This window comes from Primulina tabacum, chromosome 7, assembly GCF_025594145.1.
Source record: "Primulina tabacum isolate GXHZ01 chromosome 7, ASM2559414v2, whole genome shotgun sequence".
In the NCBI taxonomy this organism is placed as follows: domain Eukaryota; kingdom Viridiplantae; phylum Streptophyta; class Magnoliopsida; order Lamiales; family Gesneriaceae; genus Primulina; species Primulina tabacum.
In genome coordinates, this window is record NC_134556.1 from 9,345,385 (window position 1) to 9,489,563 (window position 144,179).

At 36.3% G+C, this 144,179-nt stretch overlaps 3 protein-coding genes, 4 long non-coding RNA genes and 1 pseudogene across 17 annotated transcripts; 6 read left to right on the top strand and 2 right to left on the bottom strand.

Annotated features, from left to right (window-relative positions):
* LOC142551111 (nuclear transcription factor Y subunit C-9-like) overlaps window positions 1-1,243 on the top strand; it is a 6,166-nt pseudogene extending 4,923 nt beyond the window's left edge.
* Window positions 1,244-20,288: 19,045 nt separating this feature from the next.
* Window positions 20,289-108,037, bottom strand: LOC142551112 (uncharacterized). Of its 7 annotated transcripts, XM_075660163.1 has the most exons (5): window positions 107,817-108,037; window positions 107,666-107,735; window positions 107,284-107,357; window positions 105,809-105,878; window positions 105,655-105,723 (listed from the first exon to the last, which is right to left on the bottom strand). In XM_075660163.1, coding segments are annotated over exons 1-5 (279 nt in total). In that variant the 5' UTR covers window positions 107,819-108,037; the 3' UTR covers window positions 105,655-105,660. The 7 variants fall into 7 exon arrangements, 2 of the variants coding, with proteins under 2 accessions (XP_075516276.1, XP_075516278.1); XM_075660161.1 differs by lacking the exons at window positions 105,655-105,723; window positions 105,809-105,878 and adding an exon at window positions 94,530-94,774 and having other exon boundaries at window positions 107,817-107,998; XR_012821490.1 differs by lacking the exons at window positions 105,655-105,723; window positions 105,809-105,878; window positions 107,284-107,357 and adding exons at window positions 20,289-20,519; window positions 21,406-21,706 and having other exon boundaries at window positions 107,666-108,037.
* Window positions 23,451-33,293, bottom strand: LOC142550492 (uncharacterized). The gene is made up of 3 exons (XR_012821394.1): window positions 33,129-33,293; window positions 23,713-23,829; window positions 23,451-23,628 (listed from the first exon to the last, which is right to left on the bottom strand). It is a non-coding gene; the product is annotated as an uncharacterized LOC142550492 (long non-coding RNA).
* LOC142550491 (uncharacterized) lies at window positions 31,545-33,051 on the top strand. The gene is made up of 3 exons (XR_012821393.1): window positions 31,545-31,719; window positions 32,283-32,458; window positions 32,713-33,051. It is a non-coding gene; the product is annotated as an uncharacterized LOC142550491 (long non-coding RNA).
* LOC142551109 (uncharacterized) lies at window positions 76,885-79,166 on the top strand. 2 transcript variants are annotated; one of them, XM_075660160.1, is made up of 3 exons: window positions 76,885-76,911; window positions 77,163-77,236; window positions 78,595-79,166. In XM_075660160.1, exons 1-3 carry the CDS (start codon window positions 76,890-76,892, stop codon window positions 78,910-78,912), a joined length of 414 nt encoding a protein of 137 aa, XP_075516275.1. In that variant the 5' UTR covers window positions 76,885-76,889; the 3' UTR covers window positions 78,913-79,166. The 2 variants fall into 2 exon arrangements, with proteins under 2 accessions (XP_075516275.1, XP_075516274.1); XM_075660159.1 differs by lacking the exons at window positions 76,885-76,911; window positions 77,163-77,236 and adding exons at window positions 77,573-78,275; window positions 78,367-78,510.
* On the top strand, window positions 84,296-86,332 carry LOC142551113 (uncharacterized). Of its 3 annotated transcripts, XR_012821495.1 has the most exons (3): window positions 84,296-84,357; window positions 84,667-85,405; window positions 86,161-86,332. It is a non-coding gene; the product is annotated as an uncharacterized LOC142551113 (long non-coding RNA). The 3 variants fall into 3 exon arrangements; XR_012821494.1 differs by lacking the exon at window positions 84,296-84,357 and having other exon boundaries at window positions 84,364-85,405; window positions 85,932-86,332; XR_012821493.1 differs by lacking the exon at window positions 84,296-84,357 and having other exon boundaries at window positions 84,364-85,405.
* Window positions 88,757-89,890, top strand: LOC142550493 (uncharacterized). The gene is made up of 2 exons (XR_012821395.1): window positions 88,757-89,348; window positions 89,590-89,890. It is a non-coding gene; the product is annotated as an uncharacterized LOC142550493 (long non-coding RNA).
* Window positions 108,038-129,739: 21,702 nt separating the features above from the next.
* Window positions 129,740-134,808, top strand: LOC142551114 (uncharacterized). 2 transcript variants are annotated; one of them, XM_075660164.1, is made up of 3 exons: window positions 129,740-130,787; window positions 130,977-131,143; window positions 134,443-134,808. In XM_075660164.1, exons 1-3 carry the CDS (start codon window positions 130,687-130,689, stop codon window positions 134,496-134,498), a joined length of 324 nt encoding a protein of 107 aa, XP_075516279.1. In that variant the 5' UTR covers window positions 129,740-130,686; the 3' UTR covers window positions 134,499-134,808. The 2 variants fall into 2 exon arrangements, 1 of the variants encoding a protein (XP_075516279.1); XR_012821496.1 differs by lacking the exon at window positions 134,443-134,808 and having other exon boundaries at window positions 129,740-130,722; window positions 130,977-131,108.
* The last annotated feature ends 9,371 nt before the right edge of the window (window positions 134,809-144,179 follow it).

Consider the following 144,179-nt stretch of genomic DNA (forward strand, 5'->3'; position numbering starts at 1 on the left):
TGTTTGGATTCCATCACAAGCAAATTTTTCGTTTTAGTCGTTTGGTTTAAAAGTTATGCAGCACGGAAGTACACTGTTTATCCATGTCTTGCAGCTTTATAATGTTTTATCATGTTGAGGGTTCATGTTAGTTTTTATCGTATTTCTGTGCTTCAGGGGCATTGTCTTTGTTTCAAGCACTTTTCATGCTTTGTCTCTTGATAGCATTAAAACTTTATAGTTTTTTTTTATCATGTGGAGGGTTCATGTTGGTTTTTATCGTATTTATCTGCTTCAGGGGCATTGTCTTTGTTTTAAGCACTTTTCATGTTTTGTCTCTTGATAGCATTATAAAATTATTCTGTGGCTAATCTTGATTATTCAATAATGGAGACACTCGTGTCCTGTGTTGCTGAAGGCACTTTGATGCTGAACCTTGATTATAAAGGCCATTAATCAGAAATTCATTTCTTAAATTTTTAAAAATTTGGAGTGTCGTGCTTATCATGTGTTACTGTTGATTTTAGGGAGTTTGAAGAGTAAAGGATTTTTGAAGATTATAATTTGTAATGGAGCAGAAAGGAAATGGACAGTCGCCGGGTATTGGGGTGGTGGATAGCTCCGCTCAGATGCCATATTGCATGATGTCATATCTGGCCAACCAAATGGCTGGAACCTCTTCTCCAGCACCGGTTGGATCGATTCAATCGTCCCAAGCTGGTGGTCTTTCTGCTCTCCAGCTCATATGGCACATCATCATCTTGCCTACCAGCACATACATCATTAGCAGCAGCAACTCCAAAATTTTTGGGCTAGCCAATATGAAGACATTGATCAGGTAACCGACTTTAAGAACCATAGCCTGCCGCTGGCTAGAATCAAGAAGATAATGAAAGCTGATGAAGATGTTAGAATGATCTCAGCTGAAGCACCTGTTATCTTTGCACGAGCCTGTGAGATGTTCATCCTTGAGTTGCATGGAACCACACTGAAGAGAACAAAAGGAGGACGCTTCAGAAAAATGATATTGCTGCAGCAATTACAAGTACCATAAGAATGCTCGTCGCTATTTTATGTAGTTAGGTCTTCCGCTAGCCACATTCTCACAAACAATAATGGCCGGTGCTTGTATTGTAAACCATATTCTTGCGTGTGTAATCTTGGTTCAGAGACGATGTTGTAATGTAAAAAAGTTGCATTTGTTAGCTTTGAATGTTGTAATGATTAATCTCATCATTTCGATAATAATAATAATCTTTGCAAGATCATGATAATTTTATTCTAAGTATCTACTTGTTCCTTTCCTTCTTTAGTCTTGACGTTGACAACATGTGCAAATAAGTAACAACCGCAAGGAGTAAGATTAAGTGAAGTTGATACCACTCATTCTTCTTTTAAAGTTCAAATGAAATCGAAATTCTACACTCAGGTGGAAATTTGGAGACTTCTGACCCGGGTCTTCCAGAATCTGTGCTCCAGGCAGGTAATCTCGTGCTTGAAAACCCTGGTGAAAATGTGGAGACTTCTCTCCCGGTTATTCAAGAATCTGGACTCGAGGTGCCTAATCACGAAAATTCTTATGTAGTCCAGGATATTAGGATCGGTAATATCGAAAATGAAGATTCTGGCCTCATGGGTAATCGCGAGAATTCTCGCCCCGTCAATTTGGTGGTCGAGAATCTTCATATCCGCGGAGGAAATAATATACCTATATCCAGGGCTGGTGGTCTCGGAAACGCAACAGTGAAGATCTTATGTGGAATTTCTGCAATTGTTCACTGATGTGCCGTTGTTTTCGTGGCGCTGAAGATTGGGCAGGGGGTCGATGGTTGGAAGAAATCTGGTTTTGCCATAAAGTTCAAACCAAAAATAACTATTTTCGGTTCGAGGTAAATAGATATCTGTGCTAAATGGGATTTTTTGTAGTTTCGGTTTCTAGTTGTAAAAAGATTTGGAAATTGACTTTTCGAGATATATTTGTTCCTAGCAATCACTCGTTCAAATTTTTATCACTCCCCTGTTTAGTTCGTTGGGAAAATTAAAAAAGAAGCAGGAAAAAGAAAGTTGGAATATTATAATGCATGTGAATGGTTGTTGTGGTCGGACCTGTCAAGGTGGCCAACGCCGTCGCATTCTCAAAACTCATTTTATTGCCATGTGTTCTAACTTCTCTTGGGAAAAAATCATATTAAATGTAAAAAAAGAAAAATCTCTTGTGAAAAAGTAAAAATTTATGGTAAAAAGTAAAAATCTTAAACTCTCAAAATTTATCAAACTACACACTTTATAATATTTTTCTCTCTACTCAATTGTGATTTTCTTCACAAATGAGAGATCTATTTATAGGAAATCTTTACAAATAATCCAAAACTAAAATACATCATTACCTACATCATCACACACTAATTTTCAATATTTACAACTCTTATTTTCAACATTCAAATATTCAACATTCAAATATTCAATACACACATTTTAAATATATTTTTCAACACTCCCCCTTGTGATGATGATCATAATGATTGTCTTCATTACGTGTTTTTATACTGCCTCGTTAAAAACCTTACTAGGAAAAACTCATTGGGATAAAAACCATAGCAAGGGAAAAAGAGTGCAGTCACGTAAACTCCCCCTCATGTTGACACGAACAATTCTTCACAAATTTCATAGATTGCGCATCCCAATATTATATATGTGCTTTCTGAATATTGACGTAGGAAGTGCCTTTGTGAAGAGATTTGATGAGTTTTCACTTGATTGAATGTGACGAACATCAATACATTTATTCTTCTCTAGCTCCTTGGTGAATGCGAAGAACATAGGAGGAACATGTTTAGTTCTGTCGCTTTTTATGTATCCCTCTTTCATTTGAGCAACACATGCAGCATTATCTTCATATAGTATCACAGGCTTCTCGTCGAATGATAATCCGCATGAGATTTGGATATGTTGGGTCATTGATTTTAACCACACACATTCACGACTTGCTTCATGTAGTGCAATAATCTCGGCATGATTTGATGAAGTTGTTACGAGCGTTTGTTTCTGTGAACGCCAAGAAATTGCAGTGCCTCCACGAGTAAAAACATATCCAGTTTGGGAACGTGCCTTGTGTGGATCAGATAAGTATCCAGCATCGGCATAACCAATTATACTTGGATTAGCATCTTTTGAATACAAAAGTCCCAAGTCTGGCGTTCCTCGTAGATAACGGAATATATGTTTAATTCCGTTCCAGTGTCTCTTTGTTGGATATGTGCTAAATCTTACCAATAAATTTACGGCAAAAGATATATCAGGCCTTGTACAATTTGTAAGATACATAAGGGCACCGATAGCACTTAGATATGGTACTTCTGGACCAAGAATATCTTCATCTTCTTCACATGGTCGGAATGGATCCTTTTCTATGTTTAATGATCTAATAACCATTGGAGTACTTAAAGGATTTGATTTATCCATATTAAAATGTTTAAGGATCTTTCTGTATAATTTGTCTGGTGAAAAAACATTCCACATTCTTTTTGTTCAATTTGTAAACCCAGACAATACTTGGTTTTTCCAAGATCCTTCATTTCAAATTCTTCCTTCAAATATGACACAACTTCTTGAATTTCCTTATTCGTTCCAATGATGTTTAAATCATCAACATATACAGCAATAATTACGCATCCGGATGTTGTTTTCTTAATGAAAACACAAGGGCATATTGAATTATTTACATATCCCTTTTTCATCAAGTGATCACTTAGTCGATTATACCACATTCGACCGGATTAATTTAACCCATATAATGATCTTTGAAATTTCACAGAATAACATTCTCTGGGTTTTGAACTTTGTGCTTCAGGCATCTTAAATCCTTCAGGGATTTTCATATATATATTACTATCAAGTGATCCATATAAGTAAGCTGTAACAACATCCATAAGACGCATTTCTAAATTTTCAGATACCGCCAAGCTAATCAAATACCGAAACGTAATTGCATCCATCACGGGAGAATACGTTTCTTCATAATCAATTCCAGGCCTTTGAGAAAAACCTTGTGCAACAAGTCGAGCTTTATATCTTACTATTTCATTTTTCTCATTTCGCTTTCGAATAAAAACCCATTTGTATCCAACAGGTTTTACACCTTCAGGTGTAAGGACTATAGGTCCAAAAACATTACGTTTATTTAGCGAGTCCAATTCAACCTGGATGGCTTCTTTCCATTTTATCAAATCCTGCCGATTTTTACATTCACCAAAAGATTTTGGTTCATGATCTTCATTATCATTTATGATGTCGATTGCCACATTATAAGAAAATATATCATCAATTTCTTCTATATCTTTTCGGTTCCATATTTTTCCAGTATTAATGTAATTGATAGAGATTTCACGATTCTTGTCAGTTTGTGGTTCTGACAGAACATTTTCATCATCATGTGTTTTTTCAGAAACATTATTCTCTATTTTGTGATCATCATGTGTTTCTTCAGGAACATCATTCTTTATTTTGTGATCATCGTGTTTCTCTATAAATTTTCTTTTTCTAGGATTTTTATCCTTGGAACCGACTGGCCTTCCACGCTTCAGGCGTTTAATGACATCATGAGTATCTTCAATTTGTTTCTTCGGAATTTCAATTCGAGCGGGGGAATTTGCAGCATGTATATATGATTTAATCACCCTTTTTGTGTCTGCAAATGCATCTGGTATTTTATTTGCTATTCTTTGCAAGTGCACAATTTGCTGTACATCTTTTTCACATTGTTTTGTTCTTGGATCCAAATGTAACAATGATGATACATGCCATGTAATTTTTTTTTCGGTATGTTTCTGTTCTCCCCCTAACATTGGGAAGATTTCCTCATTAAAATGACAATCAACAAAACGTGCTGTGAACACGTCGCCTGTCTGAGGTTCAAGGTATCGAATGATTGATGGACTATCATAACCGATATAAATTTCAACCTTTCTTTGAGGTCTCATTTTCTTTCGTTGCGGTGGTGCAATAAGCACATACACCATACATCCAAAAATTCTCAGATGAGAAATGTTTGGTTCTTTACCAAATGCAAGCTGTAATTGGAGTATTTATGATATGCACTTGGTCTGATGCGAATTAATGAAGCAGTATGTAAAATTGTATGTCCCCATATAAAAATAGGGAGCTTTGTTTTCATAATCATTGGTCTAGCAATCATTTGCAGACGTTTAATCAATGATTCAGCCAATCCATTCTGTGTATGTACATGAGCAATAGGATGCTCAACAATGATTCCCATAGACATACAATAATCATTGAAAGTCTGGGAAGTAAATTCTCCAGCATTATCAAGTCTAATTTTCTTGATTGTATAATCGGGAAATTGATTCCTCAATTTTATTATTTGAGCAAGTAATCTTGCAAATGCAACATTTCGAGTTGACAATAAACATACATGTGACCATCTGCTGGAGGCATCAATCAATACCATAAAGTATCTGAATGGTCCACATGGTGGATGGATTGGTCCACAAATTATCACCCTGAATACGTTCAAAAACATTGGTGATTCAGTTTGGATTTTGGCTGGTGATGGTCTTATAATAAGTTTTCCAAGAGAACATGCTTTACATTGAAACTTATTATTCTGAAAGATCTTCTGGTCTTTCAGCAGATAACCATGTGTATTTTCTATAATTCTTCGCATCATTGTTGAACCAAGATGTCCCAATCGATCATGCCAATTGGTTAATATTGAAGAATTATCAACTACCATGTTTGATTCAATCGAACTTATATGTGTATAATGCAATCCAGTAGGGAGCATTGGTAGTTTTTCAATCACATATTTCTTTCCTGATTTATATGTGATAAGACACATACATTTCTCATTTCCTTCATTCATTGTTTGAGTATCATACTCATGGGAATATATATCATTAAAACTCAACAAATTTCTTTTCGATTGTGGTGAATATAAAGCATCATTGATAAAAAATTTTGTACCATTAGGTAACAAAAATTGTGCTTTACCACATCCTTTAATCAAGTCTACAGGACCTGATATTGTATTCACCGTTGTTTTTGTTGGTTTTAGTTCCAAGAAATATCTTTTATCTCGGAGGATAGTGTGCGTTGTACCAGTATCGGGTATGCAAACTTCAGCTTTGCTCATAACATTTTCCATTTTTGAACTTCAAAAAAATATGCAATGAAATAAAATTACTGGCAATATATATTTAAATATAACACATATCATAATTATACAATAAAATATTATTATATGAATACATGAAAAATAAATTATTGTACATTTATATTCTACCACTATATTGTTCATTTTCAGAGAAATCGTTGAGAAAATCTGCAACATCAATATTGTTTATTTCTATCCCACCAACATATTGATCATTTCCAGAGAAATCATTCATAAAATCACCAGCATCAAAATGAGTTGAATCACTCAAACGGTCACTGCGTTCAGTTAAGTTGGTCACCTTTTCTTTCCCCTTTAATGATTCTTTATAAAGTTTACAAAGGTGTTCAGGGGCTCGACAAATTTTGGACCAATGTCCTGGAGTACCACATCTGAAACAAGAACTTTCATATCTTTTTGAGTGATTCTCATTAACACTTGTATTCTCATGATGCCTTTTCTGTGGATGGTTTGGTACGCTCTTTTGAGATGAGTTATAAAAATAACTATCTCTATTGTTTTCAAAACCATGGCCTCGACCACGACCACGGCCAATTCCACGTCCACGTCCACGACATCGACCTCGACCAAAACCTTGTCTTTGAATTTGATTTTGGTTTCCAGGTTTAAATTCATTTTTACTTACAGCATTTACTTCTGGAAATGGTGTTGATCCAGAGGGTCGGGACTGATGATTTCTCATTAATAGCCCGTTGTTCTTTTCCGCCACAAGAAGACAGGCGATGAGTTCAGAATATCTCGCAAATCCACGTACTCTATATTGTTGATGTAGAGTAATATTTGATGCATGAAACGCGGAAAATGTTTTTTCAAGCATTTCCGATTCTGTACCTCATGTCCACAAAATTTTAGCTGCGAGATTATTCGATGCATCTCTGAATTATAATCACTGACTTTCTTAAAATCTTGGAATCTTAACATATTCCATTCATCACGGGCGGTCGGAAGTATAACTTCCCTTATATGTTCAAATCTTTCTTTCAATCCTTTCCACAAAGCCATGTGATCTTTTTCAATTAAATATTCACATTTCAATCCCTTGTCGAGATGTCGACGCAAAAATATAATGGCTTTTGCCTTTTCTTGTGACGTCGATATGCCATTTTCTTTTATTGTCTCACTTAGACCCAATGACTCAAGATGCATTTCTACATCGAGAGTCCATGGCATATAATTTTTTCCCGTGATGTCGAGCGCAACAAATTCGAGCTTTGTGAAATTTGACATGGTGGTACTAAAAAAATTACGATGCATTTTATTAGTTAATGAATATTGCAATACAAAGTAGTGAATAAACAAGTACAAGCATTTGTAAAAATAAAGAAAACACACGAGGAGGATATTCTCCGATAAATAAAAGACTCGTGAGTATGATAACCAAAATAATTAAAAATAACCTTGAGAAAGCCATCTTCTTTTTTCTTCGAAAAATTTAATGAAGAATGATTTTTAGAGAAGAAGAGAAAGTTGGAGTGATTGAATGTGTTTATGAGATCATATTTATAGGGCAAAAACTAGCCGTTTTGTTACCGTTTATGACCGTTGGTGTACAAAAAATAAAGGTATGTATTTGTATAATTTTATGGTAATAATATGATGTATATAATATTAGACATGTTTAAATAATTATATATATCATATCATATTATTATAATGATGTGTCATAAGTTATTTTATTTAAAAATCTTGTAGGCTTTTATACTTGTCGTATCCCTTACCGGGAGTGTGGGATGTCGTCTTAACATCCTCCCAGGATTTATAACAAGTTTTTGAAAAAATTATTTGTATTATTTCTAATAATAACATTATATTATATATTAAATATATACACAATAAATAAATAACAGTAAAATAAATATTATTACTTTTGTTACTTTTTTCTTCTGTTTGGAGCTTGGAAAAGTATGAAGGACTTTTAGAGCTTCGTGCTGATAACGTGTTGTGAAAAAGTAAAAATTTATGGTGAAAAGCAAAAATCTTAAACTCTCAAAATTTACCAAACTACACACTTTATAATATTTTTTTCTCTACTCAATTGTGATTTTCTTCACAAATGAGATATCTATTTATAGGAAATCTTTACAAATAATCCAAAAATAAAATACATCATCACACACTAATTTTCAATATTTACAACTCTTATTTTCAACATTTAAATATTCAATACACACATTTTAAATATATTTTTCAACAAAATCAGATTAAATTTGCACTTTAATGTATGTATATCTTAAAAATAGATTGTTTAAAAAATTTGATAGCAGACGTCTCGGTTATTGCATGTGTTATTCCATTAAAAATCTTTTTTTTTTTTATAATTTTAAGGCAAACATCGTATCAAATTTATCCTTTAATCTTGATATCATAATAACATATTTGGAATTAAATTGCTTCAATATACACAGTTCCTCATTGAATAATTCAAAAGATAAAAAAAATCCATAACATATTATAATAACAAAAGATAATAATAATAATAAAATTGTTATTTTAAATTTTGTTGGAGTTCTTTTTATTATAATAATATTATTAATTTTATTCTATTATTTATATTTGTTAAGAAAAGCTAAAATACATGACATAAAACATTTAATTACCATCTGCATAAAGTGTAATAATTTATTTGAGGTGGATACGTGGAGAGAGAAACGAAATGTTATTAAGAATATATATTTAAGTTATAAAAATATTCAAGATCATATAAGATTTAATAATTAACGATATGAATTTAAAATAGGCTAGGACAAATGCTAATAAAATGTGTCCATTTTTTTCTGTAATTTCTAATTTTAATCTTTTAGTAAATCGTTAATTTATGAGCTTACAAAATATTTTCTGTCGTGATTGCTAAACAAAAAATTCAAATATTTTGTCCAAAATAGTGTATACGATACTGACAGGAGCACACTTTTACTGACGAAATAATCTCGTTCAAGTGATTATATAACAAACAATATGATTTAATTGATAACACAATCGACACATCTTAAATTATGCATACACTAATATTTATTATTTGATGTATACTCTCTCTAATGTTTATTTGATATTTAATCTTTCGTCGTTTTCCCGAGTTACAAATCTTAAAGGTCTCAAAATTTAAACATGTGATTTAGACGATAATCAAGGAAACTCAATAAATATTGTTGTACTTAATGAAGTTTTTCATACTTTGAAAAATATTTTTCTCACATTACATATATTATTTACGGTCAATTTAGTTTCTATTTACGTTTTAATTACACATTTAAAATTATCATAATATCCAATTTTATCAAAATTCATTCATCTAATATGAAACGTCTGCTATTCAATTTTAGTATCTTTATCCATATGTTGAAATAATTCTTTGAGCAACGTGGCATGAGTTGGATTGTCTTTGGTCATATTTTTCATAGCTTCTTTAGTTGGTCCAATAGTTATTACTCCTTGTCTTTCATAAGCCTTTCCATCAGCAAAGAATTCTTCTTTACCCCACCATTTTATTAAAAGTTTTCTTATTAAGATAGTAAGAGTATATTTTATTTCTAATTTTCTTTATTCTGGTCTTGTATCCCATATTCTCATCTTATGATCAAGGGAACATTGTAGTTGATGGCGAAATGGAGCATGGCTGTTAATCCATCTAGTATACCGAATTTTCGGTATCGGTATTGGTATGGAAAAATTCCATACCGATATTTTCGGTACGGTATACGGTACCGTAGTTAGGTACGGTGTACCCACCCCTACTTATTCCATATGTTTTTAATATTTCTAGGAAGAATAGATAGCATTACCCCATATGAAAATAAGAAGTTTTTAAACCATGTTGGTAAAAACTGATTATTATCATTGTAACCTACCGTACTTTTTACTACTTAAAATTTGCGGAAAAATTTAAAATTTTCTTAAATAAATGGCGAACCTTCAAAATTCGATAAAATAAAATGTTCATCCCCAAATATTGTTGCAACAAAAGGTCTCAAATGAAGTTTACTAAAAGTACTTGTTTAAAACTCATAATCAATAACATGAATCAGAGTACTTTTAAACATTTCAAAAAAACTTGAAACTTGCCGGTCCTCGGGTTTAGCCTCCAGCTCAGTCCAAACCTGCTCCTTGGTCCCCACCCCGAGTCTCCTCGACATCATCCTCACCTGCATCGATCAAGCCTAATGGGTCTAAAGACTCAACACGTATAAACTGGAAGTAGCAAGTAATACGTAATAAAATCACACGCAACTTCAAAATAGAACATACATACTTGAACTTGAAAGTGCGTATAAAAGCTTGAACTTACATACATACATAGACGTGCCATAACATTAAACTTTTCTTAAACATGCTTGTATACTTGAACATACATAACTTCATCATTTTGCGTAGAGGCATGTTTCAAAACAAGTGACCCATACATAAATACGCCTGATCAGACTAAACCACAGTACTGGGCTGACAGGAAAGATCCACTGCCACATACATGAGATCCCCGTTCATGCTTTAACGGGTGGATTGGTCCTCATTCATGCTTTAATGCTTTCCAATCCTGATCTAAACCCGTTCATGCTTTAACGGGGTGGATTGGTCCCTGGTAATGCTTTATCGCTTTCCAATCCCATATATAATGGGTCACAAGACATTTAGCATACCTCAAAAATATGAAATATTTTCTTTTGCACGTCATCATACTTAGCGTTGAGGGATTCGTTGGATTTCGCTTGGGCCACTGCTGCAACATGCTAACATGAATTCGAATACTTAACTGGTGTAACTTAGACACAATAATCATGCTTACACCCAAGCTCATTCATTTCCTTAGGACGTTCTAAAATTCCCGTGACTCGACCTTGTTAAACATTGCATTAAACTAAGATATCGAACCTCAAAGCATTCAACATAAATTTTCCCAAAAATGAAGTACACGCACCCCGTGCCCAGGTCCGTGTAGGTACTGAAAAATGTGTCGTGCAGAAAAGGGAAGGCACGGACCCCGTGCCTGGGTCCGTATAGGAGTCCGTGTAGATACTGTAAAAACACACCGAAAAGAAAGAAGGGCACGAACCCCATGTCAGGGTCCGTCGAAGGGTCCGTGTAGGCTCGGTTTGCTGACACTAAGAAGAAAACAAGGGCACGGACCCCATGCCAAGGGTGTACGGGTCTGTGCAGGCTCTGTACACGTGAACCAACAAAAATTCATATACTCAAGGCTTATTTCTCATAACTCGATCATCCCGACCATGAATCGACACCTCAAGACCCCTCCTAAGATACTATAACCTTGAATCCAAACCCGCACAACCACCCCAAAACACGACATCCACCCTACGACACAATACAACTCAAAAACACGGAAATTAACCCCAAATCGTGTCCTACGGATTCTAATGAATTCAAGTGCCTATCGACACTAACCGGCATACCAAATACCAACCCAACATCATTACTGATATACCTAAACGCAGCAGCGATCACCCGTCGATCCCCAACGAAGCTTGAAACCATAAAACTTCAAGAAGGCATCAATAACATATTTTTCAGAAAACGCAGTTTGAGCAGTCCCACGAAAAACACCATTACTCACTCAATTTTATCCAAATATTTCAAATTTTATATCAAATCGAAGTATCAAAAAGTTCTACGATTTCCATGTTGAAAGTTTTCTCAAAATCGCGACCGAAAAATCGCAGCTTATAAAAGAACAGCAAAAACGAGATTTTCAGATCCAGAAACGTTCAAAACGCGATCTAAACTATTTCTACCCAAACTTTATACATCACACATGCATTTTTACGCAAAAAACAACGCAACACATACTATGAAAAGATCGACGCAGGAAAAAATTAGAATATACGTTCTTTTTGATAATTAAAAATACCGAAACGAATATACCGACGTGGGAAGGATGCAAGAGACGATCCGGAACGAACGTGGCGTGATTATCTTGCAATAACATGAACGAAAATTTGCTGGAAAAGAGAAGGGCATGGGGCGGCTGCTTCTAAGACTTAGAACCCTAATTTTCTCTCAAAATATGAAGTGGAACAAACATAATGAAGTGTGTGTGTGTGTGTAAGTCGTGTATAGGTGTGTGTAAAAGTGTGTGTGAATTTTGTGTTTTATTAGGGAATTAAATGGCTTAATTACACCATTAACAATATTAATTAAAAACGCTAATTAAAAAGCTAATTAAAATGTTAATTCTTTCTACAAGCCAAGTCCCCTAATTTAAAATAAAATGCACACTTGCTAAACTTTAAAAGTTTGCAATCATATAATTACCTAATAATTTAATTAGGCTACTAAAATGATTAAAACTAATAAATCATTTAAATTCCCCTTTCCAATTTAAAATGAAACCCCACGTTTTAAAATTGCCAAACTCGTCGCCGGTCTTTTTTCCTCCATCCCGCATCGAGTAATCGCCTGAAACATGAAACTAAAGAAAACATGTAATGTGCATCATATAAGCATAATTAATTTAAAATAATGCATTCGCATAGATCATGCATCGCTAAGAAATCAATTTAAACTTAAATAAATGAATTAACAATTTAAATAATGCATGGGTTTTGCGTATATTGATTTTGGGCTCTACAGTCATCAAGTTAGAATTTTATCCACCATGAATGTTTTCTTTGAGAATTCTCATATATAAGAATAGTATCTCATGCAGTGATATAATCATGATAATTAAACATATTTGGCAATGCCTGAAATGTGTTTAATCGTCTTGCTTGTCCAAGGGGTAATCTTCAATTAGCAGCTATGATAATTTTCTTAATAATCATTTTAGAACATGCAACATCACGATTACTATCCATATGTTGAATTTCAACGGATCCAGTATCAACCAGAATGATTTCAAAATAATCTCCGGTTTTTCTTCCCAAAATTGGTTTTAAATCTTTAAGTAAATAGCTTTGAACTAAATGGATTGGAGATAGACCTTTTAGATCTTTATCTACAGGACAATAATTAAGGTATCCTGAGATTAAATATGGATATTTGAGTTCTTCTTTAGAACCCTTTAATTCAAAGATTGCATTATATAATATTGAATATCATATGTTGTAATATCCTCAGCAAATTCTTTAATCAGGTCAAAATTTTCTTCTGGAGAGATATTATCTTGGGCAAAGTTTGTGTGAGACGGTCTCATAGGTCGTATTTGTGAGACTGATCTCTTATTTGGGTCATCCATAAAAAAATATTACTTTTTATGCTAAGAGTATTACTTTTTGTTCTGAATATGGGTAGGGTTAACCCGTCTTACGACCGTCTCATAGATTAAGATCCGTGAGACGGTCTCACATGAGACCCACTCATTATCTTGAGTAGTAGTTGTGCTCTTTTTGAAAGGTGATTTATTCATTGGTTTCTTTCCCATAGCTGGCCGTTTGAGAACTGTTTCCAATGTTGATCCCTGCAAAAATTCTCTGGTTAGAAACTCTGGTAAAAAATTATATTTTCCAGAGACATGTTCAATATTAAAATCAAAACATACTAATATGGCTTGTCATCTAGCAAAAATTTGTTTAGATGCTATAATTTTAACATTTTTTAAAAGAATATCTTTTGCAGATTTGCAATCAACTCTTAATAAAAGTTTCTTATTTAGAAGATCACTTTCAAATTTTGTAATACATTTAATAATAGAAAAAATTTCTTTCTTTATTTTCGAATAATTCTTTTGTGTATTATTCCAATTTACAGATGTATATCTAACAAGAATCTCTTTAGATTCATTATTTAATTTTTTTTTTAAGTATGCCTTCATATCCGATATCAGAGGCGTCTGTTTTGACTATTTTAAATGCTTCAGGATGAGCAATAGCTAAACAAGGGAGTTCTTTAACTCTTTCTTTTATTTTTTGGATTGCTAAAGTATGACTATGAGTCCATGGTTGAATCTTTTTTTCTCAATCCTTGAAATAATAATTTACAATCTTGTGCGAGATCTTTATAAACATCTCCTATATAATTAAGAGTACCAAGAAATCTTTTTAATTGATTTAAATCAGTAATTTTATCAGGAAATTTATCAGCAAAAATAATATATCTTTCAATACGAATTATTATTTCATTTTCAGTATAATGACCTAAAAATTTTATCTTAATTTGAAATATTTTTACCTTTTTATGATTAACTGCTATACATGCTCTTTTAGTAGCTTGGATAAATATATTAAAATATTTAAAATGTAGATCAATATTATCAGAGTAAATAAGAACATCATCTATATAAACTATAATATAATCTATGTATGGATTATAAATTTCATTCATAATATTTTGAAATTCCATTGGAGCATTTTTTAATCCAAATCACATAACATTCCATCTATAATGTCCAAATGGAACAGTAAACACCGTTTTGTATTTATCTTCTTTTTTAGAAGTATTTGATAAAAACTTGATTTTAAATCAAAGGAGGAAAATATTTTTCCTTTAAATAGTATATTTAATAAATCTCTTTTATTTGGTAATGGATTCCTTATTCATTTTAATGCTTTATTAAGCGGTTTATAATTAATAACAAGTCTAGGAGCTTCTCTTTCTAGTTCTGCTGCATTTTCTACATAAAATGCTGGGCAGCTCCAAGAACTATTACTTGGTCTAATTAATTCATTTTTAAGAAGATTATCTATTTCTTCTTTAAAATATTTTAAGAATCTAGGCCCCATAGCAATTGGCCTAGCTTTTGTGAGAATTTTATCTTCAGTAAAATCATCTGTATAAGGAAGACTTACTTGATGTTTTTTACTATTTCAAAAGGCATTAGGAACTTCTGCATATATCTCTTTAGATATGTTTTCTGAAATAGTTTTTATTTTTTCTTGAATTTTTTCAGAATTAGTTTTTCTTTAATGTTTTTAAAAAGAATTTCATCTTTTAACGAAGTAACAAAATTTTCTTTATTATTTACTATTTTTTCAAAATATTATTAGATTTTGCTACTGGTATATTAGTAAATGGAAAAAAACAATTCATTTCCATTAATATTGGTATATAATCCTTTTTCATTAATTTTATTAATAGGAAACAACATTTGGAAGAAAGGTGTTCCTAAAATAACTGGAGTATAAATATTTTTAATAGAAATAAAAGTAGTGTTTAAACAAACCTCTGAATTACATATTGCCACCTCAGACAATTTGTAATTAACTATAAGAGGTTGCTTATTAGCAACTGTTATAAATTGAGTAGTTTTTTTTTATAATATTTAGAAGGAACAATTCCTTCACTGATGCTATTTTATTAGCATTTGTCCTAGCCTATTTTAAATTCATATCTTTAATTATTAAATATTATAATAATATTATTAATTTTATTCTATTATTTATATTTATTAAGAAAAGCTAAAATACATAACATAAAACATTTAATTACCATCTGCATAAAGTGTAATAATTTATTTGAGGTGGATACGTGGAGAGAGAAACGAAATGTTATTAAGAATATTTAAGTTATAAAAATATTTAAGATCATATAAGATTTAATAATTAACGATATGAATTTAAAATAGGCTAGGCCAAATGATTTGTCTAATCAAATAAAATGTGTTCGATTTTTTTTTCCTGTAATTTCTAATTTTAATCGTTTAGTGTATTGTTAATTTATGAGCTTACAAAATATATTTTTGTCGTGATTGCTAAACAAAAAATTCAAATATTTTGTCCAAAATTTCTCAACTAAATATGATACTGACATGAGCACACTTTTACTGATGAAATAATCTCCTTCAAGTGATATAACAAACAATATGAGTTAATTGATAACACAATTGACATATCTTAAATTATGCATACACTAATATTTATTATTTGACGTATATTCTCTCTAATGTTTATTTGTGATTTAATCGTTCGTCGTTGTTTTCCGAGTTACAAATCTTAAAAGTCTCAAAATTTTAACATGTGATTTAGACGATAATCAAGGAAACTCAATAAAAATTGTTGTACTTAATGAAGTTTTTCATACTTTGAAAAATATTTTTCTCACATTACATATATTATTCACGGTCAATTTAGTTTCTATTTACGTTTTAATTACACATTTAAAATTATCATAATATCCAATTTTTCAAAATTCATTCATCTAATATGAAACGTCTGCTATTCGTTTTAGTATCTTTATTCATATGTTGAAATAATTTTTTGAGCAACGTGGCATGAGTTGGAGTATCTTTGGTCATATTTTTCATAGCTTCTTTAGCTGGTCCAATAGCTATTACTCCGTGTCTGTCATAAGCCTTTCCATCCGCAAAGAAGTCCTCTTTACCCTACCATTTTATTAAAAAATTTCTTATTAAGATAGTAAGAGTATATTTTATTTCTAATTTTCTTTATTCTAGTCTTGTATCACATATTCTCATCTTATGATCCAGGGAACATTGTAGTTGATGGTGAAATGGAGCATGACAGTTAATCCATCTAGTTGGCTATTAGCCTGTTGAAACTTATTTCATATGTTTTTAACATTTCTAGGAAGAATAGATGGCATTACCCCCATGAAAAGAAGAATTTTTAAAGCATGTTGGTAAAAACTAATTATTATCATCAAGTTGAAATTTTATCCATCATGAATGTTTTCTTTGAGAATTCTCATATCTAATAATAGTATCTCATGCAGTGATATAATCGTGATAATTAAACATATTTGTAATTGCCTGAAATGTGTTTAATTGTCTTGCTTGTCCAAGGGGTAATCCTCAATTAGCAGCTATGATAATTTTCTTAATAATCATTTTATAGAAAGCAAAATCACGATTTTTATCCATATGTTGAATTTCAACGGATGGGAGATTAAAGAAATAAGATTTCATGAAAATCGTTCGCAGGGAATAGTACAAGATTTATTTCCGCCAATCCCAGAATATTTGGTGTTAAGTGATGTATTTACTCAAGGTATATTCATAAATGCCTTATGAATGTTTATTTTTTTTCAAACCATACGAATGTCCTAAAACATTATTTGAATGTCAAAATAAAAATTTTAAAACTTACGCTGCGTTTTAGACACGATAAAACCGATTTCCAACAATCCATATTTCTTATTAAGAATATATATTTAAGTTATAAAAATATTCAAGATCATATAAGATTTAATAATTAACGATATGAATTTCAAATAGGCTAGAACAAATGCTAATAAAATGTGTTCATTTTTTTCTGTAATTTCTAATTTTCATCTTTTAGTAAATCGTTAATTTATGAGATTACAAAATATTTTATGTCATGATTGCTAAACAAAAAATTCAAATATTTTGTCCAAAATTTCCCAACAAAATAGTGTATATGATACTGACAGGAGCACACTTTTACTTACGAAATAATCTCCTTCAAGTGATATAACAAACAATATGATTTAATTGATAACACAATCGACACATCTTAAATTATGCATACACTAATATTTATTATTTGATGTATACTCTCTCTAATGTTTATTTGATATTTAATCGTTCGTCGTTGTTTCCCGAGTTACAAATCTTAAAATTCTCAAAATTTTAATATGTAATTTAGACGATAATCAAGGAAACTTAATAAAAATTGTTGTACTTAATGAAGTTTTTCTTAATTTGAATAATAATTTTCTTAAATTACATATATTATTCACGATCAATTTAGTTTTTATTTACGTTTTAATTACACATTTCAAATTATCATAATATCCAATTTTATCAAAATTCATTCATCTAATAAATGACGAGAATTTTGATATTTTGAAAAATATTATTTATTTTTTAAAATTTTGACAGAAAAAATAATATATAATTTTCTAAATTTTTTATATTTTTTTATTAATAGTAGTTCCACTCATGTAAGATCTCGAATGCAATGATAAAAAAACAACGTGACAGTAGAAGATTATTATTCTCATTTGAGCATTTTATTATGCAACTTAATTATCAGAAATTTAGTATACTTTTTTTTTTTAACATATTCTAAAAAATATTGCAATTTTTAATCGAAAGTAATTCATCTAATAAATGAAGAAAATTTTGAATTTTTTAAAAAATATTTATTTATTCTATAAATTTTGATAAACAAAATAATATATGATTTTATAAATATTTTTTCTATTATTTTTATTATTAGCGGTTCAAATGATCCAAGATATTGAATTCAATGGTAAAAATTCAAGATTTTTATCTTCTTTTGAGTGTTATATCAAATGGTATAAACATTTTTTATATAATATTTAAATTTTAAATACATTCATTACTGTTAGGATCGATTTAGAGTTTGGAAGGGGTGAATAAAATCTTTAAAGATTATTGGAACTTTAAACTGTTCTTAAAAGTTTTTAATCTGTAAAAACAATTCTTGGAACGGATAGCTTTACTATACCACTTTAAAATAGAATTCGTGCAGCCAGAAACATACTGGTTTGGCTAGTGATAAATAAACCCTTGGCAGCTTAACAGAGAGAATGACTGGATCCTGAAACAGCTCAATGTTGTTTATTTTGTCAATCACCAAAATTTAATGGTAATATAAATATTCTAACAATTTCTCCATTTTTGATGATGATAAATTCAAGTCGCAAAACTATAAAATTAGTTAAGAAAAAATATCGTAACTGAGATTTAAGCAAAAACTAGTTATATTTCATTGAGATAATAAAATTAAAATGTTACATACGTGCGTAAAATTTGAAAGCCTATTACATCTATTAAGTAAAAACAAAATCTTCTAATGCTCGAATCGCCTCTGCCTCTACCTCTTCTTCTCCTATCTTCTTCAGATCGCCTCTTGTCTTCTTTAAATTTAGCTATGTCATCTTGTCTTTTCTGCTCTTCTAGCTTTTTTTAATCCACTACTTCCCCATTTTTTATATCACCAGGTTACATATGATCAATAATTTCTTGCCACTGACTACCAATCGGGGGTTGGAGATGATCAAACCGGGGGTTCATGTGCTGTTGGGATCGAGTTATTTGACTTGATAGAGTTATACCCAAATTTTAGTTTGACACTTGGCTATGGCTAGATCAGTGGCAAGAAGAATGAAGTTCTTGTTCATAGAGTCAAAATCACGGAGAACACCTCTCCAAAAATTGTCAAAATCAACAGTATGAGAAAACTATTTGATCTCGACATTGTTGATGGCTGTGGAGAGATCCTTGATTTGCATGTGAACTTGATCAAGTATAAACTTAGAAGAATTATCATCGAAATCAGAAAATACATTTAAGTTGATACTAGATGGAAAATATTCTTCACGAATAGGATATTTTGATTGGAGCTATGGATGTTGGAGAAGAGAAATAGAAGAGATTACTTCTTGAGGATCAAAGGCTGACAGAGCGGCATGAATTGTGTATCTTCAGGCCATTGTTTAGCCAACATCTACTTCTGTGCCTGCTCTGCACCGTAAAACACTATCTCCGAGCCAGTCAACTTCTCAGGAGAGAGTAGGATCTGCTTCATTTCTATGCCAGCCGGGGAAGTTGGAATTGATCCAATGGTATCCCACTACAGCAAAAACGCAAAATATCCGTTGTCGTAGCTGCCAGAAAACCATTGTAACTGACAGTGTTGTTAAAAGTGCGTTCAACGACAACGGTTTTAAACCGTTGTCTTTTAGTATCAAAGACAACAGTTTCGCAACGGTTTTAAACCATTGTCTTTTAGTGCCAACGACAACAGTTTTGCAACGAGTTTAAACCGTTGTCCTTTAATACCAACCACAACAGTTTCACAACGATTTTAAGCCGTTGTCATTTAATACCAACGACAAGAGTTTCGCAACGTTTAAAGACCGTTGTCTTTTAGCACGATTGACAACAGTTTTTCAACGGTTTTAACCCGTTGTCATTATTTATCAACGACAATAGTTTCGCCACGTTTGGGACCGTTGTTTTTTAACACAATCGACAACAGTTTTGTAACGCCTAAAAACCGTAGTGTTTTGTTGAATCTACAACAATTCAAAACCGTTGTCTTTAAATTTTCTTCACTAGAATTCAAAATTGTTGTCTTTAATAATTTTTTTTCATTAGTTAAAAATTATTGTATTAAAATGTTTTTTATTTACGATATATATAATAATTAAACCAAAAATAACAATCGAAAATAAAATATTTACCAAATTCAATCTGTGGCTATGTTATGTTCATAATCCATCATCCAAAATATGCCAACGATTAACAAAAATTTTACAAATTTGAATTTAATACTGTAATTGACCTTGATACATGTTCGTCATCAATGTGGGAATATGGCAGTAGAGTCCCACAATATCAAAATTTTCCAAACAGAAAATACGGATATACTGCAATCTTTTGTCATCATCGGCCTCGATCTCCCCAAACCTCACCAACATTTCTGCATCAAAACCTTCCCATGCCATTTCATCCCTGGCATATAATCCACACATAGAAAGCCCATTAAAACCCCATGTAAGAGATGAGATTGCAAGCAAAGACATGCACTGGAAATGCAGCTAACACAAATGGTACATAGAGACGATAATACATTGTTTTCCCATAATAAATATATACCACACATTGGAATTTGAAAGCTAAGTGAATTTTGACATTGTATACAACATATCAAATTAGTTAATGATATCAAACTGAACCCAGATTTTGCAGCCTTGCTTTGACAGTATCCAATTGCACTGCTCAAATAATCAACAAAGACAATCACAAAACTAGACTACATACAAAGAAAAAGAATATTGACATGATTAAGAGTACACTTTCTTTGTGATGATGTTGTTGCTTTTTGAATGATTGTTCAAAAAAATATATTCCCATTTTTCTGATATACAGCCTGTATGAAGAAACAAAATAGTTGTATAAAACTAATGTTTCTGATGTACAATAACATTTATGTTCTAGGAAGCTAGAACTAATGTGAAACTGAAGTCTAACTTCTAAAGTTATCAATGAAAAGAGTCATGGTTGTCATAATGGTACTATAAAAAAACAAAGTTTTAAATACTGACATATTACACTACAACTGCATATGGAACCACAAGTCTGACTGTTTAGAACAAATAAACCTCAAAAACAGAGAAAATAAAAACGGGACCAATATTCACAAGCTCTGTTTCGTCAACCATCCTGGGATTGTTACCAAATATACAGTTCAAGATCATGAGCAGAATGTTCATATGATTTAGACTATTTACTGTCATGACCAGAATATGTGCTCAGGGGCATCATTTACTGAAGAAAATAGAAAAATGATTGATTTGGGTCATTCTAACACAAATCACTTCATCAATACTTTGCATACCTATTCGTAAATATAATCTAGTATGCATTCCGCCCACTCGGATTGCACTTCATCAATTTCTTCCTTAGAGTACTATGTTTTCATGAACTGTGAACAAAAACATTGATAATATTAATAAAAAAAATCAATAAAGACATTGAAAAATGAGAAATACACAATTATTTGTGAATATTGAGAATATGTCGAATATTACAATTGAAGATAGTGAGTCCTTCTCCCTAGTAGCATTTTTTTCAATCATTTCTCTCATAAATCTCATAACATAAAAACCATATTGTTTTGCATCTGGTTGTCGAGGACCCTATGTTAAAAAAAATATGTTAGTGATTGATACACAAATGGAAATAAACGTTAATTAATGACAAGTACACATGCATACCTTTACTACTTCCCATATAGCTTGTTTTTTCCCTTTCATTTCCTTGTTTGAATTAAACAATCTCACCCTCCTTCATACATCAGTAACAGTCAACATATGAGTGTTTTATTCACTAAATTAAATTTGACATAAAAACAAAATATTAACTTACATATCCACCACATATTTCCAGTCATCGTAACAGTTTCGATGACTAAATGAATCCAACAAATAAACCATCTCCTTGTAAGGAACGATGATAGTGATAATCCAATGGTAACTACGCACAAAACACATAATTAGTGCTTATAATTCAATAAACTGTCGAGAAAATAAATTAAATATGATATTGTAATTTTTACTCACCCAACATTATGTGGCACCAAAACTAGTTGATTTCTTAATGCACCGCTCAGTTTGTCAGCCAAAACACTTGCTCTTTCATTCAAATGTTCGATTTTACCGTTTTTGTCAAGTTTGGTCACATATGGCATGTATGGGATCGTGTGTGGATTCACAAATCTAAACTTGTCGGTCTTGTTATCTTTTTTCATCTTTTTATAAAGATGCCTGTAATTTCAAACAGAATCATGTGAATATGCTAAATTAATGAAGTTTATACAGCTTAAGTGGTAACAAACAAAAGAAGAAGACTTACAACATGTACACAACTATACAATTGGAAGATATTGGATCCAAATTATAGAAATAAGTGATGTCTTCAAGGTGCACAAGTAGTTCGTAATCCTCATCAAAGAAATCATGATAAAAAACCAGTGATAGATTTTGTTCATCGTCTAGAGCATGTTAACAATAACAATACAATAGATGTAAAGATCTTGGCACACTTGAAGACAAACCAAGGTTATTTATGTGGTCGACATTTTTCTTCCTTTGAAGCTTCTAAACATCGCAAATGACACATGTTAGCTGCAATATTGAATTCTTTATGATAATTTAAATTTAAATATAATATGACGTTTACCTAATCTTGCATTACTACCAAGTGTGCTGGTCAAGCTACATGTGTTCCTAAAGCATCACCAACAATATCACATTCATTTGGAATTGAAAATGGAAAATGTGATAATTTGTTCACAGCATTATCAATGGATACATGGTAATGGAACACCATGAAGTAATTTATCAGCCGCATTGACATGGACAATTGTACTGTAGGCAACAATATTGGTCCTAGATTCCAATGCCAATGCAACCGGCTTACCCTAGAAGACAAATAATCATGTTATAAATTGATACAAATCATAGTCATTGACAATTGCAATAATCAGCTATCTTTTTCATTGCTCAAAGCTAATACAACCATAATTTAGCTAGATTCAATCCGAATAAAATACTGCAAAGTAATATAACCACAATTAAATATTTACCTGCAAAAAATCAGCATTGCTCAAAGCTTTCACGTCATCATCATTCAAAGTTGCATAGTTCGAGACACTCTTTTGATTTTATCGTCACTCGTGGGATGCAACTTTACTGAGCAACTACCTTTTTGTTCAATCTCAAAGTTGCTTGCACCCTTTTTGAACATTTATTCAAGTCTCTGTATGCGTGCATCTTGATCTGATATGCGGGCATTTTTTTTCTGCGATGTGTGCATCTTGTTTTGAGATTAATATCTTCGCCTACATCAACTCTTTCTTTTGATTAAGGATTATATGGTCATCAACAAGAGGACTCTTCCATATTATACTAATATTAAAGTAGAAGCTTTGAGTGATATGACCTCCAACACCTCTCACACAACCAGCATGTTCATGTGAATCCAGTGCTTTCGTAAGGATATCATTTTTTCCCTCTTCAAATTGCAACGTACCCTCGATTTTTTGTTGCACATAATCATCCTGTCATGCACAAAAGAACAAGATAATTAATAAAAACAGTTATAATGAATAAAAATTATTCATTTTCATGTATTGTTTGCTTACAATCTTTTCTATTGCCGATTTCAACTCATCGCCTTCATATTGACCCTTCTTATTGACCCGTCCTTTCTTCCACATAATTGCTCGATTTATCTCATCATCGTCACATAACTCACTTGCCTACAAACAATATGTATGATATCAACAAATTTATAAATCACATAGCATGGATTTAATAAACTTTCCGAATTAACTCCCTTTCTCTGCCTTATTTGTTCTGCAAACTTTCTCAATAATTTCCAAGTAAAACATTAAGAGTTTCTGAACAGTGTGGTCATTAAAAAGGCAGAAAATATCGAAACGTGCATATCCTTTGCGAGGTAGGGATTCACCGTTAAGTAACAACATTATAGCTTTTTTCATTGCATCAATTTTCGCATACACGTCAGTACTCATCTGCCTACAAACAATATGTATGTAGGCAGATTTATTAAAATCATACTTACTATTTCGTCGGCAAAACGTGCATATCCTTTGCGAGACATACAATGGGTTATATGTTTTGCTTTCTTCTCTTCTTTTGTTCATCACTTACTTTCTAGTTAATTGAACATTGCCGCCATATATCAGATTTCAATAGAAATAATTTGTTATGTTCTACTTATTTGAAAATATCTTTGGAGCCATATAGAAGATAATGGATCAAGCATGAACTTTCGGCCAATAGATCACCTCAACAAAATGGTGTGCTGAGAGAATAAACATAACACTCAAAGAGGCTTCTTGAACCATGCTAGCAGAATCTGGTATGTCTCAAAGGTTTAAGGCAGAAGTTGTCAACATCGCATGATATTCACGAAATAGACCAATTATTAACAAAAATCATGGAAAGAATCCTTATGAGATCTGGAAAGGCAAACAACCAAAATATCATACTTTCGGATCTTTTGTTATAAAAAGGGCAAAACACATCTAACCGATTTTGATGCTAAATCTGTCAATGGTGTCTTTTTAAGCTATTCAATAGTCAGTAAAGCTTATAGATTCTATAACTGTAGAACTCTGGTCATTAAAGAATTTTTGCATGTAGTATTTGATAAATCATTTATCTGACATGATAACAATATTAGGAATGTGAATAATTTAAGTAAAATATTTGATGATACTAGCAGTGATCGTGAGATAGATTTAAGAAGAATTACTAGAATCAATTTTGATGAAAATCAAGTTGTCCATAAAGAAATTGTACAAAATCAAGCCGTCCTAGAAACTGAGTCAGTGGACAATCACCAGCCCAAAATTCATCAAGAAGAAGATTATGTTGAAAGCAATGAATATTCAATTTTTCAACAGCCAGATCCAATCTATTTGGACCAAGATTCCAATGAAATAAGAATTATCCACTCGAGCTAGTCATCGATAACACAACCGCTAGACTTGAGACTATTAGGATATTTCATGAATTTGTTGCATTTAAAGATTTCAAAGTATATCAAAAGGATGTTAAATCAATATTTCTAAAACGGTTTTCTTAATGAGGAAGTTTATGTTGAACAACCTCTTGGCTTTGTTAATCATATTAATCTTGGCTATGTGTATAAACTTGATAAAAATTTATGTGGTCTAAAACAAGCCTCTCGTGCATGGTATGGTACTTTGACTAAATTCTTGATTGAGCATGAATTTGCAATTGGAATGGTCAATAAAACATTATTTAAATTTGTTAAAGGTGTTAATGTTTTACTTGTACAAATATATGTTGATGACATCATGTTTTGCTCAACTAATCCCAAATTGTGTGAGAAATTTTCCAAGCTAATCAGGAAAAATATGAAATGAGTATGATGAGAGAACTCATGTTCCTTCTCGAGATACAAGTCAAACAACTAGAAAATGGTATTTTCATCAACCAAGCTAAGTATACAAAGATCTACTCAAAAAGTTTGGTATAGAGAATTGAGATGTTTCCACAACCACTATGAGCTCTTCAATCAATCTAGCAAATATGAAATGGGGGGGGAGGGGGTGGTTATCAGTAGACATCTCAACAGACAATCAAGCCGCTGACATCTTCACAGCCTTTACCAGACTCTAAGTGTTCTTACTTTCATAATACTCTCGGTTTAGTTGATTTAAATTAATGCATGAATTTAGGGAAACAAATTTCGAACTGATAACAGTGTATTTAGTAAGTGCACAACTTCAACCTGTCTGGCTGAAATTTGTGGAAACTTAATATTATCATATGTTCTGACAGTTTCCTCTTGATACATATCAATCAATTATCGAACGGTCCAATTTTTAGATTTCAAAAAGTTCAATTTTTGAATTATTTAATATTGCACATTTAATTGTCTGATATTTACTTTTCAATTTTTAAAATTATTTATTTTTAATCGAAAAATATCAACAACCTAAAATTTGCTTTTCAAAATCTTAAAATCATCTAACGATATTCAGACATGTGGACTGACATGTCTTTCACATCAGACTTTATATATGATTCAAGTTTAACAACTTTATTTATTTCCGATCAATCACATAATCAAACTTTTGGCATTCTTTCATTTTTATTCTCTTGTTTTTAATCGCTTCTGTAGAAAAAATTTCAAGTCGTTTTCATTAAATCTATCAAAAGAAAAACTTCTCACAAAACACTATAGCAGTGAATTTTGTTTCTATACTGGCCATGAAGTATGAGCCCATGGTTTTCATCTTCAAGATGCTCAAGGCTTCAGGCCTCGGGAAATTTCTAGGATGCAGTGAAAGATGCTCAGATACAATGCTGAATGAACTTTTCTCTGTAACCACGATGGTACATGGATCTATTATCTACTCAATTCAGGGAACTTCAATCTATATTACCCAGAAGTTGTTTGCGGAAATGTTTGATCTGCCAACGATTGACATTACATCCTTCTCGACTCTTCCAGAAGGTAACTTTGCTAATTGGAGGGAGGAATTCTCACCCTCCAGCTCTTCTGTAATGGCCCAAAAATTTAAAGGTCCACGTGAACCACATGCATGCAAAAGTATCAAATTGCTTACGTATTTTAATTAAATTGTTTTAATTGCATGTTGTAATTATTGTAGGAATGTTTACATGTTTAAAATATGGTTTTCAACTAGAATGCATAAAACTGTGTTTTAAAGGCTATTCGAGATGCAATCAAGGAACGGAGATCGAGGGCTGAAAAAGATAAAATATTTTTATTAAATAATTGTTTTTAATTATTTAAAATATGGTACATGCTATATGGTAATTTTCGAAAATGATGTGTTTGGTGGTGTTTTTATATGCCGAGACGTATTTTTAAACGGTATTCAATTTTCGACCAAAATATGAATTTTTCGAGAGCTCGGCTAATATTTTCACGAACTTTCCTTAACGAAATATTTTAAATATTTACTAATAGGCTTAATGGGCCTATTAAACCATGCTAATGGGCCTAGGCTTATACTAAGATTTTTAAAGCAAATAAATAAGTCACAAACCCTCCCCATAACCCCAAAACTCACGTCCCCTTCCCCTCAAAATTTACAAGGACTCTCCCCATCAGAATTCAGCACACACCACACGTGAGTTAAGGAGGAAACGCACGCCTTTGAGAGAAAAGCAAGCATGGGTTCCGTTGGTCGCAGTTCTTCGCGTATCAACTTAATTGTCGTGCGTAAAATACGCAAAGGCACGCCATAATCTTATTTCAAACATTTTTCACACCATAATACATGATTGAAGCATGTTTGCATGAAAAATATGTTAGACTTTTAATTATTTTCGTTTTTATGCCATAACATGTATATAATTCAAGTTTTTTGTGATCCAAACCATGTTGTTTGTTGCTTGAAGGCCTGCCACCTTAGGGACACTAAAAAGGGATGAGTTTAGGAGGGTTTGAGGGCCTAGATACGTCGACATAAGGGATGGAGATGGGAGGCACCTAGGCTGCACGTATATAAGAGTCCTAGTGGCTAAGGGGTCTTCGCTTGGGGAGTCCTGGTGGGTTATGGATTTCAGCTACTGTGGGGCGTAACTAGGAGACCCAAGGGAGGCTGTACAAGGGCCCTAAGTTGCCTGCACCATGGTTGGCTCGAGGGGCAAGGCCGATCGCGGGTCATGGGGGTGCCGCGCACATGCTAGTTCACTGGTTGAAGGGCCAAGGAATCTAGGGCTTCTAGGGTCGGTCCAGTAGGGTCCTTAGGGATTGAAGCAAGGTCCTAGGTGGTTCAGCTAGGGTCTGGTCGGGGTGGACATGGGCTGGAGCCGTGGATTGCATGGCTAGGGAACTAGGTTTTCTCGAAACTAGAGGGCAGAAAGTTCAGTAGGTGTTCTAGCATGTTCAAGGGACTTATTGGGTTTGAATTGGGTCATGTATGGTTTAGTTAGGTGTTATGAAGCTTTGGTTCAAGTTTGGTGAGATTTGGTTAAGTTTGGAGTTCATACAAGTCAAAACCGAGATGTACGTCTAAGTTGTCGAAATGAATTGGGAAATTAGCCGAGAGGCATAAGTTTACGTCTAAAAAATATTTACGAGTGTATTTTAAGGTGATATGTTAAGCTTGGAATGATTTGGGGTCGTCGATTCGAGGTCTAAGGATAAATACGAAAAATTATGCTTCTAGGGGTAAAACAGTCATTTTACACCTAAAAATAGTAGATGTCATGTAGTGCCGTGAAGGCTGAAAAATATGTTAATATGTTTATTTCAAATGTTTATGAAATTTATGATAAAACGTTAATGCTAAAAGATATGTTGCATACTTGATTTTAAAAGAAAAATGATTTATATATGCTTGAATTTTTATAAGTGATGAAAATATGAAACGTTGGAGGAGTTGACGTAATTATGACTAATATGATGATTATGATGATACAATGATTATGATGATATGTAAGGCCAATGCTCAGTTGACGGGTGAGAATGTCGCTGATGTCCCCGCCGCCCAGTACTTTGTTTACACGTAGTTGGATCCATCGACCTTCAACTGATACAAAAGTTACAATTAACGATCCGAATTAAATAAAAAGAAAAACGTATATGTATATGATGAAAATGAAAATGATTATGATGAAAAGAAAATGTTTAAGTTTATGAATGTTCATGAAAGCTATTTTAAGTAAAAGTATTTTCACTGTTGCATGTGATTATATATGTATTACTTGTTATCATGGTTATGGTTTGCTGAGTCAATAGACTCAGTAAGTGTGGTAGATGCATGTGAGCATGATTTGAATGGAGGATTTGCTGGTTGATCTATTTGGACTGAAGTTGCACACAACCGGAGGACAGTCGCTAGCTTTCCGCACTTACGATTATGATTTATGATTTACGATTATTTAAAGATTTTACGACTTTTATATACTTTTGAGAGATTTAAGAGTTTATGATTTATTTTACAAAATGCTAAGTTAGGTTTGGTAAAATGATTTGCGTTCTTATGTTTTGGATGCTATCTTTTGGATTTTCAAATAATTAATTGGTGAGTTTATTTTAAAGGATATCAAAAATATTTATATATTTATGCATGGTGTTTTCGGCCAAGTGGTTTGGAAAAAAAATTAGTATATTTTAAAAAAAAAACGAGTAGTGGACGTTTCATCTTCACTCATTGCTCCCACTAGCCAATGAATTGAGATATGAAGGTCGATTATAGGCTACTTGCAGATATTGTTGTTCTTGTTTGCTATCTATTGGAAGGAATTCCAATCATCGGGATTAGTTGTTCTTGTCTGCTATCTATTGGAACAATCAAAGGCAAAAGTGGTGGATGTGAAACTTCACAAGATAATTTGTTGGACTGGAACATTGTAGAGCCATACCGAGTAAAGAATACGCCAACAGGTTCCATGCTATTAGTAGTCAAGATTGAGATAGGTGAGGAAGAAAAGAAGAAGAAAGTCTCGAAGCCAGCCAGGACACCGGCTAAGGAAATTGAATGAAAACTGATTCACTCTTCAGATTCTAAAGATGATCGAGATAAGTTTCTTCTCAATCAAGTACTCTCCGACAGATAAAAGAGGACGGAGAGGCCCAAAATCTAGATGATAAAATTGATTAAGCACATTAACACTCTTTTGGTTCCTGGCCCAGTCCCAGCCGTTTTCATCTTTTCTCTATCAAAAGGATTCACAATTCCTGAGCGTGATATCTCTTATACTCTTTTTGGACTACATCTGATCGATAGCAAGGCTAAAAGAAAGGATATCCTTGTTCCAGCTAAAACATTGTTCAATGTGCAAGTTGACATCAACCTAACTATAGATTAGGTTAATAAAAATTCCAAAGAGAAAATGGCAGAGCTCGACCATTGTGTAGAATTCCGAACCTTTGTACATTTTTTATGATCCGGAAGGAAAAAAGGGTCAAGAAAGTTATTGCCCTTGATAAGAAGATGTCACAATTTGACTTTGACCAATCTAAGATGGATCCCTCCTCTCCCATGCTTCAAGACCAAATTGTTGGAATAGAAGGAGTTCACAAGGAAGCAGTGGACACTACAACAAATTTGTTATTCAACAACTGTCAAACAACAACGGTTTTATTTGAAAACCGTTGTAATTTATATTTTAACAACGATTTTAACAAAAATCGTTGTGTATTAGCGCTTTTTTCAAAGCTACGACAACGGTATATGAGAAACTATTGTAGTTTTGCGTGTTTTTTCGTAGTTACAACAACGGATTTTCAGAAACCGTTGTCTTATTGTTTAAAAACAACGGTTTTATAAACCGATGTCTATTAGCATATTTTTTCGGACAAACGACAACAGTTTTAGAAAATCGTTGTTGATTAGAGTGTTTTTTGGACAAATAACTAAGGTTTTAGCTAACCGTTGTTGATTAGCGTGTTTTTTTTTTAAAACAACGGTTAGCTATAACCGTTGTTGATTAGTGTTTTATTGGAGAAACGAAAATGTTTTTAGCGAACCGTTGTTAATTAGCATGTTTTTTTGGAAAAAGACAACGGTGTTATATAACCGTTGTTGATTAGCGATTTAAAATTTTGTTAAAATATATATTATTAAATACATATTTAGTTAGAGCCGTCAATTTAGATTGTTCTCGTCGAGTTAGCCCATCCCGCCACATAATTTAAGTGAGTTGGGTTGAAAAAATTTCAACCCAAAAAAAGGCGGGCCTAGGCTGGTCAACCGCGCGGGACTAGGTGAGCCAACCCAAGCAGTCCATGGACCTGGGAAAAATAAATTTTTTTGTATTTTTTATATATGATAATATAAGTATTTTTTAATGAAATTTTTGAATATTTTTGTATTAATTAATTTGTATAAAATATACAAGTATGAAATCAATAATTAAAAATTTTATTGATATTTTTTTCCATAAATGTTTATTTATGAAATGAAAATTTAGATATATTATAATGGTTTATTATTTTATTTTTTTGTTTTATTTTTTTAGTCTGATCTGCGGGTTGTCTCGTCTGACCCACAATTCACCTTCGGTTGGGTTGAGTTGAAGATTTCCATCCGGTCGGGATTGTGGGCCGGCCCACCCTACTCGCCAAATGACTGGTTTTTTGCGAGCTGACCCGCCTCGTCTTGGATTGGCCCGTCTGATAGCTCTATATATAATTGTAATTAATTATCTTTTAATATTGCAATTTTAAAATTATTATTGATATGTTAAATTAAAATAATTATTTATATCTAAAAAATTTAAAAATATATTATAGTGTGTATTTTATATATCAAATATTAAAATGGTATCAAATACATTTGAAGTTTAAATATTATTATGTTTTTAAATTATCAAGATCGGATTAAAAGAGAGACTTAATTAAACTCAATTATTAGTGTGAATATAAAACTACAGCTGATGTGTTCAACGAAGAAAAATAAAAACCTAATTGCTTCATTCCCTCGTCGTTCATCTCCCTCGCCATCTCGTCTTCGCGCCTCCTATAATCATAGCTCCGAACACCGCCTCAGCTAGACGAAGACGTCACCAGCCCAAAGCAACTTTAACAGAAGGAAAACAAGCCCGAATCTAGCAAGCGCGAGCCTTCTTTGCTCGGTTGTTCCAGTGCGCGCGATTCCAACATATTTTACGTGAGTTTGTGCTTCGATTTCTTGGGTGTTTTGTGTTTAGCTGAGGTTGTGCTTCGATTTTTTTGGGTTTTCATTGTATTAAACCTCTATATATTTCATGAGATCGCGGCTAACTATATTGCAGAAGCTCATATCATTTTCCCATGTCTCTAAACCTTCACTGCTAGGAACATATATAACTACTGTGTTGGTTCATATTGTGAAGAAATAGAGATCGAAATTCGAAATTGGGGGTTGGCTCTATGAAGGGTTCGTATGGTTCCAGAAGAGGAGGAACCGTTGGAAGACTAAGCAATTGGAGAAGGACTATGATGTCTTGAAGAGCCAATTCGAAGCACTGAAATCGGATAACAATGCCTTCTAGTTTCAAAACAAGATACTTCAATCACAAGCCATTTCATTTAATCATTTACTTTTCACTTCTTCTTTAAATGTTCTTTAACTTGTCAATGTTGAATTTGGTAAATAACCCCATAATATAATCAGCCATAGGATCTTTAATTGTTGAGCAAGTTGATTAAACCAAGTTGGTAATTTGACTAGTTTTTGCTGTTTGATTGCAGTTATTTTACTAGTATTTACTGCGACAGACCAATTTCAAAGGTGGCAAGCTATCAGGAGCAAGCTTCTTTGATGCGGATTTGAGTTATGGTTGTTTTTCAAGTGTAGTTGTGTCACGTGATGGGCCTGATATGAATTTTTCATGCTTTATGTTCACAAAATTGAAGGTGATAGTGGGGTAGGAAATTTACTTACTTTCAAGTTTACAGTCGGTAAAAAAGTTGCGGCGGAGATTTCTTGTAAGTATGTTTCTGCATATTTACGAATTATATTAATTTCATTGTTGATAAAGCCATCGCCACGAAAATACAGCAAATGAAGCTATGTAACACAACCATTGTTGACAGATTCATCACAACATTGACGTCTAATTTTGTTGTTTACAACTATTTTGAACACGAACCTAACAGTATTTTTACAACTGTTTTGAAGGATTTGACTCATTGTTGGTTGGTTAGCTGTACGTATAATGGACAAAGATTGGATGTCAAAGAATAGGTTGTCACATGAATATGAGGCAGGGGTGGAGTATTTCTTGCAGTTTGCATCACGAAACGCTAACAATCCGAATGCAATGCCTTGCCCATGTGCAAAATGTGGTAATCTAAAGACGAAAGATATTTACACTATAAGGGCTCATTTGTGTTGTAATGGTATAGATTTAACATATCAAACATGGATTTGGCATGGCGAAACATCTATGTTCGGGAACTCAATGAATGATAGTGATCGAGTAGGGCAAGATGAACGCAAATATTTTACCGAGGAACCTATAAGTATGATACATGGTGCATATGATAGTTATGTTGAGAATCCAAACCAATTCCATAATCTACTTAGAATCTTACCATGAAGTCATCAGACAAGCGACTGATTACAAATGAACTCCAATCATCTCATGTAATACCAAACCCAGTAGGTGGTTCTTTCAAATCCTTAGTTTTATCCCGCTTGCTAAAAATGAACTTTTGAGTGAGAAAAGCTTTATACTATCGCCACTTGTTATTTGCACAGTTCAGACATCCCTTCTTCTAGCTTTGATCAATATTGTACATCAGCTGTAGAAGTCATATTAACCCATAACATTAAACATATCATAACCATATGAAAACTAATTAAAATAGTCAAAACATTATAACTTACATTAACTGATTCCCATATTAATTCTTTGAGTCTGATAACTTAACTTTACCTTTTCTCGAACAAGAACTCCAATATAACTTTGCATCTCACCTACAAATTCTTCTACTGGCTGTCTCAATTTATTGAACCTTACATCCTTTTTAATTCCATGATCCCTTTGCCTAACATGCCTATCCAAACGTGTACGACCTCTAGATTATCTTGTTGTTTCGGTCTCTTTAGATTCCAAAACTAATTTTCCCCCACAACTATTGTCAGTGGCAGAATATGCAGTATTCTGTTTAGGCTTTTCATTCTTTGACATCCTGCAAGCATTTACAATTTGCTAGGAAATCACAAAAATGCACTATGCAATGCATGTCATAAAAAAGTTAGTATTCACTTCTTTATTTTTCTTTCTACATGAAACTATAATGTGCAGAACAGTAAGGGAATGTAACCTATTATGCTGGTTCAAGTCATTTAGGATTGCACTTAATTATTGTCAACCCAATACCCATCACAGTCTTCACGAATGCATGGCGGTTCATTTTCATCTATTCCATCAACATCCATTGATATAAACTCTCGTGTAAAACATTGATAGTGGGTTACAACATTTTCCAATTCATCACCATTCATGTATTCAATGTACTCTCTGGTGGGACTTGCAAGTACAACATGCATGCAGGATCTTGAGGATCTTCAATGTAAAACACCTGCTTTGCTTGACTGCCCAAGATAAAAGAGTCAGGCTTGAATCCAATTATCTTCAGGTTTACCAACGTGAAACCAAGATCATCAGCTTTAATACCGTTAATATTCTCAACTCAATTACATTTAAACATTGAAATTTGAAACATTTGGTAATCAAGTTCTCATATTTCTTGAATAACTCCATAAAAAATCATGTCTGACGCAACTGGATTTTTATCCTTTGCACTAGCAACTTGCATTGTCGTTGCGACTAAGCATACTCCGGAATTTTGCACAACTCGTATATCATCTTTCTTTTTTGTATGATAAGTGACCCCATCAATCAAATAAATAGAGTACTTTAACACTTGTTTGCTAGGTCCGCGCGCTATCCACTTCAATCTTTCTGAAATTTCACGATTGGAATTGCCAACTGCACTTGCAACCTACATTTCACAAAGTACTAAATTTATCCTTAAGTTTTAAAAAACCCCATAATACTGATATTTAGATAGCTTACACTATCACGTAACCAGTTAATAAAGGTTCGATTATGCTCATCTTGTAACCACCTTTTGGACGTGTCCTTATGAGGAAATTTTGCATCCAAAAATGTCATGTGTTCCCTGATGAAATGATTAAGGATAAGTTAACCAATTGAATGTAAAAAAAATATCAAGAAAGTAACCAACCATAAACCTTCCCCAGCTTACCGAAACCATAAAATAGCCCCCACGTTCGATGATGCAGCAGCTTGTGCTCCGACTATTCTATGCGCAACCAGACAACTTCAGACCTTTCAAGGGCTGATAAATAACATCTAAACACATCCTAATACAATCCCATAAACAACAGCAATAGCCTGGACGATCTACATGAAGCCTACCTATCAAAAACTCATGAAAACTTGAAGGATCATGCGCAGAAAAAATTCAGCATGCAAATACATGTTTTGATTCAAATCTGTCATGTATAAAAAAATTTTAATGTATATTCATCATCAGATAATAGTATATAACAAAATTGATGCGTCAAGAAGGGTTTAGAACATGTCTTTGCGTATAAACGTTCGAATAAACAAATACCAGCACGAGGGAACGTTGAAGATGAATGAGGAACGATTGCTAAACATTTTTCTTAGAAAACTTGCGAAAAATCACCAAAATATTGTAGGCAGGAGTGGAGAATGGGTAGTGGCTGCTTGGGAGCCAAGAACCCTATGTTTTCTTTTGTTTGTGTGCACGCGTTTTTATCTTTTTTAAAAAAAAAACATACCAAATTTAATTAAATGCTGACTAAAAAATTTAATTAAGACATAAAAGAATTAATAATTTTATTAAGACATAAAATAATTAATAAAATACTAAAAATCATGCTCAATAATTAAATATCCTAATTTTGGAAATTTGCTAATAAGATGTTTAAAATCTTTAGATTCAACTAAAATTTTAAATTTGACTTTAAAATTCTAAAATTCATAAATCATTTAAATTAACTAATTTCTTGGCTAAGAATAAAAATATAACATTTAATTTTAGCACCTTAATCGTCTCCGATCTCCTATTCCCGGCCAAGCATCGAATATTTGCCTAAAAAACTCAACTCGAGAAATAACATTAAATCCCATAACATAACCACATAAATATTTAAAATAAATTAAACATGTTGAATGCATCATTTAATCCATTTAAATCATTTAAATTAAATAATTTATTAAATTATGCATGCGACTTACATATATTGGTTTTCTACAATTCCTCCTCGCATTAACAAAATTTCGTTCTCAAAATTAAGGCTTATCAAACAAGTCTGGATAGTGACTCCTCATCTTTGCTTCGGTTTCTCAAGTAGCTTACTCATCGGAATGATTCAGCCAATTAACCTTTACCGACTTGATGTCTTTGTTCTGTAACCTCCTCTCTTGTCTCTCTAAAATCTAAATAAGTCTCTCCTTGTATGAAAGGTTCGGTGAAAGCTGTAACGGTTCAAAGTTCAATACATGTGAAGGACTCGCCATGTACTTTCTCAACACAGACACGTGGAACACATTGTGCATTCCTGGCAGATTCGGCGGTAGAGCTACATGATAAGCTAGTGTTCCCACTCTGTTAAGGATTTCGAACTTACCTACGAATCTCGGACTCAATTTGCCTCTCTTCCCAAATCTCATAACACCTTTGCAGGGCCCAAACTCAGTACACGTAAAACCCATGTAATTATTTAATTGTTAAATCATCTATTTAAATTTAAAAGTTATTTTAGCGATGCCTGACTTATTTAAATGCATTATTTTAAATTATTTATGTTTATGGGATGCACGTTACAATGTTTTTCAAGTTTCATGTTTCAGGCGATTATTCGATGCGGAATCGAGGAAAAGAGACCGGTGACGATTTAGGCAATTTTAAAACATGATATTTTATTTTAAGTTGAGGATGGGGCATTCTAAATGATTTATTTAATTTTTAGTATTTTAAAGCCTAATTTGATTATTAGGAGATTTTGAGACTTTAAAGTTTTAAGGAATTGTCACTTGTACATTTTATTTTAAATAAAGAATTTTATTTTAAAGTAAGTGGTAAGTTAGTATTTTAAATTAGTTGTTAATTAACAATTTAACACATAATTACCCCTAATTACCTACACTAACTCACGCACACACACATGCTTTTCACACACCTAAAACCCTTCCATACACACAATTTCATTCACCTTCATTTCATTTTTGAGAGCAAATATCACGGTTCTTAGAAAAGAAGAGCAGCCGCCCCTTTCCATTCATTTTTCCAGCCAGTTTTTGTTGATTTTGTTGCAAGAAAATCAAGCCACAATCGTCCCGGATCAACCTCGCATCTTTCCCCGCTTCGGTATCGCCGTATCGTGAGTTTTTCACATCAAAGGCATGTATATTCTTCGTTTTATGCATCGATCTCATCATAGTAGATATTTTGATGTATGTTATGCGTTAAAGTGTGATTATCATGTGGAAAGTTTGAACGATTTTGCAACTAATCGATTTCTGAAACATTTTGAGTCCCAAGAAAACATTTTTGTTGGTGTTTCGGTTCCTGTGAAATTTCGGTTCGTTTTTGATAATATTTTCAACATACAAATCGTAGAAATTTTTGATACCTTCCATTTGATATAAAACTCGAAAGTTTTGGACGAAAATTGAGTGAGTTATGATCGTTTTCTTGGGATTGCTCAAGCTGCGTTATTCGGAAATTATGTTATTGATGTATTCTTGGAGTTTTTTGAGTTGCAGGATTCGTTGGGCATTGCCGGGCCGCTACCACTGCGTTTAGTCACCATGTGGGATGTGTTTAGGCACCATTTTTTATTTCGTTTCGAGTCGGGATTGACTTGGGAGGTAATAGAAGTCGTAGGAAGATAATGGCGTCAAAGTGCGGGATGTGTCTCTTGTTGTTGCTTGTCGTCGCTGGGATCGTCTTGATGGTTTGTTCGGGTTGGATTCAATACCATAGCGTCCTAGGATGGGCCTTGGAGCATTGATTATTGGCTCAGTTGGCTATGTAGGGAGAAGTAGATATCGTGTAAATTTTTCCCCGCAGGTTCGTTCATTCTGAGGCTACACGGACCCGTACACGGACCCTGACACGGGGTCCGTGCCTTTGTTTCACTCGAGGTGTAGATTCACAGTAGGTACACAGACCTTCACCCGGACCTCTACACGGGGTCCGTGCCTTCGTTTCCTTCGGAGTGCCATTTTACAGTATCTACACGGACCTAGGCACGGGGTCCGTGCCTTCCCTTTTCTTCACAACATAAGTTACAGAACCTACACGGACATAGAGCCGGACCTGGGCATGGGGTCCGTGTTCTCCAGTTTTGGGTGAAATTATATTAATTGCTTTGGGGTTTGATGTCATGGTTTAGTACGACGATTAAATGAGGTCAAGTCCCGAGTGAACTAGAATGTCATAAGCTATTTATTCACTTTGGTGGTGAACTCGAGTACCTACGTATAAGATATGCAAGTAAGTATTTAAACTCATGATAGTATGTTGCAGTAGTGGCCCAAGCGAGATCCAACGAATCCCTCAGCGGCAAGTAAGTATGTTCGACATGCAAAAGAAAATATTTCAAGTTTTTGAGGTATGCTAATTGTCTTTTGACCAAATGTATGTATGGGTTTGGAAGTTGGCGAACGTGGCCGAGGACTTCTCCGTCCCGTTAAACTTATGAACGGGTTCATATCTGGATTGGGAAGCGGTAAAATTATGACCAGAGACCAATCCACCCGTTAAACTTATGAACGGGGATCTTATGTATGTGGCAGTGGATTTTCCCTGTCGGCCCAGTACTGTTGTTTAGTCTGATCAGGCACATTCATGTATGGGTCACTTGCTTTGAAACATGCCTCTACGCAAAATTATGTTATGTACGCTCAAGTTTTAGATACAAGAATGTTTATGAAAAGTTTTCGTTGATGGCACGTCTATGTATGTATGTATGTATGTATGTTCGAGCTTACGTTTGCATGTTCAAGTTCCAAGAATGATATGCTCAAGTTTTAGTATGTATGCTCAATTTTGAAGTTGCATGTGGTTTTATTATGTATTACCTGTTACTTCCAATTTATACATGTCGAGTCTTTAGACTCACTAGACTCGATCGATGCAGGTGAGGGTGATGTCGAGGAGACTATGGGTGGGGACCAAGGAGCTGACTTGGACTGTGCAGGAGGCTAGACACGAGGACCGCCCAATGTTATTTTAAGAATTTATGAAAGTTTCAAATACTCCGATTTCACATTTTGTTTAAGATGTTTAAACAAGTATTTCCGTTGGCAGAATCTCCATGGTGAACTTTTATGGTAAATACTTTTGATTGAACGATGAATTGACGACCGAATTGATTGTTATTTTTTGTATTTAAGAAAAATTTTAATTCTTCCGCAAATTTTAAATAGTTAAAAGTACGGTACGTTACACCTTTCATAGGTGCTATCTCTGAAGAACCGTGACTTAAAATACTACTACTTTAATATTTGCAGGAAAATTTAAAATTTTCTTATTAAATAATTTATTATAAATATCGTAAAATAAAATAACGGTCACCACTCATAATAAAATAAAATTAATATTAAAATTGTATCGTTTAAATACCACAACCATAAAATCCAAGTTAAAACATCCACCATAATTTTGAAAATCCCACATAATATAAAAAGTCTCAACTTACTAGTCACCAATACTAAGGCATTAAAATTTAAGAAAATAGTTTTAAACGTGCATAATTAAAACTCTCGTGAACTACAAGGTCCTCGAGTTTGCACTGCCCTTAGTCCGAGCCCGCTCACTGATCACTGCCTCCCATCTCCTCAACTACATCATCTGCATCGATAAAGTCTAGTGAGCCTAATAACTCAGCATGCATAAACTCTAAATAACAAGTAATAAGTAATAAAATTCATGCAATTTAGACATAGCTCGTACATAGCATAATATAAGCATACATATGCATAATGCCACTTTCCTCCATAAACATTTTCATAAAAATCATATTTCCATACTCGTCATATTAATCGTAATCGTAATCGTAAATCATTTTGCGTAGAGTTCTGTTCAATGAAAGTAACTCATAACATAAATTGTTTGATAAAAATAAATCACAGTACTGGGCTGGCAGGTATCACCATAGTCCTTGGACTGGATGTCCACTCCCTAACATAACATAAATCCTCCGAAGAGGTTCGAGAGGTCCCCGAACACGTTCTCGGGCTTCCAAACTTATAACATAATTTGGTCACAAGAAAATTGCATACCTCAAAATAATTATTTTGCACGTCATATATTGTTGGAACTTTTCAAGTTCGCAATCTTGATTTTGATGTTAACAAAACTTGTTATTGTGTTTCGAACATATTTACTCAAGTGTGAAGTTATTAACACAAGAAGCAATCTGAAACTGAATTCTGCACAAACTGAATTTCTGGCGAGCTTCGGTGATGATATCTCCCAGCTGGATAATCCAAATGACAATCCGCTAGTTGGACTGATCAGAAAACTCAATTTGGAACAAGTCATATTTCACGTCGGTTTATCAAATTCGGATGTTATCATGGTTTAACTGATCGCTGAAGTACCGAACGGATTGCACGAAAACAACAATCAGTTGGGTATGAGCAGTTGCGGTATTTTGGTCATATCTCTCAGCTCGGTTATCGAAATAAAGCGATTCAGTATGCGTTGGAAAGATAAGACGATGATCTACAAATCATCTTCAGAAGTAAAAGTCTGAATCGAAGCTTAAGATGCTGATAAATGACGATGAAGTTACTGGTTCTGCACAAACTGAAATCAGCTAGGCTGATTTCAGCACACCAACTGAAAACTGAACTGAACCGAACCAGACCAGCTGAAGACTAGTTGAACCAGATCAGTTGAACTGAACCAGACCAGCTGAAGACCAGTTGAACCAGACCAGCTGAACTGAACCGAACCAGTTGAACTGAACAAAACCAACTGAACCAGACCAACTGAACCGAATCAGCAGCTGACCAACTGAACTGAACTGAACCAGCTGCTGACCAGTTGAACTGAACGACCAGTTGAGTTGACCAGTCGGGAAAATGCCCAGCAAGCTGAATTTGACCGTTGCAATTTCTGAAACAGTACAGAAACTTTTCAAACGGTCATATTCTTGTGTCTAACGTATATATCATTGTTGGGGCTTATAAATACAAGATATTGAAGATCAAACAAGAGCTTTTGAAGTGGATTCAAAGCATGGGCAGTTAGCATGAAGAAATCAGCTAGTTGAGAGCACAAGCCCTTGTGTGAGGATACATTTGAGATGTAAACTATAAAAGATAAATTCCTCACACACAATCACTCACACATATACAAGAGAGTTGAACTTCAAAGTTTAGTTGAGTGAGTCTTGCACAAAGACGTAAAACTTGTGTATGTAGTCTTTGCATATGAGACATTAAACAATATGCTGATTGTGAGGTGATGCCTACAATCTTGAGTGCTAGGAGTTCAGTTTAGGCAGTGGGTAAGTCCTAGCTGAATGGGTTTGTACAAGGTGTTATATAAATCAAAGTCTTATAGTGGATCCTTCCCAAGGGGAAGAAAGAGTGACGTAGGAGCATTTGAAGTCTCCGAACATCCATAAACAAATTTGTATCTATTTGTTTATTGCATTTACTTATCATTTTCATAGTTTTAAAGAAGCATTGTTGAAGCATTTTATGTGTTCTTCAAATACCAAGTGTTTGATAAAATGCTTCAACTAAAATATTTTTACTCATTCAACTTGCATATATTTTAAATGGTTTACAAAATATTTAATCGGTTTCTACGAAAGATTATTTCGAGTATTTTCCGCTTGGTTTGAACATCAAACTCGATTTAATTCATCAGTGTTCAATATTTCAAGAACCGAGCTATTGTAGCTCAACGGTGATCCCCCTAACCGATCCCATCATGCATACTTACGAACATCATGAACCTCGTTAGATCGTCCTCGGACATCCTACCACCACGACAAAAATTAAATACCCAAAACAGCCCCTAAAGTGAATTCGGATACACACGACTCCCAAATTAAATAGAACCACTTAGGACGTACCAATCAACTCGGGACTCGACCCATACATACAATACATCCTAACCTACTGTCCCAAGGCCCGAAACCAGCCACGAACCATAACCAAACCCCGAACCATGCACAACAAACTTTATACACACAAGCTGCCCAAAGAGTGACTCTATGGCAGTACTTGTGCATTCCATACGACTTTCTACGATTCTAACTCGAACCAAGCCCGAACCAAGCTCTAGACTCGACCCTTAGACATAACTTAAACCTCTGGTCCAGCCTGTTCCAGCCCATAATGTGCCACAGCCCCTTAAACAACACCAACCCGCAAGAATCTAGGTCGCGCCTCTCCTTCCTATGCGCAAGGGATAATTCATGGCTCCATCCCATACTGCCCACCGAACCCTAACCCACATATATCAGGCCTACCCCAGGACCCTAAAACCCCGCATAGACCCTAGCCATGAGCCTTGGTTCAGCCTACAACCAACCCGACGTGAAACCCACGGCTCTCCCCTATTGTGTGTGGATGCGCTTGTTTCATTCCTTGTTACACCAGCTGCCTATCGGCACATTCCGGCCCACATAAAGACATCTAAACATACCCAAAAACATAACCATATGTAGTAGCAAGCCATAGGATCGGTCCAGCGAATAAGACGATCAAAACTCGAAGAAAACGTAGAAGTTAATACATATTTCGCATCGAAACGAGTTTTAATAATGTTTCAGCATACATATAATTAAACCAACTAGTTTTCATGTATATTTTATATCAAAATACAGTATATAAGATGATCAATAAATAAAAAAAAAATTTTGGGCATGTCTTTGCATTAAAACGCACGATATATCAACAAACAAACATGGGGAAGAACGAAGGCCAAATGGAAACGGTTCGCTGCGTTTAATGGCTTGAAAAGTGGCTAAATTTACAAGGAATGTTATGTGATAAACGACCTAAGCTTGCTGATATAAGAAAATAAAAAACAAGCCTAGCACTTACCTTGAAAATTCGGCCGAGAATTTGAGAATTCAGTGTGTGTTTTTGGTGTTTGTGTGTGTTCCGTGGGTTTGATATGGTATAGGGTAGGACTCCTCCTAGTATTTAAATAGGACAATGACTCTTCTCAATTTAAATTACTAACTAAGCCCTCCAACTTTTGAAATTAAGAGATACAAATTTTAAAGTCTACCCATAATTAAATACTACCTAATTTAATTAATTAAGTCATAAAAATAATAATTAAAATATTTATTTCAAGTGGACGTATTTAAATCTCTTATTTTTGAATTTTTCTAATTGAAATTCTTAACATACTTTTATTTCACTCGATAAATTAAATTTAGCCATAAATGCTAAAATTCATAATTCTATTGAAATGCCTAGTTTTTCGGTTTAAATAAAAAATACAACATTAAATTTTTTGTAGAGCCCATATTCAGTACACGTAAAACCCATGCGATTATTTAATTGATTTATTTTAATTCAAATGAATTTAGCCATGTATGATTTATGTAAATGCATTATTTTAAATTAATTATGTTTATGTGATGCACGTTAAAATGTTTTTCGAGTTCATGTTTCAGACGATTATTCGAGACGGGATCGAGGAAAAGACCGGCGACGATTTTTGGCAATTTTAATACGGTATTTTATTTTTAGCTAAGCATGGGGCATTTTAAATAATTTATTAAATTTTTAGCACCTCTAAAGCCTAATTTAATTACTAGGTGAGTATGATTTTAAACTCTTAAGGATTTAGTACTTGTGTGTTTTTATTTTTAATTAGGAGAGTTTGCCTAGTAATGGGAATTTAACATCTTAATTAGCATGTTATTAGCATTTTTAATTGAGTGATTAAACAATTTAATTCCCCCTATTTACTATCATAACACACGCACACACACTTATACACACACGCCTACACGTATCACACACACACAAAACCGTTTTTCACACAACACACAGACACATCCATTTATTTTCATATTTTGGAGAGCAAACTTAGGGTTCTTGAGAGAAGAGCAGCCGCCCCCTCCCCTTAATTATTCCAGCATAATTTCGTTGGTTTTCTTCAAAGAAAATCGAGCCACAATCGTTCAGGATCAATCCTCGCGCCATCTCCGCTCGGTGTCGTCATTTCGGTAACGTTAAAGATTCAAAGGCACGTATATTCTGCTTTTCCTGCGTTGATCTTGTCATAGTATTAAGTTTGATGTGTTTTGTATGAAAACATGTGTAAGATATGCAGTAGTTTGAGCAGAAATTATTTGGATGCGTTTTGAAGAAGGTTTCAATCTAAAAATCACATTTTTGCTATTATTTAAAATACTGCGATTTTTCGGTAACGATTTTGAGAAAACTTTAAACACAAAAACCGTAGAACTTTTCGATACCTTCGATTTTATATATAATTCGAATTATTTGGATTAAAATTGAGTGAGTTATGACGTTTTTCATGGGACTGCTAAAACTGCGACTTTTATGTAAATTGTGTTCTTGAAGTTATTTGTTGCAGGCTTCGTTGAGAATCGACGGGCGATCACTGCTGCGTTTAGGTAATTCAAGAAAGATGTTGGTATTATTATTGGTGTCACTTTTCGCGTCGTTAGTGTTGCGTGTTTTCACTACCGCAAGTGTACGGTGTCAAGTTTTAGTACTGGTTAGAGTACAGATATCGATCCCACGAGGAGTGTGTATATAAATGTATATCAGTGCTTGTAATTAAAATAGTCCAAACTTTATCTAGACAATTCGATAGAATGGTTGATTTACTTAAACAAAGAGATTGAAAACAAATAATTAATCTAATACCGGATTGAGGAAAATATCAAGGAGAGAAAGTATCTAGAGAAATGACTTCACTAAGTTTCCACGACAATTTATATTCCTGAATTCCAATTATTTAATGGCCAAAAACACTTAATTATTTTATTCTCCTTTCCCAAGTGACGAATAAATTGTATCTATCAAACTTCGATTCAATTATTCCTAATAAAAATCTAAGTTTAATTGATAAATGCGGACAATGTTCTTACCTAAGCCTCGCTAAAGTTATACGTCTTCCGAACGCTATAAACTTCTAACGATGTGTCTCTAATGATCTATAATCCTAGTCCCTCTCCCGAGTTGTAGAACTAATCAGATAACATACAATTTATGGCCAGTAAATTGCAGTCAACTCAATACAAAGAAACACAATTAAACAAAAAGGAATTCAATCATATAAATAACCGAGTCAAATTATCGTTTCCACAAAGCTACGTCATTCTCTAGACTAGAAAATTAGTTCATGACGAAATTGAAATAAAAACAACGCATGTTCAAAGTTTTAGACATTGAAATATGAGAAATGATAAACACGAAAGACAGTTATCAAATCCGAAGTGTCGTCTCTGTCCCTAGATTCGTCGCTCTTCGTCTTTGTAATCGATCTTTGCGTGTCTTGCCTTCGTCTCGCCTTTGCTCTGACTCTTCTCCCTGTATTTTCGTCCAAAACGGCGTCTCCTCTTCTGAACCCTCCGTTTTTTTCTTATTCTCCTGAACGGGCCGTAAGTCGAAGCCCATTTAGTCTTGTCTCGCCGCCATTAGCGCCGCGGCGCTGAGCATCCGCGCCTAGGCGCCCGTCATTCATAAGCATTAGCGCCGCGGTGCCTCGGCAGTCGTTCTTCGGCAATGAAGCGCCGCGGCGCCTCTTGGGCAGAGCCTAGGCGCTCATCTCTCGGCATTATGGCGCTGCGGCTCTGATCTTGTAGCGCTGCGGCGCTTCTCTTTCGCACACTGCGGCGCTTGTTGTGGCACTGCGGCGCATCTTTCATCACTGTTTCACACTCGAAAATATCCCTGATTGCTCTAAAACCTCCCATAGTTGTATATCCCCTGCACAACACAAAAACAACAAAAACCAAGCATAAATCTGCTCGAAACCAGCATAGATCAAATGGATTAACATATAAATTAAGTGCAATTCATGCACTTATCAAACCCCCCAAACTTGAACTTTTGCTAGTCCCGAGCAAAATAAAAGTAAAAATAGGAATGCAGACTCAAGCAAGAAATTAAAGCTAACAAATATAATCATGGATATGCAACACATGACAGTGGCATCAGATTTATTTATTTTCATGTGATTCGTAATTCCTCGAGAGTCACGTGCGTGTGTGATATGTCAATGTTTATTTACCTCATCGAGTGCGCAAATAGATTTTCAATGCCTAATCACCTTATAAACTTAAGAAGTCTTCAGCTCGGTGCAACTCACACTTCATTAAAATACACAATTACATACGCAGATCACAAAGGACTTTATTGGTGATCATTTGGCTCAAAGGATATTCAACACAAGTATAGTCAAGATAAAGCCACACAACGAGATGCTTGCATGCAAATGATTAAAGTCTATACTCGTTAACCATGTTTATCAGGTATCCATAAGCTTGACTTGAACAACTTTTCTCCACTAGTATATTGGATAAATGTGACAAGGTTAATAGGTCTTGTAGGCTTGTAACGTTAGGCTACGGCTCATGGCTACAATAAAGGCATGGAGATCAAAATTTGAGAGAAATATTTGAACTTCATCAATTTCACTCATTTTAATTTTCTTTTCACTCACCGCCCACTTATTGTTTTCTTTTCATTCATATCCTTCATTTCCCAAATGCTTTCTTTTTCACCACTTTTGATTCATTCTTTTCATTGTTTTTCTTCTTTTTGAACTCCTTTTTGTATATTAATTTTTTCTCTTTTTCTTTTCAAGGAGTGTTTGAATCATTCCAACACCAATGAACTTATTTCTCTCAAAATTTAGGTAGGACAATAAGTGTATAAGCTTCATTAGGTAATTGTTGTGGGATGTAGAATAGATACAAGTGGGGGCTAATTGTGTGTCATTGACACACAGCACTTGATTTTTAGTAGGCTCAAAATGGGACACTAGGGATATTTCATGTTCATTTGGTAGGCTCGAAGGCTTGAACGGTTCCAAAGATTGCCTAAATCATTCCTATGTCACATATTATCCGTATTTCGCCTCGAAAAATGTTCAAACAAGTTCTAGATTTCCGTCAATCCATTAGTCAACTAATACAAACCAATCACATGCAATTTTCAATCAAAATGATATATGATATAGGTGCACAAAGAAAAGTTAAGCATCTCAATCTATTCGAAGCTCGATGGGCTAACAATTGATAATGAGCGAAGAAGATAGGCCCAAAGATATTGCGCAAGAATGCCGAGATCATTTCTGTGTTCGCAAAAGTGTCGGATAATGTCATGCAAGGGTTACTAAAAATCAGACTTCTCTCGTTTAATTAGCATCACAGGCACGCAAATAGTCTCTGAGCACCAATAATATCAACAAACATGACAGTGAAATAAAATGTGACTCCCAAGTAATCACGAATACATTCATGCTTTAGACTCATTGTTTTATTTTCATCATCGGCCTCATGATAGCTTATCCATGACTAGTCCTAACAATCTAACATGCAATAAATAAACGAGTTTTTTTTTTTTAGTTGAAGTGCAGGGAATTGCTGATCACACACCTAAAAATACGAACTGAGAACTGAAACCCACAAGTAACACAGAGTAAAGCAGAGTAAAAAGCAGAGTAAAAAGCAGAGTAAAGGTGCAGAGTAAACGGCAGCAAATGACAAGTGCAGTAAATGACAAGTCAGAGTAAAATAGAGTGACCGGGCAGAGAATGACAAGTAATGACAATGACAAGTGATGACAGACGACCCCCCCCCCCAAACTTAAATACGTGCATTGTCCCCAATGTACAGTAATAAAGCACGAAAAACAGGGGGCCACGTACCTCACACAGTGAGCGTCAGGACTCGCTGTCCTCGCCTGATGGCTCAGGCTCCTCCTCCCCAGGTTCATGTCCGAATGTAGGCTGTGGTGGGTATGGCTCACCAGATGGATTGGTAGGAGGGTAATGCTGCGAAAACACGCGATGATAATCATAAACGTACGCCTGGTGCTCGCGCGTCATCCTCAACAATCTCTCCAGCTTTCGGTCGACTTAATCCATACGGGGGTCGCTGGTCTGTGCATGTGACGGCTGTGGGGCGGGCTGTGTCGGTGCACCACTTCCTGAGGCCTCTCCTGAATCATGAATAACTCTTTGTCTTCTCCTATCCCTCGGGAGGGCTCCAGACAGTGATATATCGCCTTTTGTATGTAGTAACGTCTCACTGTCATCCCAAGTAACACCCGCTACACGGCAGAGGTCGGTGATAGTCGATGAGTGGGGCATGCTAATAGTGGATGTACCCCTAGCAGCCTGTAGAATAGATGTCATAATAACTCGGCCTGCGTCCACAGTCCTACCGGTGAGGATGCAAAAGACCAATTCCGCCTTCTTCTTCGTCACATCCGACACGTGCCCAGATGGCATCATCCGCGAGGCCAAGAAATGATACCAGTTGTAGGCCTCCCTTTTCAGTGACGTCGCTGGGAATGTGACCGAGGCTCGTTGATTGTTGAGTTTCCAAACTGTACCTGGTGCACAAAGTGTGTTGATGACAGTGTCATAGGGATACGGGTCTCTCATAAACAATGTGTACTCGTCTGTCTCAGAATCTGGCATCCCATACAGTGAATTGATCGTCGTGCTGTCGAAGGCAACCATCCGCCCTCGAATTCTCACATGAAACTCCTCATGCTTAACCTTCAGATTTGCATAAAATTCCCTCACAAGGGACATCACAGCATCAGCCGGGGGCTTACCAAATTCACCCCAATTTATTTCTCGAGCACGAACCAACGTAATAATATCTGGGTGGCACTGCTCCATACCCCTCTCTCTCTGCATGCTTTTCTCTAACAATTTCATATAATTCTCGGCGGCCTTTGCATCCCAGAATCGTCGTCTATCAAAACTGACAGTAGACGACTCGCCCTCTCCAGACGCACAACGCTTGCTCTTTTTCTTAGGCGGCATATTTCAATTCAATATCAACCTCGCTCACAACCACTTGCAATGTCTCACACACAAATAGGAAAATAATGCAGCACACACAATATCAACAAGATCAATCAATCAACAATTCCTTCAAACATGCAATATTCCCAATCCAACAATATCCATAACAACCTCACTGAGACAATTCATCGAACACGTTGTGTACGTAACTCAAAACTCAATCCTTTCAAATTTCAAGCATTAAAATCAAGAATTCCTATCCCAAAGGCTGTTACCTGATGATGTGTTGCTTCAAAATATGCTTCAATCCGCCTGGGTTTCGGCTCGTTGAAGAATTGCCTTGGAGATTGTTGAGCCAAACAGATGCTAGGAGGGAGAAATTGAAGATGGAATACCTTGGGAGTGAATCGTATGGTGTCTTGCAGTGTTTAGAAGGCTAGTTTGTGGTGTTGGGCGATTTTTCGGTGGAAGAGGGGAGTGAGGGCTGCGGCGCTTGCTTCTTAGGTTTCTGAAAAATGAGTTTCGGTCCTCTTTTTTTTCATATAAGACGAACTAGCGCCGCGGCGCTGAGTAAGTGGCGCTGCGGCGCTCAACTCTCGGCATCTTCAGCGCCGTGGCGCTGAATGTATAGCACCTAGGCGCTAATATATTCGAACGTATGGCGCCGCGGCGCTTTATCCATAGCGCCTAGGCGCTTCCTCTTCGCATGCCTTACCGCTGCGGCTCTGTTCTTGTGGCGCTGCGGCACTGACTTTTTCGGATTTTTGTCCAATTAAGCTCCTTTCATTGCCCAGCTAAACTTTTTTACCTGCAAAAGAGAACACATATCACTGTCTAATCGTCACATGCAGAATCAACAACAAAGAAAACGTAAAAACAATAATACTACTGAAAATAAAATAAAATGAAAGCAATAAAGAGATACTGGTTGGGTTGCCTCCCAACAAGCGCTTGGTTTAACGTCGTCAGCCCGACTGTTACTAGACTGCTCAAGGTGGTTCGTGTGATCTCTTTAATGCTTTGATTTCCATCCTTTGACCATCAACCTCCATGGTCAATTTTCCTTGTTTCAAGTCTATGACAGCTCCAGCAGTAGCCAAAAATGGTCGTCCTAAAATGGTACAAACATTCTGACTGTTTCCCATGTCAAGTACCACAAAATCTGCTAGAATCCTCAATTTAACGATCTGAAGCTCAACATATTCCACAATCCCCAACGGTGTCCTGATCGATCTATCTGCCATCTGTAAGCTTAGTCCTATGGGCTTCATCCTGCTCAGTCCAAGTTTCTCGTAGAGAGAGCTTGGAATTATATTTATGCTCGCTCCTGAGTCACAGATAGCTTTTTCCACTGATTGACTCCCTATTTCACATGGTACGATAAATTCTCCGGGATCTTGCAGCTTCTGGGGAAGGTTTCTTCGTGTTCCTCCTGGAAATTCCACTTCCTCCTGATCTGCAGATTCAATATTAGTGTGTAGGTTCTTGAGATCTTCAAGACCTTTTTTTCTTTTGAAATTCAGCCTTTAATTGTAAAAATCTTTGGGGATAGGGAAGTAAAGAAATGTCGATGCATTGATCAAAATCAGAACTCGTACCTTTCTTACCTCGGTTTCCTTTGCTTGGAGTCGACTTATCTTCCCGGCTGGGTGTGCAATCAACTTTTTTCTTTTCTCCTTCTATCATCCCAATCTCCTCATGATGTATAAAAATGGCGTTCACCTCTCTCAGATTTGAGTCTACAGTCTTCTGTACTACGCCTGATTGTTGAGACGCGAGTTGCTTCGTTATTTGCCCAACTTACGACTCCAGGATTTTCAAAGTAGCACCAATACTTGCCATGTGGGTTTCTAGGTTGTCGAGCCTAGACTCGGTCCTAGCCATTCTCTTGCCAGATTCAGCAACAAAAGTTCCAACCAAATCCTCAAATGATGGCTTCCCTTCCCCATTTGATGTGTTGAACCCCGGTGGAGGATTCAATACATTCTTATTGTTTGCATAAGAAAAATTTTCATGATTTCTTAATCCTGGATGATAAGTATTAGGGGGAGGGTTACCTCGATATCCTCCATAGCCTCCAAAATTCTTGTTGTTGATGTATTGAACTTCTTCAGGAAATTGTGATTCTTCAACAACAACCGATGGGCTCTCAGTGTTTGATGTGCTCACCTTATTCATCGCTGCTATTTGAGTGGTCAATGCAGATACCTGTCCAGTGAGTGATGTGATAGGATCCATGGCATAAACTCCAGCAGTCCTCTTATTCCTGACCTCTCAGACGGCCATTGGTAGCTATTAATAGTCATCTGCTCAAGCAAGTCATAGGCTTGAGCAGGGGACTTGGCAAAGATCGTGCCACCTGCCGCTGCATCCACTGTTGTCCGTGTCTGACCATTCAATCCATTATAAAACAACTCAATCTGCACCCAGTCTTCGAAACCATGATTCGGGCACCTCCGCAACAACTCTTTATACCTTTCCCAAGCTTCATACAACTGCTCGAAGTCTGTCTGTCTAAAAGTGCTTATCTCAATCTTTAATTGTGCAGACTTCGCAGGTGAAAAATATTTAGACAGAAATTTCGTTGCCAATCTTGCCACGTCGTGATACTTTCCAAGGGTAGCGATTGGAGCCATCCTCTAGCTTGATCCCTGAGAGAAAATGGGAACAAACGCAGTCTAATAATATCATCAGGAACATTATTAATTTTTACCGTGTCTGTGATCTCCAGGAAAGCCCTTAAATGAACGTGAGGATCGGTAGTGGCAGTTCCTGCAAATTGGTTCTGTTGAACCATATTTATCAGTGCAGGCTTCAACTCGAAATTGTTGGCATTTATGGTCCCCCGAGCAATGCCAGAATAATGTGTGTTGATCACTGGTCTGAAGTGATCTCTGATAGGTATAACGTCTGGCGGGTTATATCTCGCGTCTTCTCTGTTTTCAACCATTGCTTGGATTTCTTCCCTTCTTGCTTTTCTTAGTCTTCTCGCAATTCTTTCGATCTCCGAATCAAAAATAAGCAAATCAGGGCTGTGCAATCTTAGCATGCACTGTCAACCAGAGAAGGTGAATAGATAAAAAATGAAAATAAAATAAAAAGCTCTAAATTAAAATCTAGACTAATTGGTAACAATACTGACATAAATTCAAATTTTGACACTCCCCGGCAACGGCGCCAAAAACTTGTTGCGTGTTTTCACTACCGCAAGTGTACGGTGTCAAATTTTAGTACTGGTTAGATTACAGATATCGATCCCACGAGGAATGTGTATATAAATGTATATCATTGCTTGTAATTAAAATAGTCCAAACTTTATCTAGACAATTCGATAGAATGGTTGATTTACTTAAACGAATAGATTGAAAACAAATAATTAATCTAATACAGGATTGAGGAAAATATCAAGGAGAGAAAGTATCTAGAGAAATGACTTCACTAAGTTTCCACGACAATTATTCCAAGTTAAATTTATATTCCTAAATTCCAATTATTTAATGGCCAAGAACACTTAACTATTTTATTCCCCTTTCCCAAGTGACGAATAAATTGTAACTATCAAACTTCAATTCAATTATTCCTAATAAAAATCTAAGTTTAATTGATAAATGCGGACAATGTTCTTACCTAAGCCTCGCTAAAGTTATACGTCTTCCGAACGCTATAAACTTTTAACGATGTGTCTCTAATGATCTATAATCCTAGTCCCTCTCCCGAGTTGTAGAACTAATCAGACAACATACAATTTATGGCCAGTAAATTGCAGTCAACTCAATACAAAGAAACACAATTAAACAGAAAGGAATTCAATCATATAAATAACCGAGTCAAATTATCGGTTCCACAAAGCTACGTCATTCTCTAGACTAGAAAATTAGTTCATGACGAAATTGAAATAAAAACAACGCATGTTCAAAGTTTTAGACATTGAAATATGAGAAATGATAAACACGAAAGACAGATATCAAATCCGAAGTGTCGTCTCTGTCCCCAGATTCGTCGCTCTTCGTCTTTGTAATCGATCTTCGCGTGTCTTGCCTTCGTCTCGCCTTTGCTCTGACTCTTCTCCCTGTATTTTCATCCAAAACGGCGTCTCCTCTTCTGAACCCTCCGTTTTCTTCTTATTCTCCTGAATGGGCCGTAAGTCGAAGGCCATTTAGTCTTGTCTCGCCGCCATTAGCGTCGTGGCACTGAGCATCAGCGCCTAGGCGCCCGTCATTCATAAGCATTAGCGCCGCGGCGCCTGTTCCTTAGCGCCTAGGCGCTCGTTCTTCGGCAATGAAGCGCCGCGGCGCCTCTTGGGCAGAGCCTAGGCGCTCATCTCTAGGCATTATGGCGCTGCGGCTCTGATCTTGTAGCGCTGCGGCGCTTCTCTTTCGCACATTGTGGCGCTGCAGCGCTTGTTGTGGCGCTGCGGCGCGTCTTTCATCACTGTTTCACACTCGAAAATATCCCTGATTGCTCTAAAACCTCCCATAGTTGTATATCCCCTGCACAACACAAAAACAACAAAAACCAAGCATAAATCTGCTCGAAACCAGCATAGATCAAATTGATTAACATATAAATTAAGTGCAATTCATGCACTTATCAGTTAGGCACCAAGTTGAATTAAGCGTCGTAGGAAGAAAATTGGTGTCGAATTCCGAATTGTGTCGTTGGTTTTGGATTGTCGCTCATGGGAACAATTTTAACGTTTTACTTGGGTTTGGTACAATGCCGTAGCATCCTAGGATGTGTCTCGAGGTGTTGATTCAAAGCCATTTGGGTTGGTTGGAAGAAATAAATGTCATGTTAAGTTTTCCCGCAGCTTTCGTTTTTGCTTAGGTTGCATGACCCTGACACGAGGTCCGTGCCTTTGTTTTACTCGAGGAGTAGATTCACAGTAGGTACACGGACCTTCACCCGGACCTCTACACGGGGTCCGAGTCGTTGTTCCTTCCGAATTGTCATTTCACAGTACCTACACGGACCCCTAGACGGACCTAGGCACGGGGTCCGTGCCCTTCCTTTTCTTCATGACACATTTTACAGTACCTACACGGACCTATGCACGGACCCGGGCATGGGGTCCGTGTACTTCACTCTTTGGGAAAATTAACGTTGATTGATTTGGGGATTGATGTCTTAGTTTAAGTGCAATGATTAACAAGGTCGAGTCATGAGAATTTCATAACGTCCTAAGGAAACGAATTAGCTTGTGTATAAGTATGAATATTATTTCTAAGTAATGCAAGTTAAGTATATGAATTCATGACAATTTGCGCAGCAGTGGCCCAAAACGAGATCCAACGAATCCCTCAACGCCAAGTAATTATGTTGACGTGCAAAAGTAAATATTTCAAGTTTTTGAGGTATGCTAAATGTCTTGTGACCAATTATGTATGGGGTTGGAAAGAGGTAAAGCATGACCAGGGACCAACCCACCCCATTAAAGCATGAACGGGTTTAGATCAGGATTGGAAAGCGTTAAAGCATGAACGTGGATCTCATGTATGTGGCAGTGGATTCGTCCCTGTCAGCCCAGTACTGTGGTTTAGTCTGATGAGGCATTTTATGTATGGATCACTTGCTTTGAAACATGCCTCTACGCAAAATTATGATAAGTATGCTCGTGTATGTATGATGTAAGTATGTTTATGAAGTTTTCATGATTATAGCACGTCTATGTTATGCTATTATGTTCAAGCTCAAGTACACCTATGTTATCATGTTCAGTTTCTTGTTTTCATTATGTACGCTCTATTTTGAAGTTGCATGTGATCTTATTACGTATTACTTGATACTTCCAGTTTATACGTGTTGAGTCTTTAGACTCACTAGACTTGATCGATGCAGGTGATGATTATGTTGAGGAGGCGAGGGGTGGGGACCAAGGAGATGGCTTGGACTTAGCAGAAGGCTAGACCCGAGGACCGTCCATGTTATTTTAAGATTTTATGAAAGTTTCAAATAACTCTGTGTTGATGTTCTAGTTATGAAGTTTTGAAAAAGCATTTATCTTAGCAAAAATTTTATTGGGGATATTTTATTGCAAATATGTTGATCGAATTTGATAGTTTATTTTATATTTAAGAAAATTTTTAATTTTTCCGCAAATTTTAAATGGTTAACAGTACGGTACGTTACAGTTGGTATCAGAGCCAGGTTCTTGTAAAGGGTTATGCCCACTGCCTGTTGCGAGAAGCTCACGAGGTCACACCTCAAGTCTGTAAGTTGTAAAGTTTTAAATTATTTCACGTATTAAGCATTCAGTCACGATTTTAGCATGTGCATGTTTTAAGGTCATATTATGTGCATCCTTGATATATATGTATATGTTCATGCATGTTGGGTTTAGGTGTTGGGTAATTTGTTGGAACAGTACGCCTCTCAGACGCGTGTTGAACCGTGGAGCCAGGGAGGAGGGCAGAGAGGCCCGTGATGAGGAGAGAGCCAATCCTCCACCTCCACCACCAAATATGCACGCTCGGATACTTGCGGGAATGACACAATTCTTTGCCCAGTTTATAGGAAATCAGACGGTAGCAGACGCAACGGCGAGGCCCAGACCGGAAGCTATGTATGAACGGTTCAGCCAGATGAATCCAAAGGATTTCTCAGGGACTACGGACTCGATGATAGCTGATGGATGGATTAAGTCCATCGAGGTGATCTTCGACTTCATGGAACTTCAGGACGCCGATAGAGTTAGGTGTGCCGTATTTCTGCTAAAGGGGGACGCTAGAATATGGTGGGAGAGTGCGTCTGTGATGGTTAATCTGCAGACCCTATCATGGGATGGGTTCAAGGAAGTCTTTTACTCCAAGTACTTCGATGAGGAGGTACAAGCCAGATTGACTAGAGAATTTATGAAGCTGCGTCAGGGGGATAGCAGCATAGTAGAATTCGTGAGGAAATTTGAGAGGGGGTGTTACTTTGTGCCCCTGATCGCCAATGATGCCCCGGGAAAAATTGAGACACTTTCTCGATGGATTACGGCCGATCTGGCGTCGTGACGTGAAAGTGGCGGGTCCTACGACTTATGTGGTCGCCGTGACGGGATCTCTAGCGGCCGAGCAGGACTTGAAGGATATTGAGAATGACAGGCAGGGCAAGAGGCCCTATCCGGCACCGCCAGCAATATCAGCAGCGGCCATAATTTAAGAAACCTTTTCAAGGGCAGCCAGGGAAGAAGCCATACCAGGGACCGCCGAAGAGCAAGGGTCCTATGCCGCAGCAGCAGGAGCCTCCGAGGCCTAGTAATTTCCCAATGTGTCCTAAATGCAACCGCCAGCATCCAGGCCAGTGTCTTTATGGGTCACGCAAGTGCTTTAAATATGGAGCCAGTGACCACATGCTCAAGGAGTGCCCACAGTGGAGGCAGCCGACACAGGGCAGAGTATTCGCCATGCATGCACAGTAGGCGAACCCAGACACGACACTATTGACCGGTAACTTATTTAATTCAGTACAGTATGGATTATTTTTGCCTTGCATGTTTGTTCTGATTTTGGGATTTTTAGTGTTTTAGTTGAGAATTTGGTGTCTTTTGTGCATAAAGTTTATGTTAGAGTCTTGGGATATAAGTCGGGTGTGTTGTGCTATCGTCTCTCAGGAAACATTTTTATAAAAAGATTAGCCACGAAGGCCCTGATAGATTCGGGAGCCACTCACTCCTTTATTTCGGAGACATTCGCTAATCATTTGGACCTCAAGTCCATTGGGCTCGACGTGAACTATTCAGTGGTAGTCCCATCAAGGGAAGAACTGTTAGCTACTAGCGTGGTCAGAGATATTGATCTGGAACTGCATGGCCACCTAGTTTATGCCAATATGGTTCTATTGCCGATGCCAGAGTTCGATATCATTTTGGGTATGGACTGGCTGATGAAGAACAGATTCCTGATTGATTTTCAAAAGAGATCAGTGTTGGTCAGACCGTTGGGCATGGAGCAGTTTCTATTTGAGCCAGACAGATGGAGGAGTTTCCCTCGCATGATTTCTTGCATGCAGGCGCGGAGACTCATTCACAAGGGGTGTCAGGCTTTCTTCGCCAGCATCATTTCAACACCTGACGTACCCACTCCATCTTTATCCGATGTGCCAGTAGTCAGAGAATTCTCAAACGCCTTTCCTGATGACGTCACAGGCCTTCCACCAGAGAGAGAGGTGGAGTTTGCAATTGATATCATGCCAGGCACCGTGCCAATCTCCAAGGCACCGTATCGATTAGCTCCAGCTGAGATGTTAGAGCTCAAACAGCAAATACAGGAGCTCCTTGACAAGGAATTCATCCGCCTTAGTATCTCACCATGGGGCGGACCCGTGCTATTTGTGAATAAGAAAGACGAGAGCATGAGACTATGCATCGATTACCGAGAGTTGAACAAGGTAACGATCAAGAATAAATACCCACTACCGAGAATCGAAGACTTGTTTGATCAGTTGTAGGGATCTAAAGTGTTCTCTAAGATAGATCTTCGATCGGGGTGTCACCAGCTGAAGGTAAAGGATGCGGATGTTCACAAGACAGCTTTCAAGACCAGATATGAGCATCACGAGTTCTTAGTGATGCCGTTTGGATTGACAAATGCTCTAGCAATATTCATGGATCTCATGAATCGAGTATTTCAGTCTTACCTCGATCAATTCGTCATAGTGTTCATTGACGATATCCTTATTTACTCGAAGAGCCATGAGGAGCACAGTCAGCATTTGAGGACAGTTTTACAGACCTTGCAGAGTCGCAAATTATTTGCGAAGTTTAGTAAGTGTGAATTCTGGTTGGTGAAGGTGGCATTTTTAGGTCATATATTATCTAGCCGTGGAATCGAGGTAGATCCAGCGAAAGTGGCAGCCGTTAAGGAATGGCAGCCGTACAAGCCAGATTGACTAGAGAATTTATGAAGCTGCGTCAGGGGGATAGCAGCATAGTAGAATTCGTGAGGAAATTTGAGAGGGGGTGTTACTTTGTGCCCCTGATCGCCAATGATGCCCCGGGAAAAATTGAGACACTTTCTCGATGGATTACGGCCGATCTGGCGTCGTGACGTGAAAGTGGCGGGTCCTACGACTTATGTGGTCGCCGTGACGGGATCTCTAGCGGCCGAGCAGGACTTGAAGGATATTGAGAATGACAGGCAGGGCAAGAGGCCCTATCCGGCACCGCCAGCAATATCAGCAGCGGCCATAATTTAAGAAACCTTTTCAAGGGCAGCCAGGGAAGAAGCCATACCAGGGACCGCCGAAGAGCAAGGGTCCTATGCCGCAGCAGCAGGAGCCTCCGAGGCCTAGTAATTTCCCAATGTGTCCTAAATGCAACCGCCAGCATCCAGGCCAGTGTCTTTATGGGTCACGCAAGTGCTTTAAATATGGAGCCAGTGACCACATGCTCAAGGAGTGCCCACAGTGGAGGCAGCCGACACAGGGCAGAGTATTCGCCATGCATGCACAGTAGGCGAACCCAGACACGACACTATTGACCGGTAACTTATTTAATTCAGTACAGTATGGATTATTTTTGCCTTGCATGTTTGTTCTGATTTTGGGATTTTTAGTGTTTTAGTTGAGAATTTGGTGTCTTTTGTGCATAAAGTTTATGTTAGAGTCTTGGGATATAAGTCGGGTGTGTTGTGCTATCGTCTCTCAGGAAACATTTTTATAAAAAGATTAGCCACGAAGGCCCTGATAGATTTGGGAGCCACTCACTCCTTTATTTCGGAGACATTCGCTAATCATTTGGACCTCAAGTCCATTGGGCTCGACGTGAACTATTCAGTGGTAGTCCCATCAAGGGAAGAACTGTTAGCTACTAGCGTGGTCAGAGATATTGATCTGGAACTGCATGGCCACCTAGTTTATGCCAATATGGTTCTATTGCCGATGCCAGAGTTCGATATCATTTTGGGTATGGACTGGCTGATGAAGAACAGATTCCTGATTGATTTTCAAAAGAGATCAGTGTTGGTCAGACCGTTGGGCATGGAGCAGTTTCTATTTGAGCCAGACAGATGGAGGAGTTTCCCTCGCATGATTTCTTGCATGCAGGCGCGGAGACTCATTCACAAGGGGTGTCAGGCTTTCTTCGCCAGCATCATTTCGACACCTGACGTACCCACTCCATCTTTATCCGATGTGCCAGTAGTCAGAGAATTCTCAAACGCCTTTCCTGATGACGTCACAGGCCTTCCACCAGAGAGAGAGGTGGAGTTTGCAATTGATATCATGCCAGGCACCGTGCCAATCTCCAAGGCACCGTATCGATTAGCTCCAGCTGAGATGTTAGAGCTCAAACAGCAAATACAGGAGCTCCTTGACAAGGAATTCATCCGCCTTAGTATCTCACCATGGGGCGGACCCGTGCTATTTGTGAATAAGAAAGACGAGAGCATGAGACTATGCATCGATTACCGAGAGTTGAACAAGGTAACGATCAAGAATAAATACCCACTACCGAGAATCGAAGACTTGTTTGATCAGTTGTAGGGATCTAAAGTGTTCTCTAAGATAGATCTTCGATCGGGGTGTCACCAGCTGAAGGTAAAGGATGCGGATGTTCACAAGACAGCTTTCAAGACCAGATATGAGCATCACGAGTTCTTAGTGATGCCGTTTGGATTGACAAATGCTCTAGCAATATTCATGGATCTCATGAATCGAGTATTTCAGTCTTACCTCGATCAATTCGTCATAGTGTTCATTGACGATATCCTTATTTACTCGAAGAGCCATGAGGAGCACAGTCAGCATTTGAGGACAGTTTTACAGACCTTGCAGAGTCGCAAATTATTTGCGAAGTTTAGTAAGTGTGAATTCTGGTTGGTGAAGGTGGCATTTTTGGGTCATATATTATCTAGCCGTGGAATCGAGGTAGATCCAGCGAAAGTGGCAGCCGTTAAGGAATGGGTTGAGCCAAAGAATGCATCAGAGATCCGCAGTTTTCTGGGTTTAGCTGGTTACTACCGTAAGTGTATTCAGGGGTTTTCTTCGATAGCATTGCCGCTCACTTCACTGACTAAGGAGAATGCTAAATTCGTGTGGAGTGAGGAATGTCAGAAGAGCTTTGATACATTGAAGCAAGCTCTCATTTCAGCGCCAGTGTTAGCCATGCCATCAGGGCAAGACAACTTTGTGTTATATACCGATGCATCTAAGCTCGGTTTAGGCGCAGTGTTGATGCAGCTTGGTCGGGTTATAGCTTATGCTTCCATACAGTTGAAGGTGCATGATAAGAACTACCCGACCCATGATCTTGAGTTGGCAGTCGTCGTCTTTGCGTTGAAGATTTGGAGACATTACTTGTATGGCGAGAAATGCCAGATATTCACTTATCACAAAAGTCCCAAGTATTTCTTCACGCAGAAAGAACTAAATATGAGACAGAGACGATGGTTAGAACTGGTGAAAGACTGCGATTGTGAGATTAGCTACCATCTGGGAAAGCTAATGTAGTGGCAGATGCCTTGAGCCGGAAATTTGCAGTCGTAGCTCAGTTATCAGTGCAGAGACCACTTCAGTCAGAAATTCAGAGATTTGGGTTGGAAGTTTATAGCAAGGGCAGAGCTCCTAGGCTATAAAATCTGACAGTTCAGTCTTCGTTGATAGACCGAATCCGTACATGTCAGTCTTCAGATGAACAGCTACTGAAATTGAGACTGAAAGATGAGGCCAAGGGCAGTGTACTCTACACAGTGTCAGATGGGATTGTGAGATACAGAGGTAGAATGTGGGTGCCTAGTGTTGACTCGATCAGAGAAGATATTTTTTCAGAGGCATAAACATCTCCGTATTCTATCCACCCAAGAGGTATCAAAATGTACAAGGATTTGCAAATCCTGTATTGGTGGTCAAGTATGAAGAGAGATATCCGCAGATTTGTGTCTAAATGCCTCACTTGTCAGCATGTGAAGGCAGAGCATCAGAGGCCAGCAGGAATGCTTAAACCGCTCCCTATCCCAGAGTGGAAATGTGAGAATATCACAATGGATTTCGTCGTAGGTTTTCCGAGGTCAGTCAGAGGATCAAATTCCATTTGAGTTATAGTGGATCGACTCACTAAGTCAGCGCACTTCTTGCCGATAAAGACGACTTTCTCCATGACGCAGTATGCGGAGCTTTATATCAGGGAGATAGTTCATTTGCACGAAATCCTGGTGTCTATTGTGTCTGACAGAGACCCGAGATTTACATCGTCCTTTTGGAAGAGCCTTCATGCAGCCATGGGGACGAAGTTGCTTTTCAGTACAGCTTTTCACCCACAGACAGATGGCCAGTCTGAGCAAGTGATTCAAATTTTGGAGGACTTCCTAAGAGCTTGTATGATTGACTTCCATGGAAATTGGGAATCTAAGCTACCTCTAGTGGAGTTTACCTACAACAATAGCTTCCAAGCATCTATAGGTGTCCCTACGATGAATTGTGTGTAAAGAAGTGCAGATCGTCGATTCATTGGGATGAATTCAGGAAGAGAGCAGAACTTGGTCAAGAGATAGTTCAGCAGACTGTAGATGTGGTGGTCAAGATCTGAGACAGGATGAAGACTGCCCAGAGTCGTCAGAAAAGTTATGCATATAAGAGAAGGAGAGACCTCGAGTTTGCCGTAGGTGATCACGTTTTTGTAAAGATAGCGCCCATGAAGGGTGTTATGAGATTTGGGAAAAGAGGCAAGCTGAGTCCGAAGTTTATTGAACATTTCGAGATTCTGGACAGAGTTGGGACACTAGCCTATCGGGTTGCCCTTCCGCCGAATCTAGCCGGAGTTCACAATGTGTTCCACGTCTCGATGCTGAGGAAGTACCTTGCTAATCCTTCGCACGTGTTGAGCTATGAACTGTTACAGTTGGCTCCAGACCTGTCGTATGAGGAAAGACATGTCCAAATCCTAGACAGACAGGAGCGGAGACTCCGGAACAAAGTGACTAAGCTAGTCAAAGTCCGGTGGCTAAACCAATCAGTGGAGGAGGCCACTTGGGAGACTGAATCAAACATGAGGACTCGCTATCCGGAGTTGTTTGGTAAGATTTAATTTCGAGGACGAAATTTATATAAGTGGGAGAGGAACTGTAGAGCCCAAATTCAGTACACGTAAAACCCATGCGATTATTTAATTGATTTATTTTAATTCAAATGAATTTATCCATGCATGATTTATTTAAATGCATTATTTTAAATTAATTATGTTTATCTGATGCATGTTAAAATGTTTTCCGAGTTCATGTTTCAGGCGATTATTCGAGGCGGAATCGAGGAAAAGACCGGCGACGATTTTTGGCAATTTTAATACGGTATTTTATTTTAAGCTAAGGATGAGGCATTTTAAATAATTTATTAAACTTTTAGCACCTTTAAAGCCTAATTTAATTACTAGGTGAGTATGATTTTAAACTCTTAAGGATTTAGTACTTTTGTGTTTTTATTTTTAATTAGGGGAGTTTGCTTAGTAATGGGAATTTAACATCTTAATTAGAATGTTATTAGCATTTTTAATTGAGTGATTAAACAATTTAGTTCCCCCTAATTACTATCATAACACACGCACACACACTTATACACACACGCCTACACGTATCACACACACACACAAAACCATTTTTCACACAACACAAATACACATCCATTTCTTTTCATATTTTGGAGAGAAAACTTAGGGTTCTTGAGAAAAGAGCAGCCGCCCCCTCCCCTGAATTATTCCAGCATAATTTCGTTGGTTTTATTCAAAGACAATCGAGCCACAATCGTTCCGGATCAATCCTCGCGCCATCTCCGCTTCGGTGTCATCATTCCGGTAACGTTAAAGATTCAAAGGCATGTATATTCTGTTTTTCCTGCGTCGATCTTGTCATAGTATTAAGTTTGATGTGTTTTGTATGAAAACATGTGTAAGATATGTAGTAGTTTGAGCAGAAATTATTTGGATGTGTTTTGAAGAAGGTTTGGATCTAAAAATCACGTTCTTGCTATTCTTTAAAATACTGCGATTTTTTGGTAACGATTTTGAGAAAAATTTAAACATAAAAACCATAGAAATTTTTGATACCTTCGATTTGATATAAAATTCGAATTATTTGGATAAAAATTGAGTGAGTTATGACGTTTTTCGTGCGGCTGATCAAACTGCGACTTTTAGGTAAATTGTGTTCTTGAAGTTATTTGTTGCAGGCTTCGTTGGGAATCGACGGGCGATCGCTGCTACGCTTAGGTAAGTCAAGAAAGATGTTGGGATTATTATTGGTGTCACTTTTCGCGTCGTTAGGCACCAAGTTGAATTAAGCATCGTAGGAAGAAAGTTAGTGTCGAATTCCGAATTGTGTCGTTGGTTGTGGATTGTCGCTCTTGGGAACAATTTTAACGTTTTACTTGGATTTGGTACAATGCCGTAGCGTCCTAGGATGTGTCTCGAGGTGTCGATTCATAGCCATTTGGGTTGGTTGGAAGAAAGAAATGTCATGTTAAGTTTTCCCGCAGCTTTCGTTTTTGTTGAGGCTGCACGGACCCGTACACGGACCCTGACACAGGGTCCGTGTCTTTGTTTCACTCGAGGAGTATATTCACAGTAGGTACACGGACCTTCACCCGAACCTTTACACGGGGTCCGTGTCGTTGTTCCTTCTGTCATTTCATAGTACCTACACGGACCCCTAGACGGACCTAGGCACGGGGTCCGTGCCCTTCTTTTTCTTCACGACACATTTTACAGTACCTACACGGACCTATGCACGGACCCGGGCACGGGGTCCGTGTTCACTCTTTGGGAAAATTAACGTTGAATGCTTTGGGGGCTGATGTCTTAGTTTAAGTGCAATGATTAAAAAGGTCGAGTCGTGGGAATTTCAGAACGTCCTAAGGAAACGAATGAGCTTGGGTATAAGTATGAATATTATGTCTAAGTTATGCAAGTTAAGTATATGAATTCATGACAGTTTGCACAGCAGTGGCCCCAAACGAGATCCAACGAATCCCTCAACGCCAGGTAAGTATGTTGACGTGCAAAAGTAAATATTTCAAGTTTTTGAGGTATGCTAAATGTCTTGTGACCAATTATGTATGGGGTTGAAAGGCGGTAAAGCATGACCAGGGACCAACCCACCCCGTTAAAGCATGAACGGGTTTATATCAGGATTGGAAAGCGTTAAAGCATGAACGGAGACCAATCCACCCGTTAAAGCATGTACGGGGATCTCATGTATGTGGCAGTGAATTCGTCCCTGTCAGCCCAGTAATGTTGTTTAGTCTGATGAAGCATTTTATGTATGGGTCACTTGCTTTGAAACATGCCTCTAAGCAAAATTATGATAAGTATGCTCATGTTTGTATGATGCAAGTATGTTTACGAAGTTTTCATGATTATGGCACGTCTATTTTGAAGTTTAATGTGATCTTATTACGTATTACTTGATACTTCCAGTTTATACGTGTTGAGTCTTTAGACTCAATAGACTTGATCGATGCAGGTGATGAGTATGTTGAGGAGACGAGGGGTGGCGACCAAGGAGCTGGCTTTCGACTGTGCAGAAGGCTAGACCCGAGGACCGCCCATGTCATTTTAAGATTTTATGAAAGTTTCAAATAACTCTGAGTTGATGTTCTGGTTATGAAGTTTTGAACAAGCATTTATCTTAGCAAAAATTTTATTGGGATATTTTATTGCAAATATGTTGATCGAATTTGATAGTTAATTTTATATTTAAGAAAATTTTTAATTTTTCCGCAAATTTTAAATAGTTAAAAGTATGGTACGTTATATTTTTACACCTCAAACGTCTCCGGTCTCCTTTCTCGGTTCGGCATCGAATATTCGTCTAAAAACTAAAACTCGATAAAGGATCTTAAATGGAATAATAAAATAAATAAATGAATAAATATACATTTAAAATAATTTAACACGTAACATGCATCACTTACTTTATTTATTAAATAAATTAAATTATTTGAATTATGCATGGGGTTTACGTGTACTGATTTTGGGCACTACACTATCTTTACAAATACATGATCTCCCACAGAAAATTCGAGGTCCCTCCTTCTCTTGTTAGTGTAACTCTTTTGACGACTCTCCGCGGTCTTCATCCTGTCCAAGATTTTGACTATTATGTCTGCAGTCTGCTGAACAATCTCTGGGTCAAGTTTTGAATCTCTCGCCAACCTCGTCCTAATTAATATGCGATCTACACTTTCTTTCATTTAATGCATCATAAGGAGCCATACCTATTGACAGCTGAAAACTGTTGTTATAGGTAAACTCCACTAGACGTAGCTTTGATTCCCAACTCTCAAGGAAATCAATCACACATTCACGCAGTAAATCCTATAAAATCTGTATCACCCTCGCAAACGGGCCGCCTGTATGAGGATGGAAAGCTGTACTGAATATCAACTCTGTACCCATTGTGGAATGCAAACTCTTCCAAAAGGACGATGTGAATCTCGTGTCTCTGTCAGACATGATCGTTGATGCTCTACTTTCACCTGATGGCAAGTTATAGCATCTCTGCTTGCCTTTGATGCTCGGTTTTCACCTGATTACAAGTTAGAGATTCATATACAAAATTTCGAATGTCGAATGTCTCGCTTCATTCCTGGCCACCAATAAAGCATATGCAAGTCCCTATACATTTTAGTACTCCTTGGATAAATGTAATATGGTGATGTATGCACCTATGACAAAATATCTCCTCTAATTGAATCATCACTAGGCACCCACATTCTCTCTCTGTACCTTACAACTTCATCGACCACTGTATAAAGCTTACTGCCTTTAGATTCATCTCTCAGTCTCCATTTATGCATCTGCTCATCAGACGCCTATCCACTATGGATACAGTCTATTGAGGAAGACTATACTGTCAGGGTGGATAACCTAGGAGCTCTGCCCCTAGAATAAATCTCAAGATCAAACCTCTAAATATCTAACTGTAGAGGTCTCTGCACTGACAGTTGTGCTGCGACTGCTACTTTTCTAGTCAAGACATCTACACCAACGTTAGCTTTCTCGAATGATAGTTAATGTCACAATTGTAGTTCTTCACCAACTCTAACCACTGTCTCTGTCACATGTTTAACTCTTTCTACGTGAAAAGGTATTTGAGACTCTTGTGATCAGTAAATATCTTGCATTTCTCATCGTACAAGTAGTCTCTCCATAATTTCAAAGCAATGACAATGGCGGCTAACCCAAGATCATGGGTAGTATAATTCTTTTCATACACCTTCAACTGTCTAGAGGCATATGAAATTAGTCGGTTATGCTGCATCAGAACGGAGCCTTAACCGAGCTTGGAAGCATCGACATATAACGCAAAGTTACCATGCCCTGGTGGCATGGCTAAAACTGGCGATGTTATAAGAGCTTGCTTCATAATATCTAAACTCTTCATGCATTCAACACTCCAAACAAATTTAGCATTCTTCTTCGTCAACGAGGTAAGTGCCACCGCAATAGAAGAGAATCCCTCAATGAACTTTCTTTAATAACCCGCCAAGCCGAGGAAACTGCGAATCTCATATGCGTTCTTGGGTACATTCCATTCCTTCACAGCTTCTACTTTGGACGGATCAACCTCAATACCACTGCTAGAGATAATGTGACCCAAGAATGCTACTTCTAACCAAAACTTACACTTGCTTAATTTTGCATACAGCTTTCGGCTCTGCATTACCTGCAACGCTGTATGTAAATGTTGACTATGCTCCTCATGGTTCTTTGAATAGATGAGGATGTCATCTATGAATACAATGACAAATTGATCCAAGTAAGGCTGAAATACACAATTCATGAGATCCATGAAAATCGCTGGAGCAATTGTCAACCCGAACGACATTACTAAAAACTCGTAATGCCCATAGCGAGTTCTGAAATATGTCTTATGCACATCTGCATCTTTCACCTTCATCTGATGATACCCAGGGTGGAGATCTATTTTGGAGAACAAAACTGCTCCCTATAACCGATCGAATAAGTTCTTGATCCTCGATAATGGGTACTTGTTCTTTACCATAACTCTATTCAATTCACAGTAATCAAGACAAAGTCTCATGCTTCCATCATTCTTCTTCAAAAGGCACCGATGCGCCCCAAGGTGAGCAACTAGGGCGTATGAATCTTATATCTAGTAGCTCATGTAGCTGCTGTTTGAGCTCTTTCATTTCTGCAGTTTCTAACTTATATGTTGCCTTAGAGATTGGCATGGTACTTGGCATAAGGTCAATAGAAAACTCCACCTCATGCTTGGGAGGAAAACACACAACGTTGTCAAGAAACATGTCAGGAAAGTCTCTGACAACTGGGATATCTGATATTGACTGACTGGTTGTAACAGGGGCTGAAATAATGCTAGCTAAGAATGTCTGACATCCCTTACAAATAATCTTCCTTGGTCGAATGCATGATATCATTCGAGGCAGATGTCTACATCCATTTGGCTAAAATACAAATTTCTTCATACCCAATGGTCTAACCAATACCGACCTTCGCTGAAAGTCAATTAATACCCATTCTTCGACAACCAATCCATTCCCAAAATAATGACAAATTATGGCATTGGCAATATAATAAGATCGTCATGGACTGAGTGGCCCTGTAGCTTGAGATACACGTCTCTGACCACACTCAAGGCTGACAATTCTTCCCCAGATGGGACTATCACTAAATAACTTATTTCTAGTCTGGTGGGCTTGACGCCCAAATAATTCACAAAACTGTCTGATATAAAAGAATGAGTAGCCCCGAAATCTAACAGAGCATTCATGGCTACTCTCGCTATAAAGATAATTCCTGAGATAACATTAACATAACACTAAACTCAACAATTCTCAAAAGGACTAGACTTACTTACGTGTACAGATTGAATCCACTCTCCATAATTTTTTTTTTTAAATTCGAAAATCAGCTTGCTAATATCCCAAAAATTTCGAACCATGCATCCCAAATTTCAATAAACTATAATGTGCTGAATTAAATATAATACTTGTAAGGATAGTAGTGTCTGGATATGCCTCCTCTTCATGCATCTGTCCTCGATAAGCAAACTCCTTCATGCTGGCGATGGCACTTCGGGCACTCATGATAGTCATTAGGCTTCTGAGTAGCCTTTTCTCTGGGGTTGCTGTCCCTTGACTTTGAATGGTCCCTGAAATGACTTCTTATTCTACTGTTGAGGGTGATGTCGAGGCGCCTGATAAGGCCTCTTGCCCTACCTATCATTCTTAATGTCCCTCTGATCCTGCTCCGCCGCTAAGGCTCTAGTCACAACAACAGAGAAAGTCGTAGGACCAGCCACACGTACATCACGGCGCACGATCGACCGCAAACCATCTAGAAAATGTCTCAACTTCTCTCCTAGATTATTAGTAATCATGGGAACAAAGTGACAACCTTGCTCAAATTTCTCACAAAATCCGCCACAGTGCGGTCTTTCTGCCTTACCGTCATAAACTCCCTAGTCAGTCGAGAGTGGACATCATCTATGAAATACTTCGAGTAGAACACTTCCTTGAAGCCCTCCCAAGTAAGTGTCGCAAGGTTCACCGTCACTGACACTCCTTACCACCACAGTCTCGCATCCTCTTTCAGCAAGTAGATGGAACATCTGACTATATCAACATCTTGCAATTCCATAAAGGTAAAGATCGCAACTATGGACTTAATCCATCCCTCTGCCACCATAGGATTTGTCGTCCCTGCAAAATCCTTGGGGCCCATCTTGTGAAAACGCTCATAAACTTCTTCCTCCTTTCCCTTATGCATTGTTCCTAGCGAACTGTACAAAGAACTAGGTCAAGCCAGCAAGCATCTGTGCCTGAAGATCTGGTGGCGGATGTGGAGAGGAAGCCCTCTCCTCCTCACTAGCCCCACGATCAACTACACGTCTTGGAGGCATACTGTTCTACAATCCAACCCAACAAGTAACCAACATGCATAACAATAATATTCATATAACATGCTAAATGTGATTCAAACCTTAGACACGCAATTAAAAAACTCTCACTTAATACTTATTAAATTTAAAACCGAAAAAACTTACAGACTTGAGGCGTGACTTCTTGAGCTCCTCGCAAACAGCAGTAGGCACAACCTTTTATCAGGACCTTGCTCTGATACCAACCGTCTTTCTTTACTACTTAAAGTATGCAAAAAATAAAATTTTTCTATTTATTTAATTTCATAATTCTTAACTTTAAAACTTAATAATTACCTAATTAATATTTTCAAAAATTACAATAAATAAACTCAAAAAATTCAAAAACTGCGGATTTAAAAATTCAAATACTGATTATTTTAAGGCATAAAAATTATTCGTGTCAAACATCCATAAAATATGTCAAAGCGAAACTAAAAATAATTTTTTTCCCAACTATAAGTAAAATAAAATAAATTAGAGTTTAAAGAAACTTTAACATGCATAAAGACTCATAAAATGCAAGGCCATCGGGCGTGCACTGCCTACTGTCCTAGCTTGCTCACTTGTCATCGCCTCCAGCCTCCTCAACGTTATCATCTACATCAATTAAGTCTAGTAAGTCTAAAGACTCAACATGCATAAAATGTGAGTAGCAAATACTACATAATAAAGAAAATCATGAAAATTAAACATAATTTATACGTAAAATAAATTAGGCATAAATAAATATGAACTGACTTTCCTGCATAAATAATACCATAAAACGTGCTTCTTACTTGACATTACATAAATTTGATCATTTTGCGTAGAGTTCTGCTCATTAAAATGTGGCACCATAACATAATTCGTTTGATCAAACTAACACCACAACACTTGGCCAGCAAGGATCACCACAGCCTTTGGACTGGATATTCACTACCAATCATGAGATAAGTTGCTAAGATCCTCGAACACGTTTTCTGCCTTCCAGACCCGTACATGCATAATTTGGCCACAAGACAATTTACATACCTAAAAAATAATATTTTTTCACGTTATATTTATTTAAGAACGTCGTGGACCTCATTGAATCGACCCCCTGGACCAGCTGCCACTGCTATAAATTACAACTCCAAACTGCCCATAAGCTTGCATCCTACCTGTACGACTCCCGAATTAAATAAAACGACTTACAACTTACCCCACGACTCGGGACTCGTCTCAACTTTGACCAACAACCTAACTCATTGTCCATACCCCTAGAATAATCTATGGAATAGCTCCAAGCCATCCCGAAACAAGACAAGCAACTCTAGGCCATTCTAGACTCTATTCGGCCCCTTTTTGACACGTTCGGGTTACATATGGCTCCAAACATACCACGGCTCGAACCAGCCCTTAACCAAGTCCTATACCATGACCTTAAATACTAACGAAGCAACTGATACAGCCTTTACAAACCCAGGTCACACGTTGACATCGTATAGCAAGCCGGTCATGATAGCGCCTTTCGCGCCTTCATGCGCGCGTGCTATCCCTTCTTGCCTCCAGAGACTTTACTACCCAACTAGCCCATAAACGACCAAGACCAGACCCATCTTAACACCCTAAGACACGGTCCAGACCCTAGCCACAAGTTCTAACCTAGCCCAAAACCTGCCCCAACCGACCGAACCCATAAAACAGCCCCCATGCACGGCGATGCGGCAACTTGTGCTCCACCTATTCTATGCGCAACTAGACAAATTCCGACCTTTCGAAGACGGATAAATAATATCTAGACACATCCTAATAAATACCCATACACAACAGCAATATCCCAGACAATCCACACAAAGCATACGCATCAAAAACTCGTGAAAACTTGAAGGATTACGAGCAGAAAAATTTCAGCATGCAGATACATGTTTTTCATACATATTCATCATCAAATAATAATATATAACAAGATTGCTGCGACAAGAATGGTTTAGAACGTGCCTTGTATATAAACGCTTGAATAAATGAATACCGGCACGGGAGAACGTGGAGGATGAACGGAGAATGATTGCTAAACGTTTTTTTTTTACAGAACTTGCGAGAAATCACCAAAATATTGTAGGTAGGAGTGGAGAAAGGGTAGTGGTTGCTTGGGAACCAAGAACCCTAGGTTTTCTTGTGTGCGCGCGCGCGTGTGTTTTTATCTTTTTTTCTTATTTTTAAATTTTGCAAATTTAATTAAACTCTAACTAAACAATTTAATTAAGACATAAAGTAATTAGGCAAAAACTTGAATGAGACGGTCTCACGGGTTGTATTTGTGAGACGGATCTCTTATTTGGGTCACCCATGAAAAAATATTACTTTTATGCTAAGAGTATTACATTTTATTGTGAATTTCGGTAGAGTTGACCCGTCTCACAGATTAGGATCCGTGAGACGGTCTCACATGAGAACCACTCAAATAATTAATAAAATATTAACCATCATTCCCAAGAGTTAAATATCCTAATTTTGGAAATTTTCTAATAAGATGTTTAAAATCTTTAAATACACCTAAAAATTTAAATTTGACTTTAAAATGCTAAAATTCATAAATCACGGTTAAAATAATTTCTACCGAGAGATGCAAATTCAATAATGATAGTGCTAAACCATTCATCAAACTCATTTAAAGTTTCGTCGGGCTTAATTTTGCATTATCGAACTTCTATATGGCAACTATTAGCTTGTTCTCATTAATCTGGTCATTATTCTCATATAGTTGAGTCAGTTTCTCCCAGATCTCTTTAGTTATGGAACAAGTTTTGATTTCGCTAAACATATTTTTATCTAAAGTTTTGTAAAAGATATCATTGACCACGTTTTTGAGGTTGGCCTTCTTCTTGTGCTCAACCATCCACTCGTACTGGTGCTTCTCCACCATCTGTGGAGAACCATCAGATAATCTTTTAAAATCTTCATTGGATCATTTATGATGACATACCACATATCATCATCTTGGATTGCTAAATGTGCTTGTATTTAGATTTTTAATCATCGTAATATCCCATTTAAAACATATGAATTTTGTTAAATGATGTCATTTGATTGTGTAGTTATCAGATTTCAAGAAAAACACGCTCTGATGCCACTTATTAGGATCGATTTAGAGTTTAAAGAGGGGATGAATAAATTCTTTACAAAATTTTAAACTGTTATTAACATTTTAAGCTGTTAAGAACTATTCTTAACAACTAGTTTTAGTGAAACACTTAAAATTGAGTAAGTGATGAAACGGTTCGGTTTGACTAATGATAAATAAACGGTCGACATTTTAACAAGAAATGGTAGGAAAAAACTATAAATGAATAAATGTAAAGTGAGTAAGTAAATGACATAAGGTTTTTATAGATTTCTGGAGAAAAACTCCTACATTACCCATTCTTCCCCTTAGAAATTTCTCCACTAAAAGACTTTGGCTTATATCATCTTGTAATAGCTCGTTTCAGTTAGGACGTATAACACTATCTAAATTGAAACTCTTAGTGATCACTTTACAAAGCCTTGAATCTTGATTTTTAAGAACCCTTGGTTCATCATACAACACAATAAATAACAATGATCAAACGACCAGCTTTGTAACGGCTTGACTTGGTTGAGATCGCACAATTTGATCCTTGAAGATCTGAATAAAGCTGGTAAGTTTGTGCTTTGATTGAGCAATCTGAAATGTAAACTGTTAAGTATGCTCAAACTATCTGAAATATAGACTGTAGAATTATTTAATTCAACGGCTGGAATACTTGCTTTTAGAGTTTCCGATATTCTACACTTTGAATGTTTTCCATATTTATAGTTGAAAAGCTCTAACTGTCGGATTTTCTTTTCAATGATCATCTATACTGTTTCCCAACAACATGGACAAGTCATTTTCAATCTTTGGATGTATCATTAAATGCTCTTTAATATTGTTTTTACTTTTGCGACTTTAAGTCCATGCTATTTGAAAAGCTGACAAAACACAGACCAAATACGTAACTTTCAACCAATTTGGGGGTTGATATGATACTGTGTGATGTTTCCATTTGCAGCATTTGTCTGAACGGCTTGACTTGCAATATCCTCCTACAAATGCTCAAAACAATCTGTTTGTAATGCGGTTGGAATAAGACGATTTGAATCTTTGCGCTACATTGAATTTTCGAACCGATCAGTTTTGTTAGATGATCTCTTGCAACTGGATTTCAATAAATACAACGATTTGACATCTTGATGTAACAACTTGAACTCCTGAATTGATTAAGTGGTCTGAAAAAATGTTTTACATAAAAGAGAGTGGTTGGATCCTGAAACAATCCGGTGCTATTTATTTTGTGAATTACAAAAACTTAAGGATAATAGAAATATTATAACAACTACATTATATCAAAATTTTTTAAAAAAATTTCGAGCTCATACATAGTAAATTTAATAATTAATTATATAAAATAACATTTTGTACATCACATGATTGATATACTAGTAAACAAAAATAATAACAATATAGTTAAATTTAGTTCAGTTACGTTCAGTTGAGTCAATCAGTTTTGTAATCTTCAAACGCTCAATTTGTCAAATTTTGAAATTCTAATTCCAACATGATGAATACAAAAATGATGAGTTCAAGAAATATTTTGCATATAATGAGATCAAGATGGAGAAAGTTATTCCTATTACACCTCAACAAAATGGCGTAGCTGAAAGGATGAATATGACCCTGAATGAACGTGCTACGAGTATGAGATTTAACTCTGGATTACCGAAATCATTCTATGCTGATGCTATTAACACTGCAACATATCTGATCAACGAAGGATATTCTGTACCGCTTGACTACAAAATACCTGAAGAGGTATGGAACGGCAAAGAAGTAAACCTTTCTTTCTTGAAAGTATTTGGATATTTATCCTATGTTCATATTGACTCGGCTAGTAGAACAAAGCTTGATCCGAAATCAAAGAAGTGTTTCTTCATTGGTTATAATGATAAAGAGTTTGGTTATCATTTTTGGAATGACCAAAATCGGAAGATCATTCGGAGCAGATATGTAATCTTCAATGAGAAAGTATTTTACAAGGACAAGTCAAGCATTGGAACTGGAGACGAAAGTACTGAAGTCAATAAGAATGATGAAGTCCCATCGACAGATATTCATGTGTACGAATCGAAAAGCAATAAATTCAATTTAGTCAAAATTAAATATCATGTCATCAACAGTTTCTAGCTCAGCTTCAGAAATCTCTGTCTCAACATCTTCCATGAGACACTAAACCTTCTCATCATCATTTTATTTGATGAGATCTTCAAACTAGGGCTTCTCTGAATTTGAATCGGCCCATTTGCTTTGCTCTCCCAACAACAAGCACTTTTTGACTTTCTCCTTTTTGAAAGATCTTCTTTCATCTTTGGACCTTCGTCTTTTAAAAAGTTTCTTTTCATCCCTCTTTGGCCTATTATAATCTAAAATGAAATGGTCAGTAGAATTTATGCTAGAGGCTTCTTCATTAATGGTTGGAGTTGATGTTGTGGGCGGCCAGAACTTTTGTGAGTTGGGCAGTGGATGGCTCCTCTTCTGTCCTGATTCTTATCTCAAATTTGTAAGCTTTAAGGTCAACAAACAAATCATATAGCTCTAGTTTGTTGAGGTCTTTGGATTCCCTCATGGCCTCTGTCATTACATGTTATTCTCTCGGAAGTGCTCTCATTAACTTCAAAGAAATTTCACGGTTAGAATATTTTTACCGAGAGATGCAAGTTCAATAATGATAGTACTAAACCGTTCATCAAACCCATTTGAAGTTTCATCGGGCTTAATTTTGCATTATCAAACTACTGTATGGCAACTGTTAGCTTGTTCTCATTAATCTGGTCATTACTCTCATAAAGTTGAGTCAATTTCCCCCAGATCTCTTTAGTTGCACAACAAGTTTTGATTTCGCTAAATATATTTTTATCTAAAGTTTTGTAAAGGATATCCTTGGCCACGTTTTCGAGGTTGGCCTTCTTCTTGTCCTCAACCATCCACTCGAACCTGTTCTTCTCCACCATATGTGGAGCACCATCAGATAATGGAACAGCAGGATTTGCTTTTAAAATCTTCATTGGATCGTTTATGATGACATACCACATGTCATCATCTTAGGCTGCTAATGTTTCTGCATTCGGATTTTTCAATCATCGTAATATTCCTTTGAAACATGAGAATTTTGTTAAATGATGTCATTTGAAAGTGTAGTTATCAGAGTTCAAGAAAAACCCGTTCTGATACCACTTATTAGGATCGATATAGAGTTTATGAGGGGGTGAATAAACTATTTACAAATTCTTTAAATTGTTTTTAATATTTTAATCTGTAAAAACTATCCTCGAACAACTAGCTTTAGTGAACCACTTTAAAAGAGAGTAAGTGCAGAAACTGTTCGGTTTGACTAGTGATAAATAAATGGTTGACATTTTAACAGAAACGGTCGAAAAACTATAATGCGAAGAAATGTAAAGTGCAAGGTTTTTAAGGATGTTTGAAGACAAAAATTTACGTCACCCATTCTTCCACTTAGAAAATTTTCCATTAAAATACTTTGGCTTTACATCGTCTTGTTATAGCCCGCTTCAGTTAGGACTTATTAAACTGCCTAAATTGAAACTCTTTGTGACCACTTTACAAGGTCTTGACGTTTAAGAAACCCTGGTTCATCAGACAACGCAATAAATAACAATGATCCAACGACCAGCTTTGTAACGGCTTGACTTGGTTGAGATAGCACAATTAATCCTTGAAGATCTGAATCAATCTGGTAAGCTTGTGCTTTGATTGAGCAGTGTGCAATGTGAATTGTTAAGTGTGCTCAAACTATCTGAAAAACATACAGACTGTATAATTATTTAATTCAACGGCTGGAAAACTTGATTTTAGAGTTTCCGGCATTCTACATTTTGAATGTTCTGCATATTTATAGTTGAATAGCTCTAACGGTCGGATTTGTTTTTCAATGATCATCTGCACTATTTCCCAACAACATGGACAAGTCTTTTTCAATCTTTGTATATATTATTAAATGCTCTTTAATATTCTTTTGTTTTTGTGACTTTAAGTCCATGCTAATTGAAAAGCTAATAGACCGTAGACCAAATATGTAACTTTCTGCCAATTCGAGGGTTGGTATGATAGTGTGTGATCTTTCCATTTGCAGCATTCTTCTAAACGGCTTGATTTGAAACATCTTCCTACAAATGCTCAAACTATCTATTTGTAATGCGATTGGAATGAGACGGTTTGAATATTTGCACAACATTGAATTTTAGGATGGTCAGTTTTGTTAGATGATCTTTTTGCAACTAGATTTCATAAATACAGCGATTTGAATTCTTGATGTAACGACTTGAACTCCTGAATTGATTCAGCGGTCTAAAAAATTGTTTTACATAAAAGAGAGTGATTGGATCCTGAAACAGTTCGATGTTATTTATTTGTGAATTACAAAAACCTAAGGATAATAGAAATATTATAACAACTAGTGCATCGAAGTACGCGTTGCGTGCTTATACAATATTTTTTATAATTCATTTGATTTATATTTAAATGTGAATCAAAATGTTATTATAAAAAATAATGGGTCAACATTGTCATTTGATATATGATTTTAAAAAAAATAAATAGAAAAAGAGAGGAAAAAATATTCTAATAAGAATTGAACCTGCAATTTGATGCTTAGAGAATAAAAACTTTAAACACTTGGCTACAAAAACTTGCTTTAAAAATATAGCACTATATATATATATATATATATTATATATATATATATATATATATATAATTATTAAAACAGATCGTGACACGACAAATTAATTACTGTAAACGTCTCAAACTTAATATTATAATAATATAGATTACATTATATCAAATTTTTTTAAAAATTATTCGAGCACATACGTACTAATTTAATAATTAATCATATAAATAACACTTTGTACATCAGACGATCGATATACTAGTAAACAAAAATAAAAAAATAGTTAAATTTCATGAAAAAATAAAAATATATATATTTTACTAAATTGTACTAGTTATGTATTTGGAGACGGAGGTATTTCGAAAAATTATTATTTAAGTTATCGAATTAATTTAACACATTGATAAGACAGATCATAAAAAATATTTTCTTACAAAATTATTAATTTGTTGATATTAAATCGAATATTAATATATCAGGTCAAAAAAAATATTATATAAAAAACTTATTAATTTATGGAATATTTACGAACAAAATTAATGTCAAACAACCCTAATGATATTGATATAACAACAGATGGGTTATGCTGACTGCCTCTTAGCCGACCGTAGGAGTTAGCAGAATATCGTGAATCTGCATCTTCCCGTTTGCGTTTTATTCATTAAAATCTCGGTTGGTTTAGGATTTTGTTTTTAATGTTGCGCGCTTGTATAACCGGTGAGTTTTACTTCCTTTGATGCTTTTCTGGTTTCTTTGGTGGAAATATGTTAACCACTCTGTTTGTATATGCGTCAAATCTTTTCTTGCCCAGTTGGTTCTGTTATGATTCTCTCGTTTTTGTTTTTTGACATTCCTTTGCTGGGTGTTATGTACTTCTGGTAGTAGATTGTGATGTGATTTTGGTGATTTTTTGTACGAAATTTCGATTCTTGTGTTTCTGGGAAGTTTCTTTCTGTGGGTTCTTTCAGGAATTGCTTGTTTGGTGTTTTTATGCGGCAGATTCAGGGTTTTGGAGTACGGAACGAGGCGTCGTCGGGTGAAGGTACGATGTTGCTATCTTCAGTTGCTGTTGAAGTTCTTGTTTCTTGATCGATCAAACCTCTTACTATATGTGCTCTAAAGGTGTTTCGTGTAGTTACTCATCACAAGCATGGTATTGATGCTGATACGTTCGTAGAGGGGAGAGAAGATAGGATTAGTCAATTACCAGATGATGTGATCTCATTGATTATATCTCGATTAGATACGAGAGATGTTGTTAGGACAAGCGTGGTGTCAGGAGATGGAAGCATGTTTACACCTTTATCTCAGAAGTCAGATTTGGTTGTTCTAGTATGTCCACTGATTCTACTCCTTGTCACTTACTCGAGGGCGAAAAGCTGAGCCAATTACAAAGGAAGTTTGTCCATGCAGTGGATGCCTTTTTGCAACATCATTCTGGTCCTAGAATAATGTACTTTGAATTGATTTGTTGTTTCCGTGGATGCATATTGGGCAGTTTTAGAAGATGGATGAATTATGTTGGCAGATTGGGAGTGAAAAGACTTGTCATTCGATATTGTTGTTATAGCCATGATCTAAAGAGAAACTACCCTCTTGTTTTACCTTCCGATTTTCTTCCTCAAACATCGTCGTTGGAGAGTATATATTTGGTGGGTGGTTCTTTCCAAATATCAAGCCAAAAAGCTCTCAAAGATCTTGATTTGACTGATGTGGCTTTCACTTCTGAGGCCGTAGAGCGCATTTTATTGAACTTTTGCAGCCTCCAGTCATTAAAATTTAAGTCTTGTACGCTCTCTTCCAAATTACATATTCATGGTCCTGATCTCCAATTGAAGAATCTGAGGCTGTTTAATTGTTCGAAGGTTGTAGAGATAGACTTGTCTGCTATAAATCTAACTACTTTTGAGTTATTTACCCATAGAATGATGACGTTGTCGTTTTCTAACGTACCGTTGCTACAAAATATACGCGTCGACATTTGCGACCACAAAGTGGCTCCTTATATATTTGGAAATGTCGCCAAAGATCTACCTCATCTTAGATGCATGTATTTTTGGACCGATGCCAGATTCTTTGAGGTGCAGTGACTCTCTTTTCACCATTTAACCATTCTTCATTTCCTTAGGAGTGAAGAGATACTTATGGAGTAGTTTCTGGATTTTGTCTCAGGCATTTGAAATAGGTGGAGTTAACAAGCTAATCCACCTCAGACAATTGGCTTTATTTTTAGAACACCAGAACAATATCGATCTGCTTGCACTTGCTACAATCCTGGATTTGTGCCCTCTTTTACACAAGTTTCATATATCGATGGTATTCATCACATATTCACGTTACTCGTTACATCACAGTGATAATTTTTTATAATGAATTGCTAACATGGCTTTATGAATGCAGCTACTGCCATCAACATTTAACGCAAAACCAGTAGAGAAGAGAGTTGTCAGGCCCCACACTCAGTTGAAAGAGGTGGATTTTAGTGGATTTCGAGGGACACAGAATGAGTATAATCTTATGTTGTATATCCTTAAAAATGCGGTCTTCCTCGAACGATTGTCAGTCTCTGTGGATGCTATATACTACCATGTAAATCTCGAAGGATGGCATCGTACTACACATTGTAGTCAATTGGATTACAAGAAGATACGAAGAATTGTTCGCGAGCGGTTGCAAAGAGAGATCATTTCTAAGGATGTTGAGATTAATATCGTGTAAGAAACCATAGCAAATCCATTTATAATTTAGAAGTCAAGTTAAACATTTCTACAGGTATTTCTCCTTCAAACAGCTAAACTAGAGACCAGGTAGCATTAAACTGATAAATAACACACTGACAACTAACTACACTTGGAGAAATTGATTTCTCCTTCACACATGACATATATCATGTGTCAAGTATGTGTTCATCCGTAATTTTTCTTGTTCCAAGCAAAAAAATTTGGGCTGGACTCCTCAATTGATGTGCCGGCGATCATGAATATTTTTTTCGCTGAATATATCGTTTGTAATTTGAAAAAGATCTCTTCAATTTATTATATTTATCACAATATGTACGTCTTTGATTATTATATGTTTTTTATTTATGAAAATTATCCAATCATATATTTTTTATTACTCTATTAATCAATTTGTTCGTATTATTGTTGCTGATTTTGTAACAATTTAACGGATTCATTCTTATTTAATTTAGTTAATTAACTAGCAAAATACATAAAATTATTGATTGATCAAATATACACGTACTTTATTAAACTATTAAGAAAGAGAATAAAAGTAGAAAGATATATCACTTATATAAGAATGTCTTTGTGCCGGAAGAAATGGCTCGACACAATATGTCTGAAGCAAAAGATTATGTCTTTGCTGATTTATTAGAAGATGCAAAAAACTCCTCTTTTATCTGGTTGTACTACTTACACAAAGTTGTAAGCAATCATCACATTATATAATCACAAGTTTATTAATGGTTACACTGGCAATAGTTTCAATGAGCTCTTTAAGATATTAGCTAACATGCTTCAGGATCGTTGTTTCTTAAGTAATGAAATGTTGTTACAAAAGTAACATAAGAAACATTTGCTGAATGGCTATCAAAACATGCCCATGTTAACTCTTCAAGACGAATTCAATAGCTAGCTCATGGTTCGAGAAAGCAAGTTACAAGTTATGCAGATTATATTATAATGGACATTGGTTACACAATTGATGTTGGAAGGTCGACCTAAGATAATGGTGTTTCCATTGAAGCCGGTATTGTTTATCAATCTAATGCTAATGATTATTCACATACAGTAAGAAAACTATATCATACTATAGGATTATATGGGATATTGTTTTGCTAGACTTCTATCTTTCAAAGTTCCGGTTTTTAGGTGCAATTGGGCCAATCATGGAACGTGTATCAAAGTTGAAGATGGTTTTACACTCGTCAACTTACACCAAAGAATTATAACTTTTGAAAGTGGTCCTTCCATTTTTGCATCACAAGCAAAACAAGTATTCTATTCTAGGAAAATGATGAGTCAAATTGTTATGTGTTGCTAAAAGCGCCATCTCGAGGTATTCATAACATGAATATGGTTGAAGATGATTCCTATATGTCATCAACACCTCTGGATGTGTTCCGACTTGAGATTAACAATACTTATAAAGAACCGTATGCAAGGAATGAGTTTGACAGAATTGATGTGACTGAGACATGACTGAAATTTTCATTTGTAGATTTTATAGTTATTTATTTTGATTGATAAATGTTCTTTGCAAGTTACATAAATCTTTATTTATTGTTGCAATAAATTTGTCAGTTTATTTTCAGCGATGTATAATGTCATATTTGATCAAGCCATTACATAGCACTGAAGACATGACTAAAATGAGAAAAATTTGTAACAAAGCTTCTGGAGATGAAATTCAGGTTATATTATATTGTTTATATTTTAAATCTTTGTTTATTTTAATAAAGTACACTTGTACATTTCAATATATCTTTTTGCTATTTTACAGGAAAATATAGCTAGTAGTTTATAAAGAATGAATTCTAACAATTCAGCTAATTCATCACAAGATTTGCATGGTAAAGAAATGATTAATGACAAAAAAAACTAATAAGAAAAAAGGACGGGGTGCATCAAAGTTGAAAATGATTAGTGGCTAAGACAAGCGCAAAGAGGTGGAGCGTAATGAGTTAGGACAGCCGATTGAAGATAATTCATTTAAGTATGCTTCTTTTCTAGGTTGCACGATAAAGGAATTTGTGCTATATACGTTGGATGGATGGAATGATATAGACGAAGAATTGAAGGATAGGATGTGGAGTTGTCTTCTGGTATCTTCAGCCACTAAATATTTCATTTCCATTTTTATAATAAATTGTTGACATATTTTCGTGTTTCTATGTACATAAGACTTATAAAGTTGAGGATTGAGAAAAGAAATCAATTTTTTAAAAGTTAGCTAAATTGTGGCACGATAGAAAATCTTAACTGCAAATATTTGTACGAAAAGCTAATATAAGTCAAGTGGCTTCACAAAATCTCAGTCTTTTGAAGCCCGAATTTATTGGCCAAAATCAGTGGGACTTGTTTGTAAAGAGGACACTATCACCTACTTTTCAAGTAAGTATTTATAGGTGAAACAATAACTAAATTGATTATTAAAGAGTTGGTGATATTCTCTTCATACAACTAGAAGCTGAATTTATTGAGCATGAAAAATTAATAATCATGTTGCATTTGAATGTGTTTTTCACATTATGATCTGAACCAAGAAAGCTACTGTTGCACTGCTCTACATTGGATTTGACCAGAATATTATAAGCTAGCTCTTTATGGAAAAAATAATTGATTTACTACCCTTAGAGCCATCCCTTGTTAAATCAACACATATTGGAGCACATGTGGCACCACCTTCACCAGTTGGCTGCAAAATTAAATAGTTGGCAACTTAGAATTTGAAAAATAATAGTCAACTATAAAATATTTCAATAGATACAATAAAGTATATTCCTTCCAAACATGAACTTCAGGTGAAACATTGCGATAGACCTAGAATTAGTGTCGGTTTAGTAGCTGATGCTTTTTCAGCATTGGTGTTGGTTCAACAATGTATTAATGTGTTTTCCTTTTGTTGTAATTAATGTCTTGGTTTTGTTATATCTCAGGAAAAGAGTGCAAGATTTAGAGCAACGAGGATAAACAAGACCACATTCACATAGTGAGCCGTAGAGGTTATGCTTGTTTGACTCACATTATGATAAATATTATTTTTTGATATTTTCTAATTTAATTAATAAGTAATGATGTATATACATCTTTTTGAATTTATATATTTCTATAATTAAGAAAAAGACAACTCCGGTAGATACAAAAGTTACAAGATCGCAAGTTTGTATTGAAGGGCACAAGGAAAAAAAATTTGGAATCTAGTACTCAATTTGTCGGAGAGAAAATTTTAATAGAATTATCTCCTTTTTATTTGCAAAAGTTCATAAGAAAAAATGGGCAACCTAAATTTGTTATTTTCTCAGAAATTATGTCTACTTGATCTCAGAATACAACAAACAATTAGCCTTGTGCTTGGTAATGAAGCTTAGGGTAGAGTGCGTGAGATGGGCTTTGGAGTTACATCATCGAAAGTTGAAGCTTATGTGAAACAAAATGGCACTGTTCAATGGTGCATAACCTTCAACAAGAAATGCTAGAAATGAGGTCTATGCTTTTAATAGTATGAGACGACAAAATCAACAAGAACATAGTAATTAAACAACATATATAAATAAGTTTGATATATTGTACACTTAAATGCTTTTGGATTATCATGATGACATTGCTTGACACAATTTATTTGTAAACTTAGTTTGTTAGTGGTGGTATTGGTAGTGGTATTGAGAATGAAGTTGGTTGCAATAGTGATCTCAATAGAGGTGCCAAAAAAGTTGTGATTCTGATAATGTTAACAAATATCTTGCTACAGTTCAGAAACTATCTTAAAATTATGCATTTCTAAACTACAATTTTTTTACAAAGTAATCATCGAAGAGTAAATAATTTTGTATTGTTTATTTACAGTCAAATTTGAAGAATATGAGTCGTGGAGATATATGTCCTATTATTAAATGTAAGCTGCTTCATTGGTGTGTTGATAGATTAATTGTTGCAGAAGGTAGAATGACATCTACAGATACAAACACAAAAGTGCATCACATTGTTCTTGGTGGACCTTATTAGAAAGTTTGGGTTGATAAGGTTTTGGTAGAGAAGGTGGATCTAATTCGACCAAATGATGAAATGCAGTTTCTCGGTGATGCAATAGGAAGCAATGCACATGGTTATCTAAATTTGTAGCATTGTTTTGTAATAGATTTTGTATCTTGATTTAGATCTTGAGACATTCTGTTTTGGTATTATGATGAAAAATAATGACTTTTATTAATTTGGCTTGTGGATTAGACTTAAATTTGCAATAAATTTATTGTAAAATTTTCATTTTCGTTTTTGTGAATGACATTGAATTTTTTTGTACAAATTTGATTTCAACGGTATGCAAATGTACACTGTTGATGTGCTTATCCACAACATGCAGTGTAGCGCTGTCGATGATATTTGCTACAACGTGCAGTGTGCGCTATAGATTCTTGTATCCGGGACATATAATGCGCGGTGTAGATACCGTTATCCGCAACATGTGTTATGTGTTGTCGATTCTTGTATCCACAGCGTGCAGTGCGCGTTGTCGACGCTATTTTCCCCAGCATGCATTGTGCGCTGTCAATACCTACGACTTTCAACAACTTTTAATTGTGCAACATGCAATGTACGCTGCAAAAAGTCATTTATGTTGTAGTATATTATGTTATTCTATTTTGAATATGAATCTCATTTTGTCTTATGTGGATCTCTGGTTCGTTTTTTGTAACTAATTTTATTAATCAATAAATATCGTTTCTAAAAAAGGAACATTTCAGTTTATGAACATTAAACTTGATTTATCAGTTTATTTTATGAATGAGGCATTTAATTATTTTAAAAAAGAAAATTTTAAATTTTTCCGCAAATTTTCAAACACGAATTTTCGGGCCATTATAAAATATATTATCGTCGTCTCACATTATATTGATTAAAAATGAAACTTTTAAACAGTTTCTAGCGATTTCAATGGACTCCTAAAGTAACTTGTGTTAATCATTTTCGTAAAGAAAATACGGATACGAGTTAGTTTCTATAAAAGTTCATTGTGTAATAGTGCAAGCACGGACCTGACTCCGAGAAATGACATAATCGTATCAAAATGAGTTAACAATCAAAATTAATTATGTTATCTTTATCTTTCAATTGATTAGTTCTTCGTCGTCTCATCCATAAGCTTCACATAAATTAAAATTAATATAGTGTTCTAGTGATATCTTTATTGCTCTCTAACGATAGTGTTCTAGTGATATCTTTAACACATAATATTGGTACATATATATTTTGAATTTGATTTAAAAATGCATATGAGTAGGGTTATTCTGAGTAATTCACAAAGCATCTAGTTTGATAAATCAAAATTCGACATCCGAAGGTGCTTCAATTAAAACAAAAAATAATAAATGCAGCTGGATTCAAATCGGGTATTAATTCCAGAGGCCCCAATTCAATCACAGATTCCAGCTTCAACTGATTGGTACAAGCCCTAACCTTTTGCTTGACTTTGGATTAACTACAAATTTTTTTTGAAAGTTATTGTTTTATGTCTCGTTCAGATATTTTTATTGCTGGAAAAGGTCCGGATTTGATTTTTATTTTTTGCTCAAGTATGGTTGTTTCTATATTTATATTTGTATTTGTGGGTTTTTTTTCGATTTTTATCTACTTTGATTCTGTTTTTTTTGTTTACCCGTTGTAAGTTATTTTTCTATGATAGTACGTACTTATACATGCTTGCAAAATACAGTGAATTGAATTTTTGGTATGATTATTTATATGCGAGAAGAGACATGGAGCATGGAGATGAGTTTTAATTTATGCAAGATAATGAGGAGTCCTAGTTATTTACACCTGGGAGAAATTTTTTACTATTAATAGGTATAAGGTGTGATTCCTTAACTTGATAATTGGAACTTAGATGCACATATTTGATTCCATTTTAACTAGTTTTTTTAAATCGGAACGTGCTGCTATATGTTTGACTAGTTTTCTACAATCGTGGTTTGCACAGGATTGGACCTGGGGCATGAGATTCACTCTTTTTTGTCATGATTAGTTCCTGGGGATAGAGTTCCTCCTTTTATTCTTTCACTTGGTTGACTATAGTTTCAATTTTTGTGCTTTTTTATAGTTGTTTCCAAATATTTGTCCTACTTGTAGAAAATAAATTTGCTTTCGTGGTTCTTGAAGAAATTTTGACGAAGAGATCAGTTTCGAGTGCTTTATAAGTGGAACGTGCAGTTAAATGTTTAGCTTGCATTTAACACTTCGAACAAATAGTTTCTCGTAAATGAGGTGGTGAATTAACGACCGTGGTTGCATGCGAGACACGGTTGAAGTATTCTTAGTGACATGACTGCATTATGAAATTACTCGTATGTTAGTTTGTTTCGGAAACGAAGGATAAAATGGGTAACCTTTAGTTCTATTCCCATCCATTATTTCCATTTTGAAGCTCTGAAGCAATCTGTCTTTGGAGTGAGAATTTACGGAAGCATCATTGGCCTGGCCTTATGAACTTTGTGGTAAGTTTTTCTTTGATTTTAAGTTCTATAATACGTAATTTGCTGTGAAGAATGAGATGCAAACTGAGATTTAGAAATGTTGAGGTCTCTTGTTGTTTACATTCTAGTTTTCCAGAAAAGCGAGCATGTTCCACAAGTTTGCAATCATAACACTGTTTTATTCTACATCTTTTCCTTGGTTGTAGAGATGTGTCTATTTTCTTGAGGGGGTGTGCATATATGTTTATAATTCTACTTTATTTTACCCATTTGAATTTGCCAATGTATATGAGATAAGATACATAAACATAACCACAGATGCTATAATTGAAAATATCAAATTCCTTAAAGAACTGTTTAGTTTCCATTTTCCTATTACGATTTGGCACTACATTTGGATTCCATCACAAGCAAATTTTTCGTTTTAGTTGTTTGGTTTAAAAGTTATGCCGCACGAAAGTACACTGTTTATCCATGTCTTGCAGCTTTATAATGTTTTATCATGCTGAGGGTTCATGTTGGTTTCTATCGTATTGCTGTGCTTCAGGGGCATTGTCTTTGTTTCAAGCACTTTTCATGTTTTGTCTCTTGATAGCATTATAAAATTATTCTGTGGCTAATCTTGATTATTCAATATTGGAAACACCCGTGTCCTGTGTTGCTGAAGGTATAGTGATGCTGAACCTTGATTATAAAGGCCATCAATCAGAAATTCAATTCTTAAATTTTTAAAAATTTGGAGTGTCGTGCTTATCATGTGTTACGAGTGATTTTAGGGAGTTTGAAGAGTAAAGGATTTCCGAAGATTATAATTTGTAATGGAGCAGAAAGGAAATGGACAGTCGCCGGGTATTGGGGTCTTGGGTAGCTTTGCTCAGATGCCATATGGCATGATGTCATATCCGGCCAACCAAATGGCTGGAACCTCTTCTCCAGCACCGGTTGGATTGATTCAATCGTCCCAAGCTGGTGGTCTTTCTGCCTCTCCAGCTCAGATGGCACATCATCATCTCGCCTACCAGCACATACATCATTAGCAGCAGCAACAATTGCAACAGCAACTCCAAATTTTTTGGCCTAGCTGTTATGAAGACATTGATCAGGTAACCGACTTTAAGAGCCATAGCCTGCCGCTGGCTAGAATCAAGAAGATAATGAAAGCTAATGAAGATGTTAGAATGATCTCAGCTGAAGCACTTGTTATCTTTGCACGAGCCCGTAGATTCTTAAGCAGGTTTGGTCTCCACATAATTTCTAGTTTCTGAGCCATCTAGAAACCCAAGTTCTGTTAATTGCTCTTCCTGGCTTATTCTCTTGATATTTGTCGTTATCAATTCAATTTCGTAATTTCAAATGTATTTTGTAACTAATTCGTCTCTTATTAATCTTTTCCTATTTTCACTTATTGATTTGTCTTTTTCTTATTTTTCACTAACCATGCTATTTTTTAAATTTATATTATTTACACAAATGTATGAACTGACTCTAAATAAAAAATTGTACGGAATTTATGATTACTAATAAAATATTTTCAAATGCTATCATTATCCAAAAAGTTTCATTGATTCTTTCATTTTTTTGTTAAAATTAATAATTTTAAATAGGATATGTTAAAATTAAAAGTTATGATAATCTTATATTCATAGTATATATAAAAAAACTTTATTAAATTCTATAAATACACGAAAAATATATTTATTTAATGTTGTTTTTGTATGTTTAAGTACATAAAATATTCTCTTGTCGAATGTAGGAGTGATATAAAAATACCGAATTTTTCGGTATTTCGAGATTACCATATCGAAAATATCGAATTTTTAGTGTAATGAAGATTTCAGTTTTCGGTATGACAACGGTATGAAATTTAAAAATTTCGCTATATAGTGGAATACCGAAATAATATATAAAATATATAATATTTAAACAATAAATTTATAAAAATTTTAAAAAGTTTTTTTAGTATAAAATGATATATAAAGTTACGGTACAGAAATATCGGTATACTATACAATTTCGATATAATCAATATGTTAATTATATGTACCGATATCTATATAAAATTTTTCTTATACCGTAATCTTCGGTACGATATACAGTATAAAATTTTCGGTACGGTACGACATACCCACATAATCGAATGTAATGTATATGTTCATCTATCATAATGAGAAATTAATAATTAATTATGCGGATTCTTATTTTTATATTGTTACATAATATTTTCCATAAAAATGATTTTTAAGATAGACAACATATTACAAAAGTTGAAACACGATATAATCATAAAAATATCATATTCTTTCATCCACCTCATATGAATCCACCTCATATGATTAAAAATTCAGATTTCGTATTTTTTATTGAATGTGAATGCGAATGCATAACAATGTAAAAATATAAAAGCCACAAGCCAAAGTTTTCATTTCTTCATATGCACAAGCAAGCTATTTTCAAAAAATTTCTTAAAAAATATATTCTAAAATATGTTTATAATTTTTTATTGTCGTGATAATTGGGATCTCATTTTTAATTTGTCATTCTATATATGTATTGTTCATATAAAACCAAGAGCTTCCTTGTTATTTATATGGCACAACCAGGTGCACCACCAGTTGGCACTCCAGAGATGTTCTTGGGGAAGCCTGTGGATCCTGCTCTCCTTAAATGGGTCAGCCAATGTGGCCGCAACAACCTCCACTGCCTGCAGATTCGCAAGCAGGTTTGGTATCCACATAATTTCTAGTTTGTGCGCCATCTAGAAACCCAAGTTCTGTTAATTGCTCTTCCTGGCTCCTAATGTTTGTTGCTATCAATTCAATTTTGTAATTTCAAATGTATTTTGTAACTAATTTGTAATATATGTATCATTTTCCATTCTTATTTTCTTCTTCTCTTTCTTTCTCCTCTTTTATTAATCTTTTCCCATTTTCACTTATTCATTTGTCTTTTTCTTATTTTTCACTAACCTTACTATTTTTTAAATTTATATTATTTACACAAATGTGTGAACTGACACGGAATTTATGATTATTAATAAAATATTTTCAAGTGCTATCATTATTCAAAAAGCAATATTGATTCATTCATTCTTTTGTTAAAATCAATAATTTTAAAATGGAAATTTGAAAATTAAAAGTTACGATAACTTATATTTATCGTATTATATAAAATAAATTTATTAAATGCTATAGATACATGATAAATTTTTAGACTTTACAAAACCAATGTTCGGAAAAATGCAAAAGACATCTATTTGTTTAAAAAGAAGTAATATTACATATTAAAAAAATACATATTGTTGCAAGAGAAAAAAAAAAAAAGAATAAAATATAAAAAACTTTTTGATGTTGCTCAAAAAAAGATTCCCGATATGGGTTTTGAATCCCTGCATATAAAGTAAAGGGGAGTTAACCTAATTTCATATTTTCCCCACTCTCTCTAAACTCTTACGATGGATAAAGAAATAATCCCTTCAACCAAGAAGAAATACTATGATCTCGTGATGAGTAAATCTGAAAACTCTGGTTGTGAAATCAAAATTCCACGGAAGGTTGAGAACCCCGGTGAAAATGTGGAGAATTCTGGAGGTAATCATGTCAATTCTGGCCCCGTGAATTCTGTAGTCCAGAATATTCGGATTAATTCTCAAGCCTCTGGTATCCGGATCCAGAATATTCGGATTAATTCTCAAGATTCTGGTATCCGGATCGTTAATCATGTGAATTCTTGCCCCGTAAATTCGGTAGTCCAGAATATTCAGATTGGAGGCCAGAATAGCCGTGTCTCCAGTGGTGGTGGTGGTTTTGGAGAAGCAGCGGTGAATATATTGGATGGAATCGTCGCAATAGTTTACTGCACTACGGTTGTTTACTTAGCTTTGAAGTTCGGCCAGGGGGTCGACAGGTGGAAAAAAGATGGTTTCTCAATAAAGTTCGAACCCAAAATAATTTGGGTTCGAGGCAAGGTAAATAGATATCTCCGAAGAAAAAATCTTTTTTCCAAGTTTTTGGTTTCTAGTTACGTGTTAGGCGAAAAGATTTCGAAATTGGAATTTTTCGATTGGAGGCGAGGTAAATAGATATCTCTGAATAAAAAGATATATGGGATTATTTGTAGTTTTTGGTTTCTAGTTACTTGTTGGGTAAAAAGATTTGGAAATTGACTTTTCGAAAAATATTAATTTGTTTCTAGCAAGTTTTTTTTAGGGAAAAGGAAGATGTAGATGAGGAAGTTCGAGTTCTTACTGAAATCAATGGAGAAAATACAAAAGACATTGCCAAGCTTCACGCTCCAGTACCTTTATTTATCTGCTATGAGATTCTGGATTATGATTCGGCTGTCTTGCGTATTTTGTGATCATCTACTCTCTTTTATTTTGGATTCAGGCTCATATGTCTATGAAGAATGAAAGAAACTTGAGTCACTTTTTTTTTTTTTTTTTTTTGCAATATATGCCTCTTCTTTTGGAACAAATATTTCTCAAAGAATCTTAGAATCAATTATCAATATCATGCCTTCTAATCATATGCTCAAGAACAGCGCATCATGCACCCGCATGTCTGTGTGAGTCTGTGCATGTGTGTTTTATATGAGTAATCTAATTCCTTTTTTTTTTCCCAACCTAAATCATCTTTTTCAGTTTGCGCTATTGAGATTATACGGATTGATAACGAGTTGCGACTAGCAATATTAACCTACAGACAGATGTTGAAGGAATATAAATAAAATTGACCAATCAACTTGACTGATAAAAAAACAAATAATGTGATGGGCTGAATTTTCACTAGAAGTTTGGTTTGCCCCAACTTCATGGAGGTATCTTTTCCTATCAATTAACCATACAAAGAACCTACTAAACCAAACTTAGAGTTGAATGCATGAAGAAAAACTGATAAATTCCCTGCAAGACAAACTAATTACATTATATCAACAGCACTATTGATATAACTGAGCCTTTTAACTCATAATAATGCTACTTCCATATAAGACAGATAAAAAAATAAAAAATATTTTTCCATGGTTACTTATGTGACCTCTAACTCCAGCATTGTTGATCAAAACGTCCATTCTTCCAAATGCATCCCAAGCGATCTGCACCGACGGCAGATCAACTTTAATCGCTCTGGGTTGATCTCGGCTCGACGAGCCGAGCCCATTATTGATCTCAGTGCACAGCGATTAATTGTAACCGGTCGACACGCCGAGCCGCGGCTATAATTCTGCAGCCGGCTTTGGCCAAGTCCAGACAGAAGTCTCGGCCAATTCCGGACGACGCCCCGGTCACCATCGCCACCTTGTTATCCAGCCGAAGCCATGGCTCCAAGGTGTCGTGATTTCAGGTGCATAGTTAAAGGAAAGCTTTTGTCATTTACAGTATATTATCTCATAAATATCACATACATACAATATTCCGTTTTCCAGTGAAAAAGGGTTACTACTTGTACCAATGAATTCTTCCATTAGTAGAACTAGTAAGCACAACAACAAAGATGAAACAATAGAACAGGCTATGGTCGTAAATCAATTAGACATGCTTACTATGTTATTGTAGTGCATTTTGAATTTAGTTTACCCCTATATGTTTTATTGTAATTTCATGTAAAAGAATGAATATACCAATTCTTTCCTCTCTGACACTTGCTATTTCTACTGTTCAAGTGAAGATACCACCTTTTCTTTGTTGGGGGTGCCTAACATAGATTGATGGCAATTTTATCACTCCCCTGTTTAGTTCGTTGGGAAAATTAAAAAAGAAGCAGCAAAATATCGATGTGCTAATAATTTGAAAGGTTGCAATTGTCTGCTGGATCCTCATGACTCGCGTTTTTTGTTCCTTACACGACTAAAAGATTAGATAGCTACTCCCCTGTTTCTTCTGTTCCCAAGTAGTTAATTTTGTTTTCGAGAAAAAAATTAAAATATTTATTATTTAATCGATAGTGTGATATATTATTAAATATTAACTTTTGTTAGAAAAAGAAAGTTGGAATATTAGTGTCCTATAATGCATGTGAGTGGTTGTTGTGGTCCTAACATAGAGTGTAATGATTTATTTGAGGTGGATACGTGGAGAGAGAAACGAAATGTTATTAAGAATATTTAAGTTATAAAAATATTTAAGATCATATAAGATTTAATAATTAACGATATGAATTTAAAATAGGCTAGGACAAATGCTAATAAAATGTGTTCATTTTTTTCTGTAATTTCTAATTTTAATCTTTTAGTATATTGTTAATTTATGAGCTTACAAAATATATTTTATGTCGTGATTGCTAAACAAAAAATTCAAATATTTTGTCCAAAATTTCTCAACTAAATATGATACTGACATGAGCACACTTTTACTGACGAAATAATCTCCTTCAAGTGATATAACAAACAATATGAGTTAATTGATAACACAATTGACATATCTTAAATTATGCATACACTAATATTTATTATTTGACGTATACTCTCTCTAATGTTTATTTGTTATTTAATCGTTCGTCGTTGTTTTCCGAGTTACAAATCTTAAAAGTCTAAAAATTTTAACATGTGATTTAGACGATAATCAAGGAAACTCAATAAAAATTGTTGTACTTAATGAAGTTTTTCATACTTTGAAAAATATTTTTCTCACATTACATATATTATTCACGATCAATTTAGTTTTTATTTACGTTTTAATTACACATTAAAAATTATCATAATATCCAATTTTATCAAAATTCATTCATCTAATAAATGACGAGAATTTTGATTTTTTGAAAAATATTTATTTATTTTTTAAAATTTTGACAGACGAAATAATTTATAATTTTCTAAACTTTTTATATTTTTTTATTAATAGTAGTTTCACTCATGTAAGATATCGATTGCAATGATAAAAAAACAACGTGACAGTAGAAGATTATTATTCTCATTTGAGCATTTTATTATGCAACTTAATTATCAGAAGTTTAGTATACTTTTTTTTTTAACATATTCTAAAAAATATTGCAATTTTTAATCGAAAGTAATTCATCTAATAAATGAAGAAAATTTTGAATTTTTTAAAAAATATTTATTTATTCTATAAATTTTGATAAACAAAATAATATATGATTTTATAAATATTTTTTCTATTATTTTTATTATTAGCGGTTCAAATGATCCAAGATATCGAATTCAATGGTAAAAATTCAAGATTATTATCTTCTTTTGAGTGTTATATCAAATGGTATAAACATTTTTTATATAATAATATTTAAATTTTAAATATATTCATTACTGTTAGGATCGATTTAGAGTTTGGAAGGGGTGAATAAAAACTTTAAAGATTATTGGAACTTTAAACTGTTCTTAACAGTTTTTAATCTGTAAAAACAATTCTTGGAACGGATAGCTTTACTCTACCACTTTAAAATAGAATTCGTGCAGCCAGAAACATACTGGTTTGGCTAGTGATAAATAAACCCTTGGCAGCTTAACAGAGAGAATGACTGGATCCTGAAACAGCTCAATGCTTTTTATTTTGTCAATCACCAAAATTTAATGGTAATAGAAATATTCTAACAATTTCTCCATTTTTTGATGATGATAAATTCAAGTCGCAAAACTATACAATTAGTTAAGAAAAAATATCGTATCTGAGATTTAAGCAAAAACTATTTATATTTCATTGAGATAATAAAATTAAAATGTTACATGTGCGTAAAATTTGAAAGCCTATTACCTCTATTAAGTAAAAACAAAATCTTCTAATGCTCGAATCGCCTCTGCCTCTACCTCTTCTTCTCCTATCTTCTTCAGATCGCCTCTTGTCTTCTTTAAATTTAGCTATGTCATCTTGTCTTTTCTGCTCTTCTAGCTTTTTTTAATCCACTGCTTCCCCATTTTTTATATCACCAGGTTACATATGATCAATAATTTCTTGCCACTGACTACCAATCGGGGGTTGGAGATGATCAAACCGGGGGTTCATGTGCTATTGGGATCGAGTTATTTGACTTGATAGAGTTATACCCAAATTTTAGTTTGACACTTGGCTATGGCTAGATCAGTGGCAAGAAAAATGAAGTTCTTGTTCATAGAGTCAAAATCACAGAGAACACCTCTCCAAAAATTGTCAAAATCGACAGTATGAGAAAACTATTTGATCTCGACATTGTTGATGGCTGTGGAGAGATTCTTGATTTGCATGTGAACTTGATCAAGTATAAACTTAGAAGAATTATCATCGAACTCAGAAAATACATTTAAGTTGATACCAGATGGAAAATATTCTTCACGAATAGGATATCTTGATTGGAGCTATAGATGTTGGAGAAGAGAAATAGAAGAGATTACTTCTTGAGGATCAACGGCTGAGAGAGCGACATGAATTGTGTATCTTCAGGCCATTGTTTAGCCAACATCTACTTCTGTGCCTGCTCTGCACCGTAAAACACTATCTCCGAGCCAGTTAACTTCTCAGGAGAGAGTAGGATCTGCTTCATTTCTATGCCGGCCGGGGAAGTTGGAATTGATCCAATGGTATCCTACTACAGCAAAAACGCAAAATATCCGTTGTCGTAGCTGCCAGAAAACCGTTGTAACTGACAGTGTTGTTGAAAGTGCGTTCAACGACAACGGTTTTCAACCGTTGTCTTTTAGTACCAACGACAACATTTTTGCAACGGTATTAAACCGTTGTCTTTTAGTGCCAACGACAATAGTTTTGCAACGGTTTTAAACCGTTGTACTTTAATACCAACCACAACAGTTTCGCAACGATTTTAAACCGTTGTCATTTAATACCAACGACAACAGTTTCGCAACGTTTAAAGACCGTTGTCTTTTAGCACGATTGACAACAGTTTTTCGACGGTTTTAACCCGTTGTCATTATTTATCAACGACAATAGTTTCGCCACGTGTGGGACCGTTGTTTTTTTAACACAATCGACAACAGTTTTGCAACACCTAAAAACCGTAGTGTTTTGTTGAATCTACATCAATTCAAAACCGTTGTTTTTAAATTTTCTTCACTAGAATTCAAAACTGTTGTCTTTAATAATTTTTTTCATTAGTTAAAAATTATTGTATTAAAATGTTTTTTATTTACGATATATATATAATTAAACCAAAAATAACAATCGAAAATAAAATATTTACTAATTTCAATCCGTGGCTATGTTATGTTCAAAATCCATCATCCAAAATATGCCAACGATTAACAAAATTTTAACAAATTTGAATTTAATACTGTAATTGACCTTGATACATGTTCGTCATCAATGTGGCAATATGGCAGTAGAGTCCCACAATATCAAAATTTTCCAAACAGAAAATACGGATATACTGCAATCTTTTGTCATTATCGGCCTCGATCTCCTCAAACCTCATCAACATTTCTGCATCAAAACCTTCCCATGCCATTTCATCCCTGGCATATAATCCACACATAGAAAGCCCATTAAAACCCCATGTAAGAGATGATATTGCAAGCAAAGACATACACTGGAAATGCAGCTAACACAAATGGTGCATAGAGACGATAATACATTGTTTTCCCATAATAAATATATCCCACACAATGGAATTTGAAAGCTAAGTGAATTTTTACATTGTATATGTCACGCCCCGAGACCGGGGTTGGTCGACACCGGCGTTGTTCATCAATCACACAATCGAAAAACAACCAGCCTCGTAGCACAGTATAAACCGAAACCAGTTTATTTCATAAATTCGCAAAATTTGAACATTTGTCTTTACAACGGAAACTAAATAAATGCGGAAACGTTTTACATGAAAATTAAACTGCTAAAATTCGAAAATAATGAGAACATGGCTAAGACTAAATCTCGAAATCACCATCCCCAGAATTGTTTCGACTCTTCTTCCTCAACCTGTTCTTCTGATTTATCTGGGGAGGGGAGAGTAAGGGGTGAGTATTTTGGGAAATACTCAGCAAGTGGCGGCCGTTCGAGTACACAACAACATGCATATAAAATTTCGAAATACATACACACACCATGCATAATTTGACTCATATCACATTCGTATCATTGACCTGACACTGAGATTCCTCTACTTTCAATGGTTTACTGAATTCAGTCCCTAATTTTTATTCCTCTAAGGGGGCGAGGCCGAATCGGTTATATCCTCACCGTATGAGGGTCATATCATAGTTGGGATTCCCTCCCATATCAAGTTGAATCCTCACAGTGTCAACATAAAACTCATGCAGAAATCATAACAAGAAGGGGGTAGAAGAAGAATTGTACTCGACTGAATTTTTCAAAAAAAACGAAAATGCATACACCGAAATTACACATTTAAAACAAGCCCACTTACCTTAAATTCTTGAGGAGAAAAACGTGAAAACCTCGGGATTCTTGCACTGGAATTTCGAAAATTCCAGTGCGGCGACTGAACTGCGGCAGCGCTTCGCGGCTCTCGAGAATCCTAAGAAAACTAGGGGAGAAACTCGAAAAACTGGAGTAGAAAATGGTGTGAATTTTCGAGTTATAGGCCCTCCTATTTATAGGGGTTGGCTGCTATCTCGATCGAGTTTATCCGTGCGTTTGAATTGAATCAAATCTTCATCTAGAATCGTGATCTAAATCTAAATATTTATCCCTAATCCTGGATGATAAATTTCGAAATTTGATATCCTTCCCTTGGATAAATTTCGAAATTATGCTATGTCCAGCCAGAAAAATTTTGACTTCTGTGTCTAATTTCCAATATTCGGTAGACTTTTTATTTCTCAATTATATTTCTTAAATCCCAAAATTTCCCTACCTAAACTCGAAATTTAGTGGTATTTTTCGAAGATAAGATTTTGATATTTTTTTCTTAAAAATCCTGGTAGTTAAACTTTTAAATTTTTCCCAAGCCTGTATTTTATCGTGCAGACTTTTCCCTATATCTCATCAATTTCGAAAATCCTCCCTAAATCCTTCAATATTTTTGAAAATCCTATGATATCTACTTCAATATTTGTAATCCAAGATTGCATTATCTTCCTGCTTAAATCTTTATCCAAGTATATCAAATCTTATATCTATATCCGGTATAATTATGCATATCTCAAATTCCGAAATATACACGATATTATTTAAATTCTTGAGTTCCAAATAATGCTCAAGATAAAATTATCCATTCCATTTCGAAAATCTTGCAAATCTTTGTACAAAATATTATCAATCTAAAATCCTGGATTTTACATCCCTCCCTCCTGATGGGAAGTTTCGTCCTCGAAACTTGGGTTGACTAGTTCTATGAAGAGGTAAGGGTATTGGTTCCTCATCCTTTCTTCCAGCTCCCATGTGGCTTCTCTTTCAGTGTGGTTAGACCATTGCACCTTGACGTAGGGAATGATTCGTCGCCTTAGTACTTGGTCTTTGGTGTCCACGATCCTGATGGGAACTTCTTCGTACTTCAGCTCTTCTCCCAAGTTACTTTCGGTCATGAGCGGTTCTACTTCCAACACGTGGCTTGGATCAGAGATGTATCTCTGTATTTGGGACACGTGGAAAATATTATGAATTCTTGACATGTTTGGCGGCAGTGCCAATCTGTATGCCAGTGTACCCACCTTTTCCAGAATTTCAAAAGGTCCTACATAACGGGGGTTCAGCTTCCCAGCTTTGCTGAATCGGACAACTTCTTTCATAGGCGAGACTTTAACGTAGGCCTTATCGCCCACGTTGAATTCCACTGGCCTTCTTTTAAGATCTGCCCAACTCTTTTGTCGGCCTTGAGCTGTCTTGAGTTTTTCTCGGACAACTGTAACCTTGTCTACTGTTATCTGTACGAGCTCGGGTCCTACTACTGCTTTTTCTCCCACTTCATCCCAATAAAGTGGTGATCGACATTTTCTTCCATAAAGAGCTTCGTATGGGGCCATTCCGATGCTGCTGTGATAGCTGTTGTTGTAAGAAAACTCAATTAAAGGTAGATGAGTGCTCCAATTGCTACTGAATTCAAGAGTTCATGCTCATAGCATATCTTCCAAAGTTTGGATGGTTCTCTCCGTTTGTCCATCGGTTTGAGGATGATAGGCCGTACATAGGGTTACTTTTGTTCCCATGGCCTCTTGAAAGCTCTTCCAAAAGCGCGAGACGAACCTTGGGTCTCTGTCAGACAGGATGCTCACTGGTACTCCATGAAGTCTTACAATATTGTCCATGTACAGTGTAGCTAATTTGTCCAGATTGTAGTTCATACGGACGGGTAGGAAGTGTGCAGATTTTGTAAGTCTATCTACAATTACCCATATTCCGTCCTGACCTTGCCTTGACTTTGGTAATCCTACCACAAAGTCCATGGAGATATGGTCCCACTTCCACTCAGGTATCTCCAACGGTTGCAATATACCTCCGGGTCGCTGGTGCTCTGCTTTGACCTGTTGAAAAACATGACACTTAGAGACGAATACTGCCACATCTCTTTTCATTCCGTTCCACCAAAAATTCCTCTTAAGGTCTCTGTACATTTTTGTACTGCCTGGATGTACTGAAAACTTGGAATTGTGTGCTTCTGATAGTATTTCTTGGCGAAGGTTATCGTTGTTCGGTACGCACAGTCGTCCATTCATCCATAGGACTCCCTTGTCATCAATTTGTAGATCTTGAGACTTCCCGCTTTCGACTTGCTCCTTAAGTTTCTTTAGCTCGGGGTCTCGGTCCTGATTTAACTTGACGGTCTCCTGCAGACATGGCTGGGCCGAGAGGGAAGCTAGAGTGATCTTGCCTCTATTTTTCCGACTCAGAGCATCGGCCACTTTGTTCGCTTTACCTGGATGGTAGCTTATAGTCAAGTCGTAATCCTTCAGTAGTTCGATCCATCGCCTTTGCCTCATGTTTAGTTCTTTTTGGGTGAACAAGTACTTGAGGCTTTGGTGATCTGTGAAAATTTCACACTTGGCGCCATAGAGGTAGTGCCTCCAAATTTTTAAGGCAAAGACAATTGCTGCTAACTCAAGATTATGCGTAGGGTAGTTCTTTTCGTGCGGTTTCAACTGCCTTGACGCATAGGCGATCACTCTTCCCTCTTGCATGAGTACGCATCCCAGACCTTCCATAGATGCGTCACTGTAGATGGTGAATTCCTTATCTTCAGTAGGTAAGATTAGCACTGGCGTGGATGCAAGTTTTTCTTTCAATGTCTGAAAACTTTTCTCGCAACCTTCGTCCCAGATGAACTTGGAATTCTTTTGAGTGAGCTTAGTCAGTGGTATAGCTATGGAAGAAAAACCTTCGACGAACTTTCTGTAATAACCTGCCAGTCCAAGAAAGCTCCTGATGTCTGTGGCGTTCTTAGGTTTTGGCCACTCTGTAATTGCCTCAACTTTCTTGGGATCCACTGATACTCCTGCTTCCGAGATCACATGTCCTAAAAAGGATACACTCTTAAGCCAGAACTCACATTTCTTAAACTTAGCATATAGCTCTTTCTCCCTCAGTGTCTGTAGTGCAAGGCGGAGGTGCTCTTCATGTTCTTCCTCGTTGGGAGAATAAATGAGGATGTCATCAATAAATACCACTACGAACCGGTCCAGAAATGGTTTGAACACTCTGTTCATTAGGTCCATAAAGGCTACAGGCGCATTGGTCAACCCAAAAGGCATCACTGTGAACTCATAATGCCCATATCTTGTCCGAAAAGCTGTTTTGGAGATATCTTCAGCCCTGACCTTCAGTTGGTGGTATCCAGTCCTCAGATTCAATTTATAAAAGATTGCGGCTCCCTTGAGCTGGTCAAATAGATCGTCTATTCTTGGAAGAGGGTACTTGTTCTTGATAGTGATCTTGTTCAGTTCCCTATAATCAATGCACAATCTCATACTCCCATCTTTCTTCTTCACAAAGAGTACTGGCGCTCCCCATGGGGACACACTAGGTCGAATTTGTTTTTTGTCCAGCAATTCTTGGAGTTGCTCTTTTAGCTCCTTGAGTTCAGCTGGCGCCATCCTGTAAGGTGCTTTAGAGATTGGTGCTGCACCAGGAACCAGATTAATTTCGAACTAAACTTCGCGGTCAGGAACTGTCCCTGGGAGTTCTTCTGGGAAAACATCCGGGAACTCACATACTATTGGGATGTCTTCTATCCTCATTTCGACTTCTCCTTGCACTTCGTTGATCATTGCTAGGTAGATGTCTTCTCCGGATTTCATGGCCTTCCATGCCTAGGAAGCGGAAAGGAGTGATTTTCGTTTCTTGGATTTACCATGATACACGATCTCTTTTTGATTTGGGGTTCGGAGCTTAACTCTTTTCCCTTTACAGTCCACTATGGCATTATTATTGGCTAACCAATCCATCCCTAGAATGATGTCGAAATCGACCATAACCAATTGTATCAAGTCGGCACTGAAAGTCTGATTAGCAATACCGATCTTACAATCCTTGTGAATTTCATGAGTTTCTATGTTCTTACTCGTAGGTGTGGCTATCCAAAAAGGTTCAGTTAGAGATTCGGGCTTAAGTCCTAATTTCTTAGCAAACCTTTTTGACACAAAAGAGTGTGTAGCACCACAGTCAAACAATGCATAAGAAGGTAATTTTTGAAGTAAGATGGTACCTGATACGACTTCATTGGCGTCGTCCGCCTCTTCTTGGTTCATAGCGAACACCCTGGCATTAGGCTTATTCTCTTTTTTTTTTGTTGGGGTTAGCTCCCACATTCGTCCCAGTTCCCTTGTTGGGCCCAGCTGCTTGGTTGGCGGCCGTAGGACAATCTGCGATCCTGTGCCATGCTTTCCCATATCCGAAGCACGCACCACTGGCTCTTCGATATTCCCCGGGGTGTCTGAAACCGCACTTCGGGCATGGCTTGGGTCCTTGATGGTTGGCCGCTAAGTTTTGCCCTGAGGAAGGTCCACCTGATTGGTTTGGATTTCTGAACTTCTGACCGCCCTGAGAAGACTGACCGGCATGAGGTCGCTTGTTCTTATTCTCTCCCTCCCTGCGGCGGATGTCGGTTTCAGCTCGGATAGCTGCACCCATAAGATCTGCAAAATTGGCGGGGTGATAAACTGCTAAGGCTGACTGGATTCTACTATTTAATCCTCTCTTGAAGCGGTGCAGCTTCAAAACTTCGTCCGCCATGATGGCCGGAGCATAAGACCCAAGTGCATTAACTGGGAGGTGTATTCCACCATTGACATGTCTGGAGCTTGAGTGAGATTTTCAAACTCACTTAACTTCTGCAATCTGACCTCTGCCGGATAGTACTGTTTCAGAAATGTTTCTCGGAAGTTTCGTTATGTGATTGGTCCAGCAGCGATCATGGCTGGCGAGACTGCTTCCCACCATTTAGCTGCTCTGTCTTCCAGGAAAGGCACAATCACATCCACTTTGAGTGCCTCGGGAACTTCCAAAAGCCTTAACTGAGTCTCGACACTCTTTAGCCAACTCTGGCCAACTTCGGGATCAGCGTCCCCTCTGAATATCGGACATCTGTTCTTTCGGAGGGATTCATAATGAAATTTGATTCCATTCGGTGGTGATGGTGGAGGTGGTTGATTAGCATTTGGGTTTCCCAACCCTTGCAGTGTTGTCGCCACTATGGTGGCTATGGCCATAAGATCAGCTCGGCTTAGATTAACTGCAGGCGGTGGTCCATTCTCCTGTCGATTCTCCTGTCTCTCTTCGCGATCGGCATTAGCGTAACGCGGGTTGCGGTTTTGCCTTGGGGGTCTGCCGGCCATTTCCTACATTCGCAAGTTCTAAAAATTGGTACGAGTAGGTTTCATGCAATAGATTGCGCAGAAATAAATTTAAATCAATGGAACAAATAAAATATTTTATTGACTTCTCAAACAGGAAAATAAATGAACATGACCAATCTAAATAAATAAATGTACTGAAGAAAAGAAAACGTAGCAACAATGGGAATAAACTACTAAGAATGATTCACTAAAATTTTCTAATCCGCTATCTCTCCATTCCCCTCGGCCACATCAGGTAGGGCTTCTTCCTCCTCGGGATCCTCAGGCACCTCTGGGTCTAAGAACTCTGCAAACTGCATATGAAGACTCTGATTTTCCGATTCCAACTCAGCAATCTCTTCCCTGTGGGTCAGAATCTTTCATATCGCGTCATTCAATTCATTTCTTGCGTGTGCGCAGTTTGTTTCATTCTTCTGGATGAGCTCCCTCTCCTTTGCTTTCCTTTCGTCTACCTCCTTGGATAGCCTTTGGTTATTCTCAGATAATTGCATGATCACATTCCAGGATTCTTCAATTTTTTTCTTATCCCTCAGCCGGGCTTGACGGGCTTCAGACAGTTCTATGGTGCGTCTATCCACTTCCTCCTTAGCTTGCTTGGCTTGACTCATCGTTATTTGTAATGACTCTCGCAGTTCGCAGTTATGTTCTTTAACGAGCTCGAACATTTGGAAGACCTCGTCAATTCTTTTCTCTGCTGCCTCCAGTTTGGTAGTCAGATTTTCCACTTGTTGCCTCCTCTCAAGATTACTAACTCTCAGCCTCCTGTTAGTCCTATCCTGGTGTCCTATAGCAAATTCCTTTAAATGTATAGCAGCCTGAGCGCGCGTGCAATGCTGGTGGTAATCCAACTGAATAGTCTCCCTATGGGTAATCGAGTTACTTTCTTACGAGCAGTGACACGAAAACGAGCCATTTCCTGAAAAAAAATAAAAAGAAAATGCTTAGAATATCACAAATAGGACAGAATAAAAATTTCAAGGTTATATAGAGTCAAATATACGAAAATAATCAAAATTTTCGGAAATTTCAAAAATGGAAAGTTTTGAGAAAGACACATGGATTCGAAGCATATGTCGAGAGGATTCCAGAACAGTTGACGGAATCGAATTCGGAGTTTCCTATGAAAAGTTATAAGGGTTACAAAACTTTTCCTAAAACGGAAAAAACGACGTTTTGGAGGCCTAAACGAAGGATTTTCGCGATTTGGACCCCTACCTCACGACTTTAGGGTCGTGAGTCTCGATCGTTGGGCCGTTTCGGAGGGAATAGCGTCGGTCCCGATTAAAAATTCGTCCGAAAATTTTTCGTTTTTTTTTTTTCCGAAAAAAAAATCTTTTCCCACCCGGATTATGAACCTGGCGGCTCTGATACCACTTAAATGTCACGCCCCGAGACCGGGGTTGGTCGACACCGGCGTTGTTCATCAATCACACAATCGAAAAACAACCAGCCTCGTAGCACAGTATAAACCGAAACCAGTTTATTTCATAAATTCGCAAAATTTGAACATTTGTCTTTACAACGGAAAATAAATAAATGCGGAAACGTTTTACATGAAAATTAAACTGCTAAAATTCGAAAATAATGAGAACATGGCTAAGACTAAATCTCGAAATCACTACCCCAGAATTGTTCCGACTCTTCTTCCTCAACCTGTTCTTCTGATTTATCTGGGGAGAGGAGAGTAAGGGGTGAGTATTTTGGGAAATACTCAGAAAGTGGGGGCCGTTCGAGTACACAACAACATGCATAAAAAATTTCGAAATACATACACACACCATGCATAATTTGACTCATATCACATTCGTATCATTGACCTAACACTGAGATTCCTCTACTTTCAATGGTTTACTGAATTCAGTCCCTAATTTTTATTCCTCTAAGGGGGCGAGGCCGAATCGGTAATATCCCCACAGTATGAGGGTCATATCATAGTTGGGATTCCCTCTCATATCAAGTTGAATCCTCACAGTTTCAACATAAAACTCATGCAGAAATCATAACCAGAAGGGGGTAGAAGAAGAATTGTACTCGACTGAATTTTTTCAAAAAAAAACGAAAATGCATACACCGAAATTACACATTTAAAACAAGCCCACTTACCTTAAATTCTTGAGGAGAAAAATGTGAAAACCTCGGGATTCTTGCACTGGAATTTTGAAAATTCCTCTTCGGCGACTGAACTGCGGCAGCGATTCGCGGCTCTCGAGAATCCTAAGAAAACTAGGGGAGAAACTCGAAAAAACTGGAGTAGAAAATGGTGTGAATTTTCGAGTTATAGGCCCTCCTATTTATAGGGGTTGGCTGCTATCTCGATCGAGTTTATCCGCACGTTTGAATTGAATCAAATCTTCATCTAGAATCGTGATCTAAATCTAAATATTTATCCCTGATCCTGGATGATAAATTTCGAAATCTTGATATCCTTCCCTTGGATAAATTTCGAAATTATGCTATGTCCAGCCTGAAAAATTTTGACTTCTGTGTCTAATTTCCAATATTCGGTAGACTTTTTATTTCCCAATTGTAAAATCCAGGATTTTAGATTTTATCATGATAATATTTTGTACCATTGCAAGATTTTCGAAATGGAATGGATAATTTTATCTTGAGCATTATTTGGAACTCAAGAATTTAAATAATATCGTGTATATTTCGGAATTTGAGATATGCAAAATTATACCGGATATAGATCTAAGATTTGATATACCTGGATAAAGATTTAAGCAGGAAGATAATTCAATCTTGGATTACAAATCTTGAAGTAGATATCATAGGATTTTCGAAAATATTGAAGGATTTAGGGAGGATTTTCGAAATTGTTGAGATATAGGGAAAAGTCTGCACGATAAAATACAAGCTTGGGAAAAATTTAAAAGTTTAACTACCAGGATATTTAAGAAAAAATATCAAAATCTTATCTTGGAAAAATACCACTAAATTTCGAGTTTAGGTAGGAAAATTTTGGGATTTAAGAAATATAATTGGGAAATAAAAAGTCTACCGAATATTGGAAATTAGACACAGAAGTCAAAATTTTTCAGGCTGGACATAGCATAATTTCGAAATTTATCCAAGGGAAGGATATCAAGATTTCGAAATTTATCATCCAGGATCAGGGATAAATATTTAGATTTAGATCACGATTCTAGATGAAGATTTGATTCAATTCAAACGCGCGGATAAACTCGATCGAGATAGCAGCCAACCCCTATAAATAGGAGGGCCTATAACTCGAAAATTCACACCATTTTCTACTCCAGTTTTTCGAGTTTCTCCCCTAGTTTTCTTAGGATTCTCGAGAGCCGCGAAGCGCTGCCGCAGTTCAGTCGCCGAAGAGGAATTTTCGAAATTCCAGTGCAAGAATCCCGAGGTTTTCACGTTTTTATCCTCAAGAATTTAAGGTAAGTGGGCTTGTTTTAAATGTGTAATTTCTGTGTATGCATTTTCGTTTTTTGAAATTTCGGTCGAGTACAATTCTTCTTCTACCCCCCTTCTGGTTATGATTGCTGCATGGGTTTTATGTTGACACTATGAGGATTCAACTTGATATGGGAGGGAATCCCAACTATGATATGACCCTCATACGGTGGGGATATAACCGATTCGGCCTCGCCCCCTTAGAGGAATAAAAATTAGGGACTGAATTCAGTAAACCATTGAAAGTAGAGGAATCTCAGTGTCAGGTCAATGATAGGAATGTGATATGAGTCAAATTATGCATGGTGTGTGTATGTATTTCGAAATTTTATATGCATGTTGTTGTGTACTCGAACGGCCCCCACTTGCTGAGTATTTCCCAAAATACTCACCCCTTACTCCCTCCCCAGATAAATCCGAAGAGCAGGTTGAGGAAGAAGAGTCAGAACAATTCTGGGGCTGGTGATAAATTTCGAGAATTGTAGTATTCGGATTTAGAATTTTCGTATTTTTTTTATTTGTAAAACGTTTCCGCATTTATTTATTTTCCGTTGTAAAGACAAATGTTCAAATTTTGCGAATTTATGAAATAAACTGGTTTCGGTTTATACTGTTCTACGAGGCTGGTTGTTTTTCGATTGTGTGATTGATGAACAACGTCGGTGTCGACCAACCCCGATCTCGGGGCGTGACACCAATTATATTTCTTAAATCCCAAAATTTCCCTACCTAAACTCGAAATTTAGTGGTATTTTTCCAATATAAGATTTTGATATTTTTTTCTTAAAAATCCTGATAGTTAAACTTTTAAAATTTTCCCAAGCCTGTATTTTATCGTGTAGACTTTTCCCTATATCTCATCAATTTCGAAAATCCTCCCTAAATCCTTCAATTTTTTCGAAAATCCTATGATATCTACTTCAAGATTTGTAATCCAAGATTGCATTATCTTCCTGCTTAAATCTTTATCCAGGTATATCAAATCTTATATCTATATCCGGTATAATTCTGCATATCTCAAATTCCGAGATATAAACGATATTATTTAAATTCTTGAGTTCCAAATAATGCTCAAGATAAAATTATCCATTCCATTTCGAAAATCTTGCAAATCTTGGTACAAAATATTATCAATCTAAAATCCTGGATTTTACAGTATACAACATATCAAATTAGTTAATGATATCAAACTGAACCCAGATTTTGCAGCCTAGCTTTGACAGTATCCAATTGCACTGCTCAAATAATCAACAAAGACAATCACAACACTAGACTACATACAAAGACAAAGAATATTGACATGATTAAGAGTACACTTACTTTGTGATGATGTCGTTGCTTTTTGAATGGTTGTTCAAAAAAATATATTCCCAATTTTCCGATATACAGCCTGTATGAAGAAACAAAATAGTTGTATAAAACTAATGTTTCTGATGTACAATAACATTTATGTTCTAGGAAGCTAGAACTAATGTGAAACTGAAGTCTAACTTCTAAAGTTATCAATGAAAAGAGTCATGGTTGTCATAATGGTACTATAAAAAAAAGTTTTAAATACTGACATATTACACTACAACTGCATATGGAACCACAAGTCTGACTGTTTAGAACAAATAAACCTCAAATTTACCAAGCTAAATCTTTGTTGGGAAGTATTCATTTCATCATGGTAAAAAAATAACGGGACAAAAAGTACATTAATCAATCTTCTTTCATCCAGAGTTTCAGTTGAAACGATATAAGTTAACGACACTACAATAGCTGTATGAAACTTTTTAACTTGTTAACTTCACCCACCAAATTCTACACGAACAAGATGCAACAGACTCACGAAAAAGGTCTGAAAAGTTCATATTCAATCTTAAGTTGGAAGACTCAAACAATGAAAACAACATTTGAGCTTAATTATGCAATCGTGCATCACCTCCTCACAATATGTATCCATTATAATTCAGATATCTTTAAAGTTGTTTCACAAATACACCATTTGGTAGAAAGGCCTCAAGATAATACATGCCGCTAGCAAGCAATACAATTCCGGACTGTAACATTTAGTGGATGGATAATTGAACATTATTTTTGTAGAGTTTAGATTTTCTACTGAATAAAGATCTGAAAACTATTTCATTGCCCTAAACCTAATAAAAAGCATCTGAAAACTCACAAAAAATCATTTTTTTAATGTGATGTTAATATTGTTGACAAAAATCCCTCGATGAGCAATAATTTAATTGCCGTAATTCAAAACCTCCAAAACCTATGAAAATCAACTTAGCATCACCCAACTTATTACAGGTACAGCCCATGACATCGTTTTCTTTGAGAAAATGAATACAAAATATTCCTTCCAATTACGTACTGAGAAAACCCAAAAGAAAACAGAGACGAACTGCATATTCTTGTTGGCTAAACAGAGAGAAAAAGCAAGAAAAAGGAAAAACAAAAAAGAGAAGGATACGAGGTGCGAGAGTGCTATAAAAAAACAAAGTTTTAAATACAGAGATATTACACTACAAATGCATATGGAACCACAAGTCTGACTGTTTAGAACAAATAAACCTCAAAAACAGAGAAAATAAAAACGGGACCAATATTCACAAGCTCTGTTTCGTCAACCTACCTGGGATTGTTACCAAATATACAGTTCAAGATCATGAGCAGAATGTTCGTATGATTTAGACTATTTACTATCATGACCAGAATATGTGCTCAGGGGCATCATTTACTGAAGAAAATAGAAAAATGATTGATTTGGGTCATTCTAACACAAAGCACTTCATCAATACTTTGCATACCTATTCGTAAATATAATCTTGTATGCATTCCGCCCACTCAGATCACACTTCATCAATTTCTTCCTTAGAGTACTCTGTTTTCATGAACTTTGAACAAAAACAATGATAATATTAATAAAAAAAAAATCAATAAAGACATTGAAAAATGAGAAATACACAATTATTTGTGAATATTGAGAATATGTCGAATATTACAATTGAAGATAGTGAGTCCTTCTCACTGGTATCATTTTTTTCAATCATTTCTCTCATAAAATCTCATAACATAAAAACCATATTGTTTTGCATCTAGTTGTCGAGAACCCTATGTTTAAAAAAAATTGTTAGTGATTGATACAAAAATTGAAATAAACGTTAATTAATGACAAGTACACATGCATACCTTTACTACTTCCCATATAGCTTGTTTTTTCCATTTCCTTTCCTTGTTTGAATTAAACAATCTTACACTCCTTCATACATCAGTAACAGTCAACATATGATTGTTTTATTCACTAAATTAAATTTGACATAAAAACAAAATATTAACTTACATATCCACCACATATTTCCAGTCATCGTAACGGTTTCAATGACTAAGTGAATCCAAAAAATAAACCATCTCCTTGTAAGGATCGATGACAGTGAGAATCCAATGGTAACTACGCACATAACACATAATTAGTGTATACAATTCAATAAACTGTCGAGAAAATAAATTAAATCTGATATTGTAATTTTTACTCACCCAACATTATGTGGCACCAAAACTAGTTGATTTCATGCACCACTCAGGCTGTCGGCCAAAACACTCGCTCTTTCATTCAAGTGTTCGATTTTACCGTTTTTGTCAAGTTTGGTCACATATGGAATGTATGGGATCGTGTGTGGATTCACAAATCAAAACTTGTCGGTCTTGTTATCTTTTTTCATCTTTTTATAAAGATGTCTACAATTTCAAACAGAATAATGTGAATATGCTAAATTAATGAAGTTTATACATCATAAGTGGTAACAAACAAAAGAAGAAGACTTACCACATGTACACAACTATACAATTGGAAGATATTGGATCCAAATTATAGAAAGGAATGATGTCTTCAAGGTGCACAAGTAGTTCGTAATCCTCGTTAAAGAAATCATGATAAAAAACCAGTGATAGATTTTGTTCATCGTCTAGAGCACGTTTACAATAAGAATACAATAGATGTAAAGATCTTGGCACACTTGAAGACAAACCAAGGTTATTTATGCGGTCAACATTTTTCTTCCTTTGAAGCTTCTAAACATCGAAAATGTACACATGTTAGCTGCAATATTGAATTCTTTATGATAATTTAAATTTAAATATAATATGACATTTACCTCATCTTGCATTACTACCAAGTGTGCTGGTAGCATCACCAACAATATCACATTCATTTGGAATTGAAAATGGCAAATGTGATAATTTGTTCACAGCATTATCAATGGATACGTGCATGCAACTCATGGGTAATGGAACACCATGAAATAATTTATCAGCCGCATTGACATGGACAATTGTACTTTAGGCAACAATATTGGCCCTAGATTCCAATGCCAACGCAACCGGCTTACCCTAGAAGACAAATAATCAAGTTATAAATTGATACAAATCATAGTCATTGACAATTGCAATAATCGGCTATCTTTTTCATTGCTCAAAGCTAATACAACCAGAATTTAGCCAGATTCAATCCTAATAAAATACTACAAAGTAATATAACCACAATTAAATATTTACCTACAAAAAATCAACATAGCTCAAAGCTTTCACGTCATTATCATTCGAAGTTGCATAGTTCGAGACACTCTTTTGATTTTATCGTCACTCGTGGGATGCAAATTTACCGAGCAACTACCTTTTTCTTCAATCTCAAAGTTGCTTGCACCCTTTTTGAACATTTATTCAAGTCTCTGTATGCGTGCATCTTGATCTGATATGCGTGCATTTTGTTCTGCGATGTGTGCATCTTGTTCTGAGATTAATATCTTCGCCTCCATCAAATCTTTCTTTTGATTAAGGATTATATGGTCATCAACAAGAGGACTCTTCCATATTATACTAATATTAAAGTAGATGCTTTGAGTGATATGACCTCCAACACCTCTCACACAACCAGCATGTTCATGTGAATCCAGTGCTTTCGTAAGGATATCATTTTTTCCCTCTTCAAATTGCAAAGTACCCTCGAGTTTTTGTTGCACATAATCATCCTGTCATGCACAAAAGAACAAGATAATTACTAAAAACAGTAATAATGAATAAAAATTATTCATTTTCATGTATTGTTTTCTTACAATCTTTTCTATTGCCGATTTCAACTCATCGCCTTCATATTGACCCTTCTTATTGACCCGTCCTTTCTTCCACATAATTGCTCGATTTAACTCATCATCGTCACATAACTCATTTGCCTACAAACAATATGTATGATATCAACAAATTTATAAATCACATAGCATGGATTTAATAAACTTTCCGAATTAACTCCCTTTCTCTGCCTTATTTGTTCTGCAAACTTTCTCAATAATTTCCAAGTAAAACATTAAGAGTTTCTGAACAGTGTGGTCATCAGAAGGCAAAAAATATCGAACAATAGTGATAAACAGCTGAGGTAGGGATTCACCGTTAAGTAACAACATTATAGCTTTTTTCATTGCATCAATTTTCAAATACACGTCACTACTCATCTGCCTACAAAAAATATGTATGTAGACAGATTTATTAAAATCATACTTACTATTTCGTCGGCAAAACGTGCATATCCTTTGCGAGACATACAATGGGGTATATGTTTTGCTTTCTTCTCTTCTTTTGTTCATCACTTACTTTCTAGTTAATTGAACATTGCCGACATATATCAGATTTCAATAGAAATAATTTTTTATGGTCTACTTATTTGAAAATATCTTTGGAGTCGTATGGAACTCGAACGTGTTAAAAATAGACCGAATAGAGTCTAGAATGGCCTAGAATTGCTTGTGTTATTTCGAGATGGCTTGGGGCTGTTTCAGAGGTGATTCTAAGGGTATGGACAGTGAGTTAGGTTTCTGGTCAAATTTTAGTCAAGTCCCGAGTCGTGGGGTAAGTCGTAAGTCGCTTGATTTAATTCGAGAGTCGTACGAGTAAGATGCAAGCTTATGGGCTGTTTTGAGTTGTAAGTTATAAGTGGTGGCAGCAGGTCCATGACATTCGTAAATAAATATAACATGCTAAAATATTATTTTTGATGTATGTAAGTTGTCTTGTGGCAAAATTATGCATGTACGGGTTTGGAAGCCGAAAAATGTGTCCGGGGACCTTTCCAACTTATATTTTATGATTGGTAGTGGATATGCAGTCCGAGGACTGTGGTGATCCTTATCGGACAAGCGCTGTGGTGTTAGTTTGATCAAAAAAATATGTTATGGTGCCACATTTCAATGAGCAGAACTCTACGCAAAATGATTAAATTTATGTTATGTCAAGTACGAAGCACATTTTATGGTATTATTTATGCAGGGACGTCACGTCATATTTATTTATGTCTAAGTTATTTCACGTATCAATTATGTTTAATTTGCATGGTTTTCTTTATTATGTAGTATTTGCTACTCAAAGTTTATGCATGCTGAGTCTTTAGACTCACTAGACTTAATTGATGTAGATGATATTGTTGAGGAGGCCGGAGGCCATGACGAGTGAGAGAGCTCGGACAGTAGGCAGTGCACGTCCGATGGCCTTGCAGTTTATGAGTCTTTTGGATGTTAAAATTTCTTTAGACTCTGATTATTTTATTTTACTTATGGTTGGGAAACAAATTACTTTTAGGTACGCTTTGAAATATTTTATGGATGTTTGAGATTAATAATTTTTATGCCTTAAAATAATCAATATTTGAATTTTTAAATATGTAGTTTTTGAATTTCTTGAGTTTATTTATTGTAATTTTTGAAAATATTAATTAGGTAATTATTAAGTTTAAAGTTAAGAATTATTAATTTAAATAAATAGAAAATTTTATTTTCCGCATGCTTTAAGTGGTAAAGTAGTATGTGTCGTTACAGATCTTGTCATGGCACTGGATGACATGGCAAGAGAACAAATGATTCTCGCAATTATTCCATGAATCCTATACAAGAAGCAAAAACTTGAAAGATAAATCAATCAATTCTAGCTGTTTGCATCGAAAAGAGGTTGACGGTCTGAAAGTAAAAGTTAATCTGTTAGCAGTTGAGAATGATGATATGCAGAGAATGTTCCAAGAAACGTTGAATGAAAACAAACCGTTGACACTCCTAGTTAACTCTTGGAACAAGTCTCTACTTCCATAGAGAAGATGCATGAATTGAAAAAACCAGTCGATGATAGAACTGGGCAAGGGTTTGACAGTAATGATTGTAGTACTTCTAATGCAAATATTCAATCATGTTTAGACAAGGGGCAAGTAAAAAACGATAAACTTTTCAGATCTAGAATGATATATGAACATTTCTTGCCTGATGTTCAAACCAACCAGAATGTAAATCTCGATAACAAAGTCAAGCATCATTGCTTAGGTTACATCAAATTTGAGAGTTCTAAGTCCAACCAGTCATGGCTAAAGGGAAGACAAAATCAAGCCGTTCACCACAGCTTGAAATGGTCTTGCAAAAAGTCAAGTCCAACGGATATTATTCTTCGAAGGGAAAATCAAACTGTTACCATAACTACCGGCTGGTCCAAAATAGATTTAAATTGGACGGGAATGATGAACGACCCAAACAACATTCAGTAAGAGAGAGAACACCCTATTGGTAACAAACAATGAAAAATATGTTTGGATAATTCAAGTGTGAGTCCTAAAATGGTTAATTCATTCATTATCCAACTATTCGTGGGTACCAAAGTATTATATTGATGATTGCAGGTACAAAAGAAGAAGATTATTAAAGAATATATCCGATTCTTGGACAGTGGATGTTCGAGACACATGACCGGTGACATCAAGCTATTTTCAGAAGTGATTGATTACAAATGATCAAAAATTACATTTGTTGATAATTCTAAGGATAAGGTCGTGGGTAAGGGTGAGATTATCCATGAAAAAGTAATCATTAGGGATGTGTTGTTGGTTAAAAATATTTGTTACAATTTGATTAGTGTAAGTAAGTTATGTGATAATAGGTAAACTGTTGAGTTTCAAAAGCACTCTTGCACTGTCAAATTTGTAAATGGTGACATCATGCTAACCGATTTGAGAGAACAGAACACTTATAAAGTTAGCTTGGACAATGATAATCTAAATGATCCTACATGCTTTATTGCTCTGCATGGTAATAAGAACTGGCTTTTCCATAAACAATTTAATCATCTAAATTTCAAATATATTGTCAATCTCATTAAACAAAAAATGGCAGCACAGAGTGCGACTACTTGAGTGCTAATGGGATGGTTGTTAGGTACATGGGTCCGGGAGGTGCGTATCTATCTGCTAGTGTTGTCTCACATACTTTAGAGATAAGTCTTCACATTTCCTACTGTCGACCATTTCCTAGGAGAGACAATATTACCCATTAAGATCTGAAGTCACTGTTTTACGGCCTTCTAAGCCAACCAGATCAAGCGGCGTAATGTCAACAGATTGACGCACGAGAACTTCCTACGAGGTCACCCATCCTAGTACTACTCTCAATAATGCACGCTTAACCCAAAAAAGACCGCTGCCCAGTTAATCAAGCTCATAAGAAGATTACAAACTAATATAACCTCTATTGTGATTATTATTAGGAGTGAACGAGGTAATTAGTTCCCAATCAGACTCCTCTCAACCTATATAGAAGATAATGGATCAAGCATGAACTTTCGGCCACTAGATCACCTCAAAAAAATGGTGTGCTGAGAGAATAAACATAACACTCAAAGTGGCTGCTTGAACCATGCTAGCAGAATCTGGCATGTCTCAAAGGTTTAAGGCAGAAGTTGTCAACATCGAATGATATTCACGAAATAGACCAATTATTAACAAAAATCATGGAAAGGATCCTTATGAGATCTGTTGGGACATCGTATTCTCGCACCCAAGACGCAGCGGAAGTTTAAAAATTTTTGTTCTTGGGCGTCGTGTGTTTAAAACATTCATAGGGCGTTTAGGATTATACCTTTGACTCCAAACTATTCCGGTTTGAGGCGGATATAGCCCTTCTTGTAAATCCCTACGAACGGCTCTTCAACTTTGATCGTCTAATTTGGTCCACGATCAGAAACTGAATTCCTTGTTTGGATTGCACTAGTAATCACAAACGATTTGTGCGTTGAGATAGCAATCTCCGAATCTCCAAAATCCAAAGATTGTGCAACGATTGGAAGAAAAACCAAAAGGCCAACAATTTTTCCTTTTTTTTCTTTGTTATGGCCGAGAGCTATTTATCAAGGGGAGGAGAGTTTTTTTTTTTTTCCTTTTGTGTGCAAAAACTAGGTTAGCAATTATGAGTTCTAATGGTTTATTTATAGAGTGAGACTCCTAATCTAATTAGGAGTCCCCCTCCTACAAGGACTCTAATAATTTCATTATATTTAAACTCACATATAATTAATATATAATGTATTTATTAACCTTTAATAATACATGATATAATAATATCATATACACATATTTTATATCACCATATAAAATATATACATGTATATGTATATTAAATTAAATAACCATTATTTAATTTATAAAATAACTCCTTGGTTAATTTAATTCTAGACTATTCTAGAATATTTAAGGGAATTTATGCATATTAGTAGTCACCACTACTAGCATAATCATTTAATTAGTAAATTCAAAATTCACTAAAAAAATGATTCCGAACTCATTATAATCCCGATCGACGATCCGAAAGCGTCGATGTACCAATGATACAAATCTTGTTCATATAATGAAAATCGAAAATTTCGAAGATCAAAATTTTCATTTACCAAATTTAGAACTTACCATATATGGCAGTTACCATATTTGGCAGCTGCCAGTTTTAGTGAACTCCTTCACAAAACAGGCAGTTCCATTTTCCTTCCTTATTTAGCAATAATGCCAACTTCCATTTCTACCATCTTATGGAATCAGCTAATAAACTCCTTTATAAGCTTCTTGTTTGATATTCATCAAACTATAGTCGCCAAATTCCAACTCCTTGAAATTCGACTATCTCAACGGGAACACAGAATCCGATACTTGTGTGACCCTCAATGGTTCAGGGATACAGCTAGCCGTTGGTTCACATCTCCATGTGATTCAGAATAACATTTATTCTTATTCGGGTTTACCCTAGTTAACCCCATTCTTTTCATCAACTCCTTGATCAAGAATGTCAGAACTCATTTCTGATTGCACCCATCGGATCATGGTAAGAGCGTCTAGTAGCATCGCCCCATGATCCCCTAGGTATCACTGATAGTGCCTGCAAGAACCTTTAGTCATGGTTAGCGTACAGTACGGTCCCGTCTACACATATATCCCGATCGAATCTTCTACCATTGATATATCGAGAGTTGCATATGAATTCGATAACGATGCGATTTATCTTTGAGTATTAATAGTGGCATGGTATGTGCAACTAGGAAAACACCTTTCCCTAAAGCACATTTATTGCCTTGGCCAGAGACTCCTTACACTATTAACTCAGCAGATCACATATGATATCTTTACCCGTAGGTAAACGGTGAATACCCAACTACAATGTAATTGCTCCTACGTATTTCGAAACTACACCCAACCTCGCCACCTGATGACCCTCGATGGAGTCGGTAAACGGATCAAAGTGCATGTTAGTACGTATAGCCCTTACATTGTCCTGGTCAAAGGACTAATGGTGTACAATCATAACTGCGGACTATTCCACTCGATAAGTGGGAACCACTTGGATAGTCCGAGGGAGGGTTGTTCATTGCATCATCATATGATCACCCATCTGTGTGAATGGAGATCTCCATGCCCTTGCCAATGAAACATGGCGTTTACACCACAGATGCTAGTCTCAAGCTCGAGCGACCTTTATCCTTGTTTTAGGCGGCTGATTCGACTAGGAACCTGTTTAGAATATAAGGTACACTTCCTAATGAGTTTCATGATCTTACGTTGCGACGCAGACCTCATGGTACCTATTGTATATCCAAGAACTTTATCTATGCAGCTTGCATGGGTATACAGATAAAGTATAATGCCATAATCGAATAAAATCGTAAAATATTATTAAAACAAATATTATTTTACATTAGAGTCAATAAAGCCCGAGCCACAAGTTGGCTTGCCGGGCACCTACTCTAACAATCTCCCACTTGCCCTATAGCCAACTACCCATAGATCTTAGACCCATTGCTTTGCGATGCTTCTCAAACAATGGTCCTGGCAGGGGCTTCGTCAGTGGATCAACAACGTTATCTGCGGAGGAGACTTTCTCTACCAATATGTCTCCTTTTCCCACAATCTCCCGGATTATGTGGAACTTCCTCAGTATATGTTTGGATCACTGATGAGACCTCGGTTTCATCGCTTGCGGAATGGCACCGGTGTTGTCACAGTTGACCGAGACTGGATCAACTGTTTGAGGAATGACACCCAACTCTTGGATGAAATTCCTCATCCAAACACCCTCTTTTGCTGCAGCCGATGCAGCTATGTATTCGGCCTCAGTGGTTGAATCCGCTGTGGTGTTCTTCTTGGAACTCTTCCAAGAGACAGCACCACCATTGAGCTTGAATACAATTCCAGAGGCTGATTTCAAATCATCCACATCTGATTGGAAGCTAGAATCAGTGTAGCCTTCCAATTTTAGTTCTCCACTCCTGTATATGAAGAACAAATTCTTAGTTCTTATTTAGTACTTAAGAATATCCTTCACTGCTTTCCAATGCAGTGGACCGGGATTCGACTGATATTGGCTTGCAATACTCAATGCAGATGCCAGATCAGGTCGAGTAGATATCATACTATACATAATACTGCCTATGGCAGACGCATATGGAATGCGGCTCATGGTTTCTATATCTTCATTAGTCTTAGGGCACATAGACTTGGATAGATTCACACCATGAGACATTGGGAGATATCCTCTCATGGACTCCTCCATAGAGAATCTCCTCAGTATGGTAGCGATATATGTGGATTGGGTGAGCCCTAGCATCCTTTTTGATCTATCCCTATAGATCTGTATTCCTAATACATATGATGCTTCACCCATATCCTTCATGGAGAACTTACCAACTAACAATACTTTAGTTGACTGCAACATCCCTACATCATTTCCAATGAGTAGTATGTCATCAACATAAAGCACTAGGAATGTCATTGCACTCCTACTAACCTTCTTGTATACACTAGGTTCCTCAGGATTTTTGGCAAAATCAAACTCTTTGATATTGTCGTCAATTCTGAGGTTCCAGCTCCTTGATGCCTGTTTGAGTCTATAAATGGATCTCTGAAGTTTGCATACTTTATGCTCACTTCCTACTGATGTGAATCCTTCAGGTTGAGACATGTAAATCTCTTCCTTAATATCCCCATTAAGGAACGCTGTTTTCACTTTCATCTGCCATATTTCATATTCATATCATGCTGCTATGGCTAGCAGTATCCTAATGAACTTGAACATTGCGACTGGAGAAAAGGTTTCCTCATTGTCAACGCATTGTCTTTGAGTATATCCTTTTGCTACCAATCTATCTTTGAAGGTCATCACCTTCCCATCCGCTCCAAGTTTCCTTTTGTAAATCCATTTGCATCCTATTGGAACAATTCCCTTAGGTAGATCTACTAAGAACCATACTTGGTTCGAATACATGGAGTCCATCTCGGACTGCATGACTTCAAGCCATTTAGATGAATCGGCATCAGACAATGCTTCCTTGAAATTTCTTGGATCACATCCAGGAATGTGCTTACCTTGGCCCTCTTCAAGAAGCAGGCTCAACCTATTAGGCGACCTTGAGATCCTTTCAGATCTTTTAAGAGCATGTGTTCCTTTGATTGGATGTTGGGGTGTAGGTTCTACTACTTGTGTAGTGGGTAGTTCTCAAATCTCATCGAGTTCTATCATCCGGTCTTTTCTATCTAATAGAAACTCCTTCTCCAAGAAGGTGGCATTTCTTGAAACAAATACCTTTGTTTCACTAGGATAATAATATCCAACAGAGTTCTTTGGTTATCCCACAAAGTAGCACAAATTGATACTACTAACCAATTTGTCTCCCACTGCCTGCTTCACGTAAGCAGGGCATCCCCATATTCTTAGATAATAATATTTGGGCGGTTTTCCCATTCATATCTTATATGGTGTTTTATCCACTGCCTTTGTATGGACTCGATTCATTAATTTTGCCGCTGTTTCAATCGCATATCCCCAAAGGGATGGCGGTAACTCAGTGAATCTCATCATAGATCGGACCATGTCCATCAATGTCCGTTTACAATGTTCTGACACACCGTACAACTAGGGTGTGGCAGGTGGAGTCTACTGTGAGAGAATCTCATTCTCTTTAAGGTAGTCTTGAAACTCAGTACTCAAGTATTCTCCACCTCGATCTAATCGTAGTGTTTTAATACTCTTTCCTAATTGTTTCTCTACTTCTGCTCTGAATTCTTTGAACTTTTCAAAGTCTTCAGACTTGTATTTCATTAAATACACATACCCAAACCTCGAATGGTCATCGGTAAAGGTAATGAAGTAGGAATGGCCAAATCTCATGCTAACACTTAGTGGGCCACACACATCTGTATGGATCAAATCCAACAGATCATGCGCACGTTCAACTTTCCCTAGGAAATGGGCCTTCGTCATTTTTTCTTTCTGACAGGACTCACATGTCTCTTAGAGAGTTTATGTCTGACGAGTCAAACATGCCCTCTCCCACTAGCTTGTGGATCCTTCTTTGGGAAATATGTCCTAGCCTGACGTGTTACAAATGTGCTTGGTTTAGACTATCTTGTTTTCTTTTGGTTGTTGTTAAAATCGTGTTTACTTGGACATTCACTTATCATTTCCAAAACATTTCTGGCCCAGATAATTTCTTATTTCCTAACTTCTTGCAGTGAAGCAAAATGTTCTGACTTATCGGGCTTTGTCAAATTCCAGGTCCACCACTTTCTCAATAGACCCAATCATACTTACATCATGCTCATTGGCAAGAGCCCCATCTTGCATGCATGTAGTCATGTGTTCCTTGATAATGGTGTGCATCATTATGCGAGTTTCATGCACTATGCAACTCTTGCATGTGTATTTGAATGTCAACAACATTCAACATTTCCTCAAACTGTCTCTACAGTTCATTTGACATAAAAGCGAGAACATAACACTTTAACTTGCATATTATGGTCCTACCATCTTGCATGCTTTGTCAGTTCAGCAAGACTGACATTAGTGTGTATGCTATTTTCTCCGAATTTAGAACAATTTTCCCAGCCAATCTTGAAAATTAGTATTCGGTTAGCTTGTTTTAATGATAGAAATGGATTACGTGACGAAATCATAAATATACTGATATGGAAACAGAATAAACATTGCCGACTATTTTAAAATATTTTGTAAGACGTAAAATATGGACTTTTATTTTTACGAATTGCCTCCCACTATTTTGACATTTTCACCACCCTCTGATGAAAAACGGGAAATCCAATTTCCTTAGTGAGTACGCAAGGCCCAATTGCGAAATTATGATCACGAGTAATATCAGCCAATCATAACTTCCAAAAGGTAGAGCCCAATTGCAACTCCTTGCAACCCTTACGTAATTTTGCCTCATGTTTGGGGAGGGTCCAATAATATAATCCCCTTTCTCTTCACGTGTCAACCCCGGCCCATCAATGTTGAACCTTAATGGACGGTCGCCATGAGATCCCCCAATAATATGAGCCGAAGTCATGGGAGTTCCACGTAGTTCACATCAAATATGTCAGTGGAAGTCACAGCTTTCCGGAGTCCAGGCCTCCCCAATAATATGAGGCAGACACTGACCGCGGGTAGCGTTCATCATGAAACCACCGTTGATGGAAAACAAGGAATTATTAAACTTTCTTTTAATTATCCTTTTAATGGGCTTGATTTAAATTTTGGAGCTCATCCAAAATGAGGGATTTTAATTTTAAAAATTTGTCTCATCATTAATTTTAAAACTCGTGCCATGATTGTTTGTATGATTGCCGGATTCCTGCAACTCTTGTTATCATATTAATAATAACTCACATACTGATTATTCATAATATATCACATACATCATAAATAATAAAGGATGATCGATAACCGAGAGCTAATTGATCCGTACGAGCCACATACGGATCCATGTCCATAACCTAGGTAAATGCAGGGATGCAAATGCAATATTACATAAGCTTCCAATATTTTACATGTCTTCGATCTTCAAAACTCTTTTCGAGGATCGGGCCCACCGTCTTCAAATCTTGATCTCCAACTAATTTTAATATTTACATTAAATATCCATGGCACATTGGGATACAAATTTAGGGGGTGGGAACAGACCATAAACCAGGTCCACTTTTAATTAATAAATAATCAAAATTAAAACACGTAAAATATCCTAACATACACCTAGCACATTGGTCATGGCTCTCGATCATCTTTTTAAAATATAATATCATATATTATATAAATACCATAATATAACATATTATCAATAAATCGTGTATCTCGTAAATTATCACTAACCATCATAATTATCAAATTAAATAAACACTTTTATTTAATTTCAAATAATTAAATTTCTTGTAAAACACCTTTTACCATAAATAATTAAAATCATATTTCAATTATTTATTTTATAAAAATTTTGTACGTGTAAAATTTTCCGTATTTTCATAAAATATCAATTTAACCAAAAATTTTTAAAAAATCAGAAAATCGCCTCCGGGCCCGAACAATTCAAGCCCACAACCCAGCACGATGCCCGAGACGTTCCCGGGCACCCGCCCGCTGCCCGATCCGATCGGGCGCTGGCGGGCGCGCCGTGCGCTGGCCGCGCGCACAGGCGCGCAGGCCGTGCGCGCGCGCTGCGCGCCTGCCGTGCGGCGCCTGCGCGCGCGCCGTGCAGCATAGCGCGGCGTGCGCGGTGCCCCGCGCGCGCGAACAGTTCCGGGAAGACCCAAAAAAATATATATATTTTTTAATTTTATATTTTTTTCTCAAAAACATATTTTTCAAAAAAAAATTTAGGGGCGTTTTTCATAAAAATTCTTACGCGTTTAGAAATAATAAACTCAACACAATTTAATTAAAACACACGATTGAGAATAACCTGCTCTGATACCACTGTTGGGATATCGTATTCTCGCATCCAAGACGCAGCGGAAGTTTAAAATTTTTTGTTCTTGGGCGTCGTGTGTTTAAAACATTCATAGGACATTTAGGTTATACCTTTGCGTTTTAAACGCTGGACTCCAAACTATTCCGGTTTGAGGCGGATATAGTCCTTCTTGTAAATCCCTACGAACGGCTCTTCAACTTTGATCGTCTAATTTGGTTCACGATCAGAAACTGAATTCCTTGTTTGGATTGCACTAGTAATCACAAACGATTTGTGCGTTGAGATAGCAATCTCCGAATCTCCAAAATCCAAAGATTGTGCAACGATTGGAAGAAAAACCAAAAGGCCAACAATTTTTCCTTTTTTTCTTTGTTATGGCCGAGAGCTATTTATCAAGGGGAGGAGAGTTTTTTTTTTTTCTTCTTTTGTGTGCAAAAACTAGGTTAGCAATTATGAGTCCTAATGATTTATTTATAGAGTGAGACTCCTAATTTAATTAGGAGTCCCTCTCCCACAAGGACTCTAATAATTTTATTATATTTAAAATCCCATATAATTAATATATAATGTATTTATTAACCTTTAATAATACATGATATAATAATATCATATACACATATTTTATATCACCATATAAAATATATACATGTATATGTATATTAAATTAAATAACCATTATTTAATTTATAAACTAACTCCTTGGTTAATTTAATTCTAGACTCTTCTAAAATATTTATGGAAATTTATGCATATTAGTAGTCACCACTACTAGCACAATCATTTAAATAGTAAATTCCAAATTCACTAAAAAATGATTCCGGACTCATTAAAACCCCGATCGACGATCCGAAAGCGTCGATGTAGCAAGGATACAAATCTTGTTCATATAATGAAAATCGAAAATTTCGAAGATCAAAATTTTCATTTACCAAATTTAGAACTTACCATATATGACAGTTACCTTATTTGGCAGCTGCCAGTTTTAGTGAACTCCTTCACAAAACAGGCAGTTTCACTCTCCTTCCTTATTTAACAATCATGCCAACTTCCATTTCTTCCATCCTATGGAATCAGCTCATAAACTCCTTTATAAGCTTCTTGTTTGATATTCATCAAACTATAGTCGCCAAATTCCAACTCCTTGAAATTCGACTATCTCAACGGGAACACAGAATCTGATACTTGTGTGACCCTCAATGGTTCAGGGATACAGCTAGCCATGGGTTCACATCTCCATGTGATTCAGAATAACATTTATTCTTATTCGGGTTTACCCTAGTTAACCCCATTCTTTTCATCAACTCCTTGATCAAGAATGTCAGAACTCATTTCTGATTGCACCCATCGGATCATGGTAAGAGCGTCTAGTAGCATCGCCCCATGATCCCCTAGGTATCACTGATAGTGCCTGCAAGAACCTTTAGTCATGGTTAGCGTACAGTACGGTCCCTTCTACACATATATCCCGATCGAATCTGCTACCATTGATATATCGAGAGTTGCATATGAATTCGATAACGATGCGATTTATCTTTGAGTATTAATAGTGGCATGGTATGTGCAACTAGGAAAACACCTTTCCCTAAAGCACATTTATTGCCTTGGCCAGAGACTCCTTGCACTATTAACTCAGCAGATCACATATGATATCTTTACCCGTAGGTAAACGGTGAATACCCAACTACAATGTAATTGCTCCTACGTATTTCGAAACTACACCCAACCTCGCCACCTGATGACCCTCGATGGAGTCGGTAAACGGATCAAAGTGCATGCTAGTACGTATAGCCCTTACATTGTCCTGGTCAAAGGACTAATGGTGTACAATCATAACTGCGGACTATTCTACTCGATAAAAGGGAAACACTTGGATAGTCCGAGGGAGGGTTGTTCATTGCATCATCATATGATCACCCATCTGTGTGAATGGACATCTCCATGCCCTTGCCAATTAAACATGGCGTTTACACCACAGATGCTAGTCTCAAGCTCGAGCGACCTTTATCCTTGTTTTAGGCGGTTGATTCGACTAGAAACCTGTTTAGAATATATAGTACACTTCCTAATGAATTTCATGATCTTACGTTGCGACGCAGACCTCATGGTACCTATTGTATATCCAAGGACTTTATCTATGCAGCTTGCATGGGTATACAGATAAAGTATAATGCCATAATCGAATAAATCGTAAAATATTATTAAAACAAAGATTGTTTTACATTAGAGTCAATAAAGCCCGAGCCACAAGTTGGCTTGCCGGGCACCTAATCTAACAAGATCTGGAAAGGCAAACAACCTAAAATATCATACTTTCGGATCTTTTGTTATAAAAATGGCAAAACAAATCTAACCAATTTTGATGCTAAATCTGTCAATGGTGTCTTTTTAAGCTATTCAACTGTCAGTAAAGCTTATAGATCCTATAACTGTAGAACTCTGGTCATTAAAGAATTTGTGCATGTAGTATTTGATAAATCATTTATCTGACATGATAACAATTGTAGGAATGTGAATAATTTAAGTAAAATATTTGATGCTACTAGCAGTGATCGTGAGATAGATTTAAGAAGAATGACTAGAATCAATTTTGATGAAAATCAAGTTGTCCATAAAGAAATTGTACAAAATCAAGCCGTCCTAGAAACTGAGTCAGTGGACAATCACCAGCCCAAAATTCATCAAGAAGAAGATTATGTTGAAAGCAATGAATATTGAATTGTTGAACAGCCAGATCCAATCTATTTGGACCAAGATTCCGATGAAATAAGAATTATCCACTCGAGCTAGTCATTGATAACACAACCGCTAGACTTGAGACTATTAGGATATTTCATGAATTTGTTGCATTTAAAGATTTCAAAGTATATCAAAAGGATGTTAAATCAATATTTCTAAAACAGTTTTCTTAATGAGGAAGTTAATGTTGAACAACCTCTTGGCTTTGTTAATCATATTAATCCTGGCTATGTGTATAAACTTGATAAAAATTTATGTGGTCTAAAACAAGCCTCTCGTACATGGTATTGTACTTTGACTAAATTCTTGATTGAGCATGAATTTGCAATTGGAATGGTCAATAAAACTTTATTATAATTTGTTAAAGGTGTTAATGTTTTACTTGTACAAATATATGTTGATGACATCATGTTTTGCTCAACTAATCCCAAATTGTGTGAGAAATTTTCCAAGCTAATCAGGAAAATTTTGGAATGAGTATGATGAGAGAACTCATGTTCCTTCTCAAGATACAAGTCAAACAACTAGAAAATGGTATTTTCATCAACCAAGCTAAGTATACAAAGATCTACTCAAAAAGTTTGGTACAGAGAATTGTGATGTTTCCACAACCACTATGAGCTCTTCAATCAATCTAGACAAATATGAAGGGGGGGGGGGGGGGGGGGGGGATATAAATAGACATCTCAACAGACAATCAAGCCGCTGACATCTTCACAGCCTTTACCAGACTCTAAGTTTTCTTAATTTCATAATACTCTCGGTTTAGTTGATTTAAATTAATGCATGAATTTAGGGAAACAAATTTCGAACTGATATAACAGTGTATTAAGTAAGTGCACAACTTCAACCTGTCTGGCTGAAATTTGTGGAAACTTAATATTATCATATGTTCTGACAGTTTCCTCCTGATACATATCAATCAATTATCGAACGGTCCAATTTTTAGATTTCAAAAAGTTCAATTTTTGAATTATTTAATATTGCACATTTAATTGTCTGATATTTACTTTTCAATTTTTAAAATTATTTATTTTTAATCGAAAAATATCAACAGCCTAAAATTAGTTTTTCAAAATCTTAAAATCCTCTAACGATATTCAGACATGTGGACTGACATGTCTTTCACATCAGGTTGTATATATGAGTTTACCAACTTTATTTATTTCCGATCAATCGGATAATCAAACTTTTGGCATTCTTTCATTTTTATTCTCTTGTTTTTAATCGATTCTGTAGAAAAAATTTCAAGTCGTTTTCATTAAATCTATCAAAAGAAAAACTTCTCACAAAACACTATAGCAGTGAATTTTGTTTCTGTACTGGCCATGAAGTATGAGCCCATGGTTATCATCTTCAAGATGCTCAAGGATTCAGGCCTCGGGAAGTTTCTAGGATGCAGTGAAAGATGCTCAGATACAATGCTGAATGAACTTTTCTCTATAACCACGATGGAACATGGATCTATTATCTACTCAATTCAGGGAACTTCAATCTATATTACCCAGAAGTTGTTTGCGGAAATGTTTGATCTGCCAAAGATTGACATTACATCCTTCTCGACTCTTCCAGAAGGTAACTTTGCTAATTGGAGGGAGGAATTTTCACCCTCCAGCTCTTCTGTAACGCCCCAAAAATTTAAAGGTCCACGTGAACCACATGCATGCAAAAGTATCAAATTTCATATGTATTTTAATTAAATTGTTTTAATTGCATCTTGTAATTATAGTAGGCATGTTTACATGTTTAAAATATGGTTTTCAACTAGAATGCATAAAACTATGTTTTAAAGGCTATTCGAGATGCAATCGAGGAACGAAGATCGAGGGCTGAAAAAAAATTATTTTTATTAAATAATTGTTTTTAATTATTTAAAATATGGTACATGCTATATGGTAATTTTCGAAAATGATGTGTTTGGTGGTGTTTTTATATGCCAAGACGTATTTTTAAACGGTATTCGATTTTCGACCAAAATATGAATTTTTCGAGAGCTCGGCTAATATTTTCACGAACTTTCCTTAACGAAATATTTTAAATATTCACTAATAGGCTTAATGGACCTATTAAACCATGCTAATGGGCCTAGGCTTATACTAGGAGTTTTAAAGCAAATAAATAAGTCACAAACCCTCCCCATAACCCCAAAACTCGCGTCCCCTTCCCCTCAAAATTTACAAGGACTCTCCCCATCAGAATTCAGCACACACCACATGTGAGTAAAGGAGGAAACGCACGCCTTTGAGAGAAAAGCAAGCATGGGTTCCGTTCGTCTCAGTTCTTCGCATATCAACTTAATTGTCGTGCGTAAAATACGCAAAGGCACGCCATAATCTTATTTCAAACATTTTTCACACCATAATACACGATTGAAGCATGTTTGCATGAAAAATATGTTAGAATTTTAATTATTTTCGTTTTTATGCCATAGCATGTATATAATTCAAGTTTTTTGTGATCCAAACCATGTTGTGTTGTTGCTTGAAGGGCTGCCACCTTAGGGACACTAAAAAAGGATGAGTTTAAGAGGGTTTGAGGGCCTAGATACATCGACATAAGGGATGGAGATGGGAGGCACCTAGGCTGAACGTATATAAGAGTCCTAGTGGCTAAGGGGTCTTCGCTTGGGGAGTCCTGGTGGGTTAAGGGTTTCAGCTACTGTGGGGCGTAACTAGGAGACCCAAGGGAGGCTGTACAAGGGCCCTAAGTTGGCTGCACCATGGTTGGCTCGAGGGGAAAGGTCGATCGCGGGTCATGGGGGTGCCGCGCACATGCTAGTTCACGGGTTGAGGGGCCAAGGAATCTAGGGCTTCTAGGGTTGGTCCAGTAGGGTCCTTAGGTTTTGAAGCAGGGTCCTAGGTTGTTCAGCTAGGGTCTGGTCGGGGTGGACATGGGCTGGAGCCGTGGATTGTATGGCTAGGGAACTAGGTTTTCTCGAAACTAGAGGGCAGGAAGTTCAGTAGGTGTTCTAGCATGTTCAAGGGACTTATTGGGTTTGAATTGGGTCATGTATGGTTTAGTTAGGTGTTATGAAGCTTGGGTTCAAGTTTGGTGAGATTTGGTTAAGTTTCGAGTTCATACGAGTCAAAACCGGGATATACATCTAAGTTGTCAAAATGAATTGGGAAATTAGTCGAGAGGCATAAGTTTACGTCTAAAAAATATTTACGGGTGTATTTTAAGGTGATATGTTAAGTTTGGAATGATTTGGGGTCGTCGGTTCGAGGTCTATGGATAAATACGAAAAATTATGCTTCTAGGGGTAAAACAGTCATTTTACACCTAAAAATAGTAGAAGTGCCGTGAAGGCTGAAAAATATGTTAATATGTTTATTTCAAATGTTTATGAAATTTATGATAAAACGTTAATGCTAAAAGATATGTTGCATGCTTGATTTTAAAAGAAAAATGATTTATATATGCATGAATTTTTAAAGTGATGAAAATATGAAACGTTGGAGGAGTTGATGTAATTATGACTAATACGATGATTATGATGATACAATGATTATGATGATATGTAAGGCCAATGCTCAGTTGACGGGTGAGAGTGTCGCTGATGTCCCCGTCGCCCAGTACTTTGTTTACACGTAGTTGGATCCATCGACCTTCAACTGATACGAAAGTTACAATTAACGTTCCGAATTAAATAAAAAGAAAAACGTATACGTATATGATGAAAAGGAAAATGATTATGATGAAAAAAAAATGTTTATGTTTATGCATGTTCATGGAAGCTATTTTAAGTAAAAGTATTTTCACAGTTGCATGTGATTGTATATGTATTACTTGTTATCATGATTATGGTTTGCTGAGTCAATAGACTCAGTAGGTGTGCTAGATGCATGTGAGCATGATTTGGATGGAGGATTTGTTGGTTGATCTATTTGGACTGAAGGTGCACACAACCGAAGGACCGTCGGTAGCTTTCCGCACTTACGATTATGATTTATGATTTACGATTATTTAAAGATTTTACGACTTTTATATATTTTTGAGAGATTTAAGAGTTTATGATTTATTTTGCAAAATGCTAAGTTAGGTTTGGTAAAATGATTTGCGTTCTTATGTTTTGGATGCTATCTTTTGGATTTTCAAATAATTAATTGGTGAGTTTATTTTAAAGGATATCAAACATATTTATATATTTATGCATGGTGTTTTCGGCCAAGTGGTTTGGAAAAAAAAATTAGTATATTTTTAAAAAAACGAGTAGTGGACATTTCATCTTCACTCATTGCTCCCACCAACCAAATTAATTGAGATATGAAGGTCGATTATAGGCTACTTGCAGATATTGTTGTTCTTGTTTGCTATCTATTGGAAGGAATTCCAATCATCGGGATTAGTTGTTCTTGTCTGCTATCTATAGGAACAATCAAAGGCAAAAGTGGTGGATGTTGTGAAACTTCACAAAATGAATTTGTTGGACTGGAACATTGTAGAGCCATACCGAGTAAAGAATACGCCAATAGGTTCCATGCTATTAGTAGTCAAGATTGAGATAGGTGAGGAAGAAAAGAAGAAGAAAGTCTCGAAGCAGGCCAGGACACCGGCTAAGGAAATTGAATGAAAACAGATTCACTCTTCAGATTCTAAAGATGATCGAGATAAGTTTCTTCTCAATCAAGTATTCTTCGACAAATAAAAGAGTACGGAGAGGCCCAAAATCTAGATGATAAAATTGATTAAGCACATCAACACTCCTTTGGTTCCTGCCCCAATCCCAGCCGTTTTCATCTTTTCTCTATCAAAAGGATTCACAATTCCTGAGCGTGACATCTTTTATACTCTTTTTGGGCTACATCTGATCGATACCAAGGCTAAAAGAAAGGATATCCTTGTTCCCCGCTAAAACATTGTTCAATGTGCAAGTTGACATCAACCTAACTATAGATCAGGTTAATCAAAATTCCAAAGAGAGAATGGCAGAGCTCGACCATTGTGTAGACTTCCGAACCTTTGTACATTTTTTGTGATCCGGAAGGAAAAAAGGGTCAAGGAAGTTGTTGCCCTTGATAAGAAGATGTCACAATTTGACTTTGACCAATCTAAGATGGATCCCTCCTCTCCCATGCTTCAAGACCAAATTGTTGGAATAGAAGGAGTTCACAAGGAAGCAGTGGACACTACAACAAATTTATTATTCAACAACTGTCAAACAACAACGATTTTATTGGAAACCGTTGTAATTTATATTTTAACAACGATTTTAATAAAACCGTTGTGTATTAGCGGTTTTTTCAAAGCTACGACAACGGTATATGAGAAACTGTTGTAGTTTTGCGTGTTTTTTCGTAGTTACAACAACGGATTTTCAGAAACCGTTGTCTTATTGTTTAAACAACGGTTTTATAAACCGATGTCTATTAGCGTGTTTTTTTGGACAAACGACAACAGTTTTAGTAAACCGTTGTTGATTAGCGTGTTTTTTGGACAAACAACTAAGGTTTTAGCTAACCGTTGTTGATTAGCATTTTTTTTTTGGAAAACAATAACGATTAGCTATAACCATTGTTGATTAGTGTTTTATTGGAGAAACGACAACGTTTTTAGCGAACCGTTGTTAATTAGCATGTTTTTTTGGAAAAAGACAACGGTGTTATATAACCGTTGTTGATTAGCGATTTAAAATTTTGTTAAAATATGTATTATTAAATACATATTTAGTTAGAGCCATCAATTTAGATTGTTCTCGTCGAGTTAGCCCATCCCGCCACATAATTTAAGTGAGTTGGGTTGAAAAAATTTCAACCCAAAAAAAGGCGAGCCTAGGCTGGTCAACCGCGCGGGACTAGGTGGGCCAACCCAAGCGGTCCGTGGACCTGGAAAAAACAAATTTTTTTGTATTTTTATATATGATAATATAAGTATTTTTTAATGAAATTTTTGAATATTTTTGTATTAATTAATTTGTATAAAATATACAAGTATGAAATCAATAATTAAAAATTTTATTGATATTTTTTTCCATAAATGTTTATTTATGAAATGAAAATTTAGATATATTATAATGGTTTATTATTTTATTTTTTTGTTTTATTTTTTTAGTCTGATCTGCGAGTTGTCTCGTCTGACCCACAATTCACCTTGGGTTGGGTTGGGTTGAAAATTTCCATCCGGTCGGGATTGTGGGCCGGCCCACCATACCCGCCAAATGACTGGTTTTTTGCGAGCTGACCCGCCTCGTCTTGGATTGGCCCGTCTGATAGCTCTATATATAATTGTAATTAATTATCTTTTAATTTTGAGATTTTAAAATTATTGTTGATATGTTAATTTAAAATAATTATTTATATCTAAAAAATTTAAAAATATATTATAATGTCTATTTTATAATATCAAATATTAAAATGGTATCAAATACATTTGAAGTTTAAATATTATTATGTTTTTAAATTATCAAGATCGGATTAAAAGAGATACTTAATTAAACTCAATTATTGGTGTGAATATAAACCTACAGCTGATGTTTTCAACGAAGAAAAATAAAAACCTAATTGCTTCATTCCCTCATCGTTCATCTCCCTCGCCATCTCGTCTTCGCACCTCCTGTAATCGTAGCTCCGAACACCGCCTCAGCTAGACGAAGACGTCACCAGCCCGAAGCAACTTTAACAGAAGGAAAACAAGCCCGGATCTAGCAAGCGCGAGCCTTCTTTGCTCGGTTGTTCCAGTGCGCGCGATTCCAACATATTTTAGGTGAGTTTGTGCTTCGATTTCTTGGGTGTTTTGTGTTTAGTTGAGGTTGTGCTTCGATTTTTTTGGGTTTTCATTGTATTAAACCTCTTATATTACATGAGATCGCAGCTAACTATATTGCAGAAGCTCATATCATTTTCCCATGTCTCTAAACCTTCACTGTTAGGAACATATATCATTACTGTGTTGGTTCATATTGTGAAGAAATAGAGATCGAAATTACAGAAATTGGGGGTTGGCTCTATGAAGGGTTCGTATGGTTCGAGAAGAGGAGGAACCGTTGGAAGACTAAGCAATTGGAGAAGGACTATGATGTCTTGAAGAGCCAATTCGAAGCACTGAAATCGGATAACAATGCCTTCTAGTTTCAAAACAAGATACTTCAATCACAAGCCATTTCATTTAATCATTTACTTTTCACTTCTTCTTTAAATGTTCTTTAACTTGTCAATGTTGAATTTGGTAAATAACCCCATAATGTAATCAGCCATAGGATCTTTAATTGTTGAGCAAGTTGATTAAACCAAGTTGGTAATTTGACTAGTTTTTACTGTTTGATTGCAGTTATTTTACTTGTATTTACTGCGACAGACCAATTTCAAAGGTGGCAAGCTATCAGGAGCAAGCTTCTTTGATGCGGATTTGAGTTATGGTTGTTTTTCAAGTGTAGTTGTGTCACGTGATGGGCCTGATATGAATTTTTCATGCTTTATGTGCACAAAATTGAAGGTGACAATGGGGTAGGAAATTTGCTTACTTTCAAGTTTACAGTCGGTAAAAAAGTTGCGGCGGAGATTTCTTGCAAGTATGTTTCTGCATATTTATGAATTAAATTAATTTCATTGTTGATAAAGCCATCGCAACGAAAATACAGCAAATGAAGCTATGTAACACAACCATTGTTGATAGATTCGTCACAACATTGATGTCTAATTTTGTTGTTTACAACTATTTTGAACACCAACCTAACAGTATTTTTACAATTTTTTTGAAGGATTTCACTCATTGCTGGTTGGTTAGCTGTACGTATAATGGACAAAGATTGGATGTCAAAGAATAGGTTGTCACATGAATATGAGGCTGGGGTGGAGTATTTCTTGCAGTTTGCATCACGAAACGCTAACAATCCGAATGCAATGCCTTGCCCATGTGCAAAATGCGGTAATCTAAAGACGAAAGATATTTACACTATAAGGGCTCATTTGTGTTGTAATGGTATAGATTTAACCTATCAAACATGGATTTGGCATGGCGAAAGATCTATGTTCGGGAACTCAATGAATGATAGTGATCGAGTAGGGCAAGATGAACGCAAATATTTTACCGAGGAACCTATAAGTATGATACATGATGCATATGATAGTTATGCTGAGAATTCAAACCAATTCCACAAGCTACTTAGAATCTTACCATGAAGTCATTAGACAAGCGACTGATTACAAATGAACTCCAATAATCTCAAGTAATACCAAACTCAGTAGGTGGTTCTTTCAAATCCTTAGTTTTATCCCGCTTGCTAAAAATGAACTTTTGAGTGAGAAAAGCTTTATACTGTCGCCACTTGTTATTTGAAGAGTTCAGACATACCTTCTTCCAGCTTCGATCAATATTGTACGTCAGCTGTAGAAGTCATATTAACCCATAACATTAAACATATCATAACCATATGAAAACTAATTAAAATAGTCAAAACATTATAACTTACATTAACTGATTCCCATATTAATTCTTTGAGTCTGATAACTTAACTTTACCTTTTCTCGAACAAGAACTCCAATATAACTTTGCATCTCACCTGCAAATTCTCCTACTGGCTGTCCCAATTTATTGAACCTTACATCCTTTCTAATTCCATGAACCCTTTGCCTAACAAGCCTATCCAAACGTGTATGACCTCTAGATGATCTTGTTGTTTCGGTCTCTGTACATTCCAAAACTGTTTTTCCCCCACAAATATTGTCAGTGGCAGAATATGCAGTATTCTGTTTAGGCTTCTCATTCTTTGACATCCTGTAAGCATTTACAATTTGCTAGGAAATCACAAAAATGCACTATGCAACGCATGTCATAAAAAAGTTAGTATTCACTTCTTTATTTTTCTTTCTACGTGAAACTGTAATGTGCAGAACAGTAAGGGAGTGTAACCTATTATGCTGGTTCAAGTCATTTAGGATTGCACTTAATTATTGTCAACCCAATACCCATCACAATCTTCACGAATGCATGGCGGTTCATTTTCATCTATTCCATCAACATCCATTGGTATAAACCCTCGTATAAAACATTGATAGTGGGTTACAACATTTTCCAATTCATCACCATTCATGTATTCAATGTACTCTCTGGTGGGACTTGCAAGTACAACATGCCATGCAGGATCTTGAGGATCTTCAATGTAAAACACCTGCTTTGCTTGACTGCCCAAGATAAAAGAGTCAGACTTGAATCCAATTATCTTCAGGTTTACCAACGTGAAACCAAGATCATCAACTTTAATACCGTTAATATTCTCAATTCAATTACATTTAAACATTGAAATTTGAAACATTTGGTAATCAAGTTCCCATATTTCTTGAATAACTCCATAAAAAATCATGTTTGACGCAACTGGATTTTTATCCTTTGCACTAGCAACTTGCATTGTCGTTGCGACTAAGCGTACTCCGGAATTTTGCACAACTCGTATATCATCTTGCTCTTTTGTATGATAAGTGACCCCATCAATCAAATAACTAGAGTACTTTAACACTTGTTTGCTAGGTCCGCGCGCTATCCACTTCAATCTTTCTGAAATTTCACGATTGGAATTGCCAACTGCACTTGCAACCTACATTTCACAAAGTACTAAAATTTATCCTTAAGTTTTAAAAAACCCCATAATACTGATATTTAGACAGCTTACACTATCACGTAACCAGTTAATAAAGGTTCGATTATGCTCATCTTGTAACCACCTTTTGGACTTAGCCTTATGAGGAAATTTTGCATCAAAAAATGTCATGTGTTCCCTGATGAAATGATTAAGGATAAGTTAACCAATTGAATGTAAAAAAAATATCAAGAAAGTAACCAACCCCAAACCTTCCCCAACTGACCGAAACCATAAAACAGCCCCCACGTTCGATGATGCAGCAGCTTGTGCTCCGCCTATTCTATGCGCAACCAGACAACTTCAGACCTTTCAAAGGCTGATAAATAACATCTAAACACATCCTAATACAATCCCATATACAACAGCAATAGCCTGGACGATCCACATGAAGCCTACCTATCAAAAACTCATGAAAATTTGAAGGATCATGCGCAGAAAAATTTCAGCATGCAAATACATGTTTTGATTCAAATCTGTCATGTATAAAAAAATTTTCATGCATATTCATCATCGGATAATAGTATATAACAAAATTGATGCGTCAATAAGGGTTTAGAACATGTCTTTGCGTATATGTTTTCTTTTGTTTGTGTGCACGCGTTTTTATCTTTTTTTTAAAAAAAACATACCAAATTTAATTAAATGCTAACTAAAAAATTTAATTAAGACATAAAAGAATTAATAATTTAATTAAGACATAAAATAAGTAATAAAATACTAAAAATCATGCTCAATAATTGAATATCCTAATTTTGGAAATTTGGTAATAAGATGTTTAAAATCTTTAGATTCAACTAAAATTTTAAATTTGACTTTAAAATTCTAAAATTCATAAATCATTTCAATTAACTAAGTTCTTGGCTAAGAATAAAAATATAACATTTAATTTTAGCACCTTAATCGTCTCCGATCTCCTATCCCCGGCTAAGCAGCGAATATTTGCCTAAAAAACTAAACTCGAGAAATAACATTAAATCCCATAACATAACCACATAAATATTTAAAATAAATTAAACATGTTGAATGCATCATTTAATCCATTTAAATCATTTAAATTAAATAAATTATTAAATTATGCATGCGACTTACATATATTGGTTTTCTACAATTCCTCCTCCCATTAACAAAATTTCGTTCTCGAAATTAAGGCTTATCAAACAAGTCTGGATAGTGACTCCTCATCTTTGCTTCGGTTTCTCAAGTAGCTTACTCATCGGAATGATTCAGCTACTTAACCTTTTACCGACTTGATGTCTTTGTTCTGTAACCTCCTCTCTTGTCTCTCTAGAATCTAAATAGGTCTCTCCTTGTATGAAAGGTTCGGTGAAAGCTGTAACGGTTCAAAGTTCAATACATGTGAAGGACTCGCCATGTACTTTCTCAACACAGAAATGTATATGCATGTATGTATGTATGTATGTATGTATGTTCGAGCATACGTTTGCATGTTCAAGTTCCAAGAATGATATGCTCAAGTTTTAGTATGTATGCTCTATTTTGAAGTTACATGTGGTTTTATTACGTATTACTTGTTACTTCCAGATTATACGTGTGGAGTCTTTAGACTCACTAGACTCGATCGATACAGGTGAGAGTGATGTCGAGGAGACTAGGGGTGGGGACCAAGGAGCTGGCTTGGACTGAGCAGGAGGCTATACCCGAGGACCGCCCAATGTTATTTTAAGAATTTATGAAAGTTTCAAAGACTCTGATTTCATGTTTTGTTTAAGATGTGTAAACAAGTATTTCCGTTGGCAAAACTCCATGGTGAACTTTTATGGCAAATACTTTTGATTGAACGATGAATTGACGACCGAATTGATTGTTATTTTTTGTATTTAAGAAAATTTTTAATTTTTCCGTAAATTTTGAATAGTTAAAAGTACGATACGTTACAGTTGGTATCAAAGCCAGGTTCTTGTAAATGGTTACGCCTACTGCCATTTGCGAGAAGCTCACGAAGTCACACCTCAAGTCTGTAAGTTGTAAAGTTTTAAATTCTTCTATGTATTGCGCATCATGTCGCGATTTCAGCATGTACATGTTTTAAGTTCAAATGACGTGCATCTTTGATATTTATATATATCTTCATGCATGTTGAGTTTACGTGTTGGGTAAATTCTTTGAACAGTATGCCTCCTAGACGTGTGTTAAACCGGGGAGCCAGAGATGAGGGCAGAGATGCCCGAGATGCGGAGAGAGCCAATCCTCCTCCTCCACCGCCAAATATACAGGCTCAGATGCTTGCAGGCATGACTCAGTTTTTCGCCCAGTTCATGGGGAACCAGGCTGCAGTAGACACAGGGGCGAGGCCCCGACCGGAAGCGATTTATGAGAGGTTCAGCAGGATGAACCCAAAAGAATTTTCGGGGATTACTGACCCGATGGTGGCCGAAGGGTGGATCAAGTCGAATGAGGTAATATTTGACTTTATGGAGCTGCAGGACGCAAACAGGGTTAGGTGTGCCGTCTTCTTACTAATCGGAGATGCTAGAATATGGTGGGAGAGTGCGTCAGTATCGGTGAATCTGCAGACCCTTTCTTGGGATGGGTTTAAAGAAGTGTTCTACTCCAAGTACTTCAATGAGGAAGTACAATCTAGACCGACAAAGGAGTTTATGACGCTGCGGCAGGGAGACAGCAGCATGGCTGCATTTGTCAGGAAATTTGAGAGGGGGTGTTACTTTGTACCACTGATATCAAATGATGCCCAGGCTAAGGTGAGGCATTTTCTCAATGGGTTGCGGCCGATCTTGCTGCGTGATGTGAAGGTAGCGGGTCCTACAACCTATGCAGTCGCTGTGACGAGAGCTTTAGCGACTGAGCAGGACCTGTAGGATATTGAGAACGACCATCAGTGCAAGAGGCCTTATCAGGCACCGAGCAGCAGCAGCATCAGCATCAGCATCAGCAGCGACCTTAGTTCAAGAGGCCTTGCCCGGGGCAGCCGGGGAAGAAGCCATACCAAGGACCACCGAAGGGCAAGGGTCCTATCTCTCAACCGCAAGCTCCTCAGAAGCCGGAATACCCAGTGTTCCCAAAGTGCAACCGTCAGCACAGGAGCCAGTGTTTATTTGGATCAGGCAAATGTTTCAAATGCGAATCCAGTGACCATATTGTGAGAGACTGCCCACAGTGGAGGCAGCCGACCCAAGGAAGGGTGTTCGCCATGCATGCTCAGGAGGCGAACCCAGACACGACACTGCTGACAGGTAATTTATTTAATTTAGTACAATAATAAAATTTTGCCTTGCATGCTTGTTTTGATTTGGGATTATTAGGATGCTAGTTGGCATTTTGGTGTCTTTTATTGCATGGGGTTAATGTTAGAATTTTGAGGATATAAGTTGGTGTGTTGTGCTAACGTCTTTCAGGAAATATTTTCATAAAGAGATTAGCCATTCACTCCTTTATCTCGGAGACATTCGCTAATCATTTAGACATCAAGTCTATTGGCCTTGATGTGAACTATTCAGTGACGGTCCCATCAGAGAAGAGTTATTAGCTACTAGCGTGGTCAGAGATATTGATCTAGAACTGCATGGCCACCTGGTATATGCCGATCTGATAGTGTTTCCCATGCCAGAATTTGATATTATTTTGGGTATGGACTGGCTGACAAAGAATAGAGTCCTGATTGATTTCCAAAAGAGGTCAGTGTTAGTAAGGCCGTTGGGCATGGAGCAGTTTCTATTTGAGCCAGACAGATGGAGAAGTTTTCCTCGCATGATTTCTTGCATGCAGGCTCGGAGACTAATTTCTAAGGGGTGACAGGCTTTCTTGACCAGTATTATTTCTGCACCTGACGTATCCACTCCATCTTTATCCGATGTGCCATTAGTCAGAGACATCCAGACGTCTTTCCTGACGATGTCACAGACCTTCCACCAGAGAGAGATGTGGAGTTTGCAATTGATCTCATGCCAGGCACCGTGCCAATTTCTAAGGCACCGTATCAATTAGCTCCAGCTGAGATGTTAGAACTCAAGCAGCAGAATCAAGAGCTCCTAGACAAGGAATTTATTCTCCCTAGTTTCTCACCATGGGGCGCACCGGTGCTATTTGTAAAGAAGAAAGACGGGAGCATGAGGCTGTGCATCGATTACCGAGTGTTGAACAAGGTAACGATCAAGAATAAATACCCATTCCCAAGGATCGAGGACTTGTTTGATCAGTTGCAGGGAGCTACAGTGTTCTCAAAAATAGATCTTCGATCAGGGTATCACCAGCTGAAGGTAAAGGATGCAGATGTGCACAAGACAACTTTCAGAACTAAATATGGGCATTACAAATTCTTAGTGATGCCATTTGGATGGACAAATTCTCCAGCATTATTCATGGACCTCATGAATCGAGTATTTCAGCCTTATCTTGATCAATTCGTCATAGTGTTCATTGACGATATTCTTATTTACTCGAAGAGCCATGAGGAGCACAGTCAGCATTTGAGGAAAGTTTTACAGATCCTGCAGAGTCGCAAGTTGTTTGAGAAGTTCATTAAGTGTGAATTCTTATTGGAGAAGGTAGCGTTTTTGGGTCACATAGTTTCTAGCAGTGGGATTGAGGTGGATCCAGCAAAGGTGGCAGCTGTTAAGGAATGGGTTGAGCCAAAGAATGCATCAGAGATCCGCGGTTTTCTGGGTTTAGCCGGTTACTACCGTAAATTTATTCAGGGGTTCTCGTCGATAGCAGTGCCGCTCACTTCACTGACCAAGAAGAATGCTAAATTCATGTGGAATGACGAGTGTCAGAAGGGCTTTGATACATTGAAGCAAGCTCTTATTTCAGCGCTAGTGTTATCCATGCCATTAGGGCAAGACAATTTCGTTCTATACACCGATGCATCTAAGCTCGGATTAGGCGCAGTGTTGATGCAGCATGGTCGGGTTATATCTTATGCTTCCAGACAGTTAAAGGTGCATGAGAAGAACTACCTGACTCATGATTTTGAGTTAGCAGCCGTCGTCTTTGCATTGAAGATTTGGAGACATTAATTGTACGGTGAGAAATTCCATATATTTTCTGATCACAAAAGTCTCAAGTATTTCTTCACGTAGAAGGAACTGAATATGAGACAGAGATGATGGTTAGAGCTGGTGAAAGACTACGATTGCGAGATTAGCTACCATCCGGGGAAAGCTAATGTTGTGGCAGATGCCTTGAGTAGAAAAGTTGCAGTTGTAGCACAATTGTCAGTGCAGAGACCTCTTCAGTATTAGATCCAGAGATTTGGGTTAGAGGTATATCCCAAGGGCAGAACTCCTAAGCTATCTAATTTGACAGTTCAGTCTTCCTTGCTAGACCAAATCCGTGCAGGTCAGTTTTCAGATGAGCAGTTACAGAAATGGAGACTGAAAGATGAAGCCAAGGGCAGTGTACTCTACACAGTGTCGGATGGTATTGTGAGATACAGAGATAGAATATGGGTGCCCAGTGTTGATTCAATCCGAGAGGATATTCTGACAGAGGCACATACATCTCCGTATTCCATTCACCTAGGAGGCACCAAAATGTACAAGGACATGCAAATCCTTTATTGGTGGCCAGGAATGAAGAGCGACATCCGCAGATTTGTGTCCGAATGCCTCACTTGTCACCAAGTGAAGGCAAAGCATCAGAGGCCAGTAGGAATGCTTAAGCCGCTCCCTATCATAGAGTGGAAATGGGAGAATATCACAATGGAATTTTTGGTTGGTTTGCCGAGGTCAGTCAGAGGGTCAAATTCAATTTGGGTTATAGTTGATCGACTCACTAAGTCAGCGCATTTCTTACCAAGGAAGACGACTTTCTTCATGATGCAATATGCGGAGCTTTATATCAGGGAGATAGTTCGATTGCATGGAATCCCAGTGTCTATTGTGTCTAACAGAGACCAAAGATTCACATCATCCTTTTGGAAGAGCCTTCATGCAGCCATGGGGACGAAGTTGTTATTTAGTGCGGCTTTTCACCCGCAGATAGATGGCCAGTCTGAGCGAGTGATTCAGATTCTGGAGGATTTAATGAGAGCTTGTGTAATTGACTTCCATGGGAATTGGGAATCAAAGCTACCCCTAGTGGAGTTTACCTACAACAACAGTTTTCAGTCATCGATAGGAATGGCACCCTACGAGGCATTGTACGGAAGGAAGTACAGATCATCGATTCATTGGGATGAAGTCGGTGAGAGGGCAGAACTTGGTCCAGAAATTTTTCAGCAGACTGCAGATGTGGTGGTCAAGATCCGAGATATAATGAAGACCGCCGCCCAGAGCCGTCAGAAGAGTTATGCTGACAAAAGGAGGAGGGATCTCGAGTTTGCCGTAGGTGATCACGTTTTTGTAAAGATAGCACCCATGAAGGGTGTTATGAGATTTGGGAAAAGAGGCAAGCTGAGTCCGAGGTTTATTGGACCGTTCGAGATTCTTGACAGAGTTGGGACACTAGCCTATCATGTTGCCCTTCCACCGAATCTGGTCGGGGTACACAATGTGTTCCACGTCTCAATGCAAAGGAAGTACCTAGCAAATCCCTCACATGTTTTGAGCTACGAGCCGTTGCAACTTGCTCCAGATCTGTCGTATGAGTAAAGATCCGTCCAAATCCTAGACAGACAAGAGCGTGGACTTCGGAACAAAGTAACCAAACTGGTCAAAGTCCGGTGGCTAAATCAATCAGTGGAGGAGGCCACTTGGGAAACCGAAGCAGACATGAGAAGTCGCTACCCGGAATTGTTTGGTAAGATTTAATTTCGAGGACGAAATTTTTATAAGTGGGGGAGGAACTGTAGGGCCCAAACTCAGTACACGTAAAACCCATGCAATTATTTAATTATTAAATCATCTATTTAAATTTAAAAGTTATTTTAGCGATGTCTGACTTATTTAAATGCGTTATTTTAAATTATTTATGTTTATGAGATGCATGTTACAATGTTTTTCAAGTTTCATGTTTCAGTCGATTATTCGATGCGGAATCGAGGAAAAGAGACCAGTGACGATTTTGACAATTTTAAAACATGGTATTTTATTTTAAGTTGAGGATATGGAATTATAAATGATTTATTTAATTTTTAGTATTTTAAAGCCTAATTTGATTATTAGGAGATTTTGAGACTTTAAAGTTTTAATGAATTGTCACTTGTAACATTTTATTTTAAATAAAGGATTTTATTTTAAAGTTAGTGGTGAGTTAGTATTTTAAATTAGTTGTTAATTACCAATTTAACACATAATTGCCCCTAATTACCTACACTAACTCACGCACACACACGCGCTTTTCACACACCTAAAATCGTTCCACACACACACAATTTCATTCACCTTCATTTCATCTTTGAGAGAAAATATTAGGGTTCTTAGAAATGAAGAGTAGCCGCCCCTTTCCATTCATTTTTCCAGCAAGTTTTTGTTGGTTTTGTTGCAAGAAAATCGAGCCACAATCGTCTCGGATCAACCTCGCACCTTTCTCCACTTCGGTATCGCCGTATCATGAGTTTTTCACATCACAGGCATGTATATTCTACGTTGTATGCATCTATCTCGTCATAGTAGATAATTTGATGTATGTTATGCATTAAAGTGTGATTATCATGTGGAAAGTTTGAACGATTTTGCAACTAATCGATTTCTGAAACATTTTGAGTCCCAAGAAAACATTTTTGCTGGTGTTACGGTTCCTGTGAAATTTCGGTTCGTTTTCTGAAAATATTTTCAACATACAAATCGTAGAAATTTTTGATACCTTCGATTTGATATAAAATTCGAAAGTTTTGGACGAAATTTGAGTGAGTTATGATCGTTTTCGTTGGACTGCTCAAGCTGTGTTATTCGGAAAATTATGTTATTGAAGTATTCTTGGAGTTTTTTGAGTTGCAGGCTTCGTTGGGCATCGCCGGGCCGCTACCACTGCATTTGGTCACCATGTGGGATGTGTTTAGGCACCATTTGTTATTTCGTTTCGAGTCGGGATTGAATTGGGAGGTAATAGAAGTCGTAGGAAGATAATGGCATTAAAGTGCGGGATGTGTCTCTTGTTGTTGCTTGTCGTCGCTGGGATCGTCTTGATGGTTCGTTCGGGTTGGAGTCAATACCATAGCATCCTAGGATGGGCCTTGGAGCATTGATTATTGGCTCAGTTGGCTATGTAGGGAGAAGTAGATATCGTGTAAATTTTTCCCCGCAGGTTTGTTCATTCTGAGGCTACACGGACCCGTACACGGACCCTGACACGGGGTCCGTGCCTTTGTTTCACTTGAGGTGTAGATTCACAATAGGTACACAGACTTTCACCCAGACCTCTACACGGGGTTCTTGCCTTCGTTTCCTTTGGAGTGGCATTTTACAGTATCTACACGGACCCCCACATGGACCTAGGCACGGGGTTCGTGCCTTCCCTTTTCTTGACAACATAAGTTACAGAACCTACACGGACCTAGAGCCGGACCTGGGCACGGGGTCCGTGTTCTCCAGTTTTGGGTGAAATTATATTAATTGCTTTGGGGTTTGATGTCATGGTTTAGTACGACGATTAAATGAGGTCAAGTCCCGAGTGAACTAGAATGTCATAAGCTATTTATTCACTTTGGTGGTGAGCTCGAGTATCTACGTCTAAGATATGCAAGTAAGTATTTAAACTCATGATAGTATGTTGCAGCAGTGGCCCAAGCGAGATCCAACGAATCCCTCAACGGCAAGTAAGTTTGTTCAACATGCAAAAGAAAATATTTCAAGTTTTTGAGGTATGCTAATTGTCTTGTGACCAAATGTATGTATGGGTTTGGAAGTCGGCGAACGTGGCCGAGAACCTCTCCGCCCCGTTAAACTTATGAACGGGTTCAGATCAGGATTGGAAAGAGGTAAAATTATGACCATGGACCAATCCACCCGTTAAACTTATGAACGGGGATCTTATGTATGTGGCAGTGGATTTTCTCTGTCGGCCCAGTATTGTAGTTTAGTCTGATCTGGCATATTTATGTATGGGTCACTTGGTTTGAAACATGCCTTTACGCGAAATTATGTTATGTACGCTAAAGTTTAAGATACAAGAATGTTTATGAAAAGTTTTCGTTGATGGCACGTCTATGTATGTATGTATGTTCGAGCATACGTTTGCATGTTCAAGTTCCAAGAATGATATGCTCAAGTTTTAGTATGTATGCTCTATTTTGAAGTTGAATGTGGTTTTATTACGTATTACCTGTTACTTCCAGTTTATACGTGTCGAGTCTTTAGACTCACTAGACACGATCGATGCAGGTGAGAGTGATGTCGAGGAGACTATGGGTGGGGACCAAGGAGCTGGCTTGGACTGAGCAGAAGGCTAGACCCGAGGACCGCCCAATGTTATTTTAAGAATTTATGAAAGTTTCAAATACTCCGATTTCACGTTTTGTTTAAGATGTTTAAACACGTATTTATGTTGGCAGAATCTCCATGGTGAACTTTTATGGTAAATACTTTTGATTGAACGATGAATTGAAGACCGAATTGATTGTTATTTTTTGTATTTAAGAAAATTTTTAATTCTTCCGCAAATTTTAAATAGTTAAAAGTACGGTACGTTACACCTTTCATAGGTGCTATCTCTGAAGAATCGTGACTTAAAATACTACTACTTTAATATTTGCAGGAAAATTTAAAATTTTCTTATTAAATAATTTATTTTAAATATAACTCGTAAAATAAAATAACGGTCACCACTCATAATAAAATAAAATTAATATTAAAACTCTATCATTTAAATACCACAACCATAAAATCCATGTTAAAACATCCACCATAATTTTGAAAAATCCCACATAATATAAAAAGTCTCAACTTACTAGTCACCAATACTAAGGCATAAAATTTAAGAAAATAGTTTTAAACGTGCATAATTAAAACTCTCGTGAACAACAAGGTCCTCGAGTTTGCACTGCCGTTAGTCCGAGCCTGCTCACTGATCACTGCCTCCCATCTCCTCAACTACATCATCTGCATTGATAAAGTCTAGTGAGCCTAATAACTCAGCATGCATAAACTCTAAATAACAAATAATAAGTAATAAAATTCATGCAATTTAGACATAGCATAATATAAGCATACATATGCATATTGCCACTTTTCTCCATAAACATTTTCATAAAAATCATATTTCCATACTCGTCATATTAATCGTAATCATAAATCATTTTGCGTAGAGTTCTGTTCAATGCAAGTAACTCATAACATAAATCGTTTGATCAAAATAAGTCACAGTACTGGGCTGGCAGGTATCACCATAGTCCTTGGACTGGATGTCCACTCCCTAACATAACATAAATCCTCCGAAGAGGTTGAAGAGGTCCCCGAACACGTTCTCGGGCTTCCAAACTTATAACATAATTTGGTCACAAGAAAATTGCTGTAATGCCCGAGATTTGATTACTATAATCAGAAATTGATTAATTGACAGAATTGCGATTAATGAAGGTTTTAGGAGCTCAAGCGACGAAGTCGGGCGTAAGTGCATTGCAAGCTAAGATGTTGGACAGAACATCTGGCGCCCGAGCGGTAGAAAATGACCGCCCGAGCACCAGTACACCACAAGAAAAGAATTTGGACAGAAGGTTCGGCGCCCGAGCGGTAGTTTTTGACTGCCCGAGCGCCAGTGTAGAACAAGTCGAATATTTGGACAAAACATTCCGCGCCCGAGCGGTAGTTTTTGGCCGCTCGAGCTCTAGTGTGTAACAAGTTTAGTTCTCGGACAGAACATTTCGCGCCCGAGCGGTAATCCTTTACCGCCCGAGCGCCGCTTGAGAAAAATGGAAAAATGAGACACGTATCTTAATCATGCAAGGTGATATATATTATCAAAATTCTTCCAGAAGTTTAGAAAAAGGAAAAATGAGACACGTATCTTAATCATGCAAGTTTAATCATGCAAGATCCGCCCGTTCGATTTTGAATCCGAGTGCAGTACCGTGTTTCTATCGACAAGAGCTTCAACTGGACGTAAGTTTTACTACGTTTTGTTATGATTTGAAAATATGATATTGAAGGAATTAGATATGATTCATATATGATGTTCTTGACATAGTAGACATCGTATAATCTAAACCGAATTGAAGAACAGATATCGTATGAAATTGTTATGATTTTCAGAATGGAATTGATTGAGATTATACAGATGTGATATCAGATTGAGTTTGTTATCGATTATGAGTTCAGATTGATATCTGTTGATATTTATATTGTTGGGTATATTGAGATTGTGTTGTTATGCCCGAAACAGAATTGGACTAATTTCTGATTATATCCAGTATTGGTTTGAGTGGTATATTGATATTATACTCCTCGATATTGTCAGTGCCAGATTGAGTAT

Bases quoted from the DNA above. Each gene is read 5' to 3' on its own strand.
- LOC142551109 (XM_075660159.1), top strand. From the start codon at position 77,646: ATGTACTTTGAATTGATTTGTTGTTTCCGTGGATGCATATTGGGCAGT. The intron at 78,276-78,366 runs GTGCAGTGACTC...ATTTTGTCTCAG, and splicing joins CCGATGCCAGATTCTTTGAG to GCATTTGAAATAGGTGGAGT. The intron at 78,511-78,594 runs GTATTCATCACA...TTATGAATGCAG, and splicing joins ACAAGTTTCATATATCGATG to CTACTGCCATCAACATTTAA.
- LOC142551112 (XM_075660161.1), bottom strand. The intron at 107,358-107,665 runs GTATGCATGTGT...TCATGAAAACAG, and splicing joins CTATATGGGAAGTAGTAAAG to AGTACTCTAAGGAAGAAATT. The intron at 94,775-107,283 runs GTATGCAAAGTA...ATTATATGCCAG, and splicing joins AAGATTATATTTACGAATAG to GGATGAAATGGCATGGGAAG.
- LOC142551114 (XM_075660164.1), top strand. From the start codon at position 130,687: ATGCTTTATGTGCACAAAATTGAAGGTGACAATGGGGTAGGAAATTTG. The intron at 130,788-130,976 runs GTATGTTTCTGC...ATTTTTTTGAAG, and splicing joins GCGGCGGAGATTTCTTGCAA to GATTTCACTCATTGCTGGTT. The intron at 131,144-134,442 runs GTAATCTAAAGA...CGATCGATACAG, and splicing joins TTGCCCATGTGCAAAATGCG to GTGAGAGTGATGTCGAGGAG.